Consider the following 144179-nt stretch of genomic DNA (forward strand, 5'->3'; position numbering starts at 1 on the left):
TATCCATTTCCATTCCAATAGAGGATAGAGATGCATGTACCCTATCATCTCCCCAAGTGGGCCCGTCATTTAGAACCTCCAGTTTAGGGTTCCCACCTAGGTGGGAAGGAGTCTTGAATGGTTGCCCAAATATTTCTGATAACTACCCATTTCCTTACCTACTGTGTTACCATAACCTACTCTCTGGATTGTTTAAGTTCCACAACCTATGCTCGGGTGAGGTCCCCATCCAAGAAAATCCTACTGGGGAGAGAAAACAACTTCCGCTTACCCTTGAAGGTGCGTAGTCCATTGGATGCAGTCTGAAACCTGAGGAAGAGAGTTGAGTCATAGCCCAACCAGGCTCTATTCAAAGCTATGTTAGGGGGGCTAAGGGTATCTTGAAGGAACCTAGCCCCCACTTCCATAGGATCTGGAGAGGGGTGAGGTAAGGGGAGACCTCTCACCTTGCGATTCAATTCTCTCACTCATCTCGTGCGTTCTTCCACACGTTTTTCTTGCACCACCTCCTCAACTGCTACAAGAGGGGTAGGATTTTTATCCTTTGCCCAAACCACCTATGCCCAAGAATGGACATGTAAATAAACAATGGTACAGGGACTTAGTTGAGATGGTTCATGTGATGTTACGCCTCATGGTATGTTCATTACCATTATTATCCATTTTCCATATGATCCAAGCCTTAAGTTTTCATAATCAGTGGCAATCTATAAACTTTGGACCTAATTGACACTTGTGAAATTTAGATAAAGTAGTGGAACCCATAATTTTATTTCCAGAATCACAAACATAAATTTTGCATAAGGAAGTAGCTGAAAAATATTATTCTTAGACTATGGAGTTAGTATTACCCATTCTATTTACTAATAAAATATCTTCATCTTAATGTGTGTTGTGTTGTTTACATGGGGACGAAGTTTTATGGTGTAATGAATTGTAGTATGAGGCTTTTATTTATTTTCTCAACTATAAGGTACATTGAGTGTCTTTTCCTTTTCAATGGATAAATTTTAATGAGGATAACGCCAACTTTTTCAATATTACAGTGTAAAATGATATGCAACCCTGGTTACACTACCAATCTTAAGCACTTTTTTGATAGAAAGGTAAAACCGGAATTTGGAAGTGTGTGTATCATTTGCTGAAGCTCTAATTTGTTACTACAGTTCCCAGAATGATAATTCTCCTCTACTTTTTACACTATGATGCCATCTGCCTATTTTTTCTTTTTTTCTCTCAATGTTGTTGTTGTTTGTTGCCATCATTTCTTGTACTTAGTCATTTTAGTACCATTCAAATAACTCATCACCCATAATCCTAATCAATCCATAGATGAATAGAGTTCCACGTTTCCTTTGTGAAAATGGGTTGCGGTTAGTTGTAGCCACCGCCATCCTTTTGACAAAGTGATCACGCTCAACCTCAGTGTCATGGATATGTGAGGTACCATTTCTCTTCACTCGGAATTTTTTCATTTCTACACTCACTCGATCTTTCCCACAATGCGCTTCACGGTTCCCTTAAACATTTTCCTAGTTCTTTTACTTTAGAAGTAAACAACCTAACAAGTAGCATTCCCTCTTTAAGACTATCTCATTGGTGCCATTCCACCATGATTTGGTTTTCTCCCTAGCCTTAAATCTCATAAGGTATCTGGAAATGAATTATCTGCCGCTATTTCAATTTCTTGTCAAATATTATCATTTTTAGTTGTTTTAGATATTTCGACGAACAAACTCATTGACACTATTTCATAAGAATTTGAGCCTTCTTATTAATATAAAAATACTTTGTATCATTGAAAATGGATTGTCCAATTCCATTCTTTTTTTTTTCTCAAATACCTCCACTTTGATTTACTTGGATATTTCCACAAACAAACTTACTCCACAATAATTAGGTTTTCTCTCCATTTTGCAAATTCTCTCCTTATATAGGAACGAATTGGTATGCATTAACTCTATCAAATATATTTAAATTTATTGTGCTCTATTGATGAAAAAATCAATTAAGTGGAAACATACCAAATTCTATTTGAAATTGATTCACAGTGTGCCAATCGAGTTGGTTAAGTGATCCCTCATTGAATGGCTAGACTTATAGTGTAATCAACTTGATAGTGGAAAAATCACAAACATGCCCTTGCTTGTATCTCTCAGACAATTGTTACCACCTACAAGTACTATACTTGAGAAACAATAAACTAAGTGGTGTTTTTCCCCTTGCCATAAGCTTACAGTTTACCAACTGTTAGACAAATGTAATACTGAGAGGCGGAAGGGAGGGGGGAATCAATACTATGGAAATATAAAAATTATTTAGGCAATTATAAGTTATTCAAAAATTAACTTCAGAAAGATATGACAAGATCATGCATATAAAATTACAAACAATCATCAGATGAATACACTTAGATTTTAGGTGGAAAAACCCCCCTCTAGGGAAAAAACCACTGAATTGTTTGCTGCTTCTTCTTATTATTTATTTCTTCAAAATATTCTCATTTACATACATCATCTAACACCCACTGGAAATGGAGCACCCACTCCTTGACTGGAATGAGAAATGATAGTGACAACCAACTTGGAGCATCTAACTCTACAATACAAAATTAACATGCACTTAGCTTGAAGCCCCCACTCCAAGTACAAACAATTCTACAATATGTTAATGAAATTCCAAATTGAAAATACTGCTACATAAACAAGACATGCAACAAATAAACACACTCACGCAGCCTCAAATCCACACTCCAAATGAGAAAATAATTCTCTCAACACACGCTCTCCAATATGATCTTCAATCTCTACACAAAACTTTGAAAACATAGTTGAAAGATAATTCTGAAGCACACACTGCAATTCTGAAACTCTGAACTCACTACTACAATCACTAGTTTGTGCACTTTCTCTACATGCACACTCACTCATTCACACTTCTTGAGAACCAATAAATGAGCTTATTTCCTACTCATATTTATATAATCTGGATATGGTTAATTCAATTAATGTTTCATATGATGGAGCTCACATAAAACCTTTTCACACACTTTAGAATTGATTGAGATTGACATGTTGACCATATCAAACCAGTCCTTCCACTAGCCCTTTGACATCTTCTATAGGCCCCACGTCTTATTTCAACCTTTTTAGGAAATTTCTAACAATAGACTCTGCCAAAAAAAAATTAATTCCATAGGAGTGCGAGAAATCCAAAGAAAAACTCGTAAAACCTCCTAGTTGCACCCACAATTCTAAACAAATTCAATTGGAAGGTTGGTCACTCATATGGGCCTGTTCTGCAGACGTCTGGACTATTCCAGTTTTTCTAATGAGCCTCCTTTCGTGTGACTGAGGAAAAACATATATTAAAGAAAGGATTCAACCCTCAATCTTGCAACAAAATTTCAGGGGAGTAAAATGACCTATAGACCATCCTTCTAAACTCATCGTGAAATCAAGAAACTAGCTGCAAAACTTCAGCAAGAATGGACACTCAACATCAACTAGGCTTCTAGAATAAGTATAGCTTAGCTTTATAATAGGCCTTAATACCTAATGACACCTCTCCTACATACCTTGACAACAATTTACATGAGCATGACAACCTTCAACAAGTATACAGTAGACTCAAGAATTGACATATAGACTCATGAGTACATGAATTCAATAGGTGAAATCAATGGCAACACAAACATGCCAACAAACTCCTGCTTTTCCAATAATGTCAACCACTAGCTTCTGAAAATAGATATTACATTTACATACAATAATCTGAAGCTCAGTACATACGCAACTCACTCTCTCCCCCTTTAGCATCAATGGTGAGGGGTTTTACATGGAAATAATAATTACATAGCAACAATGTGAGACAAGCCAAAAAATGAAGTACTCCCCCTGAAGAGGTGCAACAAATACTGTCCCTGAGCTACTGAAAATTCTCCCCGTGAATATATATGAGACCACACCATATTGAAGAAGAAATATACATAAAGAAGCAACCCATCTTGAAATGAAGCACAAAGAAGCAAGTAAACAATTCATAAGTCCTTGAAAAGAAAACAAACAACTAATCACCATCCATCCTCCAAATTTTGTAGTTGAAAGTGCTCTTGATGGAAGCCATGTGACAACAACTAACTCCATGGAAAACTCCTCAATGCCTTTGAAAAGGTGCAACACCCATCTTCTCTCTAATATATTCAAATCACTCTCTTGGAATTAGCTTGGTCAAGATATCTTCAATTTGTTCATTTGAAGCAATATATTCCACTTCACAACTTTGTTGACCACTTGTTCTCTTAGAAAATGATATTTGATTGGTATGTGCTTGGTTTTGGAATGAATAACTAGATTCTTGGAGATGCTTATTGCACTTGTGTTGTATACCATGATAGGAAGAGGTTCTTTGTACTCAACAATATGTGTACAACAAGTTGTTTATGCTATAATGATCTGAATTGGAGCCTTAAACTCTCTTAAGGTTTCCTGAACTCTGTAAACTCATTCTGAAGTTTCAAAGTCTTATGGATGTCAAGCTTATCAGAAATAACCTCTGAACAATGGAAATTTGTGGTCAGCACGGAGCAACGAGGACCCTCGGTCAAAGCACGCAAACCATTGGCCCATGGTAACCGCGCGTTGGCACAAATTGACAAACGGGAGGTCAAATCCAGAAATAGTGGTGGTTTCTAATACACGATTAGTGCTAAAGCACTAATCGTGTATCACAGGGTGTCTCACTTAGTGAAGGAAAGCCCCCAAACACTCAGTCATGAGGAAAGCATAAAACTGTACGGAAATTGTCGATTCCATCAGTAGGTGGGTCCCGCGCCAAAACCGGTAGGATATCGGAAGGGCCTCAAATGCTAAGCGGGTTCGACCGAGTCCTGCCTGATGCCATACACTGGGTGACATGCATCCTGCAGATGAGAGAGAAAACCACTCACATCAGACAGGTAAAGGTCATGCTACTTACCCGCCCGATATGAACGGAGACCGTAGGATCTAGAGGTTCCAGATCAACGACGGAGAAATGATCTGATGGATGACTAGATTTGACAGGGAAATAGAACGAGTCACATGAGATTTGAGGTCCGGTATGACCGATGAGTTGGTAGAGGAATTAGTTTCATGAGCAATCTTGGAGCAATGGAAATAACAATCGTTCAAAGAGAACTAACACTTAGTTTGTGAGGAAATAGGTGGCCACCTCTCTGTGAAGCATTACATAGTGATGATGATGTAGAGCAGGGGAATTCAAGCGGACAGAGGTAGGAGATCCAGGGAGTTGGGAAGTGGAAACGAACAGTCAGGGAACGGATTGGCTTTAAGTCACGAACAGACAGAGAGTAAGAGAGGTAGAAAGAGAGAGAAGCAAATTGCAAAGAACAGAGAAGCCGAGCTAACCTGCAGACAAAGGCAACATCGAGCAGATAGAGACAGAGAGAGTTTGAGAGTCTGTGAACTCCAGAGAAGGCTTGAGAGGTTCAAGAAAGTCTTCTGTGTATGCCTATCAAGTATTGAGTAATAGATTGGACTCATAGCACTGAGACCAGTTGAGGTCGAGATTCAGTAAGGGGAGTCTGTGTACTCTAGAGACTTGGGGGATCCAAGTACAATCCTACTGATCATCATCTGTTCCTTGAGACTCAATTTGAGCTCACTATTGTAAAAAATCTGCTTTTAAGACACAATTGAAAGGCCACCACTGAAGGCTAGACCAGGAGACGTAGCCTAGGAGGATTGGGTGAACTCCTTATTAAGTTTGTTGTGTTTTATGTGTTTGCTTACTGTGTTTCTCTTACTGTTTCAGTGTCTGTGTATTTCACAATCTTATCGATCCATTGCATAAAATAACATAGGCACACCCCAGCACATGAGTCTGTAATACCTTCATTAATTCACTAAGGTCATTTATCGGTGATTTCAGATCAAGTGGTATCAGAGCTTCCAGGTTATTAAGGTTAGAGAAGCTTGTGCTAGATTTTGTTGTTGAATGCTAACTAGATCAAAGCTTAAATTAGGAGTAGGAGAGTTGGTTGAAACTAACCCTGAAATTGGAAGAGTCTATTCCAGGAAGAAAATGTCAGAAGAAAATCCCTTGGAATTAGATACCTAGTTCATGGATAGTTTTATGACCCTAAAGTCAATGGTGGAGGAAATGTATAGGGACTTTAGGAAACATAAAGATGAAGATTCATCAAGCTCAAAACAAGACAAAGGTGTAGAAGAATCTATCCTCCATGAAAACTCTAAAGGCAAAGGGATATAAGAAAAATTTCTCACACCTCCTAATAGCCCTGAAAGTAAAAAGAAGACATATTTGATTAAATTAGATATTAAATTTGATTTACCAATATATGATGGACTGTTGAATGCCGAGAAGCTAGATAATTGGATCACACATATTGATGTTCGCTGCAGAGTGCAAAGCATTGACTCAGACAAAAGTAAGATTCAACTGGCTAGCCTAGGCCTTGGAGGCACTGCCTTGGTATGGTGGGAAGGCAGGACGCAAGCTGACATGAAGAAAAATGGTAAGATTCTTTCTATCTGGAGTGAATTTGTTTCTACAATCAAAAAGAAGTTCTATCCACTAGCTTACATACAGCAGACCATGATGAGCTGGAAAACTCTTCGCCAATTGAAAGGGAAAAGTGTACAAGGTTACACCCAAGAATTTAGGAAATGAGCTTTGATTCTAGGATTTTCATTAGACTTACCTGAGACTCTGTTGAAGTACATAGGTGGTCTACACATCTACATGAGGCACACCATCCTCATGTTTAATCCCACTAGTATAGATGAGGTCTCTGTTCAGTCTACACATCTAGAAGCGAGAGGTAAGAATGGGAACCCAGAAGTTGGGGGATCATCCCAACCCACTGCAAGAAAAAATAAGGAGAAAAGAAAACAGAAATGGAAAGAGAGGAAGATAAACACTACACAGAAAAGTAAGTCTTCATGCACTCACTGTAAGAAGAATGGGCATGATGATGAGCACTACTAGATTCTACATCCGGAGCTGAGACCTAAGAAGTTCGAAGGCAAGAAGAAGAAGACTGCTGCAACTATTCAAAAGGATTTGGGGTCAGAATCAGGAGATGAAGCAACAATCACAGCCACATGTATAAAAGGTAAAAATTCTGAATCATCTACTAGTAATTCTGCACCATCTACTGATAATGAAGAAAATGAGAGAAAAAGACTTGAGCTTTTTCATATTCGAGTTATTTCCAAGCATCAAAAGATTGATACTTTGTTTGATAGTGGCTCACATGTAAATTTAATTTCTGAAGCAATTGAAAAGAAGTTGGGATTACTGGCTATGCCTCACAAGAAGCCATACCCCTTACGTTGGTTATGTGATAAATCACAACTACAAGTGACTAGACAATGTAAACTTAAGTTTTCTTTTGGGTCAGCATTTGTAGATGAGGTTGAGTTAGATATAGTTCCCTTGGATATATGTGGAATTGTTTTAGGAAGTCCTTACTCGTATGATAGAAAAGTTATTTTCTATAGAGATGAGAACAAGTATCTACTCTTTAAAGATGGAATCAAATATTTTGTAAGGGCTCATAAGCTCAATAATAATTATACTCTCATAAACTCGGGGCAGATGAAATGAATTGTAAATTCATGCAAACAATTTTTACTGATGGTTGTAAAGGAAAAGAAACCTGATAAAACCAATGAATTTGAGGGTTGTGATGCTAAACAACAAGCTTATTTAGACAAATTTGTTTCAGAATATGATATCTTGTTTCAAGAACCTAAAGGTCTGCCACCCAAAAAGGAAATAGTGCATGATATTAATTTGTAGCAAGATGCCCCATTGCTTAACATTGGAATGTACAAGGTGTCTGCTTTAGAGAATGCAAAAAAGAAGAAGCAGGTGCGGGAGTTGCTCGAGAAGGGGTTCATCAGACCTAGCATATCACCATGTGGGTCTCCAATTGTCTTGGTGAGAAAGAAAGATGGCTCGTGGAGAATGTGCATTGATTACTGAGCACTGAATAAGATAACGATAAAAAATCGTTATCCCCTTCCTCGTATAGATGATCTATTAGATCAATTAAAAGAAGCTATTTATTTTTCCAAGTTAGACTTGCATAGTGGATATCATCAAGTCAAAGTTGCAAAGAAAGATGCATGGAAGACTTCTTTCAAAACAAAGCATGGATTGTATGAGTGGCTGGTTATGCCTTTTGGCTTAACTAATGCTCCTGCTACTTTCATGTGAGTAATGAATGATGTACTCAGACCTTTTCTTGATGATTTTGTTATTGTATATTTGGATGACATTCGTATATTCAAAAAAACATGGGAAGAACATTTAAAGCATGTTAAGCCGACCCTAGATGTTTTGAAAAGAGAAAATATTTACGTTAAACTCTCAAAATGTGAATTTGGAAAAAAATCTTTGAATTATTTGGGACATATAGTAGGGGGTGGTGAATTGAAGATAGATCCCTCTAAGGTTGCAGTCATTGTAAACTGGCCTAAACCCAAATCTGCTACAGAAGTTAGAAGCTTCTTAGGAGCAGCACAATATTGGAGAAAGTTCATTTCTAAATTTTCCTTAATTGCAGCTCCCTTACATGCTTTAACAATATCGAGCAAGGTGTTTCAGTGGGGAGGCAAACAACAGAAAGCCTTTGACACCTTGAAAGAAAATATTAGTACAACACCAGTACTAGCACTACCCGATCTTCAAAGACCATTTGAGATTCAAATGGATGCCAGTGACTATGCCATGGGAGCAGTGTTGATACAACATGGTAAACCCATATGTTATCATTCTGAGACATTTAATTCTACAGTAGTTAACTATCCCACATATGATAAAGAATTGTATGCATTAGTACAGAGTGTGAAAAAGTGGAAAAATTATTTAATGGGCAAAGAGACAGTTATACATACTGATCATCAACCACTTCAATATCTACACTCCCAAACTAAGTTGCAGCAATCAAGACATTATAGATGGATGGGTTTTCTACAACAATTTCATTTAGTCATTAGATATAAAAAGGGCATACACAATAAAGTTGCAGATATGTTGTCTAGACCAATTATAAATGCATCTACTATACTGAAGCATAATTCAGTATTGCATGAGAGCTACATTGAACAATATGCTTAAGATATATATTTTAAAGATGTATATGCAACTCTAAGTCAAGGAAAATGAGTAGAAGAATTGGATTATCATGTTAAGGACAAGATCTTGTATCATTTTGGGAAGCTATGCATTCCACAAACTGAAAGAGTAAAGATAATTCGAGAAGCACATACTTCTCTAATATCAAGTCACTTTGGTGTAAGTAAAACAGTTGAACAGCTGCAAAGATTTTGTTATTGACCAAAAATGAATGAGACAATTTCCAGATATGTAAGAGGATGTACCATGTGTGCTAACAGCAAGCCCAGCAATAGAAAACTAGGCTTGTACACTCCACTACTAGTTCCTTCGCATCCTTGCGAGAGTGTTTCCATGGACTTTGTTGGAGGACTACCTAAATATAGAAAAGGTCATGACTATTTATATGTTGTTGTGGATAGGTTCAGCAAAATGTGTATTTTGATCCCTTCTAATAAACAGAATACAGCTGAACAAACTGCAAAGTTGTTCTTCCAGCATGTATGGGTTCATTTTGGATTACCCACTTCCATTATATCTGATCGAGACACCCGATTTGTTGGAAGTTTTGGTCGAGTAGTGGGAACTGATGGACACCAAACTGAAGAAGAGAACAATTTCATCAACAAATAGATGGCCAAACAGAAGTTGTCAACAGGACAATGATCCAGTTGTTTAGAGGCTATTGCAATAAGCATCCAAAACTTTGGGATGAACATTTATGTTATGTGCAACATGATCATGACTGAGCTAAACATTCTTCTACACAGAGATCTCCTTTTGAGACCTATTTTGGTTTCACACCAAGGTCTCCCTTGGATTTTGTCTTTGGTAAAGACATAGCAGTTGATGGACACAGTGAAGTGGACAAGGCAACCAAGTTCATTGAAGAAATCCAAGATATTCACCAGGCAGTACAAGAACAACTATAAAAGAGCCAAGCCAAATACAAGGCAAGGCATGACAAGCATTGGATGGAGCATAGTTTCCAAGTTGGTGATCAAGTCTGGCTGTATATCAGCAAAGACGGAATGCAAGGTGAAGGTAAAAAGCTAAAGCCAATAAGGTATGGACCTTTCAAGATACTTGAGAAAATTTGTGAGAATTATTTTTGCCTTGATTTACCAGCTTACATGCACATCTACTCAGTCATTAACGCAAACAACTTGAGACTATTTGAACCTTCATTAATTGAAGATCCCAAAGAGCAGATTCAGTTGCCTTCTATTGATGATCTGTTACCTGAATATCTCAAATAATTGCAGGAAGATACAGTTCTGGACAAGAAGGTGAGGACGACGCGCAGGGGAGATGTTGAGTACCTCAGGATTTGACTCAAGGGTTCAAAGCCAAGCAGTGAAAAGTGGATAGAGATTGGATAAGTGAGACAACTATACGCTCACTTAGTCGATGCTTGAAAACCAACTTTTGGTGGTCCAAAAGCTTCTTCAGTGGGAAGGCTGTGATCCGAATTGGATCCTTCAACTCTCCTAAAGTTTCCCAAACTCTGTAAAAACTCATGCCAAAGTTTCAAAGTCTTATGGATGTCAAGCTTATCAATAATAACCTCTGAACAATGGCAATTTGTGGTCAGCACAGAGCAACGAGGATCCTCGGTCAAAGCATGCAGACTGTTGGCCCATGGTAACCGCGCACTAGCACAAATTGACAAATAGGAGGTCAAATCCAGAAACAGAGGTGGTTTCTGAAATCGTAGGGCATCCCCCTCAGTGATGGAAAGCCCCCAAGCGCTCAGTCACAAGGAAAGCATAAAACCGTACGGAAATCACCAATTCCGTCAGAAGGTGGTTCCTGCACCAAAACTCGCAGGATATCGAAAGGGATTCAAATGGTAAGCGGGTTTGACTGAGTCCCGCTCGATGCCATACACTGGGTGACACACGTCCGACGAATGAGAGAGAAAACTGCTCACATCGGACAGGTAAAGGTCATGATACTTACCCCCCTGATATGAACGGAGACTGTAGGATCTAGAGGCTCCAGATCAACGGTGGAAAAATGATTCGATTCGATGGGGAAATAGACTAAGTCACATGAGATTTGAGGTCCGGTATGACTGATGAGTTTCCAGAGGGATCAGTTTCGTGGGCAACCTTGGAGCAACGGAAATAACGACCGTTCAAAGAGAACTGACACTTAGTTTGTGAGGAAACAGGTGGCCACCTCTCTATGAAGTGTTACATAGTGATGATGATGCAGAGCAGGGGAGTTCAAGTGGACAGAGGTAGGAGATCGAGGGAGCCAAGAAGCGGAAACGAATAGTTAGGGAACAGATTGGCTTTATGTCATGAACAGACAGAGAGTAAGAGAGGTAGAAAGAGAGAGAAGCAAATTGCAGAGAACAGAGAAGCCGAGCTGACCTACAGACAAAGGCAGCATCGAGCAGATAGAGACAGAGAGAGTCTGAGAGTCTGTGAACTCGAGAGAAGGCGTGAGAGATTCAAGAAACTCTTCTGTGTATACCTATCAGGTATTGAGTACCAGATTGGATTCATACCACTGAGACCAGTTGAGGTTGAGATTCAGTAAGGGGAGTCTATGTACTCTAGAGACTTTGGGGATCCAAGTACAATCCTACTGATCATCATCTATTCCGTGAGACTCAATTTGAGCTTAGTATTGTAAAAAATCTACTTTTAAGACACAATTAAAAGGCCACCACTAAAGGCTGGACCAGGAGACGTAGCCCAGGAGGATTGGGTGAACTCCTTATTAAGCTTGTTGTGTTTTATGTGCTTGTTTACTGTGTTTCTCTTATTGTTTCAGTGTCTATGTATTTCGCAATATTATGGATCCGTTGCATAAAATAACATAGGCACACCCCAGAACATTAGTCTGTAATACCTTCATTAATTTAGATCATTTAGACTTAGCTTCAATTATAGACAAAGTGATAGAGATTTGTTTCTTGCTTAACCAAGAAACCAAACAATCACCCAAAAAAGAGCTTCTCCTGAAGTATTTTTCCTGTCATTAATACTACCATCCCAATCAACATCAGTAAAAGTAATCAAATTGAAATGTTTTCCTTTGGGATACCATAGTCCATAGTCAACAGTGCCTTGAAGATAATTGAAGATCCTCTTTACAACATTAAGATTACTCTCTTTAGGATTAGCTTGAAATCTAGAGACCAGTCCTACAACTTGCATTATATCAGGCCTAGAAGTTTTAGATACAATAAGTTGGCAATCATGGAATGATACATATAATGATTTACCTCTGGTGATTCAACATCTTTACTCAATTTAAAACCTGTCACCATAGGAGTGCACACTGGTTTGCAATCTTCCATGCTGAATTGTTTTAGTTTCTCTTTAATATACTTTGATTGAGAAATAAAAATGCTTTTTTATCTTGAATAACTTGCAAAGCAAGAAAGAAGGTAATCTCACCCAACATTTACATCTCAATTTTTTTTTTGCATTTCTTCTGCAAAATTTTGGCCCATCATCTCCAAATCGATCCCAAAAATAATATCATCTATATACACAACAACTATTAGAAAATGATCATCCTCAAATTTTATATATAAATTGTTATACATGGATCCCTTTTTGAAGCCTTGTCGTTGTATATGTTTGTCTAACTTTTCATACCATGCTCCTGAGCTTGTTTGAAGCCATAAAGAGACTTATTCAACTTGCACACTAGATTCTCATCATCACTCGAAAAACACCTTCAATATGCTCTATATACACTTCCTCTTCTAAATCACCATTCAAGAAAGTTGATTTTAAATCCATTTGATAAACTTTAATTTTCTTGTAACATGCAAAGGCAAAAAACATTCTTATATCATCTAATCTAGCTACAGGTGTAAAAGTTTCATCAAAATCAATACCTTCTACATGAGTATATCCTTTGCACACAAACCTTACTTTTTTTCTTACCACTTTACCTTCTTCATCTAACTTGTTCTTGAACACCTACTTGGTTCCAATGATGTTTTTATCCTTTGGCCTTAGCACAATCTCTCATGCGTTGTTCTTCTCAATTTGATATAGTTCTTCATTCATTGGTTTGACCCAAAATTGATCTTCTTTAGCCTCATTGAAGCTTTTGGGATATACTTGAGACAAAAGTGAAAAATGTGCTTGATTGAAGCTATCCAACAACTTTCTCCTTGTTTGCACTCCAAGATCTTTGCTTCCAAGAATTTGACTTTCTAGGTGCTTCTTTTGAATGTGACTTGGTGGAGCCTTCTTTGTAGTGGAGGTATTTCTCTCTTCTTCCTCTTCTTCAAAAAATTCTTGGTCCTCATATTCTATGAAATCATGATCAACTGCAACATCTTGGGAATCATTAGATTTAGGAAAATTTTCATCAACAACAATATCAATACCTTCAATTACCTTTTTGGTTCTCTTTTTGTAGAATTTGTATCCCATTCCCTCGAAGGAGTAGCCAAGTAATATTCCCTCATCAACTCTTGGTTCTAACTTCCTAAGTTTGTCCTTGGTCTTCTTTATGTAGCACTTTCTCCCAAATATTTTGAAGTGGTCAACTTTCACTGGTCTTCATTTCCACAACTCATATGGAGTTTTGTCACTATTTTTCCTAAGAATAGTTTTATTGGAAAAATATATTGTCGTTTGAGCCGCTTATCCCAACAAAGTATATGATACATCATCTTCATATAACATTTATCGTGCCATGTTTTGGACCAACCTATTTTTCCTCTCCACTACTCCATTTTTTTGTGGAGTTCTAGCTATGGAGTATTGCCTCTTGATCCCATGCTCTTCACAAAAGTCATCAAATTATTTGGACATGAACTCACCTCCTCTATCAGATCTAAGAAACTTTATCTTCAAATAAACTTAATTTTCATCAAGTGCCTTAAAATGTTTAAACTTGTTGAAAGCTTTAGATTTTTTGTTCATAAGCATAATCCAGGTGGCTCTAGTGAAATCATCCAAAAATAATATAAAACACTTGTCACATCTTAGACTTTGCTTCCTTGTAGGACCACATACACCTGTGTGCACTAGCTCCAATGGTCTGCCTATAGTGAACTTCTTTAATTTTAAATGCACTCTTTCTTGTTTCCCAAATTTTCATGACTTGCATAGTATGCTTTCTAGTTTCGCCAATCTTGGTAAACCTCTAACTGCTCCACTCTTGCTAATTTTGATTAGATCATCAAAATTAACATGTCCCAATCTTCTATGCCATAACCAATACTATTTTATTTTTCTCATGCAACAAATGTGTGTAGTGTCATAAAAAAACGTACATGTTGTTGTCACTTGTAATAGCCTTTGCCACCAAATTTCTTGAATTTGAATTTATAATCTCACATTCTTTAGATGTGAAAGTCACCCATGCCCATTAGCACACATATGACTCACACTAAGGAGATTTTGCTTCAAACCATCAACATAAAGAACATTTTGACATTTTGAGCTTTGGTCTTCTTGTCCAATCTAACTTTTCCTTTGCCTCTAAGGGGAACTACTGCATCATTTCCAAATCTGACATTCCCTTTTTCATACTCTTTTAGCTACAAGAGTTTTCTCTTACCACTGGTCATGTGCTTGGAACAACCATTGTCAATCAACCATTTCTCATGCTGATCATGAACTAACAAAGAAAGATCACAATTTCCATCCTTTTTCTTCCATCTTTTCTCAACTTTCTACTGATTAGATTTCTCTTGAGTATGCTGCATGAAGGAATATGGAAGGTTAGATATGCACTCACTAGCTTTGTAACCAAAGTTATTTCATATGAAACAATCAATCTCATTCATTAATGGAGAAAAAGAATTCTTTCCATTAGCATGAAAAATATTTGGCCCTTGAGAAATTCTTGATCTATCAACATTTCTTCTAGGAAACATATTCAACCTACAATTTATGGCTTTGTGTCCAAAATTATTACATGCCAAGAAATAGCCACAAAATAATGTAGGATACATGACCTTTTGTTTCCAAGATGGGGGAGTGAAATTTGAGGACCTTGATTCCTTGACTTGTTGATTTTCTGCTGATTTGATTTCAGTTTCATTCTTGCTACTTGCAACAATGTTTTATTGATTTTCTTTTCCTTTCAAAGCATCTGCATCATTGGTACTTGGTTTCTCTTTGAAATTTTGTAGAGGAGGTTTATATCCCAAATTAGTTTTATCCCCCGATTACCTTTGCATGTTGTGAATATTTTTCAAGGTTTCAAATCCCTTGACAAATTTCTGATATAAACATGCTTTAGTTTTTTATTTTGAAAGATTGGCCCTTAAAGCAACAATTAATGCTTCAAGTTTGTGACAAATTTCTTTCCATTCTTCCCCATGATTGGTGAGCACATTGTCTCTCTTTTCTTCTTCTTCCAATTCTCTCTTTAGGAATATAATTTCTTATTCATGAGTACATGCAATAGGAGATCCTCCAATATTTTGCTTCAAATATTCATTTTCTTTCTCAACCTCGACTAAATTATTTTGTTGAATCACAATTTTTTACAATAATTTTTCTTGTAATTTCTGAAGCTCATGGAACTGAGCCTTCAAAGAATTATCAACCAAAGAAGATTTATTCTCCTTTAACTTGCGTATTTCCTCTTTCAACAACTTATTTTTGTTTCTAGCTTTGCTTAGCTCATTAAGTGCAGTAATGAGCTCACCTTCATAATCAATCTCTCCATTGTCAAGGTATAATTCCATTTAGAAGAAAAAACCATGAGAACACATTCATTGTGTTGTTGTTCTTCTGATGAATATTTCTCACTACTTTCATATGAAATATCACTTCCTTCTTTTGAGTAAAAACTCCTTCTCTTTTGGGCTTTAGCTTTTCAAAATTTATGAGTTTTATCCTTTCTCTTCATAACCTTCTTCTTTCCTTCCTTTTCACTTATTTTGTGTGGACATTTTGCATAAAAATTTCTAACATCTCCACATTTGAAGCACTTGAAAGGAAGATTTCCCTTATACTTTCCAGAACCTCTTTTTAATCTATTGGAAAACTAAGAAAATTCATCATCAGATTCACTACTAGAATACTCTTCATCTTCCTTGATTTTCTTTGGAAGTTTCTTGAGATTGTTGGTTATAGCCTTGACCTACTTGGCGGCTTTGAAATTTGCTTCACTATATTCATATTTATATTCAACAATTTGCATCTCATAAGCTGTAAGAATTCCAAGCAATATCTCCATAGTGAGAGTGCTCAAATCTAACATCTCTTCAATAGAGGAAACCTTTGGATTAAATATTACTGGTAAGGACCTCAAGCTTTTTTGAATAATGACTTCATCTTTAAATTTTTCATGTATGCTCTTGATCAGATTTGTTACTAATTCAACCCTTCAAAAATATTCTGCAATAATTTCATCTTCTTTCATTTTCAAGCTCTCAAACCTCATCCTATAGGTTTGGAGATTTTCTTTCTTCACTTTCTTCTCAACTTCATAGTTATTCTCAGGTTTGTCCCAAACTTCTTTGGCTAATTTACAATGCATAACTTTTATCATCTTACTCTCACTAAGTGTTGCATTAATGGAATTTATGGCTTTTGGATTTTTTTGAAACATCTTCTTTCCATCAGGGTCTGAAGGAAGAACATCAGGAATAATATAACTAGCCACCACAGTAGAGAAAACATCAACACCCAAACTCATGATATTCCCTTCCATTATCATTCTCCACAAGCTATAGTTCTGACCATAAAAAAATGGAACTTTCACATCATTGCCAACCATAGTCCCTTCTAGAATTCTCCTTTTAGTGGTCAAGTTGTAGCAAAGGAGTTGACTATGACACCAAATGTTATAAAAAAGTAATACTGAGAGGGGGTGAATGATTATTACTGAAATACAAAAATTATTTCTACAATTATAGCTTCTTCAAAAATTAACTTCATCACATGAAGAAACTTAGATTTTAGGTGGAAAAACCCCCCTCTAGGGAAAAAACCACCGAACTATTTGATGATTCTTCTTATTATCTATTGCTTCAAAATATTCTCATTTGCATACAGCAACTATTACTCACTAGCAATGGAGCACCCACCCCTTGACTAAACTGAGAAATCTTGGCTACAACCAACTTGGAGCACCCACTCATATAATAGACATTTAACATGAACTTAGCTTGAAGCCCCCACTCCAAGTACAAACAATTTTGCAATATGATAATGAAATTCTGAACTGAAAATACTGTTGCATAAACAAGACATGCAACAAATAAACACACTCATGCAACCTCAAATCCACACTCCAAATGAGAGAATAATTCTCTCAACACACACTCTCCAATTTGATCTTCAATCTCTGCACACAACTCTAAAAACACAGCTGAAAGATAATTCTGAAGCACACACGACAATTTTGAAACTCTAAGCTCACTACTACAATCACTAGTTTTTGCACTTTCTCTACTTGCATACTCACTCACTCACACTGCTTGAGAACCAACAAATGAGCTTCTTTCCTACTCATATTTGTAGAATCTGGAGATGATTAAGTCAATTAATTTTTCAAATGATGGAGTTCACACAAAACATTTTCAAACACTTTAGAATTGATTGAGATTGGCATTTTAACCATATTAACCACTCCTTCCACTGGCCCTTTGATGATTTCAACTTTAGCCACCTTCTACAGGCCCAACAACTTATTTCAACCTTTTTAAGGAAATTTCCGACAATAGAATCTACCAAAAACAAATTAATTCTAGAGGATCACGAGAAATCCAAAGAAAATCTCATAAAACCTCCTAGTCGCATGAAAAAGCCCAAAAATGTTGAATGGAAAGTTGGTCACTTGCATGGGCCTATCGTACAGGTGACTAGACTGTTCCAGTCGCTCTAATGAGCCTCCTTCTATGAGATTAGGGTAAAACATAGCTTAAAGAAAGGATCCAACCCTCAAACCTGCAACAGAGCTTCAGGGGAGTAAAATGACCTACAGACCATCCTTCCAAACTCATCATGACATTAGGAACCTAGTTGCATAATGTCAACAAGACTTCACACTCACACTGCTTGAGAACCAACAAATGAGCTTCTTTCCTACTCATAATTGTGGAATCTGGAGATGCTTAAGTCAATTAATTTTTCAGATGATGGAGTTCACATAAAACCTTTTCAAACACTTTATAATTGATTGATATTGGCATCTTAACCATATCAAACCACTCCTTCCATTGGTCCTTTGATGATTTAACTTTAACGACCTTCTACAGACCCCATGACTTATTTCAACCTTTTTTCAGGAAATTTATGACAATAGAATCTGCCAAAAAAAAATTAATTCCAGAGGACCATGAGAAATCCAAATAAAATCTCATAAAACCTCCTAGTTGCATGGAAAATCCTAGAAAAATTCGACTGGAACGTTGGCCACTTACATGGGCCTATCCTATAGGTGACTGGACTTTTCGAGTCGCTCTAATGAGCCTCCTTCTGTGCAATTAGGGTAAAACATAGCTTAAAGCAAGGATCCAACCCTCAAACTTGCAACAAAGCTTCAGGGGAGTAAAATGACATGTAGACCATCATTCCAAACGCATCATGACATTAGGAACCTAGCTGCATAGTGTCAACAAGACTTCACACTCAACATCGACTAGACTTCTAGAAAAAATGTAGGTGAACTTCATATGAGGCCTTAATACCTCGTAACACTTCTCCTACAGACCTTGAAAACAATTTACAATCAACGTGAAAACCTTTAAAAAGTATACAACATAGTCAAGACTTGACATATAGACTCATGAGTACATAACTTCAACAGGTGACATCAATGGAAACACAAACATACCAACACCAACTCTTACTTGTGTTTATCAAGTAACATGATAGAAGGAAGTTTCATCCCTCCACATAATGGAAATCTTAGTAGAATTCTCTTTCTAAAATTAAATAGAAATCTTCTAAATGACACTATACCACCATTAGGTAACATTGAGAAAACAAGTATTGGATTTAGGAAATAATAAATTAGAAGGAAACATCCCTTATGTTATTAAACAATTAAAACATCTTGGTCTTGTACATATTGGTAGAAACATGATTTCTGGAAAATTTCCCAATTCCTTACACCATCTTGAACATCTGTGGACCCTTTCTCTTCATCATAACTACATATTTGATAAAACACCTACTAGTTTAGCAGATTGCAAAAATTTGGGATTTCTTGACTTGTCTTACAATAGACTTAGTAGAAGCATAACACTAGAAGTCACTATTCTTCCTTAATTGTAATTTTATTTGAATTTGTCATGGACTTTTTAGATGACCCCTTACCTCTAGAGATAGAGAAACCTGGAAATTCTTTAGCTATAGATATATCTACCAATATATTGACTATTTTCATTCTTCCAACACTTAGAAGTTGCATTGCACTTGAATCATTAAATCCATCTAATAATTCGCCAGAAGGTTCCATCCTAGATTCACTTCGATATCTACAAAATCTCATGGAATTTGATCTCTCTTTTAACTCCTTATCAGGGCCAATACCAATTACTCTTAACAAGTTGAAAGACATTTCACTATTATAAATTATCTTTTAATAATCTCAAAGGAGAAATATCAAAAGGAAAATTTTGTACAAATCAAACCATTATCATATCCTTAATTGAAAATTCAGGTTTTTGTGCACTTCAAGTATTTTCCTTACTGACATGTCCAACACCAAGAAGTCATTTTTATGTTTTGAGAAAAAATATATTGTCAATTTTTGGTGCTATTGGTTTTATACTATGTTGTTTTCTATTTGGATTCCTCTCAAGTGGTGATTTTCATATTCAAAACTTTGATTTTCCCCTAGTTTTTTCCATAAATCAGAGCATAAAATATATCATATTAGGATATTTTTAGAGAAACTAATGGACTTATTTATTCAATCCAACATGTTGGGGAAGGGTAATTTTGGATCAATGTGCAAAGGCATTTTGGGTGAGGGTATGCTTGTCATTGTGAAGGTCTTCAATTTGGGAAATACTAGGTTGTGAAGAGTTTTAAAACATATTGTAATATCTTCAAGTTTAGTTTTGGATTATTGTTCAAAGGAATTTTTGGAAAGGGTACACTTGTCATTGTGAAGGTTTTCAATTTTGAAAATGACTAGGTTTTGAAGAGTTTTAAAACAAAGTAATATATAGCAAAATGTTTGATGTTGAAATTTTGTAATAATTATATTATCATGTTCCAGTCTCCATTTCAAATATTTAGTGTTCAAGTTTATTGGTCATGGAAGCTTAGAGAAGCATTTGTATCCTGATAAATATGACAACAAGGTTGAGTATGTGTGTGTGTTGGGATTGAAAACACGATTAGGCATCGCTATATATGAAGCCCATGTCATGAAATATCTTCATCATGATTATTTTGCATATGTAGTGCATTATCACATAAAACCAAGTAATGTATTGTTAGATGCAAACATGTTTGACCTTGTAATAGATTTTGGGGTTGCAATACTAATTGGTGAAAACTCCAATGATTTACTTAGCTCAACACTTTCTTTAAAAAAACCCATGGGTTATGTTTCCCTATGTATGGATATTTTAAAACATTATTTTTATTTTAGTTTTCCTCCAAATAATTTTATATGGATTTGTGAAGTAAATTTTGATCAAGGTTGACTTGAATGAATAATATGGATTGAGGGATTAGGCTTCTACTCAAGGGAATGTTTATAGCTATGGAATTCTAAAAGAGTAAAAAATGGTAATTAGTTATATATTCAAGGCCAAATGTAACATCTTTGGCCCTCGACTGGGTAACATTACTGACATAGAAACCAAAATTCACCAAATAATTCAACAAATGGTCCATTGATCACTACTAGTCCTTTGTAGCCAATTCCATACTATAAATTTTTCCTCACACTTGTATCAGTTCTGCCAAGGCAAAACCCCTGCATCTAGCAATAATTATTTTGGTTACAATGATTACAAATAGATTACTTGCAATACCCTCATAGCACCAGGTGCAATTGGAGTATAAATTCATCCAATTGGAAACATTAAGCATATAATAATAAAATTAATTCACAACAAAAAATTAAACTAAACAACACAAATTCCTAATTAGGGTTCGTAGACATAAATAGATAAGAAAATGCTTCACATCGTACTCAATAATTACAAGAAGACCCCAAATTAGGGTTTATAATTAGAATACATAAATTGACATAAAAATACATATAAAAAACCATCATACACAATAGACACTTCTCTGAATAAAATTCCCAAATATTTGTGGGCTCTCGATGTTCCACCCAACGAACGACTACATTGTTCATAAATCTCAGCCATGGGTCACCCTCCAGTCGGTGATACAATTCCATAGGCATCTATGAAAACAAAACAACGAACACATTTCATCAGACAACATACCAATATAGAAAACACATCTCCAACCACAAGCTCCCACTCTCCTGAACCTGCACCCAAGTGGCACACCCCTTCTCTACACTCTGCTAGTCCCTTAGTGGTTCCCACCTCTTGAGGATGCCTTATGGCTAGTCAATACGGTCTTATATCTAGGATTCCAGGAGCTTTTTTTGCTCTCTAGGCCTCCATGTATCTTTCCAGGTCATAGACTAAAATAACTTCTAGCTAGTTCTAGAGCCCACTGCAGGGCTCACCAGCTGGTTGCACAAAAACCCAATTTATTAGAACTCCAGTCAGTTGCAGAGTCTAAGCTTAGGACTGATGGATTAATCCATAACCATGAATTAATGAATCCATAATATCCATCCCCCCTTCCCAAGGAAACATATATATATATATATATATATATATATATAACTACATGGCCTCTCTTTGTCATGTGGCACCCCCCAAGACCACATGGGCTTGAGGTGTCCTCTTCATCAACCTTGTCACATCACTTTGTTTCCCTTTTCACCATGGAGTTATACCATGCCCCATACCCTTTACTTTTGAGTGGGCTCCACAACTAGGTTGTTTTATTATTATAATATATGTACAAAATTTTACATCATTCTTATAAGCTTAGCCCTCTGACCATGTAGCAAAACCAGAATAGATATACCTGGTCATGCTAGGATAAAAATATATAAACATAAAATACATTGGTACATAGGACCACAAAATAACTTCGACTCATCAACCTAATAGTCACATTCATCTAGGTCACCAACTTAAATATCACGGTCATCAGACCCATTACCTAGGCACTTTGGCCTTAACATGTCATTACTCGACCCATCGGCTTAATCATGTGGATACTTATAGAGGCATACCAATGTCAATAACACACATACATGCATGTACAACACAAGGGTCGAGTCGAGGTATTACATTCGTCCCCCCTAATTATGCATTACCCTTAATGCATCATATGTCCATAATCTAAATCTATTGTTACAGAGTGAATTGAGCTCACACTCTTTAGTCACAAGTCAATGTTCTTATCTATGGATTCCTCCACACTTCTAGTGCCATCTACACATTAACAAGGTTAGGGCTTCCTTTCCATGTTGACGAGTGAGCAATCTCAACACTATCATCCTCACACCTAGAGGACATCAAACAATTCACATTAATATATGAAATAGTTAATTCTCACATTTATAAGTATATATAATGACATATACATTTTCTTTCTTTCAGAAAGAAAGACAACAACCAAATGCATACAATCGTTAATAAAACAAGATATGGAAAACACAATTTCATGTAATGAAAAAGACATAGCTGTCTGCCAAGTGCCTCAATCACAAACACTATCCCTGCATACAATTCCTACATGCAATCCATGTATACAAACATATTTATTTAGTTGTTATTCTCGCATTTCTAGATACCATTTTTCATGATGCTCTGTCTGAATTTATATAATACCCTATCATGTCAAAGTTTTATCAAATTTATTACAATTTTTTTAGAATCTATTATAGCACTTGTTATCCCTGTTATTTATACCTATTATGAACTATCATAAAATGTATAATAACCTATCATAAGTTTTCTATAACATCTATTATTCCCTGGTTACAACCCTGTTTCATACTTGTCATGACCTATCATAACTTGTGATAAACTTGTTATAAACTTGTTACAACGTGTTGTCATGTTGTGATAAACCTGTGACCAATCTGGTGCAACCCATTACCAACTTGTTATTCCCTCTAGGAAATATGTTATACCACCTATATTTGGTTATACCACCAGTATCCTTGAAATAAAACCTCTTTAGTATCCTATAAAAAATTGTTATAACTTACCATATCCCTGTTATAACTTATCATACCCCTGAGGAGAACATATCATTACTTTCTCCTCATCAAATTTTACATCCCTTCACACAAATGTCATTCTGAGAGATGGAAAATACAAACTATAGTTGTGAGGAGTTTTTGTGCAACCCAAAAATACCCCCAACTCTGTTGTCAACTCTAGCTTCTTCCTTAATTATTTGGATACATGGAAGTAATCTAAGGCTCCAAATATCCTAAAGTGCGACACATCCGACTTCCTCTCCGAGAAAGATTCCTCTGGTGTACTCATGCCAAGAATCTAATGAGGACTCCACTTCTGCAAATAGGTAATTGTGTTTCATGCTTCAGCCCACAAATAAAAAGGTGGGCCTTGGTCATGTAGCATCACCCTTACTTCTCCCATGTTACTATGATCCTTCCTCTCAGCAACCCCATTTTGCTGTGGGTTGTGGGGTGTTGTCAACTCCCATCGAATGCCTTCTTTTCCACGTAAACTTTTAAAATTATTTGACATGTACTCACCTCCATTATCACTCTTGAGGGCCTTCACCTTATTTTCATTTTCATTCTCACCAAGTGGCTTGAATTCAATGAACTTGGAGAATGCCTCATGATCCTTCCACATGAAGAAGATCCAACACGTCCATGAGGAATCATCTACAAAGATAACATAATACTTTTTTCTATAAGTGGAGGCTGTCGAGAAAGGTCCACATACATCAGAGTGGATCCTTTCAAGGACTGCATGTGCTTTGCTATCCTGATCATGGAATGAGGCTTTTGTGCACTTCGCTAAGGTACACCCTTTGCATGTATCCTATTGCTCAAGCACTCCTTTAGGGAGGCTTATGGTTATCTGCTACATAATCTTCAAGGCTCCATGATGTAAATATCCAAGTCTTTTATGCCAAAGTTCATCGAAATATCATCTATGCACCTTCTCCACCTTTGTGCTTAATGCAACACAGTCTTCCACATCTAGCTTGTACAGGTTATTCAGACGAACCCTCATCTGTTTAACTTATCCCATGGATATGTTTCTCAAGAATGCTTTCCCTTTGCTAAAAATCACATTGTAACCACGGTCTTCCAAAACAGCAATGGAGACAAGATTCTTCATTAGACTCGGGAGACACATCGTATCTTTGAGTCTGAGAGGGGAGCCAGACTCCCTCTGAAAGGTGATTGTACCAATCCCGTTTGTGTTGTGCCTTCTATCATCTGCTATCCCGATGTGCATCTAGAGATATTTCTCCTCCAAGTCACTAAATAATTCTTTATTCCCTTCATCTGTAATGAGGCACCAATATCCAAGTACCACACACTCCCCATCATTGTGCTTTCCATGCATGCGATGCTAGTGAAGTCAAGCTCGAACTATAAAGCCACAGCTTCACCTACCCCTTCTCTTGAGGTCTTCTTGCTTTCCTTCTTGTGTGGAAACTTCGTGGCATAGTGCCCAAGTTCATGACCATTGAAACACTTAATTTTGGATAAGTCCTTCTTTCCCCCTTGACTAGATTCGGGTTTGGATTTGGATTTCTTCCCTTTTCCATTCTTTTCCTTTCCATCCAAGGCAAAATTTTATTCTTGATTACCCTTGGATGAAGTCTTGTCTCTGGTATTCAACCTTATTTCCCCCTATACCAAATTAGACCATAAGTATTCCAAATTTGGTAGTTTCTCCCTCCCATTCATCGAATCTTGGTAGTTGTGCCAGCTCTTGGAAAGGCCTAGAAGGGATAGGCTTACTAGATCATCTTCTACAATAGTAAAACCATCTCCACAAAGTTCATCACAACATTGTGTGAACCTGATCAGGTACTATGAACTTGTGTCATTCTTCTTCATCTTGATATTTTGAATTTTATCGTTGAGTGCCAGCTTCCACTACTATTCTTGAACAAATCTATTAGTGCTTTCCATATTTCATACGGTGTATCTTCCCTGTGTATATTTGAGAAAATGTGGTTATGTACTCCATCCAATATGATTCTTCTCACCTTCGCTACACACTTATTCCATTCTGCTAGATTCTGAGTATCAACTGCTCCTTCCTTCGATACATTATATTTTAGCACTACCTCCATGTGGTCCTTCCAAGAAAAATAATTCAAGCTTGTTGGGTTGTGTTATATTCTTTCCACGACTAGCCTACGTAGTTAACTGGGGGGTTAGATTGGGGGCATAGCGCCCCCTTTGTTGCGCTGATTGCGTAGCGGGGGGGTCACAGGGGGGCCAGCAGCGCCCCCTATCCAGGGGGTTTGAGGGGGGCGAGTAGCCCCCCTCTATGGGGTTTGGGGCAATGCCCTGAGCAAAAATGTTTTTGGACCCTATATTAGGTTGGGCGGACCTACCTATGGTTTTGTGCATAATTTTCGCACATGGTTTTGGACACGATGGTTTTTGGTCCATGGTTTTGGACGCGATGGTTTTTGGTCCATGGTATTTGATGTTTTGACATGTATAAATATGTATTGTAACATTGAAAGGAACATAATGAAAAATCAAGCTGGTAGTCCTGGTTTTGGGATCCAGGGAAAAATATTTGTGTATATGTGTTTTATGTGTTATTCTCTTGCATTGTTTATTTTCTGTGTTTTAGAATTCATATGCAGGTAATTTCTGTACGCGGTTAAATCCTACATTTGGTATCAGAGTTGTTTTGGCTTGAAGGGTACGCCCTTCTTGCTGAGGGGTTTCGCTCGGGCCTGTAGTAGACCCTGTTCAGTGGGAGATCTGTGGGATCGATTCTGGAGTGAAAGAAGATGGCAAGTAGTCAAAAGATAGAGATCGATAAATTTAATGGTCAGAGTTATGAGTTGTGGAAAATAAATATGGAGCATCTATTGGTGGATAAAGATAAGCGGATTGCGGTAGATATGGGTACTAAACCAATGGGAGTGTCTAATGAAGAATGGAAGGAGTTGGATCGGAAGGTAAAGAGCACAATACAATTGTGTGTCTCAGATTCAGTATCTTTGAATGTATCAAGGGAAGCTATGTCTAAGGCTTTGTGGGACAAGTTAGGGACTTTGTACCAATCTAAGTCTCTGGTGAATAAACTGTTCTTACAGAAAAAGTTGTATAACCTGAGGATGAAATATGGAGACTTGGTGATAGAGAATCTTAACACATTTAATATTGTGGTAAGTCAGTTATTATCTGTTGATATTAAATTTCAGATGAAGATAAGTGCTTCAATTTGTTGTGTTCTCTACCAGATTCGTGGGATAGTCTGGTTATTGCAATAGGTAGTAATGTAACTGCCTTGCAATTCGATGAAATAGTCTCATCCTTGCTGCTAGAGGAGATGAGATGGAAATGTAGGTTTTAACCTTGTACGAAAATTACTTGCATACGAATTCTAAAACACAGAAAATAAACAATGCGAGAGCATAACACATAAAACACATATACATAGAGATTTTCCCTTGGATCCCAAAATCGAGACTACGAGCTTGATTTTTCATTACGTTCCTTTCAATGTTACAATACATATTTATACATACCAAAGCATCTAATACCATGGACCGAAGACCATCGCACCCAAAACCATGGACCAAAAACCATCGCATCCAAAACCATGTGCGAAAATTATGCACAAAATCACAGGTAGGTCCATCCAACCTAATATAATGTCCAAAAACAATATTTTCCAGGGAGTTTCCCCAGACCCCATAGAGTGGGGTTACCTGCACCCCTCAAACCCCCTGTGACCCTCCCCGCTACGCAATCGGTGCAATGAAGAGGGGGCTTCGACCCCCTTCTAACCCCCAGTTAATTACGTCGGCCAGTCGTAGAAAGAATATAACACAACCCAAAATTCTCCCACTTGTTGTTTTCTTTCCACTGGGGGCCACAAGAAATCTTAGTCATTTATCTAGCCCTGCAACGCCCATTGTTTCTCTACACCAAGAGATCTTCTTAGAGCTCACAGATTTTGTCAATGCATCTGCAGTATTCTTCAAAGTGTCCACCTTTACCAGCAACACCTTTTTTTCTTCTATCATATCCCTCAAAAAGTGATACTGAACATCAATGTGCTTTGTCTTTGAATGATATTCAGGGTTATTTTCCAAGAAAATTGCACTTTGGCTGTCACAGTCTATCCTTATAGCTCCCTATACTAACCCCATACTTGAACACAATCTCTGCAACCAAACTACTTCCTTGCTTGCATGAGTGGCTGCCATGTATTCTGCCTCTGTAGTTGATAGTGACACTACAGATTGTTTCTTACTCATCCAACTGACTACACCTCCAAATAGGTTAAACACATACCCACTTGTAGATCTCCTCTGATCCAGATCTCCAACCCAGTTTGCATCAACAAAGCCATGAATATCCAACACTCTGTCCAATCCTGGTCTTCCTTGGTAGCACAAACCATAATCACTAGTGCCATGCAAATACCTAAAAACCCACTTCACTGTTGTCTAGTGCTCCTTCCCTAGTTTTGACATAAACCTGCTCAATATTCCCACTGCATGTGCAATGTCTGGTCTAGTACAGACCATCGCATATGTCAGGCTATCGACTGCAATTGCATATGGAACACATGACATGTCCTCTTCCTCTTCTTATGTCTTTGTACACTGTTCAAGAGATAACTTTACACCTACAGGAACAGGAACCTTCACTGGTTTATTATCCTGCATATTAACCTCTGCAATATTGTCTTAACATACTTCCTCTGGTTTAACCAGAGCTTCCTCTTTGTTCAATCTCTTTTAATTTCCATGCCCAAAATATAATTTGCAGCACCAAGATATTTCATGTCGAATTTGGAGGACAAATGGGTCTTCAAGTCCTGGATAATTTCTTTGTCATTTCCAACCAGCAACATATCATCCACATACAAGACTAGATAAATAACACGGTCACCAATTAGTTTAAAATAAACACAGTGATCTAATTTTCTTCTAGTGAAGCCAAGTCCCTGTATAAATTTATCAAATTTCTGATACCACATCCTTGGTGACTATTTTAACCCATACAGAGACTTCTTTAACTCGCATACCAGTTCTTTCTTACCCTCACCGTAAAGCCTTCAGGTTTCTTCATCTAGATTTCCTCTTCCAGATCCCCATGAAGAAATGATGTCTTCACATCCATCTGTTCTACCTCAAAATCAAAAGCAGCAGCAACAGATAGAAGTAATCTAATAGAAGCTACCTTGGCAACAGGAGAAAAAATATCACCCAAATCAATTCCCGACACCCGGGAATAACCTTTTGCTACCAACCGAGATTTTTATTTCTCCACCTTTCATTCTGCATTTGTCTTCTTCTTGAACACCCATTTTCTGCCAATGGGGTTCCTTCCAATCGGAAACTCCACCAGATCCCATGCCTCATTTTTGTGCAAAGATGTCATTTCATCAACCATGGACTCTTTCCAGAGTTTGCCATCCTTTGAATCTACTACTTGCTTCATAGTTCTAGGATCATCATCAGTAATAGATAAAGCAAAATTTGAATAGAAAGCAGATAGACTATACCTTTCTGGCTGCCTTCTTTCTCGAACTGATCTTCTCACACCCGGAGTTTGTGGCTCTTCATCTTCTGATTCCTCCTACGTTGTAGAGTCTGAATCTTCTTCCTTAAGCTCAAACTCTATCTTCTCAGGTTCTTTTGGTTGGACTTCATGTTTAGCAACATCTTTCACCTCTCTGAACACCACATCTCGGCTGTACACAACCTTCCTTATTACTGGGTTCCAAAGTTTATAACCCTTTAAACTATCCTTATATCCAATAAAGATGCACTTTTCAGATTTACTATCCAACTTTGTTCTTTTCTCCTTTGGAACATGTACATATGCATCACATCCAAATACCTTTAGATGTGAAAGAGGGGGTTTCTTACTAGTCCATACCTCTTGTGGAGTCTTATCCTCCAATGCTGATGAAGGTGATCTGTTGACCAGGTAACATGCAGTCTCCACTGCCTCTGCCCAGAATTCTTGTCCTAACCCGACACCACTTAGCATGCTTCTTGCCCTTTCCATGAACGTCTTGTTCATTCTTTCTGCAACTCCATTTTTCTGAGGTGTATATGGAGTAGTCTTCTGCCATGCTATACCACACTTCTTACAGAATTCTTCAAATTCGTTACTGCAGAACTCTCCACCGTTATCTTTCCTCAGCACCTTTATCTTCTTCTCAATCTGGTTTTCCACCAGAGCCTTGAATTCTTTAAACCTGTCAAAGACTTCAGGTTTCTTCTTAAGGAAATATATCCATGTATTCCTTCAGAAGTCATCTATAATTGATACATAATACACAGAATTACCCAGTGATGGAACTTTCACAAGTCCAAAGACATTGTTGTGCACAAGTTCTAATATATGCTTTGCCCTCTTACCACCAGAGGGGAAACTCACATGATTCTGTTTCCCATATAAACAATTTTCACAGAAATAAAAATCCAGAGAGTTATTACTCATACCTTTTACCATACCTTTACCATGAAGTATTCGAAGGCCCTTCTCTCCAATATGTCCAAGCCTTTGATGCCACATCATGGTCTTCACTCCAGAGACCACTAGATTTTTTGCTCCACTTTCAGGAACCACAGAACTATTGCACCCATCAAAAACAATGCTACCTTGCAGCTTGTACAAAGTTTCAATTCGAACTCACTGAATCAATACCAGTGCCCCCGAACCATCTTGTAGGTATCCTTCTCGAACACTATTTTTACAACTGCATCATCCAACTTGCTTACAGAAATCAAATTTCTGGCTATTGCAGGAATATGTAGAACACCCGTAAGTGTTCTAACTCTTCCACTTTGTAACTTCAACTTTACTTTTCCGCGACCAACAATTCTAGCCTTTCTGTCATTCCCCAAGAAGACATCACCACCATCATATTTCTCATACTCACAGAACCACTGTCTATGGGGAGTGAAGTGAAAGGATGCACCTGAGTCAATCAACTGGTGGGCCCCAGTATTGTAGCAATAATGCTACAACTCTTGGAACTCCCTTCTTTAATTTTATCAACCCGGTAGTTCGTAACAAACTTGGAAGCGACGGTGCTGTATGCACAAGTACTAGCTCTTGCCGCAGCTGTCACTTGGTCAGCTGGCACAAGTCCACTAGGAGCTTAAGCCAACTTCTATGAGCTCTTAGAAGAAGCTTTTTAATTGATGGATGAAAGCTAACTCGAAGGAAGCTAATCTAATTGCAACAAGAAACTGAAAGCCAAAAAGAAACACAAACCCTAGCAAACCCTAATTCTACCAGCTAGTCCTACTGACGCAAAGAAGAGCATGAAAACTACTAAAAGAGGTGCCATTACTTCTATGAAGGTAAAATACATGTGTCTAGACTACCTCTATCTGAAGAAAACATCTTTTTGTATTTTTGTTTAAGTTGTTGGAATTGTCATGCATGTGCTTCTAACTATTTTTTACTGTGCAGAGGTGGAACAGGGAGGAGAAATGCTTGGGAAAGGTTGGGAAGGTTCAAAGAGGGTCTAAGGGGTCCCTAGCACCCTTCTAGAGAGTCTCACAAAGTTTGGCTTCCAAGAAACCGTGTTTATGAGCTTCTACAGGAAGTCTGCAGGGGTTCTACAGGATGTTCAGGATTTCTATAGGATGTTCTGTAATTCTTCTACAGGACGTTTCGAAATGGGATTTTGGAGCATGGATGGAGGTAAAAAGATGATGGAATGAGTATGGAGGTGAAATAGGGGTGTGAAGAGGTCCAGGACTTGGGGAATGGAGTTGAGGAGAAGGTGTAGATGGTGAGATTTGTTCAAGGAGGGATGAAATGATGTTGCACAAGAAGATGAGAATCATGGCAAAGTAAGCGAATGAGATAAATGTAAGGTAAGGGTTCTGAGTGAAGGATGAAACAGGTAGGTTGGATGGGGTATGTGCAGGTAAGGAAGGGTAATAGGCACTCTGCAAGTGGTATTTCAAACTGAACAAACAAACACTTATAAAACCTATGACCTAGTTACTTTACTCTATTCTGACCTAAGTAACAACAAAAGGAAATGAACAACAGTTTATTCAAAATGAAATGCATGAACTAACTTATGCCACTAAGAAATCATCAACTGAAGCATTTAAACACTACTAATATCAGCATCTACAAAAGAGGATTCCAACACTAAGAATTGCATGGCAAAGCAAAACAACGTTTTTGTTGGCAGAAAAGTCACATTGGTCCCAGCTCGTGATTCCATTAAGGGGGAGGTGAGATCCAAGGTGTTTGGTAGCCTTTTTCTTGTTATTATCCTACCAATCTATTCTAACCATGAGAAGCTACTTTAACCATCAAAAGAAATCTAAATAACAAAGCAATATTTAAATACAAATAACAGATTTTATTCTAAGAATGCAGCAAAAACACATAAAGATAATCAAAGGAGGTACTGGGCACTTGAGATGGGCCCAACCCCAAGAGCTACAACCTCCTAAGAGAGATTTAGAGCTGGTGGAAAGCTGGATTCATCTTTATTGATCAATAAATGAAGAGTTACATCAAAACTGTCCACAAGGAGAACTTGAAAAATGAGCTGACAACAAAACTAATCTATTGCCTAAAAATCGAACTACAAAATGACTACACCAAGACTATGAAATGACTAACTACCAGCTACAAAATGACTAACCACTAGCTAACCAAAATGAGGCCCTAAGCCTCCTTATTTATACAAATTGAGGACCCCAACAGTCCTAAAATTTAGGGACTCGGCTGCCCAAAACTTGTAGTTAACAGCAGTCCTACTTGACTTGCTTGGCTGCCCTTGTGCTAATTGATTTGGTGGCCTTTGAACTCTGAGCTGATGGTGGATAATTCGAGGTAAGGGCCCATAAATGAAGGGGACACCTTCCTACAAATCCTCTCCCTTGTTCTCCCACGAATTTGGCTGTCAAGTGCTCATTAAGACGTTCAATTTTGTCTCCAAATTGACCAAAAGGGCTACACAAAGCACCCATTAGACTTGTTGGAATAATGACTAACCAAATTCACTCTATTAGCATAAATATAATAAAAAACATGCAATAAACTAATGAGAATGGTGGATTAAGTAAAATTAGGAGGTTGAATGAGCCCAAATAATTATCCATTTTTGGGGCTCATCATCACCCCCCTACTGAAAGTGTTGCTCATCCTCTGAGCAACCAATCTCTCTCCTCATCTTTGATGGCCCTGGTGGCCTCCTTGTCATGCCAAGATTCTGAAGTGATGTCCTCTTTTCTGTCATGAAACCATGATTCTTTGCTTCTTCCCACTGCCTGTTCCTTTTCCTAGTGAATTCTCAGCCTTGGTATGAGTGTGCAAGTATATTCAATCTGATGGCAGCAATGGTGGCGAAAGGAGATGAAACCAGTGGAGGATGGAAGAAAAGAGTGGTTGCATGTCTCCTCAACAGTCTTCAAGCTTCAAATCCCTCTCCATAATTGATTCTAGCCTACCCAAAGGCTTCTACATGATGTTTCTGGTAAAAATATAGAACTTCCTGTAGAAAGTTGAACCATGACTAAATTGTGTCCGAACCCTGAAAAGAATGAGTGTTCATGGAGGGGATCGATGTGCTTAGGGTGGCCAACATAGGTGCTGCCTCCTTAGCTAAAATCTCGGCCGATTTCTCCTTTTGCTGCCCTTTTTCCAAACTTCCTGTAGAAAGTCCTGTAGCTGAGTTCTGGCTTCCTGTAGAAATAGTCTTCAATGTTTTTGCCTGCTTGACTGAAGATGCCTTCTCCTTGACCTGTGTTGTGGTTGCCTTGGGTGTGTCCCTACTTGTTTTGACATTTTTAGTCCTCTCTGCCCGTGTTTGAAACCATTTCTCCCTTGGTGTTTGTGCCTTCATTCCTCCCACAGTTTTGGCCTCAACAATTTGGCCCTTTTTCTTGCTTTTCCTTTTGTTGTTCTTGTGGCTTTTCCTGTGATGGCCTATCCTGGGTTTTCTTACCACTGCCTTTTTCTCTTGCCTCCGTGTGTTTCCTTTCTTCAATTTTGTGCCACAGTCAACTTGCTCCAAAAAGGATGTAAGCTGGTTGGTCTGGTTTGGTGAGAGTGCCCTGTTTCAATGCTTTGAGCAGAAAGGGACTGTTGTTTTATGTCTTCCTCTTTTGATCCTCAGGATAGGATTTCTCAGGTGTGTTAGTCTAAACATCAATCTGGGTACATGAGTATGGCAAACTGCAAAGGATTTGGGGCTAACAAGTAGTTGGGGAACAGAATGGTAGGAATACATCCATAGTTTAAATCAGAATGGTGCTTTTATCACCGATGCAGAGGATAAAATGTATTAGGTGGGCACATAAAAAAAAAGGACAGATTTCTATCAAAGACATATATATTGCTATACCAATTCCCTGGTTATAATGCTTTTGCTGCCCAAACTCAACTGTCAAAAGGGAATCAGACAGAGTGCAGAGCCTCAATCAATCTTCACTGATAAGTATATTGTCCGCACAAACCAAAGGCATGCATAGAAACAGTCAAATAAGATCTCCACCACCAGTTGTAATCTTCACTGCACAATTCAAAGTGGCACAAGACAATGGTGATCTCTGCACATGTAACAATGAGGATCACAAAGACAATGAATAGGAACCCAAATATACAGTAGAACTGATGCAGACATATTGAAGTTAATCTGAAGAACAGTCCAATGGATATAGCTCCAAAAGGCAAAATGCCTCCAATTGGTATTGAGAAAATGGGCTGCATATACCAAGCTTGCTCTGGAATCTGCCTAGGGATTTGATTGGTCTTCGCTGGATCTTCAATTGTAGGTTCCTTGTAGCCAAAGTAACTGCCCACAAAGACCAATGGCACAGAAATTCCGAACCATAAAAGGACCGAGGCAAACATAGTCTCGAAAGGAACTACACCAGCTAATTTTTTCCCCATAGCAGTGCATTGATAATAAAGAAAATGCAAAAGGAAATGCCTGGAAAAAAGAATGTTTTCTTCAGCGTGTTCCTCCTCTGTTCTGTGCCCTTGAACATCTGATATAGACGTGACAATGCATACCCTGCAAAGAAACCCATAAACACCCATAATAACAACATAGCTGTCATTAAAATTCCACGGTTCAATGTTCGCATCATGATCATTGCAACCATTTCGGAGAGAAATAAAACAACCATCAATGAGTTGATGATAGAGAACCAATTAACCGATTGTGCACACTTCAGTTGAGGATGTGGAAAGTGCAGATGAACAACAATTCATAAGTTTTAGCTGAGCCGCCTTTAATTGCTGCGTGATTTGCATGAGAGAGTGAAGTGGCCAAGTGTACGTGGACACATGCAGACGCAGTGCTGTGATGAGCTGCATGTCCTCTTCTTGTTGATCAGTTACACTGGAGTTAAAGCCTCTACCACTGTCTATTTTTATTTTTATTTTTAATTTTCACGTAAGTTGACTAACACGTACGCTGCATGATTCCTGGCTGATTGATAGAGAATTGGAAAAGGAACTATCGGCTCAATGTTGCCATATTCGTGCCTTAATTCCACCATTCCATTTGTTTAAGCATTTCTTCAATTAGATTCATGCAACAGAGGAACAAGTTTTAGTCACGTACCTGAAGTCAAATGGCTGCTATGGCCTGTCATTTGCTGCATGCATTGGTTTTTCTGATTGCATGTGGCTTGGCTGCTAATTTTTGGTTGTTTTCCTTGTGCAGGTGTTCTCTAGCCAGATGCATGCTGCAGGAGTCCATTTCCACGCTCAGATCTGCACCTTGAAGCTGCTGCTGCTGAATTTTCACCAGACCAGAAGTTCTTTTCGCCATTTCTCCCAAACGGTAAGCCGGATCGATCTGAACCTTACTGAGCATGTTCCTATCATCATTATGCACCTCCCATAGCAAAATCGTGATCAATGGATGCACGGATTTCGAGAAAAATGGAAAATGGCTGAGGATTTCAGAGATCGTTTTCTTGGAAACCGTGCATCAGAATCGGCTGAAACTGCTTGGGTAGGTTACCATCACTCATATGCATATCCCCATGAAACAGGTTTTGAAACGGATGCATGGATATGGAGGAAATGCAAAAATGGTTGATGGCGATGGAGGCTAATTTCTTGGAAACCGTGCACCGAAATTGGCTGAAACTGCTCAGGAATGTTGCCAACACCCTTGTACAATTCCCCATAAAATGGTTTTTCAAATGGATGCATGGTTTTCAAGTTATGGCAAAAACAAATTTTGTTCAAGGTATTTTTGCTTCAAGGCATTTTGCATTTTTGTTGCATGGTATGAAAAATGAATTTGGGCTGTGATGCAGGTATGGAGATGATGGAGGAGGATTTGGAAGATTGCATGAGGACTTCTAAACCCTTGAGGAAGCTACCATGTTCACCAAACCACTTTTTTTCAATCCATTTTTAACTTCTTGTAGTTCCTACAGGAACTTCCTGTAGAAAACACAGTTTTGAGGAAAGAAGCACAATGACATGAAAAAAAATGATGGAAAATGGGTGAGGGATGGAAACATGGATGCTTGCAGGCATAACCAATAGATTCCAAGCTTTAGATTCCCTTCCAAAATCGAATCTGGCTCGCTTGAAGGTTCTACAGGATGTTTCCTGTAGAAATACAGAACTTCCTGTAGAAGGCACAAAACTCCCTTGGACTTGGTTGTGAGTGATCCTCCTGCCCTGCAATGTCCTTGCTGCAACCTGAAATTAGCCAATGGAAATTATTTTTATTTCTCTTTTTCTTTTTCTCTTCTTTTTTTTTTTTTTTTGAAAAACAACTAGGGCGCCTCATGGAGGTTTTCACCCTAATTGCCTGCCTTGGGCGCCTCCAAGGGAGGTTTTCACCCAAGGATCTTATTCCCTTTTATTTTCTCTTCTTTCCAATCCATTGACTGCCTCATGGAGGTTTTCAATCAATGAGCCAATCTAAGGCACCTCTGAGGAGGTTTTCACCTTAGATTTTTATTTTCTTCTTATTTTCATTTTTTCTCTCTCTCTTTTTTTTTTTTTTTCTACCCTACCCTACTTGAAAAACAAAATCATTTTCAAGTATAAGAAGACTTCCAATGGAGCCATGTGCACATCGAGATTAGAGAAAAAATGACGTGAAGGCTCGAAATGCATGCTTGGACAACTATCTAGACTTTAGAGACCAAATGATCTGACTTTGAAGGGATCACACATAGCTGAGGAAGAGAGTACCGCTGCAACTTAGTCACCTTCTGAAACCATATCTCAATACAACTTTGATATCCTTGGTCCTTTTGCTGATCTGGATCATTCTTCATGTCACCTTCTATCATGACCTTCTCATCTTCCTCTTTTTGCTGATCTTTCTCTTGAGTACATGGAGGATTTGATGGTAACCATGAAGGAACTCTCTCGATCTCTGATTCTGATCTCTTCTCTTCATCAAGTGCAGCCCATGGTTCTTTGATCTCCTCTTTGGAATCTTCTTTTTCCTTTGGTCCTTCAATGTTGTCAATATAATCTCTGTTTTGCAACACTCTTCCTGAGCTTTGGTGAACATCATTGAGCTCAAAAGGAGTCATTTGCACATGTTGTGCCTCAGCTTTGCAATTGGGTTGAGCTACTCCATTGTATGGTTTTGGAAATGGTGGTACGGGTAGCTGAGTGGGGGTGTATATTTGAGATGGATGTGGATGGGGTTGTGGTTGAGCAGGCATTTGGGGTTGCCTTGGTGGAGCAGGAGGCGATGGTTGCGGATGAGCAGGTGGTGGAGGAAAAGAAGCGAGAGGAGTGTTGTATTGGGGCCTCCACCCCTGATGAGGTGCATTCCATTGAGGTTGTGGCTGAGCATAAGAGTGAAATGAATGAGCAGCTAGTTGGGCATAATATGGATCTATGAAGGAACAAGGAGGAGGTGTGAACCAGGAAGGATGAGCAGGGGGACCCCAAGAAGGCATGAAAGTGGCTTGATAAGGGTCATAATAGGTCTCGGATGTCCCTTGCAGTTCCTGCTGGTAAGATCTAGGTTCATGTGGCCTCCTCTGGTTCATATAATAGAGTGATTCAATGGCTCCTTTGGCTCTCTGATATGCAGCTTTGATTCTGGGTAAGGAAGGGAACTGATCTGTAGGATGGTATTCTTCACATACAAAACACACTTCTATGGAGTACAATGGACATTCGTTCCTAGGATGCTTTCTAGTGCACCTAGGACAAAAAATGGCCAAAGCCCTCTTGGCTTCTTCTTGCTTCTTTTGGATCCGCAAGGTATCCAGTTGCATGGCAAGAAACTGCCTCATATCACTCTTGAAATCCTCGATCTGATTTTCAAATTCATCTTTGGACAAAGTGTTGCTCCCAACATTTCTGCTTGTAGCCATTTGCTCCAGAAGAATGGTTTCTTCTTCTTCTTCCCTTGAGGTTCTTCAAATATGTCTTGTTGTCCACCTAAGGGTTCTTTAATCACAGCCATCGAAGAAGAGAGAGAAGGTTGGCTGTGTGAAGCAGTGGGGGTGTTGTGCAATCATTTTTCTAACTTATCTCTACTCCTACAAGGCATGAAATGAAATCTTTTTGGTTTATTTTTGTATTTTTATTCTTGTACCTGAAAAACTAAAATAGATTGAACTGCAACTAACTATCTTGCTGAAATGAAAATGCGGAATTGAAATGAAAGCAGAAAAGGACTAATCTATTTTGCTCAAATGAAATTACAAGAATGAAATGCTAATCTACGCTTGCAGAAATGAAATTGCGGAATTGAAATGCTAACCTATGAAAGCGGGAAATGCTAATCTACTTTTGCATAAACGAAATTGCATAATGGAAACGAAATAAACTACGTAGAAGAAGATTGTAGTGGAAAATAGAAGAAAAGCGGCAATCACCAATACTCTGACGCTTCCCCGGCAACGGCGCCAAAAAGATGGTGGGCCCCAGTATTGTAGCAATAATGCTACAACTCCTGGAACTCACTTCTTTAATTTTATCAACCCGGTAGTTCGTAACAAACTTGGAAGCGACGGTGCTGTATGCACAAGTACTAGCTCTTGCCGCAGCTGTCACTTGGTCAGCTGGCACAAGTCCACTAGGAGCTTAAGCCAACTTCTATGAGCTCTTAGAAGAAGCTTTTTAATTGATGGATGAAAGCTAACTCGAAGGAAGCTAATCTAATTGCAACAAGAAACTGAAAGCCAAAAAGAAACGCAAACCCTAGCAAACCCTAATTTTACCAGCTAGTCCTACTGACGCAAAGAAGAACATGCAAACTACTGAAACATGTGCCATTACTTCTATGAAGGTAAAATACATGTGCCTAGACTACCTCTATCTGAAGAAAACATCTTTTTGTATTTTTGTTTAAGTTGTTGGAATTGTCATGCATGTGCTTCTAACTATTTTTTACTGTGCAGAGGTGGATCAGGGACGAGAAATTATTGGGAAAGGTTGGGAAGGTTCAGAGAGGGTCTAAGGGGTCCCTAACACCCTTCTAGAGAGTCTCACAAAGTTTGGCTACCAAGAAACTGTGTTTATGAGCTTCTACAGGAAGTGTGCAGGGGTTCTACAGGATGTTCAGGATTTCTATAGGATGTTCTGTAATTCTTCTACAGGATGTTTCGAAATGGGATTTTGGAGCATGGATGGAGGAAAAAATATGATGGAATGAGTATGGAGGTGAAATAGGGGTGTGAAGAGGTCCAGGACTTGGGGATTGGAGTTGAGGAGAAGGTGTAGATGGTGAGATTTGTTCAAGGAGGGATGAAATGATGTTGCACAAGAAGATGAGAATCATGGCAAAGTAAGCGAATGAGGTAAATGTAAGGTAAGGGTTCTAAGTGAAGGATGAAACAGGTAGGTTGGATGGGGTATGTGTAGGTAAGGAAGGGTAATAGGCACTCTGCAAGTGGTATTTCAAATTGAACAAACAAACACTTATAAAACCTATGACCTAGTTACTTTACTCTATTCTGACCTAAGTAACAACAAAAGGAAATGAACAACAGTTTATTCGAAATGAAATACATGAACTAACTTATGCCACTAAGAAATCATCAACTGAAGTATTTAAACACCACTAATATCAGCATCTACAAAAGAGGATTCCAACACTAAGAATTGCATGGCAAAGCAAAACAACGTTTTTGTTGGCAGCAAAGTCACATTGGTCCCAGCTCATGATTCCACTGAGGGGGAGGTGAGATCCAAGGTGTTTGGTAGCCTTTTTCTTGTTATTATCCTACCAATCTATTCTAACCATGAGAAGCTACTTTAACCATCAAAAGAAATCTAAATAACAAAGCAATATTTAAATACAAATAACAGATTTTATTCTAAGAATGCAGCAAAAACACATAAAGATAATCAAAGGAGGTACTGGGAGCTTGAGATGGGGTCAACCCCAAGAGCTACAGCCTCCTAAGAGAGATTTAGAGCTGGTGTAAAGCTGGATTCATCTTTATTGATCAAGAAATGAAGAGTTACATCAAAACTGTCCACAAGGAGAACTTGAAAAATGAGCTGACAACAAAACTAATCTATTGCCTAAAAATCGAACTACAAAATGACTACACCAAGACTATGAAATGAATAACTACCTGCTACAAAATGACTAACCACTAGCTAACCAAAATGAGGCCCTAAGCCTTCTTATTTATACAAATTGAGGACCCCAACAGTCCTCCTAAAATTTAGGGACTCGGCTGTCCAAAACTTGTAGTTAACAGCAGTCCTACTTGACTTGCTTGGCTGCCCTTGTGCTAACTGATTTGGTAGCCTTTGAACTCCGAGCTGATGGGGGAGAATTCGAGGTAAGGGCCCATAAATGAAGGGGACACCTTCCTACAAATCCTCTCCCTTGTTCTCCCACAAATTTGGCTGCCAAGTGCTCATTAAGACCTTCAATTTTGTCTCCAAATTGACCAAAAAGGCTACACAAATCACCCATTAGACTTGTTGTCATAATGACTAACCAAATTCACTCTATTAGCATAAATATAATCAAAAACATGCAATAAACTAATGAGAATGGTGGATTAAGTCAAATTAGGAGGTTGAATGAGCCCAAATAATTATCCATTTTTGGGGCTCATCATCAACCATGCCTCATGATGTACATGTGTACTTGAAGAAGCTAAGTACACATCCCCACCTTCATCTGAGGTGGTTTTCACCTCTGCAAAAGGAGCATCATCAGATGCTTTTCCTTTATCAGGAGCTTTAGATTTAGGGTCCCTTTTGTAGTTCCCTTCCTTTCCGTATTTCCAGCACACCACCTTTACAAGTTTTCTTGGAGATTTAGATCTCCCTCTAGATTTATATCTCCCACTCGATAAATTATTTTTGTTTTTGTTATGGGACTCTCCTCATATAGACAAGGCATCACCATTTTGGCTCTCCATATTTTTCTGTCTCATCTCCTCCATCAGCAAGGATGAGACTATTTCATCAAACTACAAGGCAATTGTATTGCTACCTATTGCAATAACCAGACTATCCCATGAATCTGGTAGAGAACACAACAAAATGATGCACTTATCTCCATCTGAAATTTTAATATCAATAGATAATAACTGACTTACCACGGTATTCAATGTGTTCAGATGCTCTGTCACCGAGTCTCCATCTTTCATCCTCAGGTCATACATCTTTTTTGCAGGAACAATTTTTTTTTTTTTTGTAAGTCAGCTTTTGATATTAACAAAAAGAAAATATAGTACAAAACTTCTGCATCTGCAGACTACGGGCCGCTTAACAGCAAGCCTATCTTCAGGAGACCAAAAAGAGTAGACAAAGTAACTGAAAACTTAAAAACAACACACCACACAGGGCGGCCGAGAACCAGAACTAACAGAAGGACATAAACAGAAGAAGACCTGTCGGAGAAGACACTAGACAGGCTACCTAGACAGTAAACATATCAACCCGCAAAGAAGAAGGAAGCGAGGATAGCAAGCCACGAAAATAAAGAGACTGACCGCCGAGGACGTGGAGTCTGAGAGACTACAAAATCAGATATGTTTAAACGTCTCCGGGACCGGTTCAGACCTTGACATGTTGACCTGTCCTGGCTTGGGAGGATTGCCCTGCTGATCGCCAGTCGGATCTCCTTTCTGCATATCTGAAGGCTTGCTTTCTTGACCAATGACATGTCTTAAGAGTTTAATCAGAACCGTGAGCTTCTTGTCGATAGAGTCGACCTGTTACTCCAGGAAACTCAGCTTGCCTTCAATACTCTCAACGACCGCCATATGATCATGCGTCATAGTTTCTCTGAAATTCTGAAGCTTTCGCAACTGCTCCGCATATTCTCCCTGAATACCCAGAGCTTTCGCAAGAAGGGTCTTCATGTGCCAACTCTCAGCTTGGGTTCTGACGAATTGAGTAGCGCGAGTGCTGACTGTTCCAGGGTCCAGGATCCAGTCCACATCTTTTCCAATTTGCTGGTCTGAAAGCTTGTTCTCCTCCTCCTGGACCATGGCTTCCAAGTTGATAATCTTACGCTTATTCCTTTGTGAGGTCCGCGTTTCATACATCTCTCTCGCTTGCCGAAGGTCTTTGTTGGCAGACTCATTGCGGCTGCCCTCCCCTGCCATTGTATTGCTTACTCTCCTAGTGTTTTCCTGAGCTCTATCTGCAGAGTGAAGAGGCTCTGTCTTGCTACACGATAAAACAATGCTTTTCCCGTTGCCTCTGATAGTGGTTAAATATCGAATTCCTGGGAAATTACCGGTGTATGGTCGCTTTTCTCTGTGCAACTTGCACGTCAGATCATCATAATTGCTGCGTGATGGTATGTTGGTTGGGTTATGGTATAATTGCATCCCCTTATGGTCACCGCTCCCTGCCTGCTCCATATCTTGCCAAGTGTCCCCCTTCCTGATCATATTTCGGCGGCTCATACCATCACAGATCATGAAAACTGCAAAAATCTTTGTCACCTGCTTCTGTCATAGTTGCCCTTATCTCGCTTGTCCTTCGAGCCCTGCTGGGATTTAATGGAGCCTGCCAAGTCAGCATGTCTAATCAATTATGACGCTGAATTATTCGACCCTCCGGTCGGACTCCTCTGCCATCACCAGATCTAACCTGGAGAGCTGCATGCATTTTACTCTTAACTCTGGGTTGTCAATATCTTGCCAACAGCTGTCCCACATTATGTTAGGGTGTTCAATTCCATGATTCACCAGGTGGTCAGCAACCGAATATCATTTTGCCGAACCGCCTGAAAGATGAGGCCTTTCATTTCTCCTAATAGTTTGGTAATATTGTTTGTAACCTTGGCTAGTCGCCAATGTCTGGTAACCTTACTTGCTGGCGTTCCCCTGAAGATTTTCCTGGCCGCTGTTATGGCCACCTCTGAATCGCCTTCAACCACTCCGTTGCCTGTTTGGTTCATTCTGATAATCCTTAGTCCTCTTTCCATGGCTGCAAATTCCATTTCGTTATTGGTACCTTCCCCTAGGGCTTTACTGTAAATGTGAAGAATTTCCCCTTCATGATTCTGGATGATTCCTCCAATGCCTGCCAAGCCAGGATTCCCTCTCTAGGCATCGTCGAAGTTTAGCTTTAGGAACCCTTCAAGCGGACGACTCCAGCCAATTGGCACAGTGCTTGGTTTTTGCTGGCATTTTGTGGTTCCCATGTTTCGTCCATTGTCCAAATTGAAGGCTTTCAGAATTCGCTGGTCCCTGGATGAAGCTTGGTTATCAGGATCGGCTCTGCACTTTACCAAGATTAATTGTCGAATATTTTGGGTTAGGGTAACTTGTGAGTGCTATATATTTCTGTGTTCATTCTGAAAAATTCTTCTATTTCTTTCTTTCCATATGGTCCAAGTTATGAAGCCTGGCAAGACTTTCCATATACTGTTGATTCTTAAATTGTTTGAATACTCGCTTGGCCAATTCATAATAGTGTTTTGAATGGAGTCCCTATCCCTGTTAGTTTGTTGCATTATAGTTTCCATCCATCTCCAAAGGTGATCAGCCCATTCACAGGTGTTGAATAGATGGTTCATAGTTTCTTCAGCTAGATTGCACAAAGGGCATTTAGAAGGGCCCTTAAATCCTTTTTTGCGCAGATTCTCCCAGGTAAGAGTTTTTCTCTGCATTAGGAGCCAGAGAAAGGTTTTTATTTTAGGCCAAAACATGGGATCCCAGACCTTGTTGCTCCATTGCATTACCTCCACCTGCTCTGAATGCTCTAGCTGCTCTCTGGCCTCTTTGAGTGTGAAATTACCACTCCCTTTCATGCCCCATCTTAGCTTGTCGCTTTCTGTGGCCTTTCTGATTTTTCTTTTGTTTAGATGGCTTAGCAGATCACTTATATTATTGTTTTCCTCAATTGAGTTTTCTGTATCATGGATTAACCAATCTCTCCATTCCTGGTCGCTGCTGCTGTGGCTCCAATAATGGTGGACAGTATACCTTCCCCTGTTCTGGCATTCTCTTTTAAAATCTTCTAGCTCTGGTTTTTCCAGCCTTGGGAGTTGCTGCCAAGCATCTTCCCAAAAAAGGGCGGTTTCCCCATTGCGGATTTCCCAGAAACTATGATCCTGAACTAAGTTACGATTCCTTCTTGCTAAATTCCATATTGGAGAACCCTCAGGCACTTCCTGTAACCTTATTAAGTCCTGTTCGTTGCAGTCGGGAGTATATTTCTCCTTCCAGTGTCTGGCCCATGGCAGATTGGGTTCCTTCAACCAACGCCACCACAGCTTGGCTCCGCATGTCATGTTGATGGTGTAGGGATCCACGAGATTTAAGCCCCCTGCTGCTTTCGATTTGCATAGTTTGTTCCAGGCCACAAGTGCCCATTTCTTTTTCTCAGCATTGCCACTCCACATAAATGATCTTTGTATAGCCCTAATTTTCTAGAAGACTCCATTAAGAGTCGGCATGATGGAAAGTAGATACTACGGAATGGCTTGCAGTATTGCTTTAGTGAGGACCAATCTTCCAGCAAAATTAAGAGCCCTATGAGTCCAATGTTTACATCTTTTCTCCATTTTCGCCAAGATTTTTTCCCAATGAATTTTTTGCCAAGGTTTAGTCGTAAGCGGGGCTCCCAGATACTTAGAGGGCAGACTACCCCTTCGAAAGCCTAGAATATTAGATAGATGCTTCTGAATGGCTAGATGAGTATTAAAGAAGAAAATAGTAGATTTAGCATGATTAATCTCCATACCTGAAGCTTTGCTGAAGAGGTCTAGAATGTTCTTGAAAGCCACGACTTCTTTCACAGTTGGAGTGCCATGCAGCATTGTGTCATCTACAAACTGCTGGTGCGTTGTTGCAGGTATGGAGTGAAGTGGATGTAATCCTTTGATTTTTCCTTCATCTCTTGCTTTGTGAATGAGTCTGCTGAGCCCTTCCATAAGGATCACAAAAAGGAATGGGGAGAGAGGGTCTCCTTGCCTGATGCCTCGGGAGGGGGAGAAAGGCTCCGAGGGGGAGCCATTGACCAAGATAGAAAATTTGGTGGATTTAATCAGAGCTAGGATCCATTTGGTCCATTGTTTGTCAAAGCCAAAAGCATTCAGAATGGCTTCCAGATAATTCCAGTTGACCTTGTCGAAAGCTTTGGAGAGATCTAGCTGCATTAGCATACCTGCTAATTTCCTTGTCTGAAGGGTATGAACCATCTCCTGAGCTAAAAGGATGTTGTCCAAAATTTGTCTGCCTTCCACGTAGCCTGACTGCTCTTCCGAAATTAAGTCAGGAAGAATTGGCTTAAGTCTATTGGCTATAACTTTAGATATGATTTTATATATCACATGAATTTTTCTGGAGAGTTGGCCTCTTCTTCCTTAGGAATTAGAGCAAGGAAGGTGGAGTTCAGCGATTCGAGAATTGAACAGGAGCGTCTGGAATCTTCTACAACTTCCCAAACCTCTGTTTTAATAGTAGGCCAGCAGGATTTATAGAATTTTATTGTAAAACCGTCAGGCCCAGGTGCCTTATCATTCGGCATACTCTTGACAGCTTCTTCCACTTCCTCCATCGAGACAACTCTTAACAGAGCTGAGTTTTGCTCATTAGTTATGATGTGGGGTATTGCTTGGGTTAGTTCCTCTATGGCCTCTGTTCTTTCTTCCTGCGTTTCCTGAGCTATATGATTAAAGTGCCTAGTAAGCAAAGTTGATATTTCCTTGTGATTTTGAAGAGTTTCCCCTGCTTCATTATTGAGCCGAAGAATTTTATTTGCACCCCTGTAGTCCAGCGTGGATCTATGGAAAAACTTGGTGTTCTGTTCTCCTTCCTTTAGCCACTGGATCCTTGACTTTTGTCTCCAAAGTGTTTCTTCCTGTTGACAACGGAGTTGCCATTGTTGCATCAATGCTTTCTCCTGTTCCCTTGAGTCTTCACTGTTGTTCCCCGAAGCCCATTCCTTATGAATTTGATTTAACTTGCCCTCTATGATGGTTTTTTCCTGGAAGATGTTCCCAAATTCAGTTGCATTCCATTCTTTAATTCTGTTTTTGATGTGTTTTAATTTGCTTTGGAGCTTAAACATTCTGGTTCCTCTGATGTCCAATGGTTCACACCACCATTTCTCCAGCAATTGAACAAAATTGGGGTGAGTCAACCAGAACTTTTCGAATCTAAAGGGCTTGTTTCTAGGGGTCCCTAGGAAGGCTGCCTCCAAAGAGATTGGCCAGTGATCTGATCCTCCACTGGGAAGAATGTCAGAATCCACTGTTATTCCTTCAAGTAAAATACTTTCAGAGATAAGAAATCTGTCCAAACGAGAGGCAATCAGCTTCTCTCCTCCTCTCCTATTGTTCCAAGTGAAGGATCCATTTTTGGGTAGGATGTCTACTAGTTTGGCAGAATCAATGAATTCAGCAAAGAGTTCTGCATCCTTATTGAGCCTTCTGATTCCTCCTTTCTTCTCCAGGAGAGAGGTTATCATATTAAAATCTCCGCCCATGATTATCTTCGAGGTGGGATGTCTAAGCTTTAAACTCATGAGAGAACTAAGAAAAGAAAATTTATCTTCTAACCTTTGCGGTCCATAAACATTTATGCATAAGTAAGTTTCAGAATTACCTATCATTTGAACTTCCGTGGCTACGAACGATCTTGTAGCTTCCATTGAGAGGATACCTACCACTCTGGTGTCCCAAAGAGTGACTATGCCTCCTTCCCATCCTTGACTGGATACATCTATAAATTCTATAGGTTTACCCAGCCTTTTGCTGATGTTCACCATTTGATTAATGGCACATTTGGTTTCCTGTATGAACATAATGTCCGGCTTTTCTTTTTGGAACTTTCTCTTAAGAAGTCTTTGTTTCGCTTGGCTATTGATCCCTCTTGCATTCCATGAAATGATTTTCATTTATAACTGGATATATTATTGGTAAGACGGGAAGGAATTTAGAGCCTTCATTTTGCCTGAGTTTAACATTAAAATCCCAAATCTTGCAATACCTCCCCATTTGTTCTTCGGCCTCTTTTCTTTCTTTGCTTCAGACCTGTTGGATTAAGAGAAATGCTCTTTGAATGATTTCCTATGCCTTTTTCTATACCTAATCTCCTGTTTTGCCTGTCTAATTCCGCCTTTTGTCTTGCGATGAATAGATCACTGATCTTCCTTATTTCTTCTTCTAGAATATTTTCCAGTCCTTGAGTTCTCCAGTTTTCTTCCATGACTGGTAGGTTCACCCCTTCCTTCTCTAGAACTTCATTGAGCTCCATCTCCTCACTACCACCATCGCTGGTTAGCATATCAGTATCTTCATCGCGTTCGTCTTCTAGCTCTTGCATTTGGACTTCTGTTCTGATTAGATTTTCCTCCCCGTCCTTTGTTTTATGGCCTTGCTTGTCTTTTGGCTCTTCATTAAGTTTCTTTTCCCTGTTTGTTCCTTCTGAATCTGTATCGGTTTCCAGAATGCTAAAGGTGTTGTTGGTAATGCCTGGTTCTACCCCTGCTCTGTTCATTCTTTTCCTGTTAGCTCTTTGTCTTGCTTTTGGCTTTGTGAAGGCTTCTTTGCTCTTTGCTGCTTGCTCTGGTTTGTGTTCTTCCCCTGTTCTGTTTAAAGGGCATTCTCTGACAAGGTGTCCATGTTCATGACACCTTCTACATCGGAAGGGGATTTGCTCATAATCGATGGCTTGAAAATAGTCCTCATCTCTAAACTCCAGCCATAAGCCTTCATGCAGAGCTCCTGAGACATCCATCTCCACACAGATTCTTGCACAGGAAGTGTATCTTCGTTGCATCGTTGCTTCTGAAGCTTTGATGAAGGTTCCTAGATGGTCTCCTATTTGCTTAAGCGTCGCTAATCCCCAATAGTCTATTGGAAGGGAGAATAAACGGATCCACACAGGAACCTGTGTAAAGGTTTCTTTTTCTGGCACAAAGTTGGTTTTCCAGGGTCTCATATAGAGTCCCGCTGATGCAAAGAAGTAAGGACCTCCATCAAAAACCCTGTCCTTGTCCTCTAAGTTCGTAAAAACAACAGTAAAAAAACCTTTTGCCCCTAGGTGTAGTTTAACATCACCTTTAGGTTTCCAATGTTGCTTGATCCATTGACAGAGCGCTCGTTCCGTTGGCCACAGTCCCATGAACTTGCATATTATTGCATGTTCCGACATATGTTCTCTATAGGCTTGAATATCCGGATCTGAGAAAACCACTCTGAGGGTTTCTATTTTTTTTGGTTTGCATGCTCCTTGCGTTGCTTTGTTGGAACTGGGGTTTAGAGCTGTTTCTTTCTCCTCTTCATCTCGAGATTGCTTCTCTGCCTCATGTTCCCCTTCTTCCTCTGTTTGGATATTTATTGGTGCTGTGTCTCTTTGGTCTGCATCTGCCCTTTTGTCGCTATTCTCCTTTCCATTACTTACTTTTTCTTTCATTTTTGGGTTGCTTCTTGTCTCTTTTTGCAACTTCTGTTTCCTTTCTTTGCTGGTTCCGCTATTTTCCTTACGCTCTCCATAGCCAGTGATTTTAAATCCTTCCTGCGCTTTCTGTTTCTGCATTATAACTTGCTTGAAGGATGGGGTCCCAGTGGACCCCCCGTTTACCATTTGTCGGGTCAGTCCTCGACCTCTGTTGAGTAGATCCTCTATCCTGTCTCTATGTGCTTCCAGAACTGGTTCTGAGTATGTAGTTTTGAAGTGCTAAACCCTAGACCTCGAGCTTGCGGCCACTCAAACCTAGCTCATTCTCCACTACCATTCGATTTCTTCACTACCAAGCATCGCAGGAACAATTTATTCACCAGAGACTTAGATTGGTATAAAGTCCCTAACTTGTCTCACAAAGCCTTAGCCGTAGCTTCCCCTGACACATTCATCGATACTGAAACTGAGACACACAATCGTATTTTGCTCTTTGCCTTCCAATCTAACTTCTTCCATTATTCATCGGACACTCCCGTTAGTTTAGTAGCCGGATCTACTGCGATCCACTGATCTTTATCCACCAACAGATCCTCCATCTCGAGTTTCCACAACTCAAAACTCTGACCATTAAATTTCTCGATCTCTATATTCCCACTGCTCCTCATCTTCTTTCACCACCAGAATCGATCTCGTAGATCTCCCACTGAAAAGGGTCTACCACAGGCCTGAGCGAAACCCCTCAACAACAAAGCATCCGCTTGAAGCCAAAAAAACTCTGATACAAAAAGTAGGTTTTAACCCTCTGCAGAAATTACCTGCATACGAATTCTAAAACATAGAAAATAAACAATGCGAGAGCATAACACATAAAACACATATACATAGAGCTTTTCCCATGGATCCCAGAACCGAGACTACCAGCTTGATTTTTCGTTATGTTCCTTTCAATGTTATAATACATATTTATACATGCCGAAGCATCCAATACCATGGATCAAAAACCATCGCATCCAAAACCATGTGCGAAAATCATGCACAAAATCATAAGTAGGTCTGCCCAACCTAAATAAGGTCCAAAAAAAAAATCATAGAGTGGGGTTACCTGCACCCCTCAAACCCCCTATGACCCCCCCCGCTACGCAATCAACGCAACGAAGGGGGAGCTCTGCCATCCTTTTAACCCCCCGGTTAACTACAGCAACTAGTCGTGGAAAGAATATAACACAACCCAACAGGAAAAATATGGAGAGCCAGAATGGTGATGCCTTGTCTATATGAGGCTGTTCCCAGAACATAAACAAAAATAAGTCATCGACTGGGAGATCTAAATCTAGAGGGAGATCTAAATCTCTAGGAAAACCTATAAAGGTAGTTTGCTGGAAATGCGGAAAGGAAGGACACTACAAAAGGGACTGTAAATCTAAATTTCCTGACAAAGGAAAGGGATCTGATGATGCTCCTTCTACAGAGGTGAAAACAGCCTCAGATGAAGGTGGGGATGTGTACTTGGCTTCTTCAAGTACACATGTAGATCATGAGGCATGGTTGATTGACTAAGGTGCATCCTTTCACTTCACTCCCCATAGAGAGTGGTTCTGCAGGTATGAGAAATACGATGTTGGTGATGTCTTCTTAGGGGATGATAAGATGGCTAGAATCACTGGTCGCAGAAAAGTAGAGTTGAAGATGCAAGGTGGAAGGGTTAGAACGCTTCCGGGTGTTCTGCATATTCCTGCATTGGCCAGAAATATGATTTCTGTAAGCAAGCTGGATGATGCAGGTGTAAAAACAACGTTCAAGAAGGATACTTGCAAGATGGTTTGAGGAGAATTGGTATTGATGCGGTGAGTTCAGATTGGAACTCTGTAAGAGCTACAAGGTAACACTGTTGTTGATGGGTACAATAGTTTTGGGGTTCCTGAAAGTGGAGCAGAAAATCTAGTGGTCTTTGGAGAGAAGACCATCCTGTGGCATCAAAGGCTTGGACATATTGGAGAGAAGGGTCTTTGAATACTTCATGGTAGAGTTATGGTAGAAGGTAAGACTAATAGCTCTCTGGATTTTGATTTCTATGAAAATTGTGTACATGGAAAGCATAATCGGTTGAGTTTCCCCTCTGGTGGTAAGAGGGCGAAACATATATTAGAGCTTGTGCATAATGATGTGTTTGGACCTGTGAAGGTTCCATCACTGGGTAAGTCTGTGTACTATGTATCATTTATAGATGACTTCTCTAGGAATACATGGATATATTTCGTTAAGAAGGAATTTGAATTCTGTGATAGGTTTAAAGAATTTAAGGCTCTGGTGGAAAACCAGACAGAGAAGAAGATAAAGGTGTTGAGGTCAGATAACGATGGAGAGTTTTGCAGCAAGGAATTTGAAGAATTCTGTAAGAAGTGTGGTATAACACGGTAGAAGACTACTCCATACACACCTGAGAAAAATGGAGTTGCAGAAAGAATGAACAAGACATTGATGGAAAGGGAAAGAAGCATGCTCAGTGGTGTTAGGTTAGGACAAGAATTCTGGGCAGAGGCGGTGGAGACTGCATGTTACTTGGTCAACAGATCACCTTCATCAGCGTTGGAGGATAAGACTCCACAAGAGGTATGGACTGGTAAAAAACCTTCTCTTTCACATCTGAGGGTATTTGGATGTGATGCATATGTACATGTTCCAAAGGAGAAAAGAACCAAGTTGGATAATAAATCTGAAAGGTGCATCTTTATTGGGTATAAGGATGGTTTAAAGAGTTATAAGCTTTAGAACCCAATAACAAGGAAGCTTGTGTACAACCAAGAGATGTTATTAAAGATGAAGTCCAACCAAAGGAACCTGAGAAGATAGAGTTTGAGCTAAAGGAGGAAGAATCAGACTCTATAGCAGAAGAGGAATCAGAAGATGAAGAGCCACAAACTCCAGGTGTGAGAAGATCAATTCGAGAAAGAAGGCATCCAGAAAAGTGTACTCCATCTGCTTTCTGCTCAAATTTTTCTTTATCTTTCACTGATGATAATCCTAGAACTATGAAGGAAGCAGTAGATTCAGAGGATGGAAAACTCTGGAAAGATTCCCTGGTTAATGAGATGACATAATTGCATAAAAATTAGGCATGGGATCTGGTGGAGTTGCCGACTGGAAGGAAACCCATTGGCAACAAATGGGTGTTCAAGAAGAAGACAAATGCAGAAGGAAAGGTGGATAAATACAAAGCTCAGTTGGTAGTAAAAGGTTATTCCCAGGTGCTGGGAATTGACTTTGGTGATATTTTTTCTCCTATTGCCAAGGTAACTTCTATTAGATTACTTTTATCTGTTGCTACTTATTTTTATTTTTAGGTAGAATAAATGGATGCAAAGACAAGATTTCTTCACGAGGATCTCGAAGAGGAGATCTACATGAAGCAACCTGAAGGTTTTGCGGTGAAGGTTAAGAAATAAATGGTATGCAAGTTAAAGAAGTCTTTGTATGGGTTAAAACAATCACCAAGGATGTGGTATCAGAAATTTGATACATTTATACGGGGACTTGGCTTCACCAGAAGCAAAGAAGATCACTGTGTGTATTTTAAATTAATTGGTGATAGTGTTATTTATCTAGTCTTATATGTGGATGATATGTTGCTGATTGGAAATGACAAATAAATTATCGAGGATTTGAAGACCCAATTGTCCTCCAAATTCGACATGAAAGATATTGATGCTGCAAACTATATTTTGGGAATGGAAATTAAAAGAGATAAGGCAAAGAGGAAGCTCTGGTTAAACCAGAGGAAGTATGTCAAGACAATACTATAGAGGTTTAATATGCAAGATAATAAACTGATGAAGGTTCATATTCCTATAGGTGTAAATTTATCTGCTGAACAGTGTCCCAGACACAAGAAGAGGAAGAGGACATGTCCCATGTTCCATATGCAAGTGCAGCCGGTAGCCTGATGTATGCAATGGTCTTTACTAGACTAGACATTGCACATGCAGTGGGAGTATTGAGCAGGTTTATGTCAAAAGAATGGAAGGAGCATTGGACAACAGTTTTTGGTGTCCAAGTGTGAATGTTGTGATTCAACCCTTTATCACATTAATATGTCAATCCAGGTGCATACACTTTTCAAGGTAACACACGAGGTATATGCAAGAGAAAGGTTACAATCTTACATTGACGAAGGGTTCGTGACTAAGAAATTAAAGCATCGCTATAACAGTAATGGAAATTAAACTGCAGAAAGAAAAGCATTCACAACAACCTACGGAAATCTGTAACAACAATAAAGAAAATAAAACAAGTAAAAAAATATACTTAAAAAAGACACACACACAACACCTGATCAAAAGAGTAGGCCCAACTCCCTGGTCAGGGCTGTGCTTAACTCACATATTGAGAAAAATATCAGAAGGCTGAAATTTTCATTAATAAGAGTTCCATTGTTACAAGGCTCAATTCTTACATCAGCTAGCCCCCCTCTCTTTGAATTGTGTTTTTTAAATATACAAACATCCAAAGGAAACTTGCAACAAACTGATCTCAATATTTAGGATGAGATATGAGAAATCTATCCATCATGATTTAGCTGGAACAAGTCGAATTTGGTTATTACAATTGGGCAATTCTGGAAGATAGCCACAACAACAAATCTGCAAATATGTCCTTTGAAGAACCTTTATTTTCTCCCAATACAAACCGAATCTTTAAAACCTGCTCAATGGGAAACTAATTTGGTCCGTTCTAAACAAAACCCATGTCTCAGATTTTCGAAATTTGCTTTCATTTGTCCAAACCATCCAATGCAAAATTGTTGCTTCTTATGCCAACAAATTCCTAAGTTGGAATATCTAATTATCTGTTGAAGACCAAATCTGCAATCTCAAAGAGATCTTGGAGGCTAAAATCATGAGTGAGGTTATAACAAATGAATAAACCAAAATCATGCATAATAATAATTAATTATTAAAAATAAATGAGATCAGATATTATTTATCCATAAGAGCATAAATGATTATGAAATGGAATTATATAATAAATTATGGTAAATAATGTGATAAAAGAATAGTGGAAATAGATGATGATTGTTAGAAAGTTGTAATAATAATGACAAATTAAGAGCCCAACATTCTCCCAAATTGAATATGTTGCAAGCCCACATGCAACCCAATGTCCCTGTATAAAGTAGGGGAAATAATGGTTTGAAAAGTATGAGTGAATAATGCTCAGTGGTTTTTTTGTTTTTATGTTTTTTTTTAATGACATTCTCCTAAACTTTTAATAAATCAAACACTCATGTTATTTCACCTCAATTATTACTTTCAACAAAATAACATGGAATGAAATCTATGGATTAACATTTGTTGAAGCTAATGTAGGTTGAGCTTGTGTAAGTGATGCGAAAGGTGGAAGCCATGAAAGCTCAAAGAAAGTAATCAAAAAGTGTAGCAATATTTCTTTCCCCCAAACTGGTTGGTTTCCCTGTCATCAAGATTTCTATAGCACATCTCATGAGTATCCTCAATCAGTAATTCAAAATTAGAATTAGGCCTCTTCATCATTTCCCAAAATAATAGTAGTGTTGTTAAGCTAGTATTAAATAGAGATTGCTTGGGTAAAGCAACTATCTTTGGTTAAAGATATGAAACTTGTAGAATAAAGGAATGATAGATTAGATGACACCAAATGTCAAATATCAAATATCCTAAAAGTTTCATCCCTAACATGCAAAATAAATATTTATAACTCAATAATAGATATAAACCATAACCACCATTATCTAAGAACTGATTAAATATTACCCCATGAACCATGAGTTCTAGCAAACCTTATATATGCAACAATGACTTTATCGGGAGTTAGTTTGGAGAAAACAAGGTAACCAAGTAGATCATAGTATTGAATTAACTTCTATACCATAGGCATGGCCGCTTCTGCCAGCAGGCATCCATAGGCTCGACAGGGATGCCTTTTTAACCCATTGAGATGCGAGTGTCCCATCTATTAGAAATAAGTACATAATTACAAAAAGCATTTCAATTTACTTAGATGTTCACTGAAGATCATTGTTCTAGATTGGTAGCCAGTTAATAACAATGCCATTCACAGGAACTAACAAAAGTGAACAAGTCAGCTCGTGATGAGACCTCTTGTCCTTTAGGTTTATGACCGAAGGCCATTACCCCGGCTTGGTGACCAGTAGTGGTAATGTCACTCGATTAGGACCTATGATCATGGTAGGTCGGCTCGTGATGAAACCTCCTATCCTACAATTGACTATTTATGTTTAAAATTTAACTATGCTTATTGTTAATCAACTAAAGATCACTTAATAGATGGGGTGGCAAGCCAGCTCCTTAAGAGCTAGGGATGACATAAAACGTTTTGTAGTAACTATTTTTAACTAAGGTAATTTTTCTTCTCAAATACTAATAACCTTCAAATGACTGTTGATAAATATATTTTTCTTTATTAAGATTGGGGTTTGAGGAATAATTCATTAGATACTGAAGGAAAGATTTAAGTACAATTTTGTGGTCATCATCATAAATTTTACAAAATCAGGGACTTGACAAATTAGGAAAGTTGAAAGTTGCCATGATGAAATCATCTTTTCATAATTATTCCTTAAAAAATAAAATTATTTTTATAGATAATCAAAGATAAATTGACTACCCAATCATTATGTCAAAGAGGACCTAGACAATTAAATGTATTTCCCTGTTCATCAAATTAATGCCGTCATGCATGATTCAAGTTCTAATGTGTGTGGATAAGTGGGGGTCATGGATTGTTATGGATTATGGTTGTAATAATCGTGAGATGTATGAGTTGACATGAAATTTTAATAACAGTGATGACATGACATCATTGATATTAAATATAATACATTTTCTATCAAATGCAACACCTCCCCCCAAATAAGATATGACCGTCCTTGGTCATAATTGAAACATCAATCAAATACACAAAATTGATTAGGGATGTACCTAAAGACTCACCTTGGCAGAGTATCAACATGGGTAGAGTAACAACATTGGGTACTTAGAAAAAATTTCACCATGGAGTAGCAACACCGGAGGAGTAACATCACTGAAAGACTAACAACATCGAAGGAATAAAAACACCGAGTACTCAGAAAAATTTCAGGAGTAACAACATGAGCGGAGTAACAGTAGCGGTGGAGTAATAGCACCGGTGGAGTAACAGCACTAGCTGAGTAATAACGTCGGTGGAGTAACAGCACCAGCTGAGTAATAGCAGCGGCAGAGTAGAGTAACAACACTCGCTGAGTACAACACTAGCAGAGTAACAAAACTTGTGGAGTAACAACAGTAGCGAAGTAACAACAGTGACAGAGTAATTACATCGATGGAGTAACAACACTAGCGAAGTAATAGCACCAGTGGAGTAACAATACCAGTGGAGTAACAACACCGACGAAGTAACAACAGTGATGGAGTAATAGAACTGATGGAGTAATAGCACTGGCAGAGTAACAACACCGACGGAGTAACAACATTGGTGGAATAACAACACTAATGGAGTAACAACATCCAACACTTAGAAAATTTTCGGGAGTAACAACAGTGACGGAGTAATAACACCCAAGAAGTAACATCATCGACAGAGTAACAACATCCAAGGAGTAACAACATCCGACACTTAGAAAATTTTTGGGAGTAACAACAACGGTGGAGTAACAACATCCAATAAGTAACAACATTGGCAGAGTAACAACATCTGACACTTAGAAATTTTTTGGGAGTAACAGCAGTGGCAGAGTAGCAACACCCAATGCATCTGAGGAAACCATATACTGATAAGGCTCAGGAACAAATGTATAAATATGGAACAACATCATGAAACTTGAGAACTTCCTTTTATTTTGATGAAGGAACAAAATTTGTGGCTTTGAACACATGAAAAAGAGCATAAGAGGAATCAGAAAAGAAACAACAATTTTATTGTAAAACAATAAATAAATAATAAATAACTTAAGTTGCAACGACTATGATTTTGACTGCGACAATGTTGTTTCCTAAGGGAATATCAATCTATTTCCAGAAACAACAATCTATCAATGGTAAATGAATGGAAAAATGTTTTGGCGGAAATGACTTGGATCTTCAAATGAAAATCAATTCTCCATTTCTCCTGTTATGAATCCATTAGGTAATGAAAAAGTCTTCATGTTGTTGGTGAGAAATAACAGGAATAATTTGTAACAAACTCTTATGATCAATTTCCATGGCACCTCGAAAGAATCAAAATTATATGATATTAGATTTCTTAATAGATGCTAGGATGAAAATCTATTATTTCATTATCATTGCCTTCAATAATCACTCGTTCAAAAACAAATTGACCTCCTTTATTCTCCTGGGACTTGCAAAAAAACAAGCGTCTACCTGCAATAAAACATATAATCATGGAAGAAGAGAGGTGATCGGGTTCTCTAAATCCAATAAATATGAAAAAAAATAACAATTAGTTACTCTATAAAACAAATCCACAGAAGGATAAACAAAGAAAAATTTATTTGTCACCTGCGGGAGAGCAGTGGTCGACCATACTAACCAACAGTGTTTTAATCATAACTCTTTTGTTTTTTATCCGATTTGAGTGATTCCAAAGCCAACTGAGAGATAATTCAAAGGTATATCACCAATATAAACAAGTTTTGAAAATTCCATGGTATGATATGTCAAATTTACTTAGAACAACTTGCATAAAAGAGTCATTTTCGATTTCCCAACTTAGACCAACAGTTGATATTTTAAGCATAAATTTTTCTTTTGATGACGGATTGAACTGATTCAAATTGTAGATTAAATTATATTCATGTAAATATATCCAATAGAAACAGTTTTTAAAAGAATGAAGAATTGATGGGTCAAATGTGCGAAGGAACAGTTAGAAAAACAAAGTTTTAAAGGTGCTGATTTACGATAGACAGTCAGTATTTTGGTCATAACTTTCTCATACAATATCGAAATCGGGTGATTCAAATTGAATTGTAAACTATATTAATATATGAATATACCATAGAAACAAGTTTCTAAAATCTAGTCATTTAGGCCTCCAAAAGCTGACTGTCCCAACTCTGTTCCTGAGCTGCCTACTAGGCATACTGTCAATGTTTTAGTCATAACGTTTTCGTTTCAAACCCAAATTGAGTGATTCAAATTGAATTAGAAAGTATAAATAAAGGGCTACTTAGGATAGAAATATGTTTTGAAAATATGCCCATTGTGTCCCTCAAAACATGATTGTACCGACTGTGATTTCAATGATTTTATCAAGCCCACAGTCCCTAAGATATGATAATCAAGCGATTTTTTTTTTTTTAATGATGATGAGTGTTTGTAGAAATTTGTTTTTGAATATAATACATCTACATACACAATTAAATTTAAATATTTACCATTGATATTGATATACTCAGCAAGTTGTAGCAAACACAACTCTTTCTACATATAAAGAGATTTATTTATATACTTATTTATTCTATTTTCTACATTAACCTATTCTACCTTGAAAAATAAAGAATAATTACGTATAAGACTACTTCCAATGGAGGCTTTTTAGAAATAAGGCCTCAAGTGTATACACACCCGAATTTGAGAAATGTCTGTCAATAAATACTAGGGTATGAGAGACCAACCTCCCTTGAAAATATGGTGTCAAAAATCGCTGAAGTGATGCTGCAAACAACTGATGGAGTGAAACCAATATTCAATATATCCTTTACTTTCTTGATTTCCATAGTTGTCATATCATGAAGTTCTTGAGTTTCTAAAACAACTTGTTGATGCAGACTAGAAGAAACCTCCTTTTCTTCCATAACTTCTACAATTTTTGGATTTGGAACATTTCCAATCTCGATATAAATTTTATGCAATTATGTATGCAAGATAGATTGGGTGGTAAGGGTAGATAAATTTTGCAATTCAACACTGTAAGCATGTTGTACTAGTTTATTATGGTGAGGGTGTGGAATGAGTTGAGCAGGATATTGCACAGGACATGGAGGATTTTGATGATGTAGTTGATTGGGATGTATGGAGGATGTTGATACGCAAGAGAGGTGTTCTTGAAAATATGGAAAATAATATGGATGATATTTTTGTGCTACAAAATGAGGGAGAGTAGTCATGTAATCATAGGATGAACCATGCCAAACTTGTGGACAAGATTGATGGGGGTTATATTGAGATTGGCATGGCTGCCCTAACATGAGTATTCCATAATAGATTATGCAAGTAAGACAATGGAGAGGAAGTGTTTGAAACATACATGTAGGCCAAGGTTTCAATGGTTGGGAAATTGCTGCAGCTTCTCCATCTCTTGGAAATGTTGTTTTCATCCCAGGTAAGAAAGAGAAACTATCCATGGGATGCTCTTTTTGACATTGAGGAAAAATCACTTCTTCAAATTCTGCTTGACTTTTCTTAACCTGCAAAACATGCAATTATGAATTTAGACAGCTAATAAAATCAAATTTAAAATGTTCAAATAAATGTCTAATTTCATCTCTTATATCTCCTGTTGTTGTCGCTGATTTGGAAAGGAAAGAAGAAAATTCTATAGAATTCTTACCAGCCTTGGATATTCCTCTTGAATGCCTTACGCACAAATCACAAACATCATCATATGATAGCTGAAAAATGTCACATTTTCCTATTAGATTTAAGATTTATAAAATTTCATCGTTGATCCCTTTAAGAATGAGTGTTTTTAAGATCTCTTTTTCCAAATGCTTATGCTTTGATTTTTGAAGGTTGTATTTAAATCGCTCCAAATAGTCCTCCAAGATTTCATCTTCCCCTTGTATCATACTGAAAATATCTTCAGTTTCCTTGCAATAGTCTTGGTACTTCTCCAAGAATACATTCTTCATGTTCTCCCATGTTTTGATGCAGTTCCCACCAAAGCTCATGAACCATCGGAGAGCTACTCCTTTTAGAGTAAGAGGAAAAAATTTCAACCTTTGATCATTAGTACAATAATCATATCCTCTACAAAGTACTTCAAACTCAAATAAGAATGTATCTAGGTCCTCATTATCCAAACCATGAAAATTTGGTAGAGAAGATGGAAGAATTTTGTGCATTTGTGTCACTCCTCCTAGATCGCTAATAGGGAATTCAAAAGTAACAATGTGAGCCATTTCTTACCATAATAGAAGATGTTCTTCATGTGCTGCTTTGAGGTTCCTCCTTTAGATATTTGCGTCAATTTGTTAGGGGAATGGGTGGTGCTTACATCACCACTTGAGTGAAATAATAAGATTTCTTCAAATTTCTACCTTTTTCTTCCTGGTTATTCAAAAAAATAATTTGAAAGGAAATCTAAAGCTCAAGACCTAGAGCAAGGTGTCAAAAGACCCTTCCCTCCCCAGGGTAAGAAACCAAACAAGAAACGAATGAACACAAGGAAATCTAAAGCTCGGGACCTCAAGTAGGGCGTTAAAGGACCATTCCCTCCCCACGAAGAGAGATTAGTTTTTCCAAAATCAAAATAAACAAAAATGCAGGAAAAATTTAAGCTTAGGACCTGGAACAGGGTGTCAAAAGACCATTCCCTCCCCAGAACAAGAGATTGGGCCTAAAGATAAAAATGGAAAAAAAATGAAAGAGAAACAACAAAACAAAGAAATGACTACGCTCAGGAGCTGGAGCAGAGTGAGAAAACTCCTTCTCTCCCCAGGATGAGAGATTGACCCTCTGGTCGATACAGATCATGTCTTGCACCTTAGTAGCCATCCCTGGCAACGACGCCAAAATGTTGGTGTCTAAGTGTGAATGATGTGATTCAACTCTTTACCACATTAATATGTCAATCCGGGTGTGTACACTTTTCAAGGTAACACACAAGGTATATGCAAGAGCAAGGTTACAATATTACATTGACAAAGGGTTCATGACTTAGAAATTAAAACATCGCTATAACAGTAATGGAAATTAAATTGCAGAAATAAAAGCATTCACAACAATCTATGGAAATCTGTAACAACAATAAAGAAAATACAAGTAACAAAATATAAATAAAAAGGACAAACACACAACACCTGATTAGAAGAGTGGGCCCAACTCCCTGGTCAGGGCTGTGGTTAACTCACATATTGAGAAAAATATCAGAAGGCTGGAAATTTCATTAACAAGAGTTCCACTGTTACAAGGCTCAATTATTACATCAGATAGCCCCCCTCTCTCTCTGAATTATGTTTTTTAAATATACAAACATCCAAAGGAAACTTGCAACAAACTGATCTCAACATTCTAGATGAGATCTGAGAGATCTATCCATCATGATTCAACTGGAACAAGTTGAATTTGGTTATTACAATTGGGCAATTCTAGAAAACGGCTGCAACAACAAATCTGCAAATATGTCCTTCGAAGAACCTTGATTTTCTCCCAATACAAATTGAATTTCTGAAAACTGCTCATGGCGAAACTGATTTGCTCTGTTCTAAACAAATCCCATGTCTCGTATTTTCCAGATTTTCTTTCATTTGTCCAAACCATCCAACGTAAAAATGTCACTTCTTATGCTAGCGAATTCCTGAGTTGGAATATCTAATTATCTGTTGAAGGCCAAATCTACAATCTCGAAGAGATCTTGGAGGCTAAAATCATGAGTGAGGTTATAACGAATGAATAACCCAAATCATGCATAATAATCATTAATTATTAAAAATAAATGAGATCATATATTATTTATCGACAAGAGCATAAATGATTATGAAATCGAATTATATAATAAATTATGGTAAATAACGTGATAAAATAATAGTGGAAATAAATGAAACGAATGTTAAGAAGTGGTAATAATAATGACAAACTAAGAGCCCAACAGCAGTGAAGCAGGTTTTTAGGTAGTTGCATGGAACTAGTGATTATGGCTTGTGCTACCAAGGAAGACCAGGATTGGATAGAGTGTTGGATATTCATGGCTTTGTTGATGCAGACTGGGCTGGAGATCTGGATCAGAGAAGATCTACAAGTGGGTATGTGTTTAACCTATTTGGAGGTGCAATCATCTTGATGAGTAAGAAACAATCTGTAGTGGAATTATCAACTATAGAGGTAGAATAAATGGCAACCACTCATGCAAGGAAGGAAGCAGTTTGGTTGCAGATATTGTGTCAAGTATGGGGTTAGTAAAGAGAGCTATAAGGATAGACTGTGACAGCCAAAGTGCAATTTTCTTGGCAGAGAACCCTGCTTACCATTCAAAGACAAAGCACATTGATGTTGAGTATCACATTGTGATGGATATGATAGAAGACAAAAGGGTGTTGCTGGTAAAGGTGGACACTTTGAAGAATACTGCAAATGCATTGACAAAATCTGTGAGCTCTAAGAAGTTCTCTTGGTGTAGAGAAACAATGGGTGTTACAGGGCTGGATAAATGACTAAGCTCTCCTGTGACCCTTTGTGGAAATAAAACAACAAGAGGGAGAATGTTGGGTTGTGTTATATTCTTTCCATGACTAGCCTATGTAGTTAACCGGGGGGTTAGAGGGGGGGGGGGGGGCAGAGCCCCCCCTTTTTTGTGCAGCAGGGGGGTCACAAGGGGTTTAAGGGGGATGGGTAGCTCCCATCTACGAGGTCCAAGGCAGCACCCAGGTCAAAAAAGTTTTTTGGACCCTATATTAGGTTGGGTGGACCTACCTATGGTTTTGTGCATGGTTCACACATGGTTTTGGAAGTGATGGTTTTCAGTCCGTGGTTTTGGATGTGATGGTTTTCGGTCCATGGTATTGGATGCTTTGGCATGTATAAATATGTATTGTAACATAGAAAGGAACATAATGAAAAATCAAGCTGGTAGTCCCGGTTTTGGGATCCAAGGGAAATCTCTGTGTATATGTGTTTTATGTGTTATGCTCTTGCATTATTTATTTTCTGTGTTTTAGAATTCATATGCAAGTAATTTTTGTATGGGGTTAAAACCTACAGAGATTCTCTCAAGAGTATACTCTATTCTTAGTGCATATAAATCCACCCTTCTAGCTCAAAAGAAATGGTCCTGCAAATTTGATCGTCCTACAATAACAACATCGAAATCTCTTCTCTACTATGAATTCTGCTTTGATACCATGTAGAAATTATTGTGTATATATGAAACTGCTCATGAAATTTACTAAAACACAAGACTCAAATATACTCTAATGCTCTCAGAAATTCAATTCACGATCAAGAACACAAATCATAAACATGTAAGAAGAAACATCACACATACAGAGAGATGAATCTAGGGGAAACCAATTGCTCAAAATCCCTTCTTATTTGTATTTCATTAATCAAAGAATAGAGATGAAATACATATGTTGCTCAAGCCTGAGCACAACCTGCAAGTGTATAGTTTATCCCTCTACCTGACTGACTGACTCTAGCCAACACTTAGCCAATTTGCAAGCCATATAAGATCCTATTTCCTTGTGTTGTTTCTTGAGGAATTAGGCCCCTATTAATTAGGAAAATTATTCAATTGGAATTGTGCAAATTTTTTAGGCTTATCCTCTGACTGCATACACCATCTGTACACCTCAGAATTGTCTACAATGTAGAAATTATTGTGTAGATATGAAACTGCTCATGTAATTTACTAAAACACAAGACTCAAATCTACTATATTTCTCTGCAAAATTTATTCACGATCGAGAAAAAAAAATATTTATCTAAGGGAAATGAACTGCTCAAAACCCCTTCCTATCAGTATTGCATTAATCAAAGAATAAAGATGAAATACATATGTTTCTGAAGCCTGAGCACAACCTGCAACTGTATAGTCTATCCCTCTTCTTGACTAACTAACTCTGGCCAACACTTAGTCATTTTTCAAGCCCTCCAAGCTCCTATTTCCTTGCATTGTTCCTAAGGAATTAGGCCACTATTAATTAGGAAATTCCTTCAATTGGATTTCGCAATTCCTTTAGGTTGATCCTTTGACTACATACACCACCTGTACACCTCAGAATAGTCTACAACTGATAGTACACTGCCTTGGAATATTCATCTCAACTGGGTAAATCGAATTTTCTACATGCATAATTTATTTTGGGTTGATTGATTAGTTAATTATTTGATCACTGTAGTGGTTGAAGTTAGACTTCCACAACTTGACCTTCCACTAGTTCCTCCAACAGTTAGAACTAGTTTAACTCACCATAACTCAATTTAACTTAGTATATTGCTACAAATTATCAATCAATCATACTAAACTGAAATATAGCTTCACTAACTCGAATTAACAGAGTTAACTAAGTAAGTTCCATGTCACCTCAGTTAACTACCTCCAAGATTTATGCTGATTTGCATATTCGAATTTTCTCTAGTTTGACCAAGGTAAGGTCAAACTGATATTTTCTTGTTGCATTTTCAACACTCCCTCTCAACAAGAAAGGGATTATTTTTCACCCTGGTCCTACCTCTATGTAACTCAAATTTTCCTCTTGAAAAATCCTTTTTCAAAATGTATGCATCTTGTTCCTATGATGGAATGTACTCTAACAACATAATTTTCCTCTACACACCATCCCGTAGATGGTGATACCGAATATCTATGTGCTTGGATTGATCATGAAATACATCATTTTTAGAGAGCTTGATGAAAATATGATTATCACAGTAGATCACAGTTGGATCCATCATCTGATCAAATAGTCCCATAAGAATCTTTGTCATCCAGATCGCCTCACACGTTGCTTGACTGGCACCCATGTATTCTGCTTTTGCTAAGATGAGCACCACATTTATTTGCTTCCTGTTGTACCAAGAAAGAACTCCAAACCAAACATAAAACATTCTTCCTGATGTACTCTTCCCGTCTCATGGACTCGTACTTTCTGCATACGTGAAGCCTTGAAGCTTCACTCCCTTTGTCCATCTTTACCATAGTCCAAACTATGTATTTCCTCTAAGGTACCATAAAACATGTTTTGCTACCTTCCAATATAATTTGGGTGGAATAACCATAGCTTGACTCAATTGGTTGACTGCATAGAACATACCTGGTCCTTTTTTTGCAAGATACATTAATGAACCCACAAGCTGTCGATAAACGGTAGCTCCCACTTCCTCACCTGAGGTGGCATCCTCTTTCCTCCAAATGCCTGCTAAAGGAGTGTCCATGGATTTTCTACTCTCCATGTTGAAATTCTTTAATATATAATTTGCATAAATTCCTTGAGAGACAAACATCTCCCCATATCCTTTCCACACTTCCAAACTGATAAAGTAGTGCATGAGTCTCATGTCCTTAATTTCAAATTCTCTTGCAAGGTCCTCTTTGGAAAATCTGATCAACTTCTCATCACCGATTAAAATCAAATCATAAACATATAAGACAATAATCAATAATTTAACTTCTACCATAATATGATAAAAGTTTTCATTTGCTTCACTTTTAGTTAATTTCAAACCAATGAGATAGTTTTTGATCATGGTGTACCAATCACGATTTTCTTGCTTGATTCCATACACCGTTCGCTTGAGTCTTCACACACGTGACTCTTGATCAAAGGTCTCAAAACCTTCTGGTTTCTCAAGGTACACCTCGTCCTCAATAACTCCATTTGGGAATGTTGTATTTACATCCATCTGGTGGATCTTCCACCCCATCTGTATAACCAATGCTAAAATTAATCTAATGGATGGGTACCTTGTTACTAGATAAAAGGTCTCCTCATAGTCAATTCCCTCAACTTGAGAGAATATTTTGGCCACAAATCTGGCCTTGTACTTCTTTATGCTTCCATCTATTGCATGCTTTACCTTGAAGATCCATATTGACCCCAACATTGATTTATCATGCAACACCGCCCTTGTTTCTCCCTTAATACGACGGTTCTTCCTCTCAACCACCCCATTCTATTATGGTTTGTGGGCTGCTCTCAAATCCTGTCAAATGTATTCTTTTGCAAATAAATTTTTATTTCATTCGACACATACTCACCTCCATTATCGATCCTGAGAGCCTTCACCTTCTTGCAGGTTTCTTTCTCAACCAACGCCTTGAATTCAAAGAAATTTTAGAATTTCTCATCTTTCTTCCACATGAAGAAGATCCAACACTTCCATGAGAAATCATCTACAAAGATAACATAATACTAGTGCCTGACGGTGTATACTGTCAAGAAAGGTCCACGAACATCAGAATGGATCCTTTCAAGGACTGCATGTGCTTTTCTATCCCGATCACGGAATGAGACTTTTGTGTACTTACCAAGGTACACCCTTTGCATGTATCATGTTTCCGTAGAGCTCCTTTGGGCAGGCATGTGGTAATTTGCTACATAATCTTCAGGGTGCCATGATGCAAATGGCCAAGTATTTTATGGAAAAGTTCACCAACATCTTGACTCTGTACCTTCTCCACCTTTTTTCTTAATGCAACATAATCTTCCACATCTAGCTGGTACAGGTTCTTCACACGAACCTCGATCTTCTTCACTTGTCCCATCGCTATGCATCTCAAGAACACTTTTCCCTTGTTTAAGATCACATCGTAACCAGAGTCTTCCAACACTAAAATGGGGATTAGATTCTTCTTTAGACCCTGAAGAAACATCACATCCTTGAATCTGAGAGGGGAGCCAGGCTCCCTTTGAAAGGTGATTGTACCAATCCAGATCACATTGTACCTTCCATCATCTCCCATCTCAATGTGCGTCTCGAGATATTTCTCCTCCAAGTCACTGAAAAATGATTTATTCCCTGTCATGTGGAATGAAGCACCCGAATCCAAGTACCACACACTCCCCATCACTACAGTGCTCATCATGCATGTGATGAGATTGAAGTCAATCTTGAACTATGAAGACAAAGCTTCACCCAATGCTCCTCCTAACGTATTATTCCTTGCCTTCTTGTGTGGACACTTTGTGGCACAGTGCCCAAGTTCATGATAGTTGAAACATTTAATTTTTGACAAGTCCTTCTTCTTGCCCCTTGACTAGATTCTGGTTTGGATTGGGATTTCTTCCCTTTCCCTTTCTTTTCTTTTCCATCCAAGGCATAGTTTTCTTCATCCTCACAGTTGGATAAAGTCATGTCCCTGGTATTCCGCCTTATTTCCTCTTGTGCCAAATCAAACCATAAGTGTCTCAATTTGGTAGTTTCTCCCTCCCATTCACCAAATATTGATAGTTGTGTGAGCTCTTGGGAAGGCCTAAATGGGCTAGGCATACCCGATCATATTCTACAACAGTGAAACAAACTCTACCAATTTCATCACGACATTGTGTGAACCTAATCAGGTACTATTGAATGGTGTCGTTCTTCTGCATCTTGATATTTCAAAGTTTATCCTTGAGCACCAGCTTCCAGTGGTCACTACTATTCTAGAACAAATATGTGATTACTTTCCACATTGCATACTTCTCTACTTCCCATGCCGATTTGAGACAATATGGTCTTCTACTCCCTCCAATATGATTCTCCTTGCCTTGGCTGCACACTTCTTCCATTCTGCTAGATTTTGAGTATCATTTGTTGCTAGATTCAGGATGTCATTATCAAAAAAATCCTTCTCCCCATTATCTTATAGCACTGCCTCCATGTGGTCCTTCCAAGAAACATAATTCAAGCCTCCCTCAAGGGCATACTCGAGTCTTAGTACATAGAAATCCATCCTTCTATCTCTAAATAATTGATCCTGCAAACTTGATCCTCGTGTAATCACAACTTCAAAATTTCTTCTCTACTATAAATTTTTCTCTAATACCATGTAGAAATTATTGTGGAGATATGAAACTACTCATGTAATTTAATAAAACACAAGACTCAAATATACTGTACTGCTCTGCGGAGTTTAATTCGCGATCGGGAACACAAATCATAAAATTGCAAGAACAATTATCACACATACATAGAGATTTATCTAGGGGAAAGAAATTTCTCAAAACCCCTTCCTATCTGTATTTCATTAATCAAAGAATAGTGATGAAATACATATGTTTCTCAAGCTTGAGCACAACCTACAACTGTATAGTCTATCTCTTAGCTTGACTCACTGACTTTGGACAACACTTAGCCAATTATCAAGCCCTCCAAGCACCTATTTCCTGGCATTGTTCCTTGAGGAATTAGGCCCCTACTAATTAGGGAATTCCCTTAATTGAATTGTGAAATTCCTTTAGGCTAGTCCTTTGACTGCATGCACCGCCTGTACACCTCAGAATAGTCTACAACTGATAATACACTAGTTTGGAATATCCATCTCAATTGGGTAACTTGAAATGTCTGCGTACATCATATATTTATGGATGATTGATTATTTAAATGGTTGATCACTTTAGTGGTTGAAGTTACACTTCGACAACTTGAAGTTCCACTAGTTCCTCCAACAATTAGAATTAGTTTACGAGAACATAACTCAATTTAACTGAAATAGATTTCTACAAATTAGTAATCAATCATACTAAAACCAACTCAACATCCCCCAACTTGAATTAACTGAGTTAACTAAGCGAAAAGTTCCATGTCACCTCAGTTAACTACATGTAATATTTCTGCTGATGTGGAAATTTGATTTTTCTCTAGTTTAATCAAGGCAAGTTCAAATTGAGATTTTTTTGCTACATTTTCAACATACAACTGATAGTACACTGCCTTGGAATCTCCATCTCAACTGAGTAACTTGAATTCTATACATGCATCAATAATTTTGGGTTGATTGATTAGTTAACTAGTTGATCATTGAGTGTGGTTGAAGTTACACTTCCACAACTTGACCTTCCACTAGTTCCTCCATCTGTTATAGCTAGTTTAGCTGGCCATAACTCAATTCAATTGAAATAGATTGCTACAAATTAGAAATAAATAGTAATGAACTGAACTCAAGCCTCCCCAAATCAAATTAGCTGAGTTAACTGAGTGACAAGTGCCATGTCACCTCAGCTAACTACCTCTAAGGTTTATGTTGATGTGGAAATTTGAATTTTCTCTAGTTTGACCAAGGCAACGTCAAACTGAGATTTTCTTGCTACATTTTCAATACCTTATAACAACTTAAGATTTCATTTTTTTTAAAGTTGTTTCACAACAACTATCCTTGAATTCCTTCAAACAGGCGCTAACATACAAAGAAGAGCCATTGGATGAATTGATTAACATTGGGTTAAATATGGGTTGTGAATAAATGTTGGCATATCAAAAATTAATTATGGAATTTGTAAGTATGTATATTGTTTTACTTCTCTAAGTTTATAATTTGTGGAAAAAAAATCCTTTATATTAAATCTATGATTTATTATTTGGTATAAAACTTATAGGAAACAAAGTATGGGACTACGCCGACAAAAGAGTTATTGAAACAAGGCATGATATTTGGATTTAAAAGAATGTGTACAATTCAGGACTCACTTTTTTTCTATGGTAGATTTCTCTTTGATTTACATTAATGTATATTATTTATTTTAGTTTCAATATTCTCATCAATATAGATACACTCATTACACTTTACTTTTATGTTTGCAAATGGAACTTGAAGAGGAAAAAAACAATCGATGCAATTGAAAAAACATTTATCCAAATAACCTAAGTCATGGAAGTAGCTCGAGCATTGACAATAGTTATAGCGAAGAACGATGATCTATTTGGATATCAATGCAAGTTGTTGTATATTTTGAAATAATCGTCAGTGAAAATCAAACATTTTGCTTAATGTAATGGACATAGTGTCCCATTTCAAAACAAGGGGTTATCAATACTATTTTGTATGACAAAGAGCCTCTTATTCATATAAAATAAAATATATTCTAAATTATTATATTATGTTGTCCAATGTCATTGTGAAATGTTACACCACTAATTAAATATATGGATGATTAAATATTGTAATGAAAAGATGCAAAATTTGATGATACAACAAAGTCATTCAAACATCATATACAAATGCACTAATCAAAATTTAATTTATATGAACAATATTGCAAAGTATATGTCAATTTTTTGATGAATAACAGATTTAAAAAATCACAATAATTGCACTATCATAGGTCGATGCTTCTAAAAAAAGAGAAAATGGATACCAGGACATCATATATTAATGTGCACCGCTCTAAATGTAATATTTTTAGCAACGATATTTACAACAATATAAAAAGGTATCCCAGTGCGTTTGAAAAACAAATATGCATCAAGAAGATATATGTTTCATGCACCGGCTTGATTTTCCTTTAACGCATCGGCGCATCATTACGTTTAATGCACCGATGTGTTAGATTACATAAAAGCATAGGTACTGCAAGATTTTTTTTTCTTTCCCCAATGCCTTTTGTGAAAAGTATAGCATTGGGGCTTTTGCAAGAACATAAGCACCAGAGTTATTTATACAACTCATCAACATCAATGCATTGTTACAAATAACTACTTGATGCGTTGGAGAAGATAAAAGCTTCGAGGCTACAAGATTTTTTTTCCTGCCCTGATGCCCTTCCTGAAAAGTACTTCCCGATGAATTTTTTGAAGACATAAGCACTGAGACAGTATATGTTTCAAGCACCGATGTTGTTTGCATTCAATGCCCCAGTTCATGGTATCATAGATTTTATGATGTGGTGCATTTTTATTATTAAAGCACTAGTGTTTTTATAAATTTAATGCACCGGTGTTCCAAACGTTTGTTTCCAGTGTCGATGCTTTTTTTTTAAATTTACGACACCAATGCTTTTATATTAGTAGCGCGCCGGTGTGATTTGTCTCTTAAGTACATCGCTATGAAAATATTCACTAAAACCTTTGGTCACCCATATTTTTTTAGTTGTGTTGAACTTCCATTATCAACTTTGCTACCACAAATAGATGCTTTAGTGGAGGTGTTTTTGACAATTTTTGCCAATTTTATAACACTACAAACCTTCGTTATAACCTCCACTATAAGGTATTTCCCTTGTAGTGAAACTTGTTGAGACGAGAGGATGATTCTACTAGTCAGTACGAGGGACACGTCTCATTATGTTTGTGCTCAACTTGGAGTTGTGGTGTGTCTCTTAAAAAAATATTTTGAATAAAAAATGTACATATCTAGTTAATTGTAATTAAAAGAATTATAAACATCTATAATCTAATTCTAATTGTGCTCACTTGGTTCGTTGTTAATATTACAATCCAGTATGAAAAACATATGACAAAAATATTTCACTTTTACTTTAGGAGTTATAATCAATTTTTTTTTTTTTTTTTTTCTATATTAAGACTAACCTACGTACCCACGGGAGATTTGAACCGGTGACCTATCGCAAGGAGTGCCTTAACAGCGCACCCATTCACCGTCAATCCAAACCCCCGTGGGCCGTTATAATCAAAATATTTCCATGTCTATGTTAAATAATATAATTTTATATAGATTTATAGAGATAAAGTAATTAATTTTTTTAAAAGACTACTATTTATTTTTATAAAAGTTTCAGTATAAAACTTAAATAAATTCTTTGAATATCCATGTTAATTAATATATTTCAATATAAACTGTATATAGAAAGAAAAAATATATATGTATGTATTAATAATGAACTTAGTAAAATATTTAAATACTCAAAAGGAAAAAGTAAGTAAAGGTAAAATAAGATAAATGTGTAATTCATTCATTTTATAATATAAAATACAAATAATAATAAATTATTTAAAAAAACAATTTAAACAATTAAAAACTATACATGTAAGAGAGACTGAAAGCCACTATAGATCCATATAAATCATGTATTTATCAAGAAATAAAAGAGATTAAATATCTTGACTTGTAAATATTTTTTCAAGTTTTGCATTCTAAAAAGAGGTTTACATATAATGATATTTGATCCCTCTCAACTATTGGTAGATCTGTGGTTAAGATAGATCTATATTGGTTTTACCACACATTACACTCAAGTATCAACGATACTTTAAATATATGTTTATTCAATATAAAATATTTAACCTCAAAACACCTTGCGAATAAGACATAATTTTTCATTTTAATTATATTATTAAAAATAAATAAATTTATACATAAATCATATAAAAGTTATTTAGATGATAATATAAAATGAAATTAAAAAATATTATTATAACAATTAAAATATTGATAAGATTTATTATCAAATATAATTTTCATATCAATTAAAAAATTAATATGTATATTGTGTTGTAAATCATTTCACCTATGTTAAAAATAAATTTATAAAATATTGTAATGGTCAGGTACATTTAATACAAATATAATGATAAACCTCTCAAGATATTTTTCTTCCCTGCCTCGTTAGGGACTATAACATTCATCTCATAGTCAAAGTGTGACGACTTTGCATTATTTGGCTATGCTTTTGCAATTTTAACCAAAGCTTGAGGAAAATGTTGAATATTTTTATTTTTTGTAAATTCAAAAATAATTTCCTAATTTTCTAGAAATCTTATTTCTAATTTTCAATTGGCTCAATGAGCTCTAATGGGACATAATTCCCCTAGTGGAGGGTGTTTTATTTTCGATATTTGTCAGTGACTGACAATTCATTTAAAAAAAATAAAAAAATTAATGTTGTCAGTGGCCATTCTGTAGGTAAGTGCTCTCACACTGACACTGTTATGCTATTGCTTTACCCAAAACTGACGTGGTTTCAAGTCCTATGCTCTTCGCATAACTAATATTGTTGAAGGTCCTTTACATAAGCAATAGGGATGGGGGTTTGAACAAATATCCAATTAATATTATGTTTCATTGTGGGGAGCTTTCAATGTGTGGAAGTGCAAAGATTTCATTGTGCAGAAGCATTTATAATAATGACAGAGATGAGAAGTTGAGGATGGATCTCTTATACACACATATTTTCATCTCTCATCTATCGTAGGTACCTGTCAGAGTAATTCTCTCGTTTCTCCTTAATCAATGCAATAAAGTGAGATAGTAGATATGGTTTCACCTAAAAATATATTTGAAGGAAAATGAGAGAGAGAGATGAGGTCTTGAGTACCAATGCTAGAAGACAATAAAATGTGAAAAATACAAGCTCCAAATCAAGACCAAGGTCGGTGTAGGTATTCTGTCACCTGGTTATTTTGGACATAAATTTCTCTTTTTTTTTGCATTGAATGACCTTATGTGGTGCTTTCAATGTTTATGGGGAGCAATGGAGACAAGAACGAAAATTAGCTAGTTTCGAATTCTCCACCAAAGTGTTGAAGAAATTCAGCAATGTCGTTTTTTGGGAGACTAGAGTGAAAATTTCAAAAACTTTAACGGAAACTTGTAAAGGAGGCAAACAACATAGATCTAGTTCTATTAGATCCTCCACATACATCATATGATTTAAAAATTCTATAATTAGAATGGTATTTTTGTTTTACAACAAATAGCATCGTAGAAAATTGTATTAGCAATTGATGTTCTTTATTATATATAAATACAAATAAGGTCACTTACTGAATGCAAGTATGGATGGATTCTGAAAATGGTCATTGGCATGGATATCAACTCATCCACTACCATCTTCGGAGAACTGGCATCTTTTGCAAGTGCTTTTGATGTCGTAGTTTTAGTGCTTTAGTGGCATTTTGTTGACGTTGCTTGGAAATTAAAATACAATATGCTAATGTAAAATATAGTGTGCTTTTACAACCTTCTTGTTATCAACATCATGCAATTGTTCACTGACTCTATATGTCTTCCATAAGTTAATAAATATCACATCTCGTTCAAAATTTTATTGACTTCTGTAGAAGCGTAGTAGTTGAAGTTGCATAAATGACTTGATCTTGAAACCAAGATAAAATGTGAAAAAAACATAGTTTCGCTTACTTAGCAATTACCATGTTGTGTGGCAAGCTAAAGTGGACATTGCACCTTGTTTTATAATTCATATTAATGGATACATTTTGTATTGATGTGTGGTTTTGAATTGATCTGATAGGTTTGTGCATGAAATTTAGAGCCCATCAAATATAACATTGATCTTTAACAAATATCCTTTCAACTTTTAACAAATTTTGGGAGGCTACAACATAATTTTGCATTACATGGAGGATGGCATTCATAGACCAGTGGAATGCAGACCCCTCCCCTAATGTTGCGAATTTGTTATTTACCTAATCGATGAAAAGACCAAAACTTGAATCTATTGGGAGTGGGCTCCTATTTATGGCATTCACGCTTGTTCAGGTGCGAAAGTTGCAAATACCCTTGAATTGCCTAAACTTTGTTGTGGGCCCTCTTGGTATTGTTAAAAATATGCAATTGCATTCAAATTACACTTTGGAAATATCAACTTGATGGAGATAATAACTGCATTGAATTCCTTTTTTAAGAGGACCAAAATCAACAAAAAAATCACTCAAATCAGATAAGGGAAAGTGTATTTATAAATAGAAACCCACATGTGCATATTTGATAAGGTTGACCCTAAAGAAAGGTGGACCCTCTTGGAAGGCTATAAATACAAGTGACCTCTACCTCATTTGGACATAACCATGAGACACTCTTCTATCTTTGTTTTTGGCTTGCACGGGTATAAGGCTTGTCCGCAGAAGAATAGGTTTTCTCCTAGGTTAAATTGTAGGGTGTGAAGTTGGCTTTTTAGATCTAGGGTTTTGGGCCACAATCACAGCCACAGAGAAAAAGGATCTCAACCACAGTTTCTCTCACATAATCTCATCCATACGACTAGAGCCTTTCAGTCACACAAAACAATAACTATGAATGAGACCAAGCGTTAAGGTTTTCTTAGACACAGTCACTCGCTCACCACAGACTAGATCTGATCGTAGTCGCTCACTCGGAAGGATTAAGGGTATGACTGGACTGCTATAGTCACTCACACAACATCTTTAAGGGTGCGACCTAAACTCAGTGACAAATTTGGGTAGATCCGACCACATTCGTTCACTTGTAGAGCTTTAGAGAGCAACCAGGTAGCTATAGTCGCTTGGATGGCTCCTCCTCCATGTGACTAGGAACTAAAAGATGAAATCTCATTTGTTCAAACATTTATCTCAGTGACCACACAGTTCGACAATTGACTGCAGTCAGTGACAATTCAATACAAACATCATAACGAATATTTCACTCCTCAGTCGCAGGGTTCAATAGTTGACTACAGTCAGTGACATTTCAATACACACTTCAGAATCAGTGTTTTGACAATAAGCTTTGTCGGGTTTATTCCACGGATGTTGCAGTTATTTTTGCTAGGTATTTTCATAGACGAAGATATGGATCATTGTACTCTCTTTTTCTGAATCATTTGGTGACAATCCATAAGAAGAAGAATTTTCAATGGTTTTCCCCTCATCTCTGACCAATCATGGTGTCTCTATGTGTGCATGCTTTTCTTCTGTTGTTCCTTTATGTTCCGTTACATTGATGATGATTTTATTTCTCTTTCTACAAAGTTGCATATGCTACTTAATAATGATGTATATCTTAATAATGTTATGATGTTATGGGGTGAAATTAATGTGTTAATGAATAAATACAATTATCAAGGCAAAGAACAATACAACCCTAAGAAAAATTAACATGGTATCAGAGTTGGGCTGAAGAAAAGTCATGGAGATCACCCCCATGGAGACACCTTTGATTGAAGAAAGAGAAGATGGAGGATACATAAAAGAATCCTAGGGCTGAAGAAAAACTTAGGAAATTTTTGTATTAGGGTTTGATCGATATTATGAGGTTAGGGTTTGAGAGAAAACCCAGTTTATGGGAAAGATTTGAGATATGAAACCTAGAATGATCAATGTGAAGATGCTCAGGCACTTGTGTCAGATTTGATGAAGCCCTAGATGGGATAGTGTCTAGTAGGTCTAGTTGTTGATAAAGTTGATTTAAGGAAGCATTGTTATGTGGAAAATGGACAATGATGGTTGGTTCAAGAGGGAGAGGATCACCTCTCATTGAAGATACACATTTCTTAACTTATGATGCTCCTTTATGTTTTTACTTTTGTTCAGAGTTATGGATCTGATTATTTTTTTGATCATTACTTATACTTCATGTATGTATATTTTAGTATTTGGATGTTCCTAACCTTCTTGATGAGATGTAACAAGAGGATCCTTCTTGAGGGTCATTTGAGGTGCAGGAAAGAAAATCTAGAGCTGGAAAAGGTAAAGAGGCACCTGTTGAAAATGTGACAATGTGCTACAGTTGACTATATAAAATAAGAAGGTGCACATGTATTTGAATACCACAAGGTATGCATGATATATTATGTTATGTTTTATATATAATATTAAATTGAAATGTAAGCCCTGAGGTATGATGAATGTTTCATTTACAAATGTTTCTTGCATAAATATGAAAGTACTTTAGATTCATGTTTCTTATAATGAAATGGTGCACCTTATATTGAACATTTTGATAATGAGGAACTTCTTAAATTCTATGAGGCTACTTAATATTGATCCTTGATATATTGGTATACTTGATGTTTGGCTAACATTGATTGTTTTGGATATCTCAATCATGTGAAGAAGGCTAGCACCTTGATTCTAATAAATGGTAACTTGATACTTGGCATGCATCTTTCATTATAAGACATGATGGATTTCACATAGAAGGTTAACTCATTTATTCTTATACATGACACTATTGATAATGCTTGCAATGAGCATGATGAAAGTGTGGAAAAGGGGTTGAAACTCTTGTTGTTTTCGTAAAGTTTTATTGAATGACCTGACTTAATACTATTGATAATGATAAGCATGGTAACCAAGACGATAGAAGTATAACTATGAGATTGGTATTGTATATATTTTTATTAAATGTGGTTATGTTTTGATGTGATTAGTAACGATGTCATATATTGAATGCCCTAACTTGATGGATTCAATGGATGGAAGTGGTATTATGTTCATGATCTTGGAATTGTGATGTCATGTCTATCAACTACCTCTATCATGTGACTATAACCCTTGATGAAAGATTGATGTGATGATGTGATGATGTAGTATTCGATGTTAGCATGCTATGACCATGAAGGATATATATTTGAATTTATGATCTAACAGATCTACTGATGCATGGAAATATTATAGATAGGTTGATGACATGAATAAATATGACTGAAATGGATTCCCATTTAGAGGGAGAACCTCCCTATAAGATCCCTTATCCTATTTTCATTTTTTTCATATACTCTTTATTGTTCAAATATGATTTATGGGCATGGATATTCAAATATCTGACATTGATGACTTGCAACAAAGGTCTAATTTAAGGTGTGATAGTTGTATCTCACTCTAAGCCTCAGTCGCATTGAAGAAATCCTACAGGTGTGAATATAGCCTCCCAACCGAACAAATGCAATCTCAAGGGTGCAACCGAGGCACTGAGTCAGTTCTGAGCTAGGGTTTGGCAGTTGGTAAGCCATAGTCACACATATAAAATCTTGAAGAGTGTGCTTGTAATCTCCCAACTGCATAGAGGAAGGCCTATGGGTGAAAATATGCCTACAAGACACAAAAATGAAGTTTTGTTCTTGAAATCATATGTTCACCTCATGGATGTTAGTCCTATAGATGTGGAGCAGACATCAGGCAAATCTATGAGCTGGAAAGTTTGAATGTTTGCTATAATATGAACATGAAGACTGAACTTGTATTTGTACATGACCAAGATATGCATATAGATGTGTCATTATGATCAAAGTTTTTGCTACAAGATTTTGACATGTCGGGTGATATATATGAGTAGTGTTTGGAGTTTTAACATAATGACTTAGAAATTTGACTTGATGATTGAGATATGTTTTGGACTATAGATATATTCAGATAAAAAATTTGGATTTGACATGATCACTAATTATTTGACTTGAAGACTGACGATTTGTGTTCATAACAATGATATATGAGGATAGTGACTTATATGGATGGTTTTGTATTGGCATCCTTTCTCCTAGCACAATGGTTGAAGTATTGATAATTGTGATTCGGTATGAAGATGGAGCCTGCATGACTTATTCTTGGTGTATGCATTTGCATCTAGTGATAGAAATGACTTGCACTATGATCATGATAATGACTTGATGAAGTTTGGATTGATATTACCCAATAAATGAAAACTTGTTTTCATGACAATAGATGATGCCATGACTTGACGAAAGCTCTACCTGTCACCTGATCTAAACAAATGATATTGTGATATTGATGAATTTGATATTGGTTCTGATATGACATGTAAATTCAATAAATTTACATAGTTGATTTGACTATACAATATTGATTTAAGTAAGGCTGAGCATATTGGTTTGGAAAAGTGTTATGTTTGCAAAGAACATTATATGAAGCAAGATCCTTGATCCTGATATGTCCATATTTGAGCAGTTATCTGATGAAGTCATGATGATGTGTTGATCCAAACCTCTACTTCATAAGCGTTCCAAGGTATGAATTTGATTTTGGTTTTTTTTATATATATTGATGATATAATATTGTCAGGTAATGAGCCTCTGGTGGTCCAAGTAAGATGGAGACGACTTATAAAATGATGAATCATGGCATGATGAATCGATTTCTAAATTTGGGAAAATATAATCTATATTGTGAAGCTACTAAATAAGTATTGGAAAGTGGAAATGTAAATCCTTGGACAGTTCAATTGAATTTCAAGATGTTGTGGAGAAATCTTGTTGAACTCAACTTGGAAACCCACAGTTCATTGGAGCATTGACGTTCTGTTTTGAACATCTAGCCATATATATATATATATATATATATATATATATATATATAGATATATATATAGTATGTGAATAGAACTTGAGTCGATTGAGTTAATACATACACATTGAGTTTCCACCAAACACCCTTTGAGATACTTGCATGAGACGATCAATTTTGATCTAAGATATTCATCTTACAATATGTGGTTGCATGAATGTACTGATGATGTTTGGGATTATTTTTGATGAGCACATTTGGATGCCACTTTAGTATGAAGTTTTCCATGATATCTTGGATGACAGGTCCATAACACGACCAAGCTTGAGTACAATGTTGCTAGCATGGCTAGCTATGAGGTAGGATGAAGAAGCTCTTTAAAGAACCATGTTAAAAATTCTGGATATGACATGGATATATTGCGATGACAAAGAGTGGGATCCGATTGGTAGAGAATCCCATATATAGTTGGGATCGAGAGAATCTCTTGAGAGGGAGGATGAATATGGTATCCTTTTGTGATTTATATTATTCTTTATGTTCTAACATGATATTTGACTTGAGGTACTAAATGAATAGGAGACAACTTCCATTTATACATGATGATCAAGTTGATTACAGATATGAGTATGATGAGAGCATCATTGATTGAGGACATTGAGCCAAATCTTCCTCTGCTGTTTGAATTCCCATGTGTGGAATCGAGATAGAGGGCTCCTAGGGTTGAGGGAAATCTGGACAATAGGGTATCACGCCTATATGTTATCCACAGGGTTGGAGGTGTTTCCTCCCTTATCTTTATATGGTTGGAGATGTTGCTCCCATATCTTTATATGGTTGGAGATGTTTCTCCTTTATCTTGCCTATGAAAAGTATACCCTTGTGGGCATCATACCCACAAGAAGGACTTGTTGGGAATATCGCTACCCATTTGGCCAACGGGTTGAGAGTTTACTTGGGGTGTACAACCCAAGTCAATTATGATGTAGGTGTTCTGCCACATGACTACTTAGAGTCATCGATGGGAAGATCAGTAGGAAATAGGATTGGGTTAAGATAACCCTATGTGGTTACGGGTTGAGAATGAGCTCCCCGATGTGATACCAGGGTTCAGATGGGATCCCATGTATGTTTGGATATTATATTGATCAATATGGGGTTGTGGATGTATAAATCCTCCATGTGATTTTGGGTCGAGATGTGCTCCCTAATGATATGCTCTCCAATGATGATGCAGGTCGTAGATCTAACCCCCCACCAATATTCTAGGTAATAACTTGCTGGTAGAGATTTTGGGTAGTAGCCCGATGAATAAAGGGTGGTAGCTTATTCTCCCCTATGATGACAAATTCTTCTTCTTTTAGTTTCGAGAATTTTCAACATATGAGAAGGTACAATCAAGAGATAAGCAAGAATAAGAAAGGGATGAGTTAATATGATCAGTAACGATACAGGATGTTACTTGAGAATAGATAACATATGATTTCAGGATGAGATATTGATCAATGGACATATATTGGCAAGTGGAATTCTCCCTAGTTGAGAGGGAGTTTTAAAAATATGCAACTGTGGTCAAATTCGACTTTGGACAACTCGCATGATGGAGATAATAATTGCATTGAATTCCTCTTTTCAAGAGGACGAAAATCAACCTAAATATCACTCAAATCAAATAAGGGAAAGTGTATTTATAAATAAAAACCCACATGCGCATATTTCATAAGGTCGACCCTAAAGAAATGTGAACCCTCTTGGAAGGCTATAAATACAAGTGACCTTTACCTCATTTGGACAAAATGATGAGACACTATTTTATCTTGGTTTTTGGCTCGCACAGGTCTGAGGCTCGTCCGCGGAGGAATAGGTTCATTCTAAGGTGAAATTGCAGGTTCTGAAGCTCACATTTCAAATCTAGGGTTTTTGGCCATAATCACAAGCACAACCCAGAAGGATCTCGACTAAAGTTTCTGTCACATAGGCTCATGTGTGCGAATGGAGTCTTCCAGTCGCAAAAAAAACTCACTGTGCATGCAACCGAGAGTTAGGGTTTTCTTAGACACAGTAACTCACTTGCCACAAACCAAATCCAACCCTAGTCACTTGTTCGCTAAAATTAAGGGTGCAAATGGACTGCTATAGTCACTTGCATAACACCTTGAAGGGTGAAAACAAAGCTCAGAGATAGCTGTGGGTAGATCCAACCATGGTCGCTCGCTTGCAGAACTTCACAGAGTGCCCATGTAGCCATAGTCGCTCGGATGAATCCTCCTCCATGCGACTAGGAACTAAAAGAGGAAATCTCAGTTGTCCGAAGATTTTTCTCAGTGACCGCAGGGTTCGGAAGTTGACTGCATTCAGTGAAAGTTCAATATAGACTTCAGATTTAGTATTTTGAGTATAATCTTTGTTGGGTTTATTCGATGGATTTTGTAGTAGTTTTTGCTGGTTAGTTTCACAGATGAAGATATGGATTATTTTACTCTTTGTTTCTGAACCATTTCATGAAAATATATAAGAATAAGAATTTGCAAGGGTTCTCACCATAGTGGGATTTTCCCTGGTCTCCAACAAATCTTGGTGTCTCTATGTGTGTGTGCTTTTCTTCTTTTGTTCCTCTATGTTTCACTGCATTGATGATGATGTTATTTTTATTTCTATATAGTTGCATATGTTGCTTTATAATGATTTATATCTTAATAATGTTATAATGTTATGGGGTTAACTTATCGTGTTAATGAAGAAATGTAACTATCAAAGCAAATATCAATACAACCCTAAGAAAAATTAACTAGTGTTCAGGGCTTCTTGTTTGTTCAAGCCTTGAGTATCATTCAGGAAACCCCAAACAAAAATGAACCCCCAAATTCCAAGCATTCACAAGTGGATCAACTCTGAAAGAGGGAGGATAATTCTCCATGGTTTGACACTCCTTACAAATTTGTCACTATGAAGGGCACGAATTTTAATTTTCATATACGTGTGATATTTTATATCATTATCAAATTTAAAATATACATAAATGCTTTGAACCACTTCGATGTCAATGACCACAATTATTAGTTATAATATTCAAGCCTAGGTTTACTTTGATTAAAAATCCTGTACTTTCTCCTCTCATAAAAACAAGTTGTCTGAAGTCACATAAAGTAGCATTATTTAAGAGTTTAAAATAGTTATTTATTGCTCAATAAAGAATTGATTTTGAATTAAGGCCTAATTACTAATGGGAGAAGTCACCTGACGTGATCTAATGGGCCCTTAATCATCATCCATTAACACCATGCCAGTATGGAAAAAATATAAATTTTGGTGTACATTGTACAATTGTAAATACCCCCAAACCACCCAAACTCTATTGTGGGCCCTCTTTTCATTTGTTTAGTCCTTGAGTCTCATTCAGGAAACCCTAAATAAAGTATGGACAACCAAATTCCAAGTGTTCACATGTTGATCAACTCTGAAAGAGGGATGGGAATTCTCCATGGTCCTGCTACTGGAATCAAACACAATTCAGATCATATCAAGCTTGCTTCCATTGTTATTATTGTTGAAATATGATTGTCTATTTTACTTATTCTCAAAGAATACCATTTGAATTTGAAATACAAGCCTTTGCTTAAACGTCCCAGTGTTGCGGACGAGGCCCTATCCTCTCATTTTTACGGAAAATGATTTGGATTCATGTTTCTTATTATGCAATGGTGCACCTTATATTGAACATTTTGATCATGAGGAACTTCTTAAATTATATGAGGCTACTTAATGTTGATCCTTGATATATTGGTATACATGATGTTGGATAACATCGATTGTTTTGGATATCTCAATCCCGTGAAGAAGGCTAGCACCTTGATTCTAATAAATGGTAACTTGATACTTGGCATGTACCTTTGATTATAAGACATGATGGATTTCACATAGAAGGTTAGCTCATTTATTCTTATACATGACACTATTGATAATGCTTGCGATGAGGATGATGAAAGTGTGGAAAAGGGGTTGAAACTCTTGTTGTTTTGGTAAAGTATTATTGAACGACCTGACTTAATACTATTGATAATGATAAGCATGGTAACCATGATGATAGAAGTATAACTATGATATCGGTATTCTAGATCTTTTATTAATTGTGGTTATGTTTTGATGTGATTAGTAATTATGACATATATTGAATGCCCTGACTTGATGGATTGAATTGATAGAAGTGATATTGTGCTCATGATCTTTGAAGTGTGATGTCATGCATGTCAGTTGCCCCTATCATGTGACTCTAACCCTTGATGAAAGATTGTTGTGATGATGTGATGATGTAGTAGTTGATGTTAGCACATTATGACCATGATGGATATATATTTGAATTTATGATCTAACAGATCTATTGATGCATGACAATATTATAGATAGGTTGATGACATGAATAAAGATGACTGAAATGGATTCCCATTTATAGGGAGAACCTCCCCATAAGATCGCTTCTCCTATTTTCATTTTATTAATATACTCTCTATTGTTCAAATATTATTTATGGGCATGGATATTCAAATATCTGACATTAATGATCTACAACAAAGGTTTGACCTAAGGTGAGATAGTTGTATATCACTCAAAGCCTCAGTCGCATCGAAGAAATCATATAGGTGTGACTATAGCCTCCTAGTCGCACAGATGCAAGCTCAAGGGTGTAACTGAGGCACTGAGTCAGTTTTGAGCTAGGGTTTGGCAGTTGGTAAGCCATAGTTGCTCATATAACATCTTGAAGAGTGTGCTTGTAATCTCCCAACTGCATAGAGGAAGGCCTATGGGTGTGAATATGCCTACTAAGCACAAAAATTAAGTTTTTGTTCTTGAAATCAAATGCTCACCTGAAGGATCTTAGTCCTATAGATGTGGAGGAGACATCAAACAGATCTGTGAGATGGAAAGTTTGAATGTTTACTATAATATGAACATGAAGATTCAACTTATGTTTGTACATGACCAAGATATGCACATAGATGTGTCATTATGATCAAAGTGTGTGATACAAGAGTTTGACATGCTTTGGGTGATATATATGAGTAGTGTTTGGAGTTTTAACATAATGACTTAGAAATTTGACTTGATGATTGAGATATGTTTTGGACTATAGATATATTCAGATAACAAATTTGGATTTGACTTGATGACTAATTATTTGATTTGAAAACTGATGAGTTTCCTCTTGGAAGGCTATAAATACAATTGACATTTACCTCATTTGGACACAATCATGAGACACTCTTTTATCTTGGTTTTTGGCTCACACAGGTTTGACACTCGTTCGCAGAGGAATAGGTTCGTTCTAAGGTGAAATTGCAAGGTCCGAAGCTCACATTTCAAATCTAGGGTTTTTGGCCATAGTCACAAGCACAACCCAAAAGGATCTCAACTAAAGTTTCTCTCACATAGGCTCATCTGTGCGAATGGAGCCTTTCAGTCGCACAAAAAACTCACTGTGCATGCAATCAAGAGTTAGGGTTTTCTTAGACATAGTTGCTCACTTTCCACAGACCAAATCCAACCCTAGTCACTCGCTCGCTAAAATTAAGGGTGCAAATGGACTGCTATAGTCACTTGCATAACACCTTTAAGGGTGCAAACAAAGCTCAGAGATAGATGTGGGTAGATCCAACCATGGTCACTCGCTTGCAGAGCTTCAGAGAGCGACCATGGAGCCATAGTCACTCAGATGAATCCTCCTCCATGCGACTAGGAACTAAAAGAGGAAATCTCAATTGTCTGAAGTTTTTTCTCAGTGATTGTAGGTTTCAGAAGTTGATTGCAGTCAGTGACAGTTCAATATAGACTTCAGATTCAGTATTTTGAGTATACTCTTTGTCGGGTTTATTCCATGGATGTTGTAGTTGTTTTTGCAGGTTAGTTTCATAGATGAAGATATGGATTATTTTACTCTTTGTTTCTGAACCATTTCATGAAAATATATAAGAAGAAGAATTTGCAAGGGTTTGCCCCATAGTGGGGTTTTCCCTAGTCTCCAACCAATCTTGGTGTCTCTATGTGTGTGTGCTTGTCTTCTTTTGTTCCTTTATGTTTCACTGCATTGATGATGATGTTATTTTTATTTCTATATAGTTGTATATGTTGCTTTATAATGATTTATATCTGAATAATGATATAATGTTATGAGGTCAACTTATTATGTTAATGAAGAAATGTAATTATCAAAGCAAATATCAATACAACCCTAAGAAAAATTAACAGGTGTCCAGGGCTTCTTGTTTGTTCAAGTGTCGAGTATCATTCACGAAACCCCAAACAAAAAATGAACCCCCGAATTCCAAGCATTCACAAGTGGATCAACTCTGAAAGAGGGAGGATAATTCTCCATGGTTTGAAACTTCTTACAAGTTTGTCACTACAAAGGGCTCAAATATTAATTTTCATATATGTGTGATATTTTATATCATTATCACATTTAAAATATACATAAATGTTTTGAACCGTTTCGATGTCAATGACCACAATTATTAATTATAATCTTCAAGCCTACGTTTACTTTGATTAAAAAACTTGTACTTTCTCCTTTCACATAAAGCAACATTATTTAAGTGTTTAAAATAGTTATCTATTGCTCAATAAAGAATTGATTTTGAATGAAGGTCTAATTACTAATGGGAGAAGTCACCTTACGTGATCTAATGGGCCCCTTAATCATCATCCATTAACACCATGCCAGTATGGAAAAAATATATGTTTTGGTGTACATTGTACGATTTTAAATGCCCCAAACTGCCCAAACTCTATTGTGGGCCCTCTTTTCGTATGTTTAGTCCTTGTGTCTCATTGAAGAAACCCTAAATAAAGTATGGACTACCAAATTCCAAGTGTTCACATGTTGATCAACTCTAAAAGAGGGATGGAAATTCTCCATGGTTCTGCTACTAGAATCAAACATAATTTAGATCATATCAGGCTTGCTTCTATTGTTATTATTGTTGAAGATATGATTGTCTATTTTACTAATTTTCAAAGAATACCATTTGAACTTGATATCTGATACAAGCCTTTGCTTAAAGGGCCCAGTGTTGCGAACGAGGCCCCATCCTCTCATTTTTACGTTCAAACTGTGCATCTCCGCACATGAGCTCTTCAGAACACACAAATATTATTTCCACACATGGGCTCTTCGGAACACACAAATATTATTTCCACACATGGGCTCTTCGGCAGGAGTGTGGAGAAAACACATTTCTCTTCACTCTCGTACATGCATTGTTCTTTCCACTAATTGTCACCACCGACCCTTAGCCTATTAATAACCCAACAACGATAATTACTCCTTAGTCAATCTTAAGGCTTCCATAACTTATATCAATGCTCAAGCGACTCTCCTACATTAATAACCCAACAACAATAATTACCCCTTACTCAATGTTAAGGCTTTCATAACTTATATCAATGCTCAAGCGACTCTCCTACATAAACAAATTTGGCTATTCCAATGACAACAAACTTTTGCCTAGACTTGATAATTGATATTCGAGCTTTCCTCTCTACGGAGCTTCCTTGTGTGAAGGTTTTCTTGTGCGAAACTTTCCTCTGGGCGGTGAAAGCTCTGCACAATAAAAATTATTTATTTAAAAAATAAAAATATTAATACTATTAAGAAATTTCCAGTTTATTCCAAAATTCAATTCTCTTTTTTAATATTATAATATATATTCGAGTTTTCCCATTATTGAGCTTCGTAGTGCAGAACTTTGTTTGTGTGGAGCTTTCCTCCATACAATGAAAGCTCCTCACAATAAACACAATAAACATTATTTATTTGGAAAATATTTTAATACCATTATGAAAATTCTAGCCTATTCCAAAATCTAATTCTCTCCTTTTTAATATTATAATATACAAATACAATATAAAATTAAACTAACCATTAAAAGTGGTAGTGACATCTGGGTCCCTCCCTTGAAAACCAATGCCAAGTTGTTTTTAAAATGCCATTCCGCTGGGAAAGGTGGACACTGGTACATATTACAATCATCTAAATAAAAAATGACTTACAAGGAAATGTGGTAAGGTGACCTCTGGTATAGTTCATGGTTTTGACGTGTAGTTAAACATTTAGTTGTTTGGAGTAAGCATATATGAAGCAAACTATGGGGAGGTGGTTGTGCAGAGGGAGTGTGTAAAGAATCTTCGTAGTGTGAAGAGATTTGTGTTGAGAGAATCAATTAATTAGTAATAATAATAAAAACTGTGTTACATGATAGTTATTCATCTAGTATAAAATGCAAAAGTGGAGAAAATTAGATCACATTTACCATTAATTTTGAAAATATAAAATATGTGAAATAAGTTTATGACAAAATTGTCTCAAACAAGTTTTGATGGATTTAATTCATGAATACGGAATATTATTGGCACTTCAATGGATTTAATTGATGAATACGGAATATTATTGGCATTTATGATAAATGTGGAAGATACATCGTCGCATATTCAGTGTATAAGATCTACATTGATCGCAAGAAGTTCAATATGAACATGGTTGGTAGTAAATTGAAATGTCATGATCCAATGTGACCCAAACCAACACAAACCATGTTCATATTGAAAAATCCTCAATAATCCTTAGATCTGAGATTTTCTCTCCTCCCTCTTTCAACTCTAAATTCCTATTGCAGAAGTGCTTTTAGAAGTCCAAAATTGCAAAGGAGAGAAACCCCTTATTATATTATGCAATCTACTATCTATAATATTTCCAAAGATATTTTTGAGAAGAAAGTTTGTTGAAGAATAAATCTGCCCAATCAAATTTTATTTGCTCAAAATTCCAATCTTAAATTGCTGGAGCATTCTCATTGATTGAGATATTTTTTCCCCATATCTCTTCTACTGTTTTCTTGCAAAAGGAAATCAAAATAAATTAAGATGCAACAATAAAATCAAGATGCCATTTCTGGCATTAAAACAAATCCAATCAAGTGCAATTAAAAAGAAAATCCGAGCTTTCTATTGATGCATATGATGATTTTAACTAACCAAGGATATTATTGATGAATAAATCTGCACTTAGAAGAGGCTTGGGCAAATAAAAATGAAGAAAATAAAACTCAGAAAATTGATTTTGTTTAAAAATTCAGAGCTTTTTCTTCTACCTGATTTTAGACCTAATAAATGACTAAATATGTTAATGAAACCTCCTCAAAAATGTTCTCCTTGATTTTAGCTTTCCAATGAGCCATCCTGGGCCTCATTTGGCCAAGTAAAGTCAATCTATGAGCCTCAAAAGTTGATGAGTCAAATGTGGCATAACTCTGGAAATTTTGTTGCTAGGCTAAAACAATCAATTTTTTTGCTTAAATTCTCATCCTAAGTTAGATATTAATTATCTAATAATTAATTTTAATCTAACTATAAAATAAATTAACTATTTATAAACTAATTAATATTAGTAATAATTAATTTTAATTTAATTAATTTAATTATATCTTATATATTAATTAATTCAAAATTTAATATTAAATATTAAATATTTATTTTAATATTAAACTAAACTAACCTACCACTTCATTCATACGTATGAGTGATTTGAAACTTAAAAATCGAATGACAAAGTTCACAATGAGACTTTGAATTTCATATCCTTTTGACTTTTCGCAATCAGGAGAATGAAGTTATCTGGGTTTTTAAAATTGTTTCGTTTCTGAACTCCCAATGCGATTGAGCGATATATATATATATATATATATATATATATATATATATATATATATATATATATATATATATATAAACTACAACCACTTTGATATTTTGAGTTTTCAAGATTGGTAATTTATTTGAAAATATAAAATTGGAATAAATCACTGAAATCCCGATGCTCCATAATTTGGATGGGTTATTTAAAAGGATCATAAGTGAAAAATGAAAAATATTAGTAATAACTAACTAGGGGTCAATATTTAAAATAAATGCATTATTGAACTAATTTAATTTCAAAAATAGAATATTGTACATTTTATGCATTTTTTAACCCAGACGACATAAATGATTATACTTCAATGGAGTGCTATTTACAAACCAGTTGACCAAATGAGTCGAAATAAGTATCGATGGAAAGCTTGGAAAAAAAAATAATTCAACAAAGCAATCAAAACAAAAATCTGATGAAAATGAAAAATTAACAAAATCGTAGCATAATTAACTTATTAAAAATCCTAAAAGGCGTTTAGCCAAAAACCTTATAGAAAGGGTCCCCATTATTTGAAGTAAACAGGTCAAAAACGGGGGGGGGGGGGGGGGGGGGGGGGGGGGTTGTGTTTTACCACAACTATGGCGACACACACGAAAAGAAACAATTATCTCTGTTTGATGTGAATGAGATTTTCGTAAAATTAAAGTAAAAATAATTAAAGAAGAGAAAATTATTTTTGGAATGTTTGACTAGGTTCATTAGTCTGAATAAAAGTAAGAATTATCTTACTGTATTTTTTCTTAAAATTTCTCATAAATTCCATTTCTCTGATCCTAGTCTCCAACAGTCCTTTACATTGCTTGAACTTTTGCTTTCGAAACTAGAGCTTCAATAGTGTAAACCCTAGCTATCATACATAATTCAAGATACAAAGGAAAAATCCTCAATAATCCTCTAAGATTTTCTCTCCTCCCTCCTACAACTCTAAATTCCTATTGCATAAGTGCTTTTAGAAGTCAAAAATTTCAAAAGAGAGCAACCCGTTATTATATTCTACAATCTTTTATTTATAATATTTCCAAAGGTATTTTTGAGAAGAAAAGTTTATTGAAGAATAAATCTATCCAATCAAATTTTATTTGCTCAAAATTCTAATCTTTAGTTGCTGGAGCATTCTCATTGATTGAGATATTTTTTCTCCATATCTCTTCTACTGTTTTCCTACAAAAAGAAATCAAAATAAATTAAGATGCAACAATAAAATCAAGATGTCATTTCTGGCATTAAAACAAATCCAATCAAATGCAATTAATTAATTAAAAAGGAAATTTGAGCTTTTTATTGATGCATATGATGATTTTAATTGGCCAAGGATATTATTGATGAATGAATCTGCACTTAGAAGAGGCTTGGGCAAATGAAAATGAAGAAAATAAAACTCAGAAAATTGATTTTGTTTAAAAATTCGGAGCTTGATCTTCTGCTTGATTTTAGACCCAATAAATGACTAAATCTGTTAGTGAAACCTCCTCAGAAATGTTCTCCTTGATTTTATCTTTCCAATGAGCCATCCTGGGCCTCATTTGGCCAAGTAAAACTCAATCTATGAGCCTCCAAAATTGATGAGTCAAATCTAACATAATTCTGGAAATTTTGTTGCTGGGCTAAAAAAATTCAAAATTTTTAATTAAATTCTAATCTTTTCATTATCTAATAATTAATTTTAATCTAACTATAAAATAAATTAACTATTTATAAACTAATTAATATTAATCTACTTAACAATTAATTTTAATTAAATTAAATTAATTATATCTTATTTATTAATTAATTCAAAATTTAATATTAAATATTAAATATTTATTTTAATATTAAACTAAACTAACCTACCATTTCATTCATACGTATGAGTGATTTGAAACTTAAAAATGAATTTCATATCTTTTTGACTTTTCGCAATCAGATCGAGAGAATGAAGTTATCGGGGTTTTTAAAATTGTTTCATTTGTGAACTACTGATGCAATCGAGTGATATATATATATAATTTTATTTTATTTTTGGTTTAAATTTAATAAGGTTTAATTAAGTTATGGGAGTAAAGCTAAATGAGATTACTTAGAGCATAATTTGTTTATCTAAACTACAACTACTCTTGGTAAAAATAAAAATAAACTACAGCCACTTTGATATTTCGAGTTTTCGAGATTGCTAATTTATTTGAAAATAAAAAATTCGAATAAATTAGTGAAATCCCGATGCTCCATAATTTGGCTGGGTTATTTAATAGGATTATAAGTGAAAAGTGAAAAATGTTAGTAATAACTAACTAGGGCTAGATATTTAAAATAAATGCATTATTGAACTAATTTAATTACAAAAATGGAATATTGTACATTTTACGCATTTTTTAACCTAAGCGACATAAATAATAAGACTTCAACGGAGTGTTATTTACAAACCAGTTGACCAAATGAGGCAAAATAAGTATCGATGGAAAGCTTGCCAAAAATCAATTTCAACAAAGCAATCAAAACAAAAATATGAAGAAAATGAAAAATTAACAAAATCGTAGGATAATTAACTTAATAAAAATCCTAAAATGTGTTTAGCCAAAAACTTTATAGAAAGGGTCCCCATTATTTGAAGTAAACAAGTCAAAAATGGGAGGGTTGTGTTTTACCACAACAATGGCGACACACGGGAGAAGAAGCAATTATCTCTGTTTGGTATGAATGAGATTTTCCTCAAATTAAAGTAAAAATAATTAAAGAAGAGAAAATTATTTTTAGAATGATTGACTAGGTTCATTAGTCTCAATAAAAGCAAGAATCATCTTACTGTAATTTTTCTTATATTTCTCATAAATTAAAATATTTCAAAACTCTATATCAGTCCTTAATTAGTTGTAGAGGTAAATCAGGGGTCACTTTACAACTTAGCTTTTAAAATATACTCATTTGTCATAGGTAGAACCATTACTACCATCAAACATCTATAGTCTTGATAGGGTTACCTTTGAATCATGAATGATTCAGAATCTCATCTATTTAAGAATTATTGACCTAGAGATAAATCCATTTATATATGTTTATTTTCTTTGTATTTGTTTATTTGTTTACTTTTTTAGTTCTTAAAAGGCAATGTCCTGGTTTGGTAGCTAGATAGTTGACAATGTCATTCACTAGTTATAATTGGACTAAACAAGCTGGCTCGTGATGAGACTCCTTGTTTTATAATTGTTTGCAACCATAAGCCATTACCCTGGTTTGTTTAGAAATGTTGGTAATGACAACTTATCTTTCTCCTATGATCATGGTAAGCAGGCTGATGATGAGACCTCTTATCTTTTAAGTTTAAATATATTTTTGGATTACACTCTAGAAAAATAAGACTTTTTTGGACAGGGAGAATCATTGACTCCTTAAGAGTTAAGAATTACAATTTCAGAGTTAAAGGTGCTTTTTTGTAAAGTGTCTTTACTTGGTTAAAAATAACTTTTCTTGACTGCTAATAGAATTTTGAAATATCTTAATAAAATATTGAAATCTCAAAATAATTAGAATTTTGATGAAAAAAGAAATTTCTCACATTTTATGATACTTTATCAATTTCTCTTGTTTTGTAATCTCTTCCCTAAGTATGTCTACCTTTATAATAAAAAAAACAAACTTTATTAAGGGATTTTAAGAAAAAGCTAATAGTAGACTATTAACAATTTTCCCTATGTATGCCAACCATTGTTAGGTAAAAAAAAAGGCCTTTCATATAAATCATGGCAGAGTCACCAAAATTAAAACTAAAAGCAAAATGAAAAGAGTTCTTAAGCTAAAGCGAAAAAAAAATCAGCGAACAAAAATAAAAATGAAGAAATTTAAAAGTGGAAAGGAAAATCCAAGTTTTTAAAGATAAACTCTAACAAGAATATTTATACCAATGTCTCAACAAAAATGAAGTAAAGGAAAATAATCATGTAATAATTCCTTCTTATGTCAAGATTCAAATAAATTATACCTTGGAGGGATCTAAGTGTTTTAGGCTTTAGATAGCAGTGATAATAAAATTCAGCCACAATGACAACATTCTGTCTGATGTAAATTTTCTTGTTTCAAAGCGTCATTTTAATCATTTTCTAATAAAAAGAATGCTTAAAGAAACAAACTAAAGGTTCAAAAACTTCCTAGTGTAGCTGTTTCAATGAAGATTATCGTTGCTTCTTGAAATAAAATCAGGAAAAGAGTATAAGACTTCAAAATATGATCTGGTGGAGGATTGAAAGCTTTAATGAAGAGCTGCAAAACAAATTTATATATCAGCAGAATTTTAAAAACAAAACTGAAACTAAAGTAACGAAATGGAAATTAATGAAAGTGGGTACATGAATCTTACCATTGGATAATTGCATTTGATCTTACCTGAGAGGTATCAATTTCTCCAATACTAACCAACTTCTTTTAGTTAACATAAAAAACATGAAGAAGTCAAACTAACCAAAATATTCTAATCCAAAATCATTATTTATTTTATTTAAATTAAAGAAACCAGTAAAATATAAAAAGGGGAATGCTTTGCGTTTAAGAAAATCGAAACTAAAACAAATGCATTAGAAATGAGAATGAGAATATGTAGTGATGAATGTTCTCAAAATATTGTAAACTCCATGATTTTTATTCTTTTTTAAATTGTCCAGAATTAATACCAAATCCAAGATAATGAAATTTAAATGTGAAGATAGAGAGGTCTTGAATTTCACATTAATTATGGAATTACTTAAAACTGAAATATATAAGAAATCGAGATGATTTAAATATGCTGCAAATTTGTTATCGATTGCTTTATTACCGAAGTGGTTACCCAAGATTGCTTTAAAATATTCCATACAACACAACGCCTTATCGGATGATTCACATTGCATGATTCTTCACCATGCTTAAAGTTTAATCTGCAAAATTTCACCTTTGTTGATATGCCATATATCGATTAAATGTTAATGGCATAGAGGCATGCATTGGAGTCTATCGCATCGGAAAATTTTAAGATAAGGTTTCATTTTAATTTTGCGATGCGATATATTTGTTGCAATGGAAAATTTGCGATATGAGAACATGCGATGAGAATATATGCGATGAGATGGAGCAATCACAATATTGAAGAATTGTTATATCGAGGATTGGGGAATAGTCACATTGTGCTTTGTAGTTTGCACATCGCACATCGCAAATTCAGAATTGTGATATGAGCATAAATAAAAATGCAATGAAGCAATTGTTATATTGACATATTGAAATATTGGAAAATAGTCATGGTGGAAATGCCGATATTATTTTGTGACTGCGACGATATGATGGATGATGGGGCTCCTTAGGTGGGACCAGCTTTGGACCTCAAAAGAAATCGACGATCGACAAACTTAAGTACAAGATGTAATATTTTTGATACGCTGATATGTGATGAATAATGGACCCGATAAATTTGTTATGATAATTTTAATATCATATTGGCTCCGAGACATCGGTACTTTTATCCTATTGGTTTATGACCCTACCATTATCGTGATTGAATGGACGCGATATTTTCATGAACTTGATTTAAATTTCATATCAAGTCTAGAATTGTGTGAACATCACAATATTGGTAAAGTCGTTTTATTGGAGAATGAGAAAAAAGGAACATCGGAGATGTGTGGACTTTGTAGTATTGACGATATGAAATGTTCCAATATGAATCTTCTGATATTGTTTTAAATGTCTATTCATTTTTCTAATGAATGAAAACAAAGTTAAAGAATGCTCAAATTCTAATAAATCACAAATAAAATTTTGCCTGAACCTCTTGAAAATTTTAAATGGGTTTGTTGCTTACTTCAAGTTTCGAAAACAAATTTAAACCTGCAAATGAAATAGAACAAGAATCAGAAATAAACTAGGGAAAATAGAAAATAAATGAAAATGAACTTGTAAATGCGTACCTGGAAGGAAATTTTCTGTAAATTTTACCTCATGAATCTTCAAATTCTTCCTTGGATTTATCAAAATTCTAACTTTTTTCAAAATCATCTCATTATTTATTCTAAATTAGAGTGGGAAATCAAGCTAAAGGAAATCAATTATTCATGTTCAGAAAATTTGAAATTCATAGAATTCATCAGAAACGTAAATGAGAATATGCTCCATTTTGAATTGCAACAATAATTTATTACCTCTGCTCATTCCGAATTAACTTGAGAAAAATTTGTATTGTTATAGTGATTGTTCAATAATGCCTTTAGTAAATAAATATGATGCGTATTGCAGCATTAGATAATAAACTAAAGATCAGAAATAGGATAAAGCCACTCATTATGAAAGAATATAATTACAGATTCAAATGTGTGCATTATAATAGCATGGACACCCTTAAGTTCATTTTAACCAATTTCGAAGAAAATAACATAAACTTCATGTGATTATACTGAAAAGTTAGACTAATTAATAATAATCAAATTGGCATTAAGCTTTTGAGCTCAGAAAATTATATTTTTCATGGGATAATGATTTCAAGAAGGTTTGTATCATCGAAACCTTCGATATATTAATCTCAAGAGAAAATCTTAGAAGAAAATCTTGAAATTAAGAAAAGTGGCTTTGAGGTGATCGGTGTCAAGTGCAAACTTGATTTAATTTAGTTAAGACATTCTTCAAAATAGGCAGAGATATAGTAAAGGGGAGAGGTATTGTTGCAATAGATTTTGATTTAAAAATGGGAAGCAAGAATCGAAAATTTTTCGATGAGGAGAAAATGTTTCATTGAACATGTATGAGAAGGGTTGATTGCTTTTGCTTTATTTATTTATATTAAATCTGCGGAACTTTTAAGAATAAATTAACTACATAAAACAAGCTAACTAAATTAATTCTACTGCTATTCTAACTATATACATGAAAATGACTAAGTATAGTCATATTTCCAGTGTAACCATTCTCTCATTTTAATTCCTTCATATATACACAGTTCAAATATTAGTAATAAAAATACAAATCTAATTGAACTAAGAAAAATAAATCTGTAAGTAGAATTTACAGTTATTGTTAGCAACTTAATTAAAATCTCCTTCTCTTGAAATTTCCTTTCTAGTTGAATACCAATTGGATCATAGAAATCTAGATGGATTTCTATTAATGATTGGAAAGGTTTGAAAAGGAAAGATAACAGGCTAGATTGTGGAGTTGATCTTCTAGACCCAAAGCTCTGAAAAGAATGTTCATGTTATTTGCAAATGTTAAACTATTAACAATCTTCCTTAAAGAAAAACTTTTTGAATAGTTTTCAAATAGGCCAACGAAAAATGGATGGACATCTGTTAAATAAAATGGAAAATGATTAACTTGATTAGATTGCTCGTTGGGTTATGAAAATGCACTCTCTTGTTGACACTGCGTTTGAGAAGAAAGACGCAATTGATAAGAGATGAACTTCAATTGAAATTGAAATATTAATAGCTTTTGATATTCATGGTTATAATATGAAACTTCAATTTCCCAATAGGGCAATGCATCAATTGAGTGTTCACTAGTAAAGTGCTCAATATGTCAGCGTAAAATGTCAAAAATTTAAAAATATAATCAGAAAATAAATCTAAATTTAAACAAAATAAGTGAAAAAGGAAAAATAAAAAGAAAACACTATTGGTACAACTAATGTTAAAACACAATTGAGATTGTTTTGAAATAATTTCTTTTTTACAAGGATTGACCAGAATAATGGAATTTGAATAATTGTCAATTCCAACTTGTGAATTAGAAAGAGAATTATGATTATGAGTAGGAATGAGAGCTTGATCATGATATGAATCATAAATTGGAATGTTTTCTTGAATGGTGAAATCATGAAGATAATTTGCTACTCTAGAATGAGGATTGGTTGGAATAATTTCTAAATTGAAACGTTCCTCATTCTCAGATGTTATTTGAATTTTCTCATGAGGATTCTCTTGAGAAAAATAGAAATCAACATCCTCAATGTCAGAGTAATTATCATAAACAAAGAGGAATAAAAATTCCATGTTCATTAATAGAAAAAGAATGATCAATAATTGTTTCTCTATCTTGATAAAAACTTATTGGTAATTCATTTAGATCAACCTCTTTATTTTCTAAAATATTATTACTAACAAGATGAGGAAAATTACCATCAGTAAAAATATCAGGATAAAGGGAAAAATGTGAATCTGAAATAATGCATTTAAAAATGTCTCTGTTTGAGAACTCTTGTACATTATGCTCATTGTAAATTTCAGATTGTAGATCATTCCTTTGTCTACTCATGCTTTCTTGAAGAATTGTGCTTTGGTTCTCTGAATTTGGCATTTGCTCATCATGAAAAAATTCAGAAATTTGTACAATAGTTTGCGTGTTATTATTTACTTTGATTGTTGCTTGTACTTGATGATTTGTGATCAGATTTACTGAATTCACTGTAGAGTAACTTTCAGATTTCAAGGAAGCGCTTTCTCGAAAATTGTTGTTGTTGTCTTCTTGCATTTGGTTAGAAATATTTTCTATGTTTTGTGAGGCCACTTCTTCACAATCTATTTGCACATCCATATTATAATTCTTATTTATGTTGGAAGGGGATGGAACAAATCTTGAACTAATTTCATGTGGATTGGGAATGGGAGGAAGAGAACAGATATGTTGAAACCAATCTAGTGATTCTTCTTCCATTGGTTTATCTTCGAGTTTAAATTTTAAACAATTCAAATGAAATCGAATATTAAAATCTCTAACAGACTCATTTTCAAATCTTTGTAAATATTCCATTTCATCACGTACCTGTTCATAATCATAGCCGTCAAATTTACAAATGAAAATTGTAACAAATTGATCCCAGCTGTGAATTGAGGCAACTGGAAGAGTTCTACACTAGTTTCTAGCTTTTGCTGCGAATATGAGAGTAAAAATTCTGCATAAAATGCCTTCATTAATTCCTTGAAAACCATAATTTGAAACTTTTTGAATAAATTGAAAAACATGATTAAAAGCAGAAGAATTTATCTTACCATTAAACTTTACCTGAGACAAAAGCCTTACCACTTCGGGTGGAGTATTGGAAGATGCACGTCCATGGATACAACTCCAAATTGGAAGTTTAAGAGGAGTCATCGCGATTAAATAAAATGTTAAAATTGAAAAAACTCTAATAGACAACAAGTCTCAGGCCCTCCTTCTAGCGCCAAAAATGTTGAGGGCCAAAAATTTCTGCCTCAACATTGGAGGATAACCACCCAGTGCGGACGTTAAAGAAGCTCCTTTTCCGTTTAGAGTAGTAGCTCTGACTGGTTTAACTAGGTCCAATTACCTTTTCCCTATCGCTATTGGTTTACGATGTACCTTTAACTACCAATAGACAGGGATATCAGATCACTTCTTCTTGCTGATCAGGCAAGATAATGACCCTTAAGCTGATTTGGGTTCAGCCAAGCCACAATTATAATTTTTTCCTCTTTGAGAAGAGGACTAAAAATAATGTAAAACTTAATCTAAATGTAAACTTATTCTATAATGCAAGTAAAAAAGAAGCTAATCCTAATCCTATCTCAATTAGGTAGATATATATCTAACCCAATTAAGAGAAAGACAATTAAATGATAGGGATTTAAATATATCAAGCTTTTAGTTAATATCAAGCTAATGAAGTAGTTCAATTAACTGATATTTGTGAATATCGAAACACATCCTATTGAGACCTCTTAACTGAAGTAATAAACCAACAACATTTAGAGTAGTTCAAAAAATTGATATTGATTGTCAAATTAGTAAATCCAATAATTAAACAATAATATGCGGAAATAGTTCGCAACATATCATTATTTAATAAATCAGTTTTATAAGACAGATTTATGAGTAAATAGTTACTCAAAAATCATAATCTAACCCATAAGAGCAGAGATACATAATAACAATATTGAGACATTATCCATATCAATGCAAGTGCACAAACATGAATAAAATGACACATTCTTGTTATTATGAAAATGAAACTAGTATTTGAAATAGTAGTATTAGAAATACCAATTTATTGAATCCATTTCTCTGACCCTGGTCTCCAATAGTCCTTTACATTGCTTGAACTTTTGCTTTCAAAACTAGAGCTACAATAGTGCAAACTCTGCCACCATACATAATTCAAGATACAAAGGAAAAATTCTCAATAATCCTCAGATCTGAGATTTTCTCTCCTCCCTCTTATAACTCTAAATTCCTGTTGTAGAAGTGCTTTTAGAAGTCCAAAATTGCAAAGGATAGCAACCCCTTATTATTTTCTGCAATTTGTTATTTATAATATTTCTAACGATATTTTTGAGAAGAAAGTTTGTTGAAGAATAAATCTGCCCAATCAAATTTTATTTGCTCAAAATTTCAATTTTTAATTGCTGGAGCATTCTCATTCATTGAGATATTTTTTCTCCATATCTCTTCTACTGTTTTTCTGCAAAAAGAAATCAAAATAAATTAAGATGCAACAACAAAATCAAGATGCCATTTCTGGCATTAAAACAAATCTAATCAAATGCAATTAATTAATTTACAAGGAAATCTGAGCTTTCTATTGGTGCATATGATGATTTTAATTGGCCAAGGTATTGATGAATGAATTTGCACTTAGAAGAGGCTTGGGCAAATAAAAAGGAAGGAAATAAAACTCAGAAAATTGATTTTGTTTAAAAATTCGGAGTTTGATCTTCTTCCTGATTTTAGACCCAATAAATGACTAAATCTATTAGTGAAACCTCCACAGAAATGTTCTCCTTGATTTTATCTTTCCAATAAGCCATCCTGGGCCTCATTTGGCCAAGTAAAACTCAATCTATGAGCCTCCAAAACTGATGAGTCAAATTTGGCATAATTCTGGAAATTCTATTGTTGAGCTAAAAAAAATCAAAATTTTCAATTAAATTCTAATCCTAAATTAGATTTTAATTATTTAATAATTAATTTTAATCTAACTATAAAATAAATTAACTATTTATAAACTAATTAATATTAATCTAATTAATAATTAATTTTAATTAAATTAAATTAATTATATTTTATATATTAATTAATTTAATTAATTCAAAATTTAATATTAAATATTAAATATTTATTTTAATATTAAACTAAACTAACCTACCATTTCATTCATACGTATGAGTGATTTGAAACTTAAAAATCGAATTACAAAGTTCACAACGAGACTTTGAATTTCATATCCTTTTGACTTTTCGCAATCGGAAGATCGGGAGAATGAAGTTATTGGGGTTTTTAAAATTGTTTCGTTTGTCAACTACCGATGCAATCGAGCGATTTTTATTATATATATATATATATATACTTTTTATATTATTTTATTTTTGGTTTAAATTTAATAAGATTTAGTTAAGTTATGGGAGTAAAGCTAAATGAGATTATTTAGAGCATAATTTGCCTATCTAAACTACATCCACTCTTAAAATAAAAATAAACTACATCCACTTTGATATTATGAGTTTTTGAGATTGGTAATTTATTTGAAAATAGAAATTTGGAATAAATCACTGAAATCCCGATGCTCCATAATTTGATTGGGTTATATAATAGGATCATAAGTGAAAAATGAAAAATGTTAGTAATAACTAACTAGGGATTAATATTTAAAATAAATGCATTATTGAACTAATTTAATTACAAAAATGGAATATTGTACATTTTACGTATTTTTTAACCCAGGCGACATAAATGATTAGACTTCAAAGGAGTGCCATTTACAAACCAGTTGACCAAATGAGGCGAAATAAGTATCGATGGGAAGCTTGCCAAAAATCGATTTCAACAAAGCAATCAAAATGAAAATCTGAAGAAAATGAAAAATTAACAAAATCGTAGGATAATTAACTTAATAAAAAATCCTATAAAAAATTTAGCCAAAAACTTTATAAAAAGGGACTCCATTATTTGAAGTAAACAAGTCAAAAATGGGGGGTTGTGTTTTACCACAATAAGTCCAAAAATTATTGAAAGAGGGAAGGGATCTAATGATGGTCCCACCAAATATTGTATTAAAACTGATGCCGTCACCATGAATCTTGTGATGAAGGCCATCAATTACCATCCTTAACTAATATTGTTTATTTTCTTTTCATTTTAAATTTAAAAACATTGACAACCACAGTTATGGTTAATCCACCCAACAACATTGTGTCTTCCAAGAAATATAAAACATTTGACATTGGGAGTAGTAATGAAACTTTGAGCGACAAATTAGCATAAAAATTGTATGTCTAGGAGAACACATTTCTTTTATGTGCCATGTAAAGGAATCTAGCATGTTTACACCATACATTATCATGTGATAAAGCAGTGGGGTGAAATAGAGACACGCCAATGCCAATTAGCAATACAAATATTTCTCTTAGCTTGAATTCAAAATCATGGTGCATTTGATGAAAAAATAGAGAAATGTGTCATTTGTAGAGAGACAAGGCCATGATTTTGTATTCAATCTAAAAAAGTGTTGCCTACTGTTAGTTTTTCAAACAATGTGTTGAATATGTTTTTGAAAAAACAACACATCCATGTTGGGATCAACCTCTATCAATCTCTCATTCTCCACTTGCAATAGGTCTTCGTTACACCCATGTCATACATTTTCCTAAGCAATGCACACATACCACTAGACATTGGGATTCACTTAATTATTTGAGTGTTCTAGTCATAAGATAAGCAAGCTCAATTTTGATCTCTTCCATTGTCTAGAATACAATACATTTGCATTCCCATTCACAATATGCATAGATATCTACCATGACCGCTACATATTTTAATAGAAGGCATTAGAACAATGAATGGCGGAAAAAGGAGGAGTTTGAGGTAAATATCTTAGGACAATGGCATCAATATCACCAACGATAGAGCATGGAGCAATGAAGGCAACAACGTCTTAGATACTACCATATCCAGTGCCATTTACAACTAATCCATTCAACCAAGTGAAGGAAACAAATCCATTTTTAGGTGTGGATTAATTTCCTATTGTTTCAAAGTCCATTCTAGAACCATTTTGAGATCAAATTTACCAAGATGATCAAAGATTGTTGTTTGGCACTTGACCTTTGATAGTACAATTCGGGGAGAGGTTTTAAAATTTATATGGGAATAACTTGGACATCAACTACACTTCTATAAGTTATTTTATTAAGGAAGGAAACACATCGATATTTCCACACATACCTGTTCTCACCAATTCACATACTTTTAGAAATAATTATTTAACAAGTTCTTCAATATCTATTGAAACTATTTGTAATGGTATAAAAATATTGTACTCTAGTGTGATTTTATATTTTTTCCTCCATTGAAGGCTTGGTCTTCATTGTGCATATATGATTTGGTTTAGGTCACTTGAAATCAATAAGGTGGCGGAGGGATCAACTACTATGGCCATGGCGCCTCCTTGTTTTTCAAACAAAAGGTATGGTAGAGGAATAAAACAAATATTGATATAACTATGATAGGTGGAGATATATAAACAGGGGTGGAGAAAGCGACCTTGGTTGAAGTAGAATGTGCCTAAGGGACCTTTAATGACTTGGGAACACTAGAAAGGATAGAGAATAAGATATAATAAAGAATCAATGCATATGATGAAAAAATTAACTTTTGATTCCCTCCCTTCATTTCAGATTGAGGCTTAAGAGATGAAGTCTAACTAAGAAATAGAGGAAAAACTTTGGAGTGTTAAACAAAAGACTGGCATGTACACCACCCTCCTTGTAATCTTGTTGTTGTAGAACCCTCTTATGCCTATGTAAATCATCATACTTGTATGAGTAAATATATGTAATAAATGATAAAAGGTAAATAACAAAGTTATCGATCAAATGAGAACTATTACATGAAAACAAGAACTCTAACCAAATAACAAAAAAAAAAACAGGAAAAACAACCTGAAAACAAAAAGTGTTTATGCTCAAATAATTCTTTATCTTTTTCAAAGTAAATTTTCAATATTTTTTAAAAATGGAAGTAAAAACCAATATAAGCCAAATTTTTTTGGGAAAAAGACACCCTGAAAATGAAAACTGTTGATACTTGATTAACATCTTTTTTTAATGTAAATTTTCAATATTTTTTAATAATGATGCTAAAGATAAATATTATGACTTCGAGAAACCTTAAAATTCCAATGATTTTCAATCATGACGCTAAATATAAAATATTACAACTCTAAAAAGTCTTAAAATTCCAATGATTTTTAGGGATGACATTAAAGATAAAATATCATGTCTCTTAAAAGCCTTAAAATTTTAACAATTTTTAAGCATGACATTAAAAATAAAATATCATGTCTATGAAAATCCTTAAAATTCCAATAATTTTCAGCCATGGTGTTAAAGAAAAATACTTATAATTGTTTTTAACATAGCATTAAAGATAAATGATCATGATTTATAAAAACCTTTGAATTTTGGGAATTTTTTAACAATGGAATTAAAAACAAAGATCATGGCTACGAAAAACCTTAAGTTTTCAACATATTTCAACCAGGACATTATGGAAAAAAATTATGGCTAAAAAATGTTTAAAACGAACACCTAAAAGAAAGAGTCATTATACCAAGAATACTTTTTTTTTAAATGCTAAAAGTATAATGATTTTAAAATCTTAGCCTAAGAGAACTTGACACATTGCAACAAAAATTTAAAAATCAACCATCAAATTGACACACAATGCAGGCGAACTCGGCCCATTGTAAGGAAAACTTAAAGACCAATCATAAAATTGACACATTGCAGAGACATACTTGATCCATTATAACGAAAACTTTAAAATAAACTATCAAATTGACACATAACGGGTTCGGGTTGCTAGTAAATTATTGACACAGACCCTATAGAAAAAAAAAAAAAAACAAAATAATAAAAAAAATAAAAATTATAAAAGAAAACAAAAATTAAAATGTTGAAAAAAGAAAAAACACAAAAGTTAAAAGAAATAATAACAAGCAAATAAAAATATATATTAAAACATAAAAAAAATAAAAAAACATGATAAAAAAATTGAAAACAAAAAAAATATTAATAAAGACAAAAAAATCCATATATATATATATATATATATATAATATTTCAAAACAAACATAATTTAAGAAAAAATTTAAAAAATTAACCCAAAAAAATGAGAGAAAAAAACAAAAAGTTTAAATGATTGGATAATTAAAATGTAAAAAACAAACAAAAAAAAAAATACTGAAGAAAAAACAACAAGAATAATTAAAAAATTAAAAGAAATAATTAAAAAAAGAATATTGAAAACAATTAAAATTATTAGGAATTAGAAAAAAAAAAAAGAAGCCTTGTCGACTCTGGGAATGTCATGCCGATTTGACTGGGCTCACTCAGATTCGAGGCCCCGCGGGCCCTAGACGGCCGAGGTTAGATTTCAGGAATCGACCCTCACAAGCCCAAGGCCTGAGGCCCCACAGACCCTAGATAGGGCAAGGTCAATTCCTGGAATCGACCTTGCCCTGCCCAGAGCCAGGGGCATCGATTATATATATATATATATATATATATATATATATATATATATATCCTTTAAAAAAATTTAGATGTTTTTTTTAATATTTTTTATTTTAAAAATTTGTTTTTTTTAGGTTTTTTAATGCTTTTCTTCATTTTATTTTCATTTTTTAAAAATTTAATTGATTTTTTTAAAATTTTTCTAATTTTTATTTGTGAGCACCTTTTTTTTAATTGATATGTTTAATTTTATTTTTAAACTTTTTTTTTTTTAATTAAAATCTTACTTGAGTAATTTTTTTGGGAAAAAAAAAACTTAAAATGGTATCATATTTGAATATAAAATTTATAAAATTTTTTTATTAAATTTGTTATTTTTAAACTTTTTTATTCAATTTTTTCATAAAAATATTTTATTTAACATGTCATTTTTAGTGAAAAGGTCATGAAATGTGTATTTTTTTAATTATATCTGTATGCAAAATGTGTATTTTTTGTCAAGTTTTTAAATTATTATTTTTTAGTGACAATTATTTTATGTGTATTGAAGTATTAATTAATGATATATAAATATATAAAAATTCCTAACCTCAAAATCTTTATGTTATTATTTTTTTAACTTTGCAAAAAGAATAAAAAAATTTCATTAAAAAAAAACATTGCAAAGAAAAACAAAAAACACATGTTTGGAAAACCCTTAAAAAACAAACATCTTAGGACAAAAAACAAGAATAGAAATAAGACAACTTGAAAAATATTTAAATAATCAACATTTAAAAAAGAAATTGTGCATTCTTAGCACATAAGAATATTTAAAGTGTCAAAAATATTGCTTAAAAAAATGATAATGCTTTTCCAAAAACGCATGAAAATCACCAACATTTATAAAATATTATCCACACTTAATAGATTATAAAATTTAAAGTGTCAAAAATATGCTTAAAAAAAGTGTATTTTGAATTAGCACTTTTCAAAATCAGATTGGTAAAGTTTTCATTTGATCAGTAACTATGTTAAATGTATGAGTAATTGATTGGTTGGAGTGAGTACGATTGCTCCAACCACATCTACTATATACAAATATGCATAAAGTTGGAATAAGAAGACCATTGGGCTTCGTTTTCAAAACTCATTTTTGTTTACGAATATTTAAATGTTTTGTTTTTGTTTCTATGATGTAACATGTTCTTGTATGTGTTTGTAAGCTAGGATTACAACATGTGTCGGCATTGCCTCTTTCATTTGCTTAGGTGACATCAATAGAAAATGAGGAGTAGGTCGAACTTGCAAGAAAAAAAAACGGTGAAGAAGATTAATCTGCAAGTGGTCAAGATATGTCTAAGAAAAATTTTCGTATGTGGAAAAGTGCTCGTGAATGTTAAAGCACGTGGAAGATAAAAAAAATTTGCAAGATTGTTTTTCAATAAGATGATTATTGAATTTTTAGTGATTGTTCATTGATAATTGTATTTTCCAAATTCTCATTGTAATCCTCTCTTATTGTATTACCAATGTATAATGTTTAGAAAAAAAAATTACACCACAACCTGCAGGCATCGTTTCTGCAAAGTATTCTAGTCTGCATGTTACCAGTAATGTCATACTGTTTACTAACTTCAAGATATAAATTAAATGGCTAGTTGGATGAAGGAAAAAGTCAGCTTCAAAATAGATTTAGAGTCAATTAATATTGAGTCATGGTCGACTTGGTCTATGTGTTGGTGAACTTACAACTAGTCGATTTGCTTGGTTGGTTGACTTTGTCTACAAAGGAGTACGCTGGTTGATTTAGGAATTTAATGAGGACTAGGTCGATATTTTTATTGTTATTGACTGGTTTGAAGGTTTTAGATAAGTTGACTAACATATATATTCACCAAAGGATTGTTTTTTTTCTCGGTAAAACTAGCTAATCTATTATATTATATTTACAAGTAAACTTTACATGCAGAGAGACAGGCTGTCCAGGGCCAACTGTGGCACCTTGGATGACTTAGCTTGACACCAAAATGCTCCCTCGCAGGGGCAGCACCTCTTGAACATACCAAAACACTTCCAAAACAGACCAAAACAAACGACAGTGATGACACGACTATACCAGAATAGGATTGAGCTTATACAGTAGCGATACGGCCCACGCAGGGGCTTCCATTCAAAAAACTTCACGGGAAACCTTGCCCAGACGCATGACCGCAAAATACATGACATAATTAAGAACTGAAAATAAACAGACACAGTAACGTAGCCGAGAGAGACCTTTGAGGGAGACCATAGCCGAGAGAGAGAAGAGAGGGCTGGAGAGTGCTTCTGGGGATCAATCTTTAGGCTCTTCCTCCACGACGTAGCACCATCCTTGGCCTTCAGGGATGCCTGCCCACATTGCCATTGGATCCTTTGCAGTGGCCAGAGGTTCCTGCTCTGGAAGTTGGGGAGGGGCTTGCTTGGGCTCTTTACCAGAAGTTCCTTCTTCAATTGATGGCTGCAGCACTAGACTCTCCTCACGATTACCTTCTGGAAGTAGCTCAGCCGAAACTGGTGGCTTTCCATCTTCATTCCCCTCAGGAACCTTGGTAAAGAGGACTGAGATATGTGCACTGATGCCTGCACTATCCTTCGAGCTGCCCAAGGTGAAAACGACTGAGCCAAATGCTGGAAGCACAGGCTCTCCTCCGCTGGAGCTGCCGACCTCCATGAACTGATTGGCTTGAATTGGGGTGGCTTTCGCTCTCCTGTGGCAGTAGCAGCAGCAGCAGTGATGGTGCACATCTGCTGCAGGGGGGCGTGAAGAAGCACCTCGCCCTGGTCCCCTTCTGCTCGGTTGTCTCTCCCGCAATCGAGCCATAGACACCACTTCTTCTTCAGCTTGTTCCCGGACCGAGCGCGTGGGTTTGAAGTCCCCGCTGAGACTGCCAAAGGATAACAGTACCCGAAATGATGCAGGGCGGAACTCCACTGCCCAAAGACCACGCACAGAAGTAGCAAACCCGGAGCAGATTTTGCCCGAGCGCGAGACTTCAATTTTCGCCTCAAATTCGCTCCAATTGCTCTTGGAGTTCTGTTCCTTTCTGAGACGTTCACCAGATTCACAATAACAGGTTGCAGTAACTGCGTTTTGAGGGAGGAGAGCGCCCACCCGTCCAGAAGCTTTCCGAGCCGGTGCCACCCAGACCTTACCAAGCCAATGCATCTGCATTGATCCGTCTTCCCTGTAATATCTCTCAACATTCCCTCGAACAGAGCCCTCCATAACTGCTTCCTGCCTTCCCGTCGCTTCACTCTGCGCAGCATTGAATGCCCAGAACTCGGGCTGCTGAATGTTATACCTTGGCGGCGGTGAGCCATTACTCTGCGACGTTGGCACGGGGCGGCACATGCTGGGCATGTGGCTCGTCCCTGTCTGTCATGCCATCACCCGCATCCGAGGTTTCAACATCTCTTTTGATGAGACTTTCACAGTCCTTAGTCTGTTGATTGCTTGGGATTATATCCAAATTACCTGATAGGAGGGTTTGGTTATTTTCTACCCCAATATTAGCTAGGAGATCAGCAATCTTGTTGCCTTCTCTTTTTGTGTGATGAAAGGAGAGGGCTCTGTGATTGCGCAACTCATGAGCAATGTTGTTTAGCCTTGCTTCTAGTCTCCAGCTGTTAGCAACTTTTCTGGCTTGAGAGCCATTCTGAATGCGCGTGGCCATGTTGATGAGGATCTGGGAATCGCCTTCCACTATCAATGGTTGAAGATTGAGTCTCCTGGCTACTAAGAGCCCTTGCCAGAGTCCCTCCAACTCTGCGGAGTTATTGGTGTCCCACCCTATATTGCCGAAATAGATCTGCAGGGGGGTGCCTTTATGGTTTCGGATAATGCCTCCAAATCCTGCTGGTCCAGGATTGCCTTTGGAGGCCCCATCAAAGTTGAGTTTGTATGAGTTGATGGGAGGGGCAGTCCAGCATCTATTTTCCTTGGTATTGCAATTCGCTGGCTGATGCATGGCATACTCTTGTGGCAGTTGCAGCTTCCAATTGTCGAGAATGTTTTTCTCATTGTCTGTGGTAGGGAGATCCTCTTTAGTCCATGATCGTAGAAGCATGGTTTCTCTGAGATTTCCATGCAGTCTGCTCCAGATTTCCTCAATGGGAGAGCTCTGGTTTTTAAATATGCGCCTGTTCCTTTCCTTCCAAATGTTCCATAAGACTGTGCCCGGGATGATATTCCATAGGTGATTGAGGATCGCATAGTCATAGGGGCTTTTCGACCACTGTCGGATGGAGTCAATGATATCGCCGTCTCCTTTGCACCTTTTTTGGCATCTGAAGCTGACCTTTTCCCATAGCTGATTGGCTAGTGAGCAGGTGTCCAGAAGATGTTGCAAGGTTTCCTCGTCTTGAAAGCAATTGTGACATATCGAAGGACCTTGAAAGTTGCGTCTCCTTAGCTTGTCCCAGGTGAGAATCTTTTTGTGTCCTACCATCCAAAGGAAGTGGGAGATTTTGGGCCAAGCTTTAAAGCCCCAAATTCTTCCCCAGAGAGGATCCGGTCTAGTGGGAAAGTTACCGATGAGATTATAGGCCTCAAGTTCTGCTGCTTCCTGAGTGTTTGTGTTGCTGATTATCTGGTTACTCGGTCGCCATTTCCTGAACCCATTCTCCGTCTCCTGTGTCCAGAATTGCTGGACTGTTGCCTGCTGCTGCTCTTGCCTGTTCGGAACCATTGCTGGAGGAAGAACACTCGAGATTTTGGGCATTTGGTTCCAAGCATCATTCCAGAATCTAGCAATGTGACCATTCCTTATTTCCCAAAAGCTGTGCTGTTGAATGAGCTGGTAATGTTGCTTGGCGGCGTTCCAGATTAGCGATCCCTTGTCAGCGGGTGTAAATCTGATGAGCTCTACTTGGGGCCTGTTGTTGGCGTATTTGGCGGTCCATATTTTAGCCCATAGCTTATCTAGATTAGTCACCCATTGCCACGAGATCTTGGCGTTAATGATGGTGTTGCTGTACTCAGGATCTCTGAGTCCAATGCCTCCTTTGTTCTTGGGCATACAGACAGTAGCCCATTTCACTAGTGCCCATTTGCGGTTAGTGGCTGAGCTTCCCCACAAAAAGTCACGCTGCAGGTTCCTCAACCTTTTTAATACCCACTTTGGAGCAGCTAGGATAGAAAAAAGGTAGAGAGGCATGGCTTGGAGGATGGACTTAATGAGCACCACCCGACTAGCTAGATTGAGGGAACGGTGAGTCCACAGATTGAGTTTAGATTCGAGTTTTTCTATAAGAATGCGCCATGCGGGCTGCTTTATGGCAGAGGCAGTGAGAGGAGCTCCAAGGTAAGTGGAAGGGAGAGAGGCTGAGTGGAAGCCTAGGATGCGGGAAACATCAGATTTAACCAACGGAGGGGTATGGAAGAAGAAAATTTGAGACTTGGAGCAATTGACCTGGGTGCCAGAGGCTTCAGAGAAGTCGTTGAGCAGGGATTTTAAACAGGAAGCTTCCTGAACCGAGGGGTAGCCATAGAGCATGGTGTCATCAACAAATTGTTGATGAGAGGAGGTAGGGGAGTTGTGGATAGAGATGCCTTTTAGCTGCTGAGAGTGGAGGGCATGCTTGATGTGTCTACCAAGACCTTCAGCCATAAGAACAAAGAGGAAAGGGGAAAGGGGGTCCCCCTGTCTTATGCCTCGAGAGGGCTTGAAAGGGCGGGAGGGAATACCATTTACCAGGATGGAGAAATGAGTGGAAGTAATAAGGCTCATGATCCAACGAACCCAAGTGGCACAGAAACCAAAAGCTTTCAACATGTGTTGAATATAAGACCAGCTGAGCTTGTCGAAAGCTTTAGAGAGATCCAGCTTGAGTAACATACCGGCTTGCTTGGATTTTTTGAGTGAGTGAATGATTTCGTGCGTGAGGAGAATGCCATCCATAATCTGTCTGCCTTCTACATATCCCGACTGCTCCGGAGAGATAAGCATGGGTAATAGAGGTTTCAACCTATTAGCAATGACTTTGGATATGACTTTATAGATGAAATTACAGAGAGCTATGGGCCTAAATTTGTCAGGTGTGATGGAGTTCTCCTCTTTGGGGATGAGAGTTATGAAAGTGGAGTTGAGGGAGGGGAGAAGCCAGCGCAAAGCCCTGGATTCCTCTACAATCTGCCAGACCTCCATTTTAATCAAATCCCAGAAGGCATGAAAAAACGTGGTTGTGAAACCATCTGGTCCAGGGGCTTTACCTTCTTTGAGTTGCGTCATTGCCTCATCTACTTCTTGGATAAGAATGGGGCGCATGAGAAGTTCGTTGTGTTCCTCTGTGACAAGTTTGGGTATATTGCTGGTTATCTTTCCAATCGCCTGTTGCCGATCCACTGCTTGCTCTTGATGTACCTGCTGAAAATGATTGAGGAGGATCTCTTCGATTTCCTCATGCTTCTCAACTTTTGCCCCCTCTTGGTTCTGGATGAATGGAATATTATTATGCATCCTTCTCTGCACTGTAGTTCTGTGGAAGAATTTGGTGTTGCGCTCCCCTTCTTTTAGCCACCTGACCCTTGACTTTTGCCTCCAATAAATTTCCTCCTGCTTTCTCCTTTCTTCAAGCTGATTGTGTATGTGTCGTTCTTGATCCAGGGTTGCCTCCGTGTGCCCTTCATTAATTATTTTCTGATGGAGATCCCCCAATTCCTGATTTAACTCCTGTTGCGCCTTGAATATATTCCCGAAGGTCTCCCTATTCCAACTTTTTAGGTGACTTTTTAGAAATCGCAACTTCTGTTGAAGCTGGTACATTTTCGATCCCTCTGGTGGGATGAAAGAGGCCCAGATGGTTCTGACGAAGTCCTTGAATGCTGGGTGTGTAAGCCAAAATCCCTCAAAACGAAAAGGTCTTTTAGTCCGATCCCCTGGTCTTTGCCATTGCAGAGCGATTGGCCAGTGATCCGAACCAGTATGAGCCAAAATTGCCGCCGAAAGATCGCCTCCGAGATGCACCGCATTGTCCGAGACTAGAAAGCGGTCTAGTTTGGAAGCAATCTGATGCTTGCCACCTCTGCGATTACTCCAGGTGAAGGTGCCGTTACAGAATGGCATATCTATGAGAGAGGCATTTTGGATAAAGTCCTTGAAGCGATCTACTTCTGGTTCCAATCTGGTTCTCCCTCCTATCTTATCCTCTATTTTGGTTATCATGTTGAAGTCCCCTGCCACGATCCAAAGTGGATGTTGCCTATTTGTGCTCAGCGCTTCGATGGTGTCCAGGAGCGCGATTTTGCTTCCAGTATCTTGCGGAAAGTAGACGTTGGATAGGTTACCATGTATGTTGGTACCTAGAATATGAAAGGTCGCCTGTATGAGGTGATGGGAGGCATGAAAATCTGTGAGAGTTACAGCTTGGGTATTCCATGCTATAGCGAGCCCCCCTGAAGCTCCCGAGGCATCTACAACAACAGATCGGCTTCCTGGCCAGGCTTTTGAGAGTATGCGGCCCAACGTGGCGCTGTTGCATTTAGTTTCCTGGAGGAAACACATCTGCGGTTTTTCCATCTTGATCATGTTTTTTAACATCCTGAGTTTCCCGGGGCTATTAAGCCCTCTTAAATTCCAGGATACAAGCTTCATGGTTCAACTAGTTTGGGCAGGACTATAGTAATTCGTCAACTTCGCATATCTTCCGGAGTCCACCAGGATTTTCCCAATCTCTATTGTTCTCTGGAGATCTGTCTTCCTCCCTCTTTTTTTGGTATCCTTTGGACGCAAGCTGCCGTCCCAAGTACTGCCGGGTTGAATACCTAGTTGGTTTTGGTGGTAGGCTCTGGAGATGACCACTTCCAACTTTTCTAGATCATTCTTAGAGATGGATTCATATGCTTTTTTTTTTGCAGGCCAGTTCTAGTTCTATAATGTCCAGACCGTGTAGATCTATGCTTTCTGGCTCTTCCTCCATTTTGTGCACTTGACTTCTTTCCTCTTGATTAGTCTCCGAGTCCTGTAGGGGGTCTGTCTTTCCATCCACCTCCATTTCCTTTGGAATCTCCTCTGAGTCTTTCGGGAATCTGCTAAGAATGGTCGGGATGATAATGGGAGGCTGAGTTTTGGGAGGGGGGGCGAAAGGAGGGGGATGGGTGGAAGAGGAAGGGCGAGCATGGATATTCTCAGTGTCTAGGGGCTGATCATCTAAGAAGTCGCCTAGGATGTCAAAGCTGTTCTTAGATGCGGGGTTTTGGGGTCTGGTAGGCTGGGGTTTGGACCCATTCTGAGGCTTTTTATGCGAGCGCTTCTGACTTGCGACTTTGGTGAAACCATCATGAGATGGAGAATCAGAAGGATCAGAGGAATTGGCTTTGGCATTGAGAGGGCAATCCCTGAATAGATGCCCCAACGCATGACACCTTCTGCACCTGAAGGGCACATGCTCATAATCGAGAGGTTGGATCCATTCCTCGTCGCGATGGGCAAGGGTTACTGGCTCAGGTAAAGCTTCATTCAGATGTATAAAGACACATATTCTTGCATAGGAGATATACTTACGGGATTTGGTTTCTTCTGCCGCTCTGATGTATTCTCCCACTCCGTTTCCTATGCGCTTTAGACAATCTTCCTCCCAGTATTCATCGGGGAGTGAGTACAGCCTGATCCACACTGGTGCCCAAGTGAGATCTTCCTTGTCCGGGTTGAATCTTGGCATCCAATCCCTTATGTAGAGACCTGCCGAGTTGAAGAAATACGGCCCCCCTCCTAGGATCCTGTATTTGTCTTCAAGGCAAAAAAAGATGGCGGTAAAGAAGCCCTTCGGCCCAAGCTGGAGAGTGACATCTCCCTTGGGTTTCCATTTTGCCGCAATCCATCCGTTTAATGCTCTCTCAGTTGGCCAAAACCCTATGAATTTTCCAATGATGGCGTGATCTTTCATGAACTCTATCCTTCTATCGATCTTGTCTCCTGGCAGTTCTATTCGAGGCCTTTCTTTGGCTACAGGTCGGCAGGTAGATGAAGTAACCTTCGGGCTGTTCCCCTGAGTCTCTTTTTCTTCCTGTGGATCGTTGTCATTACCTTGCTGCTTTTTCCCTTTGCTGAGAATATCCGGATCAACTGATCCGAAGATGACCGCTTGCTCTGGGCTATTCAGTGAGGGGGAGGGCCCTGACGCCCCCCCCTGAGGAGGTCCCATCGTCCTACGCTGATCCCCTGCAGCTCTGTCACGCTGCATAGAATCCTGAGCGGAGCGTGAACGCGTTCCTCTGTGCTGTCGGCGCCGTCGAGGGTTTCTTCCTCAAAATCCTATCTCTCCTTCGCTCTCTCCTCGCGTTCCTAGGGGTGATCAATAGAAGAACCATTCACCAAAGGATTGTTGCGGGTACTGACTCTTCTACAATTTTATTGGTCCATCAAGCTATACGAATGTAGTTTCCATGTTGAAGGTATCCATAATGATGGTGAATCAATCCAATGCATCATTAAGAAGAGTGAATCGATTTTTTAGAATTCTTTGGACCTAACTAAAATTGTCACAACATTCCATCAATTCTATCAAACAACAATATGAAGGACGAAATGTTGGCTCAACAACTAAACTATTGGATAAATTTGGGAGAAGCCGACTAATACCCATATGTTCAAATATATGAACATTATTATTTTTGGAAGTCGTCTTGACCTATGCATATCACAAATTTAACACATGAATGGAGTCGACTATCTTTGTGTGGAATCCTTTTCGTGATACAAAGGAAGATCACCGAGCTGGCCACAAAACCATTCCTCAAGAAGTATTTATTTTTCGCTACATTTGTATGGGATCATTGTTTCCCATGTGAAGGAATGATACCCTAGAGTGATACATGAGCATGTTAAACAGTGTAGAGGCGGTAAATATTCTCAAAGTAATTTTGAATCATGAAGATGTGGTTAAAGGGTCACATTCATTAAAATTAGAGATACACAGAATGGTCCTCTATGGTTTTAATTGAAAATTGAAAACTGATTTGGTTGATGTAGTTAACCATGATGATGAGATGTTTCAGAAAGCAAAGGATTTCCCACCAAGAGGATAATCCAACTTGAAATACCATTGCAACAAAATTGTCTTCTTCCTAACATTGACATACACCAAATGTCAAGAAGGGAAGGTGCAGAAATAACAAAGCAAATACAAGGGTTGTTGAACAAAAGGATCATCTGACCATCTCCTTCACCATGTGGTGCACCTATTATTTTGGTGCCCAAGAATAATGGAAAGAATTTCATTGAATGGGACTCAAGGAGTGGCTATCATCAAAGTAGAGTTGTTGAAGAAGACATATGGAAGACAACTTTCAAAAACAAGCAAGGTTTGTTTGAATGGACTATTATGTTTTTTGGTCTTTCCCAAGCTCCTACTACTTTCATGCATATGAAGAAAGATGTATTTAATCCATTTCTAGAAATGATAGTCTACTTAGATGACATGTTCATTTTCAGAAAATTTCATTATGAACACATCATGTATGAGAGAAAAGTACTTGATGTCGTAAGTCAATAACATTTGTTATTGAAGATGTCAAAGTATGAGTTGGGTAAAAATTCTTTGATGTACTTGGGCTATAATATTGGAGAAGGTGAGCTGAATTTAGACCTCTCCAAGATTGATGTCATTATGGATTGGTCAACACTCAAGATAGTCATCAGGATAGGATTTTTTTTGGGAGCGGCCAAATGTTGGAGGAAAAAAATTGTTAATTTTTCTTCTATTGTAGCTCATTTGCATTCATTGGAAGTTGTGAAAAAGGTCTTCCATTGGGGAGGAAAGAAAAAAAGGCATTTGATGTATTGAAAGAAAATATCAGTTCAACTCATGTACCTGTAATCAACTATGCCATGGGAACAATCCTCATGCAATATGGTAAGCCCATTTCATTTCATTCAGAAATCTTCAATGGTGCAGTGATTAAGTTGCAGCAATAAAGACACTTTCATTGGATGGGTTTTCTTCTACTATTCCACTTGGGTGAAAAGGAATAAGAAAGGTATAAGCGACAAGTTTGTTGATATGTTTTCTAGGCCTATTATTTGTGTAATTACTTTCCTCAAGCATCATTTTTTTTTTTGCATGAAAGTTATGATAAACAAAATACATACTTTGAAGATGTACATTCAAGCTTGACTCAAAGGAATCAAGTAGAGGAATTTGTATACAATTTGCATCATAATGTGTTGTATCATCTTGGTAAGAGGGATGTTGCTATTGATGGTAACATGGACAAAACCAAGGAGTTCATTGAACGACTCCAAATGGTAGATAAAACAGTGCAAGATTAGTTTGAAAAGAGCAAAGGAAAGTACAAAACAAGGCATGACAAGCATCGTGTAGATCACAAGTTCCAAGTCGGTGATGAAGTTTGGCTTCACATTAGAAAAGAGAAGCTCCAAGGAGAAGGTAAAAAGATGAAACCAATTAGATATGGTCCATTCAGAATTCTGGAAAAAATTGGTGACAATACCTTCAGGTTGGATTTGCCTTCATCTATGTAAATTTATGTCGTTGTTAATGTGGAAAATTTAAGGTTGTATGAGGCTCCGTTGATTGAAGGTTAGGGAGAAAATGTCCAAATTCCTTCCATTGAGTATTTTTCTCCCGAATACTTTGATGAAATACAACAAGACACAATTCTTAATAGAAGAACAAGGTCTTCAAAATGAGGGAATGTGGATTACCTTCGAATGGGGCTCAAGGGAAAAAATCTTTCCAAGGCCAAATGGATCAAGATTAAAAAGGTGACGGAATTGTACCCTCACCTGCTGGACAATTGAAAGTGATCTTTTTGGATCCAAAAGGATTCCAATGGGGAGGAATGATTTGGTGCTCAAAAATTAGCTCAAATTTCAATTTTTTCGGAACAGTGGGGAACCTAAACAACCACGTAGTGCTCGTCATCTTGAATCTAATCCAACTCATTTCGTGTGAAACATACTTTGTATGCTCCAAGAAACACGTTTTGTTCACTTTCCCAAATAGGAAACGTTTCGCAAAATGTGACAGCTCAGTTAGCCGTCCGCACTGTTGACGTGACACTAATTGTGTCTTCTGACATTGTAGGGTTGACTGGTCAATGGTCCTTCGATGAATCATGTGGTGCTAAGTGGCATGATGTTATTGGGTGCATTTTGGGGAATTCTATTGGATGGGTGGTGCATAGGCTGCCACGTGGCCCAGCTAGGGGCCGCCACATGGTAGCCCGAGGGTCACCAAAATTTTGGTAAAGGTCTGGGCAACTACAGTGGGGTCAAATCCGCAACCTCCAAGCATCAAGACGAATCCTCCTACCAATGTGCCACATGAATGGTTCTTAACAAAATATGGACGTGATACTTATTTAAATGTTATGTATTGCGAATTCAGAGGAAAGGGCCAGCCCTTGGATGTGCCACCCACATGTCCACTAGTGGAGTAGAGCGGTGGCCCAGGTGGCAGGGGCGAGCCGTTGCCCTTAGCCCCGGGCACATTTCCCCCATGTGGCCAAAAAAATTGCATATTTTAGGCATTAAAGGACATTTAAAGCATCCGACAAGTTCGCCCTAAAATTGGCAGAAATGGCACCTAGTTAGCAGAAATCTAGGTGAAATTGTTGGATGGTACCAGATTTTGGGGAAATTGTGGTGTGATTAGCAGAAATACTTGGGGAAGCCATAACTTCTTCCGTTTTTTACCAAATAAGGAGCTGAAAGAGGCTAAACATGCATTTTTGGGCATTTTGGAGCCATTGGAACAGGTTTCATAGCTATTTGAGCACTGTAAACTAATGTATTCACATTTTTTAGCATAATAGAGAGGGCCAAGGCTTTGGAAGCTGGACCAAGGAGACATAACCCAAGCAGGGTGAACTCCTTCATCATGTGCGATTGTGATACTATTTTGGTGATGTTCGTGTATGTTATATTTTGTTGTTCAGTCATTTGTTTATGTTAATTTGTACATGAAATTTACATAAAAATACTCAAGAAATCATGTATAAACTTGCAATTAACCTCATGAATCCTTAATCACTTTTTAAATATTTTGAAAAGGAATTTAGCACAACAAAATTAATTTTCCCATTCATATCAAATAGCTTCACCATGTAGGAATTTATAGGGTATGTTCCTCAGACAGAACACCAAAGGACACCACTCACAAATAGATCACAGATCAATACACTAATATTCTTGATGTGGTTGAAACCCTCAAAGAGGGAAACAGTCCATGGCATGAGCCAACGTGGCCACCTCAGGCAATTTATTAATAAAAGAATGAAAATTTACATAAGCTTCTCTCATGAACGATTACCCTACAAATGACCCTCCATGCTCTTTAAATAGATATCATGGACCAATCGGGTGTTAGGCCACGGATCAAGTGTCGGTAATAATGAGGAGAGAATGAACCGTTGGATCACTACATATCGTGACCGTCAGATTGTAAGTTACAAAAGTACATAGTAAAGAAACACACTTTACGTAACTCTACACTAGACCAAGTTATACTTAGCTATTTCCTATGTGTTGGAATATCCTAACATCCCCCCTTAAGAACAACTTGGGATAGGATTGAAGGATGTAAAAATATGACACAATAGGAGAAGGAAGGAGGCATTAGAGCATATCCGCCCTTAGCGACAACTTCCTGAACTCTAACCATAAATCGAATTTTAGTAAACTTCACCTCTGTGAAAGCTTTTGTAAAGATGTCTGCAACTTGATTATCTGTGGAAGAATATTGCACTTTGAGAACATGGTCATGAATGAGATTTTTGATGAAGTGCATGTGTAGTTCAATTTGTTTGTTGCACTGATGTTGGACTGGATCTTTGCACAATTGAATGGCATTTTGATTATCACACCAAATTGTAGTCGGACGCTGTTGCTGAAAGCCAAACTCTGATAGGATCTGACAAAGTCACAGGGCTTCCTTACTAGCTTCTACGACACCACGATACTCTGCTTCTGCTGAAGAAAGAGAAATGGCACTTTGTTTCTTGCAAGCCCATGTAATAGGTCCTGAACCAAGAGTGAACACATAACCTACAGTAGACTTCCGATCATCAGGGTATCCAACCCAATCAGAATCAGTGAAACCAACCAATAGAGGAGATGCTTCTACACTGTAATGAATCCCAAACTGAACTGTACCTCAAACATAACGAAGTATTATTTTGGATGCTTTCCAATGACTTTCATGTGGGTTTTGCATAAACCGAGAAATAAGGCCAACAACAAAGGAAAGGTCAGGATAAGTATGGGTCAAATACAAAGGTTTTCCTACAAGTTGACGGTATAAGGTAGCATCAATTTCAGGGGAAGTACAAGTGACTGAAAGTTTGGCTCCAGACTGAAAGGGAGAAGGGGTTGGCTTACAATCTTCCATGTTAAAATGGCGTAGAAGATCACATGCATACTTGGACTGGGAAAGGGATATACCTTCTTTGGATTGCAAGACTTGAAGACCAAGAAAATAATGCAAGTGTCCTAAGTCTGTCATTTCAAACTTCTTTTTAAGGTTGGACTTCAGATGGTTTATAACGTTGGGATCACTACCAGTAAGGATAAGATCATCAATAGAAAGAACAAGAATGATAAGAGACTTGCCCACTGTTAGAAAATTATATATTACGGAGCAATGGAACACATAAAATATTGCAGAAATATAAACACAGAAAACGCACAAAACAAGAGAGACACAGATATACGTGGTTCACCCAGTTTGGGCTACGTCCACCCTGAACAGCCAGTCCTTCCTTTCTATTATCCAGCAAAATGAAGAGATACAACCTACAGCAAAACCGTTGTAATATCCTCTGTTTTCTCTCACAGTCTCACCTCTATATTTCTCGCTCACCGAATACACATCTATATAACAGCCTCAAATACAATGCCCTCATATAAAGAGAGGGGTTGCCTTCTAGGGCAAAAAACCCTAAACTAAACATAAGTTCTACCATCAGATCATCCGCTTAATGTACGGCCCCCTGGACCCCCCACGGCAGTGATCATTTTACGGGCGGCGTTGCCACCCCATTTTGAACTGGGGTCCAATATGCCAGTACTATAGAAGATAATCAGGCTCCACACCCAACACCCACTTTCTTGGTGTAGACAGTATTGTCAGAATGACACCTAGAAAAGCTAGTTTATAAAAGAAATCTATCCATTTTGGCATAGCAAGCCCGGGGGCTTGCTTGAGACCATCTATGGATTTCTTAAGCTGACCTACAAGGCTGGAGTCTATTTGTATAGAGCCAGTAGGTTGTTCCATATAGATTTCTTCATGCATGTCCCAATGCAAGAAGGCAAATTTAACATCCATCTGATGGACTTCCTATTTGAAAGAGGTATCAAGGGAAAGAACAAGGCAGATAGAGTTCATTTTGGCAACAGGGGAGAAGGTTTCGTATAGTCAATGCCTTCTACTTGTGAAAAACCCTTAGCAACAAGACGAGCTTTATGTTTATCAACTTTTCCATCTGGTCCATACTTGGTTCTGTAAACCCATTTGCATCTAACAAGTTTTCATCCATTTGGTAGATGAACAAGATCCCATGTATCATTTGCCAATAATGAATGATATTCTTCATTCATAGCTGCGTCCCAATCTGGATGGCCTAAAACTTTTGCAAAGGTGTCATGATCATAATTCGCTGAAGCTTGAGCCAGTAAAGAAGAGGCTCTATTGAATTGAGAACATGTATTTCGTTGATCTGTAGGATCACTAGCAAGAGCACCTACTACATCCCGAGTAGCACGGACCCATTTTTGAAGCCGAGGAGCTGAAGAAGGATCTTGAAAAGGTGGGGGAGGATTTTCATCCTCGCTATCATCATCTGAAGAAGAAATATTATCAAAAGCGGAAGGGATAGAGAGAGGTGGCAGATCCACCGAACTAGGCTCGTAGGCCGATATATTTTCAGCAAACTTACATCTCTTCTAATGATAACATTTTTGGACTTAAGTTGAATAAGTCTATATCCTTTGACATCTTTAGAATATCCAACAAAAATACATTTTGCACTCTCAGGTTCTAAATCTTTATGTTTCTCATCTGGAATATGGGCCCATGCTTCACTTCCAAAAACGAGAAAGTGACTTACATCTGGTTTAATTGAGCTCCATGCTTCTTCTGGAGTGATATTCTTTAAAACCTTAGGAGTGCAATTTACTATGTAATTTTCAAAGTTAATTGCTTCCGCCCAAAAATTAAGACTAAGTCCTTTAGATCGAAGCATACAATTAGCCATTTCCTTTAAGGTGTGATTCTTACTTTCAGCTACACCATTTTGTTGTGGAGTATATTGAACAGTGTGTTGCATTTGCATTCCATTCTCAGTGCAAAAGTTGATGAATTTGTTGTTAATATTCTCTGCCATTATCAGATCTTAGCTTAAGAATTTGATGTCCAGATTGTTTTTCAACAAAGGCCTTAAGGGCCAAGAACATGTTAAATACTTCACTCTTGAGTTTTAAGAAGTATACCCAAGTGCGTCTAGAGAAATCATCAATGAAAGTTAAGAAATAATTGTAGCCAGAGAATGAAACAACTGGAAGTGGACCACATAAATCACTATGCACAAGCTATAAAGGGGCCAAGGCGTGCCAAGAGGCACGTTTTTCAAAACTATCCCGATGATGTTTTATGAGTACACATTCAGAACAAACACTATCTCTGCAAGATACCATTGGAAGACCTGTCACCATATTTTCTTTACATAGATCCCGAAGGGAGCGATAGTTTAAGTGACCAACTCGCTCATGCCAAAGTTTGCTCATTTCATCATTATGAGCAACAAATACCGAGGAAAGATTTGATGACCCAAAGTTGTTAAACTTATACAACCTTGTAGAATCATCAGCATTGTCAGTAGCTAAAATTTGTCTAGGATCTCTTAGGTCCTTAATTACAACATCGTGAGCTGAAAATTCAATGATTTTACCTTTGCTTGAATGAGTTATCTGATATATAGATAGAAGGTTGCAGGATAAGGTTGGAACACATAATACATCATTAAATTGACCATTTTCTATATAAACATTTCTAGTCCCTACAACACTAAGAGATCTATCATCGCCAACATATATATTTTTGGTTTTACAATCATTTAAAGAAGAAAACATGGCTTTGTTTTGGGCGATGTAATAATAACCTCTAGAATCAATGAGCCACTCATGAGAATGAGAAGAAGAAGATACATTTAGTGCATATCCAGACCGAGATGCTTGACAACCACATGCAGAAAGTGTTATTCCTGAAAATGAAGTTGAAGTTGAAGAGTGCTCCAAATGGATGTTATGCTTCTTCATTGTTGCTTCCAAGGCTCCCATCTTCCTAAAGCATTTGGATTCTAAGTTTCCATCTCGATTACAAAAGTGGCAATGTCTATCAGTCTTCTCCCCTTTGTTTTTATTTTCCTTATCATTTTGTTGAAATGATTTTTCATTTTGAGATTGAAATTGCTTAGGACCCTTGTTTGGTTTAGGACCATTCTTTTTAAAATACATCTTCTTAGGATTCTTTGAATTTTGTTGTTGCTGGGTGGCTAAGGCTTTCTTAGAAGAGTTTCCAAGATTAAGGAGACCAAGATGTAAGATTTTTTCTTGTTCTCTTATTAAAGAATGACAAAAGGCATCAAGGGAAGGGGAGTTGCAGTCTTGTCCTTGAGAAATGAAGGCTTCTCTTGTAGAATGGAAGGTGGAAACAAACACATCATAGGCTAGTCCCAACTTAGTCAGGATTGAATAAATAAGGCTACCATCTTCTTTCTTAACCTTAACACCTTCCAAGAGAAGTCTAAGGGTCTTGAACTTGGACAAAAAAACTTCAATTAAAGAAAAATTATTGGGGTCCAATGTAAGCAACTCATTTTCAAGTTGATGGGCTCTAATTTCATTTTTTATTCCAAAAACTTTAGTGTGTTGTTTCATTGCTTCATTGGGGGTATCAAGTTCTGCGATATGGAATCTAAGGTCTAGAGAAATAGACATCCCTATCAACCCACATGCTTGATCTTGCCTATTTTCCCATTTGGCTGCCTTATCTTCATCTTTAGGTTTGGTTTCTCTGCCCGAGGCTATTCTGTAAAGACCTTTACTTCTAAGTAAATCCACAATGTAGGACCACCATTGGACGTAGTTGGTGTTGTCAAGAATAACTTCGCATGGAATTTCATTTTTAACAGAAACTGAAGTTGTATATGCTGAAAATAAGTGTTCCAATGGAAAGATCTCAAAAAAATAGGTTGATTAAAAAAAAAACGGCTTTCGGATGAAGAAGATATGGCTTTTTGAATAAAAGATGTTGAAGATGCCGACGAAGTGCGTGGATGCGCGGAAATGAATGATAATGTTATATTTAAAAACAAATCTCCCCTCTTTCCAAACATAAATCTATTTAGCTCACTTTTAAAATAAATTTATGTGACTCACTTTTATAAATAAGTGAAAGTCACTTTTACAATGGTACTTTATGAGCTACCCACTAAATTGTAACTTAAATAAAAGATAAAGAGACTTTAGAATTATAAGTGACTCACTTTTTATAATGAGTGAGAGAACTTTTACATAAATTAACTTTAAAACGTCAGCTATATGTGCTTTTTGAAAAACTAACTCAACAAAAAGAAAGACATGAACCCAATACCTCTATTCTCATAAAGTAACTTTGGACCAAATGAGCTAGTTTAAAAAGTTAGTAATTTTTGGAAAAGAGGATGAGGGTTTTTTTGGGGTGTGTGCTTACTTGAGAAGGCTCTTTTTTTCCTAAAAAACAAAAAAAACAAAATCCAACACGGACATACAAAAAAACAAACCTTACGGCTTGAAGTTAGCTTTCCCCGAAGACTATATATTTTCCTCAATGTTTCTGATTTTCCGAGATCACACTAAGGCATGCTTCCTTTCTGTTTCTAATTTTCTCAGATCGCACAGATTCATGGGGAAAAGAGAATACGCAGAAATGAAAGGTATGGATCTGGTAATTAAAAAACAGAGAGCTAAATAAACTGAAATAAACAAAGAGAACATAACTAAAAACTGCAAATAAACACTGTATACCTTCAGATCTTAAAAATGACGTAGGTAGGGCTACCATAAGTTTTTTCGTGTCAAATGAAAGGGGTTCCTCACTGGAATAGATGCTCCTAACACAATAGAGCAATCCTCTCAGCCTGAAAGCAGTCACAAACAATAGATCTAAGAAACGATAGTCGGATGTAGTTCTACTGGCTTCATATTTGGATCACCAATGGATGCAGCCCTCAAACCTGGCTTTGATACCATGTAGGAATTTACAGGGTAAGTTCTTCAGATAGAACACCAAAGGACACCGCTCAGAAACAGATCACAACTCAATGCACTACTATTCTTGACGTGGTTAAAACCCTTAAATAGGGAAACAGTGCACGACCTGAGCCAACACGACCACTTCAGGCAATTTATTAATAAAAGAATGAAACTTTACATAAGATTCTCTCATGAATGGTTACCCTAAAAATGACTCTCCATGCTCTTTAAATAGAGATCATGGACCAATCAGGTGTTAAGCCACGGATCAAGTGTCAGTAATACCGAGGAGATAGTGAACCGTTAGATCACTGCATATCGTGACCGTCAGATTGTAAGTTACAAAAGTACATAGTAAAGAAGCACACTTTACCTAACTCTACACTAGACCAAGTTATAATTCACTATTTCCTATGTGTCGGAATATCCTAACACACCACCTTAGTCCTATAAAATAAATATGAACTCAGATGATGAAGAAAACTTAGATATGAGGTCCGTAGATCTAGAAGAAATGGATTCAAACAGTGAAGATGAGGAAGAAGGCACAACTTCAAGGCCAAGGACACCCTCCAGGAATGTACAAATTAAAGAACATCTTGAGAGTCAGATACTTTAAGATCAAAGAAAAGGTGTCCAAACTAGGAGAAAATTTGTTGGCAATACAAGTTATGCAAGTCTTGTTTTGTTATCAGAGATTGAACCCAAGAATCTTAGCCAAGCAAGTGAAGACAAGTTTTGGGTGAACGATGTGAATGAGGAACTTGACCAGATTGAAAATAATGACACATGGGAGCTTTTTCCAAGGCCTAGAAGGAAAAATGTTATTGGAACCAAATGGGTTTTCAAAACCAAGCGAAATGAGTACGGTCAAGTAATCAGGAATAAAGCTCGATTGGTCTGCAAAGGGTATGCCCAAATAGATAGAGAATATTTCGAGGAAACCTTTGCCCCGGTGGGATGAATGGAAGCCATCAAAATATTTATTTCTCTTTCTTCCTATAAAAACATCAAGATATATCATATGGATGTGACGTCTGCATTTATCAATGGATATTTGGAAGAAGAAGTTTACGTTGAGCAGTCAAAAGGATTTAAACTCACCACAGATGAAGTTTTCATATGCAAATTGAAAAATTCTCTCTACGGACTGAAACAGGCTCCTAGAACTTGGTATGAAAGGCTAGATAAAAACATTCAGCAACAAGGGTTCAAGAAAGGTACAATTGACAACAATTTATATGTCAATTCTGAATACAAATATCTACTAATTGTAGTTGTGTATGTGGATGATATAATATTTGTCAGTGAAATGGAATAATTGGGGCATCAATTTGACAAATGTATGTGGAAAAAGTCTGAAATGTCCATGATTGGAGAGTTTTCCTTCTTCATGGGTTTGCAAATTTCTCAGTCTCCACAAAGAGTGTTTATATAACAATCTAAATATCTCTAGGAAACTCTGAAGAAATTTTGTTTGGAAGATTGCAAGCTAGTAAGCACAACTATCACTATAGGTTGCAAGTTGTGCAAAGAAGATGAGAATCCATTGGTAAATCAGACTTAATACAAATCGATGATAGGAACCTTGTTGTATTTTACAGCTTCAAGACCAAAAATCATGTAAGCAGTGGGTCTTATGACCAGATTTTAGGCTTTCCCGTGTGAAAGGCATGTTGTTGTTGTCAAAATAATTTTCAAATATCTTCAAGGGAGAGCAGAATATGGATTATGGTATGCTAAGAGCAAAGAATTCAAGTTGAATGCCTACACTAGTGCTAATTAGGCTAGCATTCTTAATGACAGGAAACGAACTTATGACGCAACTTTCTTCTTGGGGAAATTCTTAGTATCATGGGTCAATAAGAAACAAGCCTCCATTTCTTTATCGATAACTGAAGCATAATATATTGTTTCTGCAACCTGTTGCACGTGGATTCTATGGATGAAGCAGAATTTAAAATATATTTAGTTAGATTTGACTAATCCTATTCCAGTTATGTGTGACAATACAAGTGCCACCAACATCTCCAAAAATCTAGTCATGCTTTCAAAGACCAAACATATTCCTATCAAGTTCCATTTCTTGACGGAACAAGTTGTAACCAATATTGTTAGACTTGAATATGTGGCCACTAAAGAGAAACTTGCAAATATCTTTACTAAGTCGTTGGAAAGAGAACCATTTGAATATCTCAGGAAGCAGATAAGAGTTGTGTCTCCTCCTTCCAAATTGAACAAAAATGATCTGCATACGAATTCTAAAAACAAAAAATAAACAATGGCAAGAACATAAAACCTAAAACATATATACACATATATTTTCCCCTGGATCCCAAAACAGGGACTACCAAATTGATTTTTCATTATGTTCCTTTCAATGTTACAATACATATATATACATGTCGAAGCATTCACTAGTAGAAAATGAGCAATTAGTGACTCGGTGAATAAAAACATTAGTCATCACAATGTTTCCAAGTGAAATACTACCAAAAATGGGCAATCTTAAGTGACTGAACTAAAAACGACTAATGTAAATCACTAATTTAGTTGCGACTTAAAATATGTGACTAGATAATAAGTAATACACTAAAAATGACCAACATGAATGGTTAATTTAGTCTAAGAACAAAAATACAACTACCTAACAAGTACTACAATAATATGAATCAATTTTTTATGTTAGTCATCTTAATTGTGTCAAGCAATCTAAACTTACAAGTGAGAGGGGATTGAAAGGTTTGTAAAGATTTGTTGAAAGGTTATCCTTCCTTAAACACTTCTTTATCCTCACATGGTGTATAGGTGAGCCAACTTTGCATTATTTATCTCTAATAATTTGTAATTTTAAAAATATATTTTTTAATAAAAAAAATATTTTATGTATTTTTTTAAAATCTATTCATTGAATCTAATTGGATCTAGTTTCAATTTGAAATTAATTTGAAGGGACATTTTATTTTTTAAGACTATAATATCAAATAAAAACTAGTTTAATTTCATATTAACCGACCTATGTTCATCTTAACCCCAGATCTATCAAGCGTCGAGAGGGGTCCAATCTCTCGAGGTGCAAATCTTCTTTTCTAGTGCAAAACTTGAGGAAATGTTTTCACCTCGAGAGACTGCATCCCTCTCGACACTTGATAGTTATAGGGTTAATATGGAACTAGGTTAGCTATATAATGCTATATGATATCTATATTTGTATCTTTTTCTCTTTGTTATTCCCTCTCTCTATCTCACCCCCCAACATACACACACTATCTCTCCCTCTCTTCCCCTTCTCTTCCTCTCTATCTATATCCTTCTCTCTATTCCCTCACACTCTCCTCTCTCCCTCACTCTCTCTCCATGACTCCCTTGTAACCCCCTCTCTCTCCACCTTTCTCCCTCTATGATTTTCTTGTCCCCTCCATCTCCTACCCCCTCCAATTCCATATTTCTCTCCTCATCTCTATCTTCCTTCCTCTCTATCCCTTATCTCCCACCTCCCTCTATCTCCTCCCTCCCAAATCACTCTCCCTCTCTCTCTCTCTCTCTCTTTTTTCCAACTCTATCACTATATCCCCCCCACCCTGTCCTTATCCATATCTATGTCTCCATCTCTCTCCCTTCCCCTTCTCTCCCTATCTCTATCCTCTCCTCTTCTTTCTCTTCCCTCCTCTCCTCTCTCCCTCACTCTCTCTCCATCTCTCCCTTCTCACTCCTCTCTCTCTCCACCTCTATCTCTCTATGTCTTTGTTCTTTCCTCCCTCTCTCTCCCACTCCAACTCCATCTCTCTCTCTCTCTCCTCTCTCTTCCTTCCTCTCACTCCCTCTCTCCCACCTCACTCTCTCTCCCCCCCATCACTCTCTCTCTTTCTCTCTCTCTCTATCCTCCAACTCCTCTCTCTTCCTTCCTTTCGCTCCCTCTCTCCCACCTCACTCTCTCTCCCCCCCATCACTCTCTCTTTCTCTTTCTCTCTCTATCCTCCAACTTTTTCACTATCTCCCTCCCTTTCTCCACTCCCTCCCAAACTCTCTCTTAAATTTGATCACATTGTATTGTGTTTAAGATATTGTCTAAGTTAAAAAAACTTAATTGGTTGTAAAATATTAAACCTATATTTTGGATCAATCATGTCAAATATAATAAAATAATGAAAAACTTCAAAAAATAATGCACTATATTTAATCTAGTATAATTAGTCAATTTCCTTCCTCTCGTCCCTTGGATCCTTAGCAAACGACATAGATCCATCTTAGCTTAATTTTATTAAAACCTTGATTTAATTTCCATGGGAATATTTTTAGTAGTCATGAGGATAGAGGGTTTAGATATATCTCAAATTGTAACATTTTCCCTTTTGGATTCAATTAAAAAAATGTTGTAAAATTAAGTTAAAATAAAATAATTTTACTATGAAATAAGCTATGGTTTTTTGGCATGTGGTATTGATAAGACATGGTATTGGCCCATGGTATTGTAACAAAGTTGATTTACAAGTTAATATCCATGGTAGAGTGAGGGTGAATATCCATTGTTAACAATCTTGTCATATTGTTATGAAATATTTTGATTTTGAAATAATTTATGCTTTTTTGGGCATGTGGTATTGATAATCCATGGTATTGACCCATGGTACTGTAACAAAGACTATTTTTTACAAGTTAATGATATATACCCTAATGTGGGGGTGAATATCCACGGTTAAGAATCTTTTCATATTGTTATAAAATATTTTGGTTGTGAAATAAGTTATGGTTTTTGGACTTGTCATATTGATAAGCCACGGTATTGGCCCGTAGTATTGTAACAAAGCCTATTCACAAATTAATAAAAAAATCAAAATATAACAAATTGAATTTTATTATTTTTATTAATTTAACTTTTTATTATTAATTTAGGTCATATTTAAATTTTTACACTCATCCCAATATCATTTTTAATTTCTTCTTCTTTTAAATTTAATGTCTTACTCAAAAATAACAAATTCTTATTAAAAATAAATCATTTAACCCAATTGAAATTTATATATTTTATTTTATATTATAAATATTTCTTTTATTTTTTCCATTATAAATGTTTATTTTCTTTTTCATTTCCAGTTTAGCATTAGGTTGAAATATTCACATATTACAACATCACATGAGATTACAACATCACATTGTAGCACTCCATTTTTGTCTACCCTTGTGTACATCTACGTGGAAATGCCAGAAGAAGCAAGACCATCAACACGATCTATGGATTTCATTGGAAACACCTTAGGAGAGCATCAACGATTAGATGGAGGAAGGGCAAGGTCATTGGGCATGGAGATTTTGGTAATTTGTACATGGGTATGAATTTGGACTCTGGAGAGTTCTTCCTTTTTACTAAAGATGATTTTTGTTCTTATGGGTAAAAAATTTCGAGGGTTTATATGATCAAAGCATAAATTTTATTTAGAGTTGAGGGTTTAATGATTATGATAATGCAGATCTTGATTGCGACCAACAATTAATTAAAAGACAATGCATGAGTAAGCCTTTTGCATTTCCTTATCGTGCAATGGGTTTAATGATTATGATAATCCAGATATCGATTGTGGCCAACATTTCATCAAAATAAAATGGGAAAGTAAGCATTTTTCACGTCCTTATTGTACATATTAGTTCACTCCTCCCTAACTTTTCTAGGGTCAGAATGCATGAAATTTTGTTTTTTTCTTTTCACCTTTTTTTTAGTGGTTGATTGTTTGTGTAATGGACTCTACCATGCCCAAATTCGAAGGGCTTGAGTGATGCAAACAAATTTTCTAGTAGGATGCAAATACCTTCCTCAAACTTTATTACATGAAATTAAAATTTCTTATAATCATGAACATAAAATCTTTTCTGTTTCATCCTTAGATTCTAATCTCAATGCCTACAATTTTAAACCATGTTACTATCTTTTAAGTAGAATATACTTGGATCCATTAAACCTTACAACTCTCCAAATCTTAGGTTAATTTTAGCTAAAACGAAGGAAACTGAATGGAGTTTTCAATTTAGATGCAATGCTTACAGACAATGATTAAAATTGGAAGAACCCAAATGGTCTAATAATTTTTACCCACACATCAATTTCGAAGACCTTTGCTATTAGTATGAACCTAAATAGAGAGAGAAGAAGAAGAAGAGGAGCCTTAATGAGGTGGACCCTGACCTACTTGATACTTTTGAAAAGTTGGGCATGCCCATGACTAGAATAAGAGATTGACCAACTTTGTTGTAAATGTTGTTTTTGACAGTGTTTTGATTGCTACCATGCATAGGTAGACTCTATAGGGAGTTGAGGTTATCTTTTGTTCGTTATAAGAGGTAATTCAGGAGTATCTTTATCTAGTTAGGAAGTAGCTTGGTAGGGTTGTTCCTCCTGCTGATAACTATTATGTTACATTGTATATTTTTGTTAGTGATAACTCCTTCTATTAAATCCCCAAGCACACTTTGTCACCCATGGAAATATCCACTTATTTCAGGATGAATGAGATGGAGACCAGGCATTTTGAGATGACTCTTATTGTTGTAGATGAGAGGGGTTCTATGAGGTGAGAGGATTTATTTGACATATAGTCATAGATGCACTGCACCATTTTATGATACCAATCATCTCCATGCCACAATAATGGATCTCTATTGCAGCGAGGGAGCAACGATAAATTATTCCACTGTAAATATTTGGTATGTCGGGGACGAGGAATGCAAACATGAGATTTATAATTTTATTATGAAAATAGGTTTGTGTGATGGAGACAAATCAAGGATTTCATGGACCTGAGTAGAGACTGGTTCAAAAATCACCTAGAAATACTCAAGCATTGTTTTGAAAGGTGATGATGCAATTGGAGAGTTCTATTATGTTGCCTTGAAAAATAACTATCAATAGGGGGGACAAAGATGATCCATATAGGGAAGAATTGCAGGAGTAGGATTGTTTCTAAAATTATATCTATAGGCAAGTCAAGGAACTACTATAGAGGATTAGTGTGGGTAAAACTAAATTCTCATAATGCAAGGAATTTTTCACAGTGTGATTCGATGCTCGCCAGTGACCAAAAAGCTGCAAATACTTATCATTACATTTAGGTACAATTGAGTTGCATTCTAAAGTCTCTAATTTCATTTATTGATAGTCCTTCTTGTGTCCTTGTATCTCTTAATTTCATTGTGGTAGGATTGGAATGGGTTAAAAAATCAAGCATATCATTGAGTAAAATAGACACCCACATGTCACTACATGACATTGTGCATACTCTTTTTTTGATACAATTAGAAGTGAGTAATATGGTGTGTTCACAACTAAAAATCCTGGCGGGCATGATGAGTCTATTCTTAGCATGGAAATAGAAACCAGGAATCATAAAATATCAATAAATTTGTCACACAGAGTAAGAAAACACAATAAAAGATTATATGCCAACATTGTCTATTTAGTGCAAGATACTAATAACATTTCATAATTTTCAGAGATGGTAGATGTCATGAAGATTCCCTCAAGCAAAGTTACTGACTTGAAGATCATTGCAACTATTTACTTTAAATAGGCTAAATTTAGGTAATTAAAACAAGTTTAAAAATAACTAGAAACACCACCCCCACATCATTTTATTTCCAGTTGTACAAGATAATATTGAATAAAACTATGAGTACTTCCATTTAAATTGACCGTACATAAAATAACAAATAATGTTGATGCTTTTAAGATTTATATGCATCATTAAATATAATATATGACAAGGATGGCTCATAATTTTAAAGACTATATCCATCACTAACTTTAGGATAACAGTTAATGAGATGAGAAAAAGTTTGTCTTGATATAACGTAAACATCATATTACTTATAACTCATGCATATTGTATCTTATTGTGCATATGTTAATTGTATATCTTCAACATCAATAATTGTTTACATTTAAATTGTCATATATGTAGAAGTTACATTACATTAGCTTAAATCAACACACAAATAAAATATCAGAAATATGGGAAGGGAATGAGCACGAGGGATTCACCCCGTGAACCTCTGACATATTACATGAATTCGTGGCATATTAAATAATACCCTTAATTTGACTACATATTGGAAAATCCCTCTAAAATCACATTATTTAACCCGCTACCAATATGAACCCAATACAGCTTCCCAATTTAGAAAACCCCTACTTTCACTAGATATTGTAGGTATCTATTTTTCCATTAACATTTTTTATACCCCATTATATTTTTTCATTAACTTTAAGCTCCATTTTTCATATTTTCCAATATAAAAATCCTTTACCCCCTATATATCCCCCACTATATTATGTCATTTTTTCTTCAATAAATATCCCCCAATATGAACCCACGTGGTATGATATTGCTCCCCCAGTGAAGCCCCTATGGGAATGAGTATGCATTTTCACATTGTCTTAAAATTTTCCCTTGGTTGGTGAAGAACCAATTCAATATTATTTTTCGTGGAGTATTAATTTGCTAACCGAAGATGAAAAAAAATGTTAGTCTCTTAAATGACTGAAAAAGGATATTTAGAATGTTATATAGAGGTTACATTTCACGTAGCTATATCTACCCTGACGTAGCTATAATATTCCAACACTATTTTTTTATATAGATTCATGTAGCTATAGAAGTTACATTCACTTGTTTTAGATAGAAGTTACATTTTACATAGTCATATCTACCCTGACATAACTATAATATTCCAACTCCATTTTTTTGAAACTTTTAAAGATTTGTCTATTTTAGTGTGATTATGTAATTAAATAGTTGATATTATTTAAGACATCTCATATTTCCAACAGTTTGATTTCTTAAGTGGGATATTGGGTAGGTTTTCGTTACTGCCATATATCATGTTTTAAGTTCATGGTGTTTTATAATTCACCCAAGAGACTTTAGAAGCAACCTTGAATTGCATGCTTGTTTCCATTATTCATATAATATTTGCAACCATTTCCATGTGAAGAACCCAATATCCCATGTTGAACATGAAGCAAGTACCTCAAAAATTGGGAAATATCAGTTATTCTATTTCTAGAGGGGGATAGAACTAGACAAGGTAACAACATCATAAATGGCTTTTGTTGGGTTGTATTTAATGAAATCACACCAGAAGTTACTACTAAAGTAAATAAATTGATGAATTTGAAGCTTGAAGGTAGTGTTGAATAGGTGTTGCAAGGTATCTCTATAACACTATCTATCTACATGATTCTAATGCCATGAGATGGTGTCTCCATAACAATATTGTCCAATGGCGGGTGCTAGATGTAGATAGCTTTCTCATGTCCTACAGGTAATTCGTATCATTATATTTCTATGAAATCTCAGAATGTGTTCAAAGTTTGTCTCAGATAAGGAAATATATATGTACCCTTGAATTTATTCATGTTGTAATAAGATCAAGAATAAATATTTCGTTGCAAATAATTGGGATCTACCATGTAAGTTTACTTTACTACATGGAATTCTTGGTTTGTTAGATCCCAACTAATTAGGGTTGAATTTATTTTTGTTGTAATGAGATTAAGAATAGAGTTGTCATTTTAATCACTGAAATATACCATGTAAGATTTATTCACTACATGAAATAATTCATTTGTTAAAGCGAAACTTATTAGGATTATGAAGAGTCCTCCTTTATGACAATTTTTATGAATGTTCTATTCTTGCTCAAAGAATTACATATTACAAAAAGGTGGAAAAAAATGAGATGCAACTGAATGGTTTCTGTTTTAAAATGTGTGGAGGGAGTACAAAATCATTTTCAATTGCATTCAAATATTTTGGAGCACCCACTAAAGTTCTTTATTTTCCTCCTAGCTAATTCCATTTCTACTATCCCAATGGTTCTAGAAGTCCTTCTCCAAAGTGATCTCTTAATTATCTTGGAGGGAAATGTATTACTTGATTGGAACCCATGGATTACAATTTTATTAGGAGCAAGGGATGAGAAAGATGCATATTCTTCAATATACTCTGCAAGTTAAAATCATATCGAAGGATTGCCTTTCTATTTAAGTGATATGATAATCACTCGAGCATTTGTTAGGATTTTGAGACCTTGTTCAATGATTTTTTTCTTCTTCTGAAAGTTATGTTCACAATTAAAGAAATTAAAGAAAAGGTGAAAATGATGCAATGGAAGGATTTTCTGTTTTAGTGCCTAAGAATGCCTTGCTAATGTGAAGGGCTTGGTATTTTCTTGACTCAAGATTAGTCGGATTTGACTTCCTAGAATTTCCTTTAATCTCATTTTTGTTGTGTTTATATTGCTATCCTTGAAGTTGGTGATCTACTGTGTGTTTAATAGGAAGTATTAACTGCTAAGCACTCTCAAAGGTGATATTGATGAATCACTGGGTTTTAATGTCCCTACATCAAACTTTAGTATTAAATGATCATGCAAAGAAATTATTAATCAATATTAAAGGGAAGATTATTAACATGCAATGTTTCTTGGCTTGTCATATAATTACTTCATTTTGTCCTCCAATAGTATATTTGAGGCTACTTTTTGGTTGTTACTTGTGGATCTTCCCTTTGGCTCAAAAAATGTTGATAATAAATGTCCACTACATTGGCATTGGACATCATCAAAGAGGAATTCATCAAAAGCAATAGAGGACATGGGAGAAATTGGTACAATGAGGGTATAACCACTAGAGAAACACCGAGGCACCATAATTTCTTGTGTATTTAGATTCACTCAAAATTAACTAGTCACAAAAAGTACCTTTTTTCCGAATATTTTCATGTATACATAAATACTAAAAACACAATTTCAGACTAATTATTCAAACTAATAATTATCTGATAGTCATAATTTATAATTAAATAGTATAATATGATTAATATTATAGGACATAACTATAGGTTTTGATTGTGAGGGGCATTGTGACAATATATGTACACTTCTCATTGTATTAGACAATCATCTCTCAGAGTGTGATATCCATCCAATGAAATGTACTCCTAGAGGCCATTGTGGGATTGAAATTTTTTCTTTCAGTGGACAAGTGGTGATATATTTTCTTAGGCCTTAGTGTTCTGCTTCCCTAAGGTTTTGACACTACTCACAACTAGCACCTTCATTCAACCAAGTGAGGTACTCATCTTGGAAAGTTGAATCATTTTGTCTCCACAATCCTATATGATGTTGGATTAATCTCATGATTCTAAAAACATATGTCGTAATAGTGAGGAACATTTATTGTGGGCAAAATAATATCCAAATTTAAAGAACATGATTCTTTTAGAATAAGAAATAAGGATATTTTTTACATTGGTCTTTTTTTTTCATTTGTTTTCACAAGTTATCTATTGCCTTATATTATTAACATATAAATTAGTTGGTATGATTGTGCCTAAGGTTTTGTTGAAGGTTGAATACTAAGTTCCCGGGGTATTATTTTCTATGCTGACGTTTTATTTTATTTGTTTATACCGGTCATCTAGCCATATAGTGGCCATTATGGAATGTTGAGGTATATCTCGTATAAATATTTTATAGTCTACTTTATTTTACATTCAAGTATTCATCATCTTAATTCATGTCTTATACTCCACATTGTATCTAACAATGTAAACTTTGAAACGGGAACTATAAACTCAAAACGGGAACTCTGGCAAAAAAACCCCGAAAAAACATCAAAAACAATGCTAGAAATTAAAAGTGTGTATACTGGAACGATGATTTTATTTTTGAGGGGTCAATTTTGAACATGTTTTAAAAATGGCAGTGACTACGAAATTTACTACGAAATTTTCATGCAAAATATAGCTTAAAAACGAAAGTGATGATACTGGAACAATGACTTTTTTTAGGGTCAATTATCAAAATTTTTTAAAAATGTTAGTAAAACCAAATTTTTATGTGCCAAACAAAGTTGTTTATGAGGAAAAAAACACGTTAATGTTTTTGGTAGGATATCATTTTTCTTTCCTAAGTATAAATTCAACACGTTTTCAACCATAACATGCTAAATACAAAAGAAAAAGGATTCCAGGAATTGCCCAGCCACCAACCGGGTGAGTGCGTGGACTGCTGGGTGGCGCCAGCCTAGCCGTGCCACCCCGGCGGTCAGCTTGCCCACCCAGTTGGTGGCTGGTCAATTCCGGGAATCGACCAACCACTAGCTGGGCGGGCGGGCAAGCCGCCGGGGTGGCACGGCTCGTGACTGGGCGATTCCCGAAATCCCCCAGCCACCAGCTGGGCAGGCTGGTGGGCAGCCAGTGTCGCGCCAGCCCAGGCCGCGCCACCCGGGCGGCCCACCCACCCAATGGCTGGGTGATTCCCGGAATCACCCATCCACCAGCCGGGCAAGCGGTTGGTGGCCAAGCAATTCCCGAAATCACCAAGCCACCATCCAGGTGGGCAGGCGGGCCGTCGGCGTGGCGCCGACCGAGGCTGTGACACCCCGGTGGCCTGCCCGTCCGCTTAGCTGGTGGTTGGGTGATTCCTGAAATCGCCCAACCACTAGCCGGGTGGGTGGGCGGGCCACAGGGGTGGCGCCAGCATAGGCCGGGCCACCCCAGCGGCCCGCCCGCCTGCCCGACTGGTGGCTGGGTGATTCACACCACCCCGCTTGCCTGGCTGGTTGGTGGCTGGGTGATTTCGAGAATTGCCCAGGCACCAGCCGCCCACACCCGCCCGACTCGTGGCTGGGTGATGCCGGGAATCACCCAGGCGGCTAGAATCACCCAGCCACTAGCAGCCCACCTGGCAGGTGGATGGGCGATTCCGGGAATCGTCCAGCCACCAGCGGGGCGGGCGGGCGGGCCACCGGGGTGGCACTAGCCCAGGTGGTGGGAATCGCCCAGCCACCAGCGGGGCGGGCGGGCGGGCCACCGGGGTGGCACTAGCCCAGGCCGCGCCACCTCGGCGGCCCGCCCGCCCGCCTGGTTGGTGGTTGGGTGATTCCCTCTGCCCGACTAGTGGCTGGGTGATTCCCAGAATCACCCAGTCACCAGCCAGGTGGGCGGGCAGGCCGCCAGTGTGGCGCAACCTAGGGTGGCAGCACCACGGTCGCCTGCCCACCCGCCCGGCTGGTGGCTGGGAGATTCCGGGCCGCCCCACCCCGGCAGCTCGTCTGGCTGGTGGCTGGGTGATTCCTGCAATCACCCAGCTACCAGCAAGGCAGGCAGCTGGTGGTTGGTTGATTCCCAGAATCACTCAACCACTAGCCGGAAAGGTGACTGGTGGCTAGATGATTCCGGGAGTCACCCAGCCACTAGCCAGGTGGGCGGTTGTGCGGTTGGTGGCTAATTGATTCCCGGAATCACCCAGCCACTAGCTGCCCGTAATCAACCAGCCACTAGCCGCCTGCCCGGCTGGTGTCAACCAGCGACCAGCCGCCCACCTGATTAGTGGCTCCGCCCGGCTGGTGGCTGGGTGATTCCGAGAATCAACGAGCCACCAGTTGGGCGGCTAGTGGCTGGTTGATTTTGAGAATCAACCAGCCACAAGCCGGGCGGCCAGCTGGTGGCTGGTTGATTCCCGGAATCAACCAGTCACCAGCTGGGCGGCCGACCGATGGCTGGTTGATTCCTAGAATCAACCAGCCAATAGCCGGGCGGTCGGCCGGTGGTTCGTTGATTCCCGAAATCAGCCAGCCACCAGTCGGGTGGGCGCCTAGTGGCTGGTTGATTCCCGGAATCAACCAGCCACCTACTGGACGGCCAGTAGGTGGCTGGTTGATTCCGGGAATCAACCAGCCAGCGGTCGGCCGCCCGACTTGTGGCTGCTTGATTCCGGGAATCAACCAGCCACAAGTCGGGCGGCCAGCTAGTGGCTGGTTGATTCCCGGAATATACCAGCCGGGCGGCCGACAGGTGGCTGGTTGATTCCAGGAATCAACCAGCCACCAGCCGGGCGGCTGGCCGGTGGTTGGTTGATTCCTGGAATCACCCAGCAACCAGTCGGGCGGGCGGCTGGTGGCTGGTTGATTCCGGGAATCAACCAACCACCAGCCGCCCGCCCGACTGGTGGCTGGGTGATTCGGCCAGCTGGTGGCTGGTTGATTCCAGGAATCAACTAGCGACCAGCCGGGCGAGCGACTGGTGGCTGGTTGATTCCGAGAATCAACTAGGCACCAGACGCCCCCCGGCTAGTGGCTCCGCCCGGCTCGTGGTTGGTTGATTCCCGGAATCAACCTGCCACTAGTCGGGCGGCCAGCTAGTGGTGGTTGATTCCCAGAATCAACAAGCCACCAACCGGGGGACCGGTTGTTGGTTGTTTGATTCCAGGAATCAACCAGTCATCAACCGGGTGGCCGGTTGGTGGCTGGTTGATTCCGGGAATCAACTAGCGACCAGCCGGGCAGAGGCACCATCTGGGTGGGTGGCTGGTTGATTTTCGGAATCAACCAGCCACCAGATGGCCGCCCGGCTGGTGGCTGGTTGATTCCGGGAATCAACCAGTGACCAGTCGGGCGGGGGAATCAACCAGCCTCCAACTGGGCAACTAGTTGGTGGCTCGTTGATTCACGGAATCAACCAGCCACGAGCCACCCTGTGGGTGGATGGTTTATTCCCTGAATCAACCAGCCACCAACCGGCCACAGGGTTGATGGCTGGTTGATTCCCGAAATAAACTAGCCACCAACCGGGTGACCGGTTGGTGGCTGGTTGATTCCGGGAATCAACCAGCCACCAGCGGGTCGCCAGGCTAGTGGCAGGTTGATTCCGGGAATCAACCAGCCACCAGTCGGGTGGGCGGCTGGTGGCTGGTTGATTCCGAGAATCAACCAGCCACCAGCCGCGCGGGCGGCTCGTCGCTGGTTGATTTCGGGAATCAACCAGCGCTGGTTTATTCCGGGAATGAGCGGCTGGTGGTTGTTTCATTCCGGGAATGAACCAGCCACCACCCGGGCGAGCGACAGGTTGGTGGCTGGTCACCCGGTTGGTGGTTGGTTGATTCTGGGAATCAACCAGCCACCAGCTGGCCACCTAGTTGGTGGCTGATTGATTCCGGGAATCAACCAGCCACCAGCCGAGTGGAGCCACCAGCAGGGCCGACGGTTGGTGGCTGGTTGATTCCGAGAATCAACCAGCGACCAGCAGGGCGGGTGGCTGGTTGATTACGGGAATCAACCAGGAATCAACCAGCCACCAGCTGCCCGCCCGACTGTTGGCTGGGTGATTTCTAGAATCAAGCAGCCACAGGCCGGGTGGGCGACTGGTGGCTGGGTGATTCCCGGAATCAACCAGCCACCGGCCGGGTGTGCGGCTGGTGGCTGGTTGATTCCCGAAATCAACCAGCAACCAGCCAGGCGCTCGGCTGGTGGCTGGTTGATTCCCGGAATCGACCAGCCACCAGGCGGAGCCACCAGCCGGTGATTGGTTGATTCCCGGAATCACGCAGCAACCAATCGGGCAGGTGGCTGATGGCTGGTTGATTCCTAGCGAGCTGGTGGCTAGTTGATTCCAAGAATCAACCAGCCCCAAGCTGGGTGGCCAGCTAGTGGCTGGTTGATTCCTAGAATCAACCAACCACAAGCTGGGTGGCTAGCTGGTGGCTGGTTGATTCTCGGAATCAACCAGCCACCAGCCCGCCGCCTGGTTGGTGGCTGGTTGATTCTCACCCAGCCACCAGCCGGGCGGTCGAACGGTGGCTGGTTGATTCTCACCCAGCCACCAGTCGGGTGGGCGGCTAGTGGCTGGTTGATTCCCGGAATCAACCAGCCACTAGATGGGCGAGCGAATGGTGGCTGGTTCATTCCCGGAATCAACCTGCCACTAACCGGGTTGCCAGCTGGTGGTTGGTTGATTCCCAGAATCAACCAGCCACCAGATGGCCACCCGTCTGGTGGCTGGGGTATTCCGGGAATGAACCAGCCACTAGTCGCCCGCCTGGCTGGTGGCTGGTTGAATCCCAGAATCATCCAGCAATCAGCCGAGCGGGGGAATCAACTAGCCACCAGCCGGCCGCCCTGCTAGTGCCTGGTTGATTTCAAGAAAAAACAAGCCACCATCCGGGAGGGTGGCTGGTGGCTGGCTGATTACGGGAATCAACTAGCCACCAGCTTGAAGCCCGACCCAGCTGGTGGCTGGTTGATTCCCGGAATCAATCAGCAACCAGCCGCCCACGCAGCTGGTGGCCAGTTGATTCCGGGAATCACCCAGCCAACAGTCAGGAGGGCGGCTCGTGGCTGGTTGATTCCCAGAATCAACGAGCCACCAGTCGCCCGCGGCGTGAATCACCCAACCATGAGTCGGGCGGGCGGCTGATAGCTCGTTGATTCCCGGAATCAACCAGCCACTAGCCGAGCGGCTAGCTGGTGGCTCGTTGATTCCCAGAATCAACTAGCCACCAGCCACCTGCCCAGCTGGTGCCTGGTTGATTCCCGGAATCAACCAGCCACCATCAACCACCACCTGGTTGATGGCTCGCCCGGTTGGTGGCTGGTTGATTCCAGGAACCAACCAACCACCAGCTGGCCGCCCGGCTAGTGGCAGGTTGATTCCGGGAATGAACCAGCCACCAACCGGGTGGGCGACGGGTGGCTGGTTGATTCTGGGAATCAACCAGCCACCAGCTGGCCGCTCGGCTCATAGCCGGTTGATTCCTGGAATCAACCCGCCACCATCCGGGCATCCGGCTGGTGGTTGGTTGATTCTCAGAATCAACCAGCCACCAGCCGCTGGTTGATTCTGGCTGGTGGCTGGTTGATTCCAGGAATCAATCAGGCACCAACCGGGTGATCGATTGGTGGCTAGTTGATTCCCGGAATCAACCAGCCACAAGCTGGCCACCCGGTTGGTGGCAGGTTGATTCTGGGAATCAACAAGCCACCGGGCGGGCGACTGGTGGCTGGTTGATTCCGGAAATCAACCAGCCACCAGTTGGCCGCCCGGCTGGTGGCTGGTTGATTCCGGGAATCAACCAGGAATCAACCAGCCACCAGCCGCCCGCCCGACTGGTAGCTGGGTGATTCCCGGAATCAACCAGCCACCTGCAGGGCCGGCGGCTGGTGGCTGGGTGATTCCGGAATCAACCAGCCACTGGCCGGGCGGGTGGCTAGTTGATTCCGGGAATCAACCAGCGACCCGCCCGACTGGTGGCTAGGTGATTCCGGGAATCAACTAGCCACCGGCCGGGCGGGCGACTGGTGGCTGGGTGATTCCCGCAATCAACCAGCCACCGGCCGGGCTGGCGGCTGGTGGTTGGTTGATTCCCGAAACCAACCAGCCACCAGCCGGGCGCCCGGCTGGAGGCTCCGCCCGACTAGTGGCTGGTTGATTCCCAGAATCACCAGCCACTAGTCGGGCAGGCGGCTGATGGCTGGTTGATTCCAAGAATCAACCAGCCACCATCCGGGCGGAGCCACTCGCCGAGAGGGTGGCTGATGGCTGATTGATTTCGGGAATCAACCAACCACCAGCTTCCTGCCCGGCCCAGCTGGTGGCCAGTTGATTCCGGGAATCAACCAGCCACCAGCTGGACCAAGCTGGTTGATTCCCGGAATCAACCAGCCACCAGCCGCCCGCCCGCCCGGTGGCTGGTTGATTCCGGGAAACAACGAGCCACCAGTCGGGAAGGTGGCTGGTGGCTGGTTGATTCCTGGAATCAACTAGCCACCAGTCGCCCGCCCGGCTGGTGGCTGGGTGATTCCCACCGCGGGCGGCTGGTGGCTCGTTGATTCCCGGAATCAACCAGCCATCAGCTGGGCGGCCAGTTGCTGGCTCGTTGATTCGCGGAATCAACCAGCCACCAACCCCCTGCCCGGCTGGTGGCTGGTTGATTCCCGGAATCAACCATCCACCAACCGGCCACCCGGTTGATGGCTCGCCTGGTTGATTCAGGGAATCAACTAGCCACCCGCTGGCCGCCCGGCTAGTGGCAGGTTGATTCCAGGAATCAACCAGCCACTAGTCGGGTGGGCGGTTGGTTGATTCTGGGAATCAACCAGCCACTAGCTGGCCGCCCGGCTGGTGGCTGGATGATTCTGAGAATCAACCAGCCACCAGTTGCCCACCCGGCTAGTGGCTGGTTGATTCCGGGAATCAACCCGCCACCAGCCGGGCGACCAGCTGGTGGCTGGTTGATTCCGAGAATCAACCAGCCACTAGTCGCCCGCCCGACTGGTGGCTTGTTGATTCCCGGAATCAACCCGCCACCAGCCGCCCGCCCGACTGGTGGCTTGTTGATTCTCGGAATCAACTAGCCACCAGCCGCCCACCCAACTGGTGGCTTGTAGATTCCCGGAATCAACCCGCCACCAGTCGGGCGGCCCGCTGGTGGTTGGTTGATTCCGGCTGGTGGCTGGTTCAGTCCCGGAATCAACCAGCCAGCAACAGGGTGACCGGCTGGTGGCTGGTTGTTTCCGGGAATCAACCAGCCACCATCTAGCCACCCGGTTGGTGGCAGGTTGATTCCGGGAATCAACCAGCCACCAGCCAGGCGGGCGACTGGTGGCTGGGTTATTTCGGGAATCAACCAGGAATCAACTAGCAACCAGCCACCTGCCCGACTTGTAGCTGGGTGATTCCCGGAATCAACCAGCGACCGGCTGGGTCGGCGGCTTGTGGCTGGGTGATTCCCAGAATCCGGGCCGGTGGCTAGTTGATTCCCGGAATCAACCAAGCACTAGCCGAGCGGCCAGCTGGTGGCTGGTTGATTCCCGGAATCAACCAGCCACCAACCGGCTGCCCGGTTGGTGGCTGGGTGATTCCCCCGCCCGGCTGGTGGCTGGGTGATTCCCGGAATCACCCAGCCACCAGCCGGGCGGCCAGCTGGTGGCTGGTTGATTCTCGGAATCACCTAGCCACCAGCCAGGCGGGCGGGTGGTGGCTGGTGTGGCCGGCTGGTGGCTGGTTGATTCCGGGATTCAACCAGCCAGCAGTTGAGTGGCCAGCTGGTGGTGGTGGCTGGGTGATTCCTGAATAAACCAGCCACCAACTGGCCGCCTGACTGGTAGCTTGTTGATTTACGGAATCACTCAGCTACCAGCCGGGCAGGCGGCTGGTCGTTGGTTCATTCTCGGAATCAACCAGCCACTAGCCAGCCGCCGGGCTGGTGGCTGGTTGATTCTCGGAATTACACAGCCACCAGCTAGGCGCCTGGTGGCTAGTTTATTCCGGGAATCAACCAACCACTAGCTGGCCGCCCGACTGGTGGTTGGGTGATTCCGGCCACCAGCCGGGCGAATGGCTGGTGGCTGGTTGATGCTCGAAATCAACTAGTGGTCGGCTGGTGGCTGGTTGATTCCTAGAATCACCCAGCCACTAGCCACCCGTCCTTTTTGTGGCTGGGTGATTCTGACAATGAACCAGCCACCCACTGGGCTGGTGGGAATCACCCAGCCACCAGCCGCCCGCCCGGCTGGTGGCTGGTTGATTCTTGGAATCAAAAGCAAAAGGAGAGATAGTTAACATTTATTAAAAACCACAATTATTGATTAACTATCTTATACACATTTGTGAGATGAAGGAGATTGGGTTCTGGATTTATTTTCTGGCACAGGTAAGTTTTATTATATGGAATTGAATTTTAATATGTTATTTTTTAATTAATATGTCATTGTACTAATTTAGTTCATTATTTCTTTTGTGCTTGATAATTAAGTACAACGCTAGCATGTTGCCTTCAAAAAGGAAGAAATTGCATTGCAATTGAAAAAGATCCAGTACAGTGCAATTTCATTCAGCGAAGAATTAATGTTCTTTAATTTCTTCCAGATGAAATGCAAGAAATTGGGTTGAATAAAGGGGACTTTAGTGAATCACGTGTGGCAAAAAAGGCAAAGGAACCCCAACCACCATTACATGGAATGTTTGGAAAGACATACATTGGGAGATTCACAGACATCAAAGACCCATTAGAAGAGGAAAGTGAGCAAAAGGAAACAGAAAATATTGTGAAAAAAGACAATGATGAAACTCTAGAGGATGAAGAGTTTGGATTACATGACATTGTTGATTAAATTTAAGTTATGCTTGTAAATCAAGCTTTGCAATGTTTTGACTTTGACATTTTATTAGAATAATAAACACTCAATTAGGGTTGTTATATGTTCAATATTTGTAATATGTGATTTTCGCATTGATTTTTAAGTTAATCATTATTTTTTGAAAAAACAAAGTGATTATTATTATTTTTTTGACATGAAATTCATAAAAAAATCTATTATTTAATCGTTTTTGGTTAAAATTATCGTATAAAAATTGTGATTTTGACATGTCAATTCTAGCAAAAAATTATCAAAACATGTAGTTTTTTAGTTATATTTATGTTAAAAATGGTTATTTTTATGTTCATTGTTAAAAAATATTGTTTTTTGCAAACAATTATTTCATGTGGATTCAAAGATTAATTAAGGATGTATAAATATGTAGAATATCGAAAATTCTAAATATCGACCTCCTAATTTAAAAATGCAAAACAATAAAACTTTACTAAAAAAAAAGTTAAAGTGAAAATAAAAAAACAATAAAATGTGAAGAAAACAGTGACTTCAAAAATGATCAAATTTACAAAATAATTATTTACATTTTATACATTAGAAAATTTAAAGCCAAAACACAGGTCTTTTAAAAAAAAGGGGTGATGCAGAATACTCGTTTTTTTAAATCAGTATGAAAATCACTACTATTCTAAAACAATTCTAAAACGTAATGTACATAAAAAAATTAAAGTGCCAAAAAGTATGCTCTAAAAAAAACATGTTCGTTCTGCATCACCCCTTTTCAAAATCAGGTCACTTTTTTGCTATCTCTACGAAACGGGTAACAGTATCAGTTCCCGTTCCAAAGTTTACATTGTTATCTTCTTTCGTTTTTAGGAGAGGAACACAATATTGATGGTAAGAAGCAACAATTGAAGAAAGAGGAGAAAAAGAACACTGGAGTGACAAATGCAAAATGAGAAAGAAAAGAGAATCTGTCTAGTGATACCCTTAGAGCCAATATCTTGCATAAGACACTCATAGAGACTAATGGTCAAGTCTTCAAAAACAATATTGTAAATTGTAGTCCAACCGATATTAAGTTGGAAACTCATATTGTAATATTTGATATTTTATATAATAAAATTTATATGGTTGAAATTATTTTTATTTTCACTTGATATTATTTAGTAGTGTAATTAACATATGTAACTTTGCGTTACCATATTAGATAAACATGCACACTGTATGACATTTTTACAAAAGTTAGTCACAAAATCATACTAATTAATTTATGTTGATTAATAATAAACACATAAAATCAATCTAAATCTACTAAATTAGTAGTTTATATTAATTAATGATGAACACGAATAAAATGAATATATGACTAAATTAGTCATTTATAATGATTATGAATGAAATTAAATGAAATGAATAGAAACTACTAAATCAGTGGTTTATACAATGAATATGAAAATACCAAAAAAAGATAAATGGCTACCGCAAATGATAATTTTTTTATTAAAATCATGACTAAATTTTGGATATATATGTCTATTAGTAATTAATTTACAATATCTTATAACACGAATAAAATTTAGTCATATTTCTTTGACCATTAATTGGTTTTAAATGATGACTAAAGTTTGCATATATGTGACTATTAGTAGCTAATTTACAATATCTTTTAACATGACCAACATTTTGGTCATATTTCTTTGGTCATTAATTGATTTCCTTGAGGAGTCATATAGTAATATATTTTGTTGTACATTTGGTTATTAATTGCGACAATTAATGAATAAACTAATGAACAATTAATGACCAAATTTATGACTAAATATACTACTAGATAATAAAATTGAGGAAACCAATTAATGACTAAGCTAAAAATGACTAAAAGTTGGTCACATTATAAAATACTGTAAATTAGCTACTACTGGCCACCGACTCAGAAATGGTCATTTATATGAAAATTTTAGGTTTTTTTTTAGTAGTTAATTAGTCATTTTGTACTAGTGATTCATAA

This window comes from Pinus tabuliformis, chromosome Q (genome assembly GCF_031772625.1).
Source record: "Pinus tabuliformis cultivar Carrire ecotype Pingquan chromosome Q, CPIR1, whole genome shotgun sequence".
Taxonomy (NCBI): domain Eukaryota; kingdom Viridiplantae; phylum Streptophyta; class Pinopsida; order Pinales; family Pinaceae; genus Pinus; species Pinus tabuliformis.